This window comes from Salvelinus fontinalis, chromosome 38 (genome assembly GCF_029448725.1).
Source record: "Salvelinus fontinalis isolate EN_2023a chromosome 38, ASM2944872v1, whole genome shotgun sequence".
Lineage (NCBI taxonomy): Eukaryota > Metazoa > Chordata > Actinopteri > Salmoniformes > Salmonidae > Salvelinus > Salvelinus fontinalis.
In genome coordinates, this window is record NC_074702.1 from 17070229 (window position 1) to 17214109 (window position 143881).

Here is a 143881-nt window from a genome sequence, read left to right on the forward strand (position 1 = left end):
CTGTAATACTACTGCTTGGCCTGGTTCTGTGTAGGTGCGGTTGACAATGGAGACTTTAGGTCACCCTCCTACAGTAAAAAGAACCAACACAATGCTTACATTATATTGCACATCGGTGTGATTGATGAAGCAGCCACAATGGAGGGAAGTATTGGTCTGCATTATATTATTCTAAACATCAACAGTTAGAGCTGGTTAGAGAGAGGCCTCCACTCTGCTAATAGTGCCAGACATGTAAATAACCACTCCTCTGGGAATGAGACAAGCAGCAGAGGAACCACTATTCAATTCAATTCAAATGGCTTTATTGGCATGGGAAACATGTTTACATTGCCAAAGCAAGTGAAATACTGTAGATATTAAACAAAAGTGGAATAAATGATCAGACATTACACTCGCAAACGTTTCAAAGGAATAGAGACATTTCAAATGTCATATTATGGCTTTGTACAGTGTTATAATGATGTGAAAATAGTTAAATTACAAAAGGGAAAATAATTACATATAACTCTCTCTCCCCCTATATCATCCCTCCCATCGCTGGTGTTGTTGTTGGGATAGAACATACAAGTACATTATTTTGTGTTAGTGTGGCCATCCCCACACAGGTTGGAAGCGGATCTCTCAAGGTTTTCCTAAACAACGCTGCCCTCAAAACCTGTTCCGTTTATATGAATCACTACAGACAGACGCTTTTATGGCACTAACTCCCTCTAGAGGTGATGGGACAAACTGCTTCTCTCCTCTCATGGTATGGCAATGAGCATGTCTATTGCCTACCTACAGATGTTCAGTTAAGCTCCCCTTGCTAGGGGCCTTCTTTAACAAGAACACCATACAATAACAAATAGGTTAAAGAAAAATGATGCCATTGTCCAAAGTGCTTTGTTACATAAACATGCGCGCTCCGTACTGCATACCCAACTGGTTACGGCGCGTAATGACAGCATATATACGCAATACAGATATTCCTTTAGAGAGGGTCCCATGCTGACTCCCTCGAGCTGCTCAATGATCGTCTTCTCGTATTTTATCTCTAAAGTGCACAAATTCATAAACAAACTCAAGAGCCATAATTGCCGTGGAGAATTACATCAGTCTAAAATTGAATATATTCAGTAGCTTCAAAAGACGCGAGTTAAGGAGCCTGGCTTTGGGTTAATTGTATACCGCTCTTTACTCGACAGGCCCCCTCAAACCAGATTAGGCTATACTACGAAATGTCTCTCTCTCTCTCCCTCCCTCTCACTCTCACTCTGTGAGAGTTACGCGACCGCAGGTCCATCAGAGGTTCCGCTCGCTGCACACTAGACCAAGCTCGCGTGTTATATATAAGCAGAGAATGGGAGACATGTCTCTTGAAGTTTCAAGTGATTGTACATCAAAAACGACACAAAATATACAGCACGCCATGCAATAAGGCTTTCTAGCACAAGTGCACTCATTGTTTGTGTTCTTGATGATTGCAATTAGTGCCATCTACAAACAATTAAAACGTTTAAAGTGTGTTTCTCTGTAGCCAGAAATAACAGTAATCAAACATAATAAAAGCGTATTATAAAATCGAAATTAAAAGGACTATTTGGCTATAAACAGTGAATATCTGAAATTCCATAGAAATACTACGTGCGTAAAACAGCGCAATTTCCCAATGACACATTATCAACACCGTGCAAAGTAAAAGGCTTCTCAACCGAGGGGTCAAACGCGAAGGAAATCTAACGTGGGGGTGCTTGCCCTCTAAATAAACTTTCGAGCGTGTAGAGGGAGACCGCAGAGGGCTGAAGTCATAAGAGAGCGAGTTGGAATGGGGGAATGAGTATTGCACGCAAAACTGAAAAGATCTGAAACTGCGCAGATTATTTTTGCTTTAACTGTCGACCAACGAGAAGTGCGCGACAATCAAGTTGGTTCTCACCTCATCGAAACGTGTTACTTTATTACAGTTAGGTGCTGCTGCAGCCAGTGACGCGCGCGGCTCCCAGTTTTTGTCTACTCGGTTAGATGATGGGGATGACGCGATGACCTCCTACACGCAGGGCACAATAAAGTAGCCCTCACACCTGGACGTGCAGCGAACTTCGAGAGAGTATCAGTGGAAGATACAGGAAAAGGACAACTGAAACGGTATCAATATGCCAACCTCGATTATATGATCTACGCTTTCTTTCTTTGAGTATCTACTTTTTCCCGCGGTGGATGATAATCTAACGGTTTGATTGTGGGAATATGCTCACTACGGATACCTGATTTGGTCTCGCTTTGTGGCACACATGAGGATTCTATTAAGGATGTTACTGTCTAAACGGCCCAGGTGTCATTGGGCCATCGTAAATCAGACATCACTCTCTGCGCAGAGCAGGGGATTCTGCTCTTTCCAGGAATAAAACAACACATTCCCTCTGAAAAAAAGTGGAATCCAAGCTGCACTTTTCTGGAGGACATTGACATTGGCTATACAAGTCATCATCTCCGGGTTACTATGCAATTACAACTGATCTCCTTTGTTTTGATCTTGCACTGCATGGAATACACTGATTGTCAGCAGCAACCCTCTAGGCATCGGCAACATAAACGTGAGTAAAGAGCGCCCGCGCATGCAGTGAGTTGCTCGCGCGCACACACATGCTCCTGGTCTCTGTTCCATTCAACCCTACTGCAGTGTTGTAGTGCCTATCATACCATATGACATACATCTTTTCATGTAGATGTATAAATAACAGAACAATATGGGTACTGTATCAAGGTTAACCGATATGATTTGAACATCTCATACATCTTTTCATGTAGATGTATAAATAACAGAACAATATGGGTACTGTATGAAGGTTAACCGATATGATTTGAACATCTCATACTTGACAATGACATTTACAATGAAAGATCATGGCATGGCTAGGAAATATGCCTAATTGGGTTGGAATGCTTTTTGGTTAAGGTGGAGATGTAATAACATAGTCCTGTGGTTCTCTATTACAACATATGAAACGTCCCATAAATGAATGTGTCAAAACAATGTTGATAGGGTGGGTAGTTTATAATGTATAATATGATACCGTTTTTTAAGTACAGCCCGCATTTAGTTATAATCAAGGGCAACTCGGCCAATCCTAAAATGTGTTGTTTTCAGATCAATAAACTTTAATTTGAATCACTAGGCAAGACCGAGTGCCTCTGTGGAACTCACTATATTGTGTCTACAAAAGCAATATGCGCACTTTACTCTCTGCAGCGGCCAATTTTACGCACATGTCCTCAACCACACCGCAGTCAATCATTGGACTGCATGGCGTTCAACATTACATGACCCTCGGGGTTGTCATTTTTTACTGATGAAATTCAACCAGTCACTGTTCCCTGACAGTTTTCTTAGAAGTGTATTCCACAAAGCTCCACCAGCAGTGCCGGCTGCATCCCCTAGTTCCCGTCGCTCTCTAGCGGCCAGTGGCAGAGCACTTTTTACGCGACATGTCTGCCGAAAAAGTATGTTATAACTTTCTGATCTAAGTTATTCATTACATACAAAGTTCGTCTTAAGTGTATTATATTTGCATTTCACTGATGTTATGGAATGTCTGCAGTGCTTGTGCTTCCTTGACAAACTCCGTGCAACACTGAGTAGGAGCTTTGAGCATGTGGCAGCGCGTGCCATCTAACCACTGTTAGAGGATGCTGATACAGTTATCGTCTTGATTGTAATACATGTAGAATATAAGATTGTGCATCTAATATGAAAGTACATGAAAGCCTGGCCATGTTCATCTTTAAAGGGCGTTCTGTGTAGAATTGCCAAAGCTGTAACATATTTTTTTGTTTACCATAACTGTGACTTTCTGTGGTGATAATATTTTGTGGTGTTGAAAAAATGGAAGATGGAACTCATATGTTCATATTTAGTTGGCAATTCAGAATACAACAATTTTTCAGTTAGAAATTCAGAGGGGTTAGTATTTTGCATTAAATGATTTACAGTATTTCAAAGCTATGAAGCAAAACTATCATCATATCCAAAACACAACAAAGAAGCTCAGGTAAATCAGTAGACACTTTACTTATTTTTTTTTTGCTTCCTAGATGTTCAGAGTATCAGCAGCATTGACCATGGCAGGGTTCTCCAACCCCGGTCCTTTGTGTTAGTGCTGGGCTGGAACAAAAGCCAGCACTTCCAGTAGTTCTCCAGGACCAGAGTTGGAGAACCCTGCATGAAGGTATCCGTTCAGCATCTTTCTTCAAGCCTAATAGATATCTGGAAAGGTAGGCTAGTAACCAACAATAGTGGTGTTTTGGGGTGCGTCCCATACGCATTGCCTGGAGAAGTGTTTAACGTCTGAAGAACCACTTCTTCAACATGATATATCGTCTTCTTATATAAACCCTACATGCCTGTGTAGAAATTGTGGGTCCACCTTGGTTTGTGGGTGCATTCCAGACAGACAAACTGTAGGCCTCCCCTCGTGCATCGCAGCCTACTTAGCTGGTGCTAATTGAAGGAGGCCGACCTGACATGTGTGATAGTCAGACAGAGAGAGCAGGGTGAATGAGCTCTCAGTCAGGGACCTGACCATGCAGTCAACTGGCCAAAAACAGTCCACTTCCTTCTGCCCTTGATGTATCCACAAATGAGAGATATGAATGCCTGCGAGCAAACACAAGATAGCATAATGATTTCTAGAATAGAGGCCAGAATGATTTCTATGTGGTCTAGAATATAGATGCCAGATGATTTCTGTGTGTTCTAGAATAGAGGCCAGAATGATTTCTAGGTGTTCTAGAATAGATGCCAGAATGATAGTAGGTCTAAAATAGACTCTAGATGTGAATAACAGATTGGATTCCTAATAAAGGGAAAGAAGGACAGATAATGAAAAAAAAGGAGGGGGGAGATATGCAGAGGTTCAACACCACAGCGTTTGATTAAGAAAACATCTTGGAAAGGCAAACTTAATTTTTTTTAGGTCTGTGCCCTATGACTTGCGTGTTTGTCTTCATCATTCTGCTGTTAGCCATTTTGTTTATATCTACACATGATGCTCAAAATAATCATGGTTGTTTTCATCTTGTGGTCAATGATTTTAACTTTACAAGTGGTTCAAGCAGTTCATGCAATTGAAACCTCACAGTACAGACTTCACAGTACAGACCTCACAGGACAGACCTCACAGTACAGACCTCACAGTACAGACCTCACAGTACAGACCTCATAGTACAGACCTCACAGTACAGACCTCACAGTACAGACCTCATAGTACAGACCTCATAGTACAGACCTCACAGGACAGACCTCACAGGACAGACCTCACAGGACAAACCTCACAGGACAGACCTCACAGTACAGACCTCATAGTACAGACCTCATAGTACAGACCTCATGCAGGAACATTTGTGTTGTGGGTATGCAAGCCGCCTAATTGATGTTGGGCAATTCCATGGTAACAGAATAATGCTGAGACTCAGATGTCTTACTTTAAAATGTATACCAAACAAAAACTATTGATTTCAAAGTTTAACAAACTATATACACAAGGACTAGTTTTAACAATTTCCACTGACATTGTTACAAAAACCCATTTCCAGGAAGAACTTTGCATCTGCACAGATATTCCAGAAAATGTAGATTTTTTTAATTTCTTATGTAAATTGTTCAAAAAAGTAATTATGCATAGAGTTCTATTGTTTGTTAAACTTTGAAATCAATGGTTTTTGTTTGGCATACACTTTAAAGTGAAAAATCAGAGTCTTAGCATAATTCTGTTACCATTGTATTGCCCTGTTGTGTCAGTGCGAGCTAGGCAAGGGCAGGCAAAATTCCTCTGTGTTAAGAGTTCTGTGAATTAGGGGGCCTTGGCAGGAACACATATGGGCAAATGGACAGCAGTTGTAAAGATTGCTAAGATATTTCAAACACAATCTCTGTGATCTATTGCAATCTGGCAGCTAACCCTAAAGTGAAGGAGGGAAAAAAGGCCAACACCTCACCCACAGCACAATATGCCAGAGAACTAGGAGGAAAAAACACCTACTGCACACACTGATATGCTCCTTGCGTAGCTCTGCAGTGGTGAATACTGAGACTAGCTCTTACCATGTATCGCAATCCCAGAAGTTGCCCCTGAGATGTTCCCCCTAAGAACTGATATAGGATCTGCATACCTTCCCCAACCCCTTACATTAACCATCAAGGGAAACCATTACAAACTGACCATAGACCAGTGTCTAGCTCTAGCAGTAGCAATCCAATCTGTACTAAATGAGCTCAAAATATCTGACTCAGTCAGGTGCTCCCTGTCATTGCATCAGGTACTATGCGTGCCATTCTCTGGCCTTTAACCCAGCTCTTGAGTGGGCAGATGTATTACATTTTTTACCATTGTAGCATAGAAAAAAACTGCAACATTTCCTCTCTTCCCCATGGAAACATTTGTAGAATTGCTGAAAATCTGATTTAAACTGCAACACCCCCCCCCCCCCTTCACTTTAAAGCTGCAAATATTTCTCTCCGCCGCCAAGAGGGGGACACTAAAATGTTTTGCGTGCGAGATGGCGGGCTTAGGGCCCCCAAAAACCTGCACACATTAAAGTCATTAGCCTTATGAACATAGAAACTTGGTTGCAGTTTCTATGCTACAATGGTAAAAAAAATTATACATCTGCCCACTGGGCACAGAAGTCATTTCAACATCTAGTTTGATATACATTTGGTTGAGTTGCAAGCTAACATGAATTCAACGTGAAATCAACCACAACAACAAAAATCACCACATAGTTAGATTTCGGTAAAAATTTGTGTAAAATAAAGTCAAAATTCACTTGCGTTGATAACGTTTTGCAATCAATTTTCCACGTTAATTCAACGTCATCACATTCAATTTTTTGTTGTTGAAATGACGTGGTAAAAATGTTGATTCAACTAGTTTTTGCCCAGTGGGTGGTAATCAGAATGTGTGTCAAGTTATATGGCTATGATTTGATTAATGTTTGAAGTGACATTTTATGATTCCCTTCAAAAAAGCTATTATTTCACGACTCTAAAAAGGTATTGTTTACCTTAAATGTTTTTAAATAAATCATGTAAATTTGTTTGACCCGCGGCCCACCACTCAGATTATATTTTGTCCCACCAATCCCAAAAGTTTGAGCACCCCTGGTTTAAAGTAACCCAGAGCCACCTGCTAGTACCATTTTCTCATCATGCCAACCCAAACCATAATGTGCTGGCTCAGATATGATCTTTTCACGTGTCCTTTCCTGCATGGTTCCAGCAACTAAGGTACAGTAGATGCATAACCAGGCACAATACAGCTCAGTTCAGCTTGGTTCAGCTTGGCTCAGTAGTGTGAAATGGCAATATATTTCCTCAGTCAGGTACTCACTTGCAGCTCCTGCTGGTAGTCCTAGTATATACCCAACCTCTTCTCCTCTCAACCAGTCTGTCCTCATCTCCACCGTCCTCTGAGTTCAAGCTCTGTAATTCAACAAGAGTTGAGAGTTAAGCCATTTGACGTGCTGCCCTACAAGTCAGTCACACATAGCTTAAATCAGCAGCAGCAGTCAGGACGCATGAGTTTTCACTTGTGCCCAGTCCAAGATGACAGTTTATGGTAATGGAGCGCTGCTCAGTTCCCCATTTGTCTGTAGACTTCTCACATACTGTGAGGACACTATCCCTCTTTCAAAGACACTGTCCTACCCTGGGCATTTTATAGCCTCCTTATAGTAGAGACTGGACACATTTATGCAGGATTTTAACCTTTAGACCAACATTTTGGAAAAGTCTGAGTCATAACACTTTCCTATAAACATTTTGCGTACATAAAATGTTAATAATTTCAACCAGAGCAGGTGCCAACCTCCACACCAACCAACAGAGAAATTGGATGTTATTCACATTCTGGCAGGGCTTTTTTCTGAGGCTATGGAAATATCTCTGACACACGGCTTGCTATCTGAGTAGGATGTATAGGCCTACAGACAGGCAGTTTTGCAATCCCTTTCTAATCCTACCATCAGTCATAATGAAAGCTCAGCCTTTCCTTGTTTCTAACACAGTCGACCCTGTGAACCATGTGGGTCGACAGATAGGCTTATCTTCAACACGAAGCATAATGAAGATGAATTTGAGACATGTTGCAAAGTTGTCAGTGCCAGTGCCGATTACTCATCTTACTCATTTGGCTGTGTTCGCAGTGTCATGGCCAGACAGTCAGCTGGAGGTCTGTCTGAATATTGATCATTTAGCCAAATTGTGTCGTCCTTTTAGTCATAGTACAATGAATAAACTGTACTTCTTCTGCGGAGAGAGCGAGAATAAGAAGTGCGCGGCTTCTGGCGTTGCGTGCAAACCTTGGTATGCTTGACGTCTCATTTGATTATTTTTCCCTCCAAGAGAGTCCACAGGCCTGCTTGTTGCCTGTCATGTTTATTATTGAGTTGTTCTATGGTCACTGTTCCCAGAAAAATTTGTAAGTCTGTAGCATTTTATCACCACCCAAACGCTTTGTTGACTATTTGGTAACCTCGTTGCGGTAGTTGGATAGAAGTCATTACATTAATACAATTCTACACAAATTCATGCACTCAATTTAGAAGACTACAAACAGTTCATATAGTCTGAAGAGCTATATTTGTTTAAATGTAAGCAGTAGTCCCTCTTTATTTAATTGGCATAGAGAGAGAGAGAGAGAGGCGTAGTTGATTTGTGATGTGTTGAGTTGCAGTGTTGGTTAACACCTTCATCTGTCTCACTGCCGCAGTAATATATTCAAACTAGAACCTGAATTGGCATTGTCGATTCTATTAAAAACATAGACTATCCCCATTTACACATTAGCTCTGTTGAATGTAAATGATAGTGTAACAACATGTTGAGGGATGTTCCTCTGTTCCACCGTTGCTGGTTGGCTTAGTGTGGCTGGGTGATGATGCACCTTTTTCATATTGTTAAAGTCAGATACAGTACCATGTCAGTTGAGGAACGAGCGTCACGGAGGAGTGACGCCACCTGACGTAAGACATTGCCTTTTGCAATGATCATGTCGTTGTCTCAACTACTTTAGTTGAATACACTTATGTTATTATAAGGCACTCTGGATAAGAGTCTCTGCTTAATCAGTGCTTCTCATCTTTGGGTAGCAGTACCCCGTGAGGGTACCTGCCAACCTGGCCTGTACACAGGGAACTTGGAAAGGACCCATATGCCAAACGATCAGTTGTACAGGAGGAGTGGGGTACTTCAGGCAGATCAAAATGTGATGATACTGGTACAGTATCCAGAAAAGGTTGAGAAACCCTGTGCCAACTTATTGTATGGTTGCTTCCAAAATGGCAACCTATTCCTATAGTGTACTACTTCTGCAGTGCACTATAAAGTCAATGTTGTGCCATTTGAGACACATACAAAGTAAAATGTCTAAACTGACTTTTGTTCTTCTGTGCCACATCATCTCCCTCCATCTTGCCTGCAGAGATCCCAGGGGTGAGCTCAGGGTGCCAGGGAGGCTGTCTGACCTGCTCTGATTATAATGGCTGTCTGTCCTGTAAGCCCCGCCTCTTTATCTTCCTGGAGAGAAATGGGATGAGGCAGATGGGGGTGTGTCTGCCCTCCTGCCCCAGCGGTTTCTACGGCACCCGCTCGCCAGACAGAAACACATGCACAAGTAAGTTGCATGGCTATTACCAAAGACGTTTATGACCTACCTCTACTTTTACACTAAGGGACGGTTTACATAGACAGATTAAGCCTAGTCCTAGACTAAAAAGCTATTTCAACTGAGAATCTCCATGCTTTTTAGTCCAGGACTAGGCACACTATCTGTGTTTTAGTGTATGTATTAAGTCTATTTGGTATTACTGCATGCCAGTCACTCCAAATACATGATCTTCTATTATCTTGTACACTACAATCTCATAAAGAGATGTGCTTCTATATGCAGCCAATTGTCCTGTTTTAGAGTGCTGCTCATTCTAACACACCGCATGTTCAACAAACCACTTCAAGAGCAACATAAACGTGCAGGCTGTTGACTGACTGACTGGGTGTTTCAGAGTGCAGGCCGGAGTGTGATTCTTGCTTCAATAAGAACCTTTGCATGCGGTGCCGAGCGGGGTACTATCTCCACCTGGGCAAGTGTCAGGAGAGCTGCCCAGAGAGCCTGGTCTGCAGCGACACACAAAGGGAATGTGTTCCCAGTGAGTAGAATATTAGACTAATACAATATTATTAAGTACTGATGGTGTTGGTGTTAGACACGTTACAAAGAGGGGGCTAGTGTAGTGTATTAGTGTTACATATTTGTTTCTATGTCTCAATCACATGATGTAAAATGTGGAATTAAAAAGGCATATCATATTGCATTTGTTTTCTTAGAATGGAAGAATGCAGTTAAATGTAATTGTAAAGGTCTTTGTTGTGTGTGTTGATGTGATTTGACTCCAGTGCAGGTGTAATATTATGTATGTGTTGGTGTTTCAGAGTGTCCTGCGGACTGTGATGCCTGTCTGATCAATGACACATGTACAAGGTGCAGACCAGGCCTGTACCTGCTGCTGGGGAAGTGTCACCACGTCTGTCCAGACGAGTTTGCACCAAACGACAAACTCATGGAGTGTTCCCTTCAAGGTGAGCTCCAGAACAAGGAGGAGAGTGTTTACCAGTGGAGGCTGGTGGGGAAATCTGAGGATGTGCTCATTGGGCTGGAATGGAAAGGTATGGAACACATCAAACACATGGTGTGTTTAGTATCCAGCCAAAACAATAAGCCCAACCTCTGATTTAAAGTGGCACTAGCCTCCACTGGTGTTTACTTCAAATGCTTTACAGTGTCTTTGCCCTTCTATACGTGAATTTTGGTTGTGAATATCTTTGGTCTATGCCTCTTGTAACATACAGTGTGTGTCTCCCCCTCTTTCTTAATCATTTGTGCAGTGCACTGCACGGTGGGTGAGTGGGGAGAGTGGAGCCCCTGCTCCCGGTCAGGGAAAACCTGTGGATTTAAATGGGGTGAGGAGACGAGGACCAGGGAAGTTGTCCAGATCCCTTCCACCTACGGAAAACCCTGTCCCCCCATCTGGGAAAAGAAAGAGTGTGTCCTCAAGAGGAGGCGATGTCCGGGTAAATACTATAATAACTATACGGTGATCATCAGCAGTAGGACAAGTCACTATCTCCATTGTGAGTACAGTTGTAGGCTAGAGTTCCGGAACCAACTTTGTCTCTAGACTATAATCTGAAATGACTGGTCAGTCATCTGCCGCTCCTCTCCTCTCCTTAAGGGACCTGAGTTGTTGACTTTAAGAATATGCATTGTGGTTAGTGGATAATGGTGAAACGCCTGTGTGTCGTTGCTCTAACGCTTCGAATCCAGACTTTACGGATTATAAAAATATGTCAAAACACTCCTCGTAAACATTGATCTGATGATTTCTAATGAATTACAAAAAATATGTTTTCAGCTCCACAGCCCACCAGGCCCCAGCCCCCCAGGTCCCCAGCTCCACAGCCCACCAGGCCCCAGCCCCCCAGGGCCCCAGCTCCACAGCCCACCAGGCCCCAGCCCCCCAGGTCCCCAGCTCCACAGCCCACCAGCCCCCAGCCCCCCAGGGCCCCAGCTCCACAGTCCACCAGGCCCCAGCCCCCCAGGGCCCCAGCTCCACAGCCCACCAGGCCCCAGCCCCCCAGGGCCCCAGCTCCAAAGGGCTCTAGGCCCCAGCCCCCAGCCCCCCAGGTCCCCAGCTCCACAGCCCACCAGGCCCCAGCCCCCCAGGTCCCCAGCTCCACAGCCCCCAGCCCCCCAGGGCCCCAGCTCCACAGCCCACCAGGCCCGAGCCCCCCAAGGCTCTAGGCCCCAGCCCCCCAGCTCCACAGGGCTCTAGGCCCCAGCCCCCCAGGGCCCCAGCTCCACAGCCCACCAGGCCCCAGCCCCCCAGGGCCCCAGCTCCACAGGGCTCTAGGCCCCAGCCCCCCAGGTCCCCAGCTCCACAGCCCACCAGGCCCCAGCCCCCCAGGGCCCCAGCTCCACAGGGCTCTAGGCCCCAGCCCCCCAGGTCCCCAGCTCCACAGCCCACCAGGCCCCAGCCCCCCAGGGCCCCAGCTCCACAGGGCTCTAGGCCCCAGCCCCCCAGGTCCCCAGCTCCACAGCCCACCAGGCCCCAGCCCCCCAGGGCCCCAGCTCCACAGGGCTCTAGGCCCCAGCCCCCCAGGGCCCCAGCTCCACAGGGCTCTAGGCAGCCTTACTTACAGCACAAACACAACCCCTCAGTAGTGATTCAGCAGAAAAGTTTACTGTGAAGCAGAAACACACGCGACGGGGGGAATCAGTTAGTTTAGACTAATAACAGCAGCTGCCAACACACACACAGACCTGAATACACACGCACATCAACTTGTCCCTTTAAAAACCATAGGCGGTAATTTGTAAAGAGTCCTGGTTGGGTTGAATCTGTCATTTAGGCTGTGAAATGTGGCCTCTGCTCCGCCCCCTGTCTGTCGTCTTTCTCTCTTTCTCCACTTTTTCTCCGCCCTGCTGATACTCTCTCTTGCACACCCAAAGAAAACACACCACCCCTCCTTCCTCTTGAATGGGGCTCCTGTTCCCCTGTCCCGTGGTGGAGTGGGGGGCTTAGTGTAGAGTCGGTGCTGTGCTGATCGGCCTGATGGGGTGGAGGCAGGCCAGAGCTGTGGGGGGGTAGGTGGGTGGGTGGGTGCGTGCGTGTTACACACTGTAGGCCGAGACCTGGTTATCACACACACACACACACACACACACACACACACACACACACACACACACACACACACACACACACACACACACACACACACACACACACACACACACACGGTTATCGACCTTGCCCCTGTGTGTGATTACCCAGCTGCTTCCCCCGGGTCGGCCGGCCGGCTCCTGGAACATCCAGTGAGCAGAGCTAATTATCTGCTCTGGCGCGTCCCCTCCGCTCCGTGTTTACGTTCCGCATACGCTACGGGGTCACTGGTCCGACCTCCGCCAGCTCGCACTAATCCCCACCAGCCCCTCAGACACTGATACATCCTCCTCCCTCTATCCCTTCACCCCTCCATCTTCCCTCCATCGCTCCCCAAGGACCTCCGTCCTTCCCCAGACCCGGTTTATTTGTTATTTCTCCAGCCAAGTTTCGTTTTTCTCTAGAAAGAGCTCTCACTCTTTTTCACTATCTCTTCTTTTCTCCCTCTGCCTCTTTTCACCCCCTTTTCTCTCCCTGACCCTTTTCTCTACCTGTCTCGTTTCTCCCCCTTTCCTCTCCCTGTCTCTTTTCTCTCCCTGTCTCTTTTCTCCCCCTTTTCTCTCCCTGTCTCTTTTCTCCCCCTTTTCTCCCCATGTCTCTTTTCTCCCCCTTTTCTCTCCCTGTCTCTTTTCTCCCCATGTCTCTTTTCTCCCCCTTTTCTCTCCCTGTCTCTTTTCTCCCCATGTCTCGTTTCTCCCCCTTTTCTCTCCCTGTCTCTTTTCTCCCCATGTCTCGTTTCTCCCCCCTTTCTCTCCCTGTCTCTTTTCTCCCCATTTTCTCTCCCTGTCTCTTTTCTCCCCCTTTTCTCCCCATGTCTCTTTTCTCCCCCTTTTCTCTCCCTGTCTCTTTTCTCCACATTTTCTCTCCATGTCTCTTTTCTCCCCCTTTCCTCTCCCTGTCTCTTTTCTCCCCCTTTTCTCTCCCTGTCTCTTTTCTCCCCGTCTCTCTTGCCGTCTCCCTCCAGCTCTCCCTAATCGCTGTTGTTTTCTAACTTCTTCTCTTTTGGCTCTCTCCATCTGTCTTTTCTGTTTTTAAACAGAACGTTGTAACCTCCATGTCACCCCCAGTCCTCCCCCTCCTTATGAATCAGAGAGCAGGAACTCTCAATATGAATCAAGGAGGTTTTACGCTCCTTATCCACAAAAATGACAACAGGAGCTGGACTTTAAACAGGTCCAGTACTTAGAGAAATATGGAATGTCACAGAATGAATCACGGGGCAAGAACCCTCACATTTGCTCTTCCTCTAAAACAACTCTGATTTGGTCGTTTCATCTCTAGTAAGCTCTGTTGAGCTACAGTAGCCAGAGGTGTCATGTCATTTCAGTGTACAGTGTCCTCCTCCCCCTCCTTCAACATGCTTGGTTGTCATAAAAGTTTACATACATGTCCTCGCCCGCCTGCCTGCTGTCTCCTTTGTGTTAACAACTGTGGCTAATTTGTCCTCCAAACCACCGGTCCCCTATCTATCTAACCCAGCCTGAAAGTAGCCCCCTCCCGTCCCTCAGTGAGGGGGAGTGGGACAGGCGTACCGTAGCCTTCAAAGCTCCGGGCATTTCTCCTGTGGGACAATTCAGAGCTTTTAATCCCAGCCTGGCTCCCACCAAAAGCCCCCTGGACGACAGTGTGCCTGCCATGGAGGATGTTGCCCCCTCTGCGTCATTAGACTAATTATGCTCCTGCACATCCCCTCTCTGACAGCGGGCCAAACTGTTTCCCTGCATGCACACACAGGCACCCTGACACACAAACACATAGCCGGTCTGCACTCCAGTGAGCACTGAGCAGCATGATGTCTAGTACTTTATGCAACCAATGCATAGTGTAATTGCACTGCATAGGAGTGTGTGTTGGAGGGTGATCCCGAGAAACAATTTCAGCTGTTTTCTTACACTCACCGCTCTCTCTTTCATTTTCTTTCTTTCTCTATATCTCCCCTTTTCACCCCAACTCTATGTTAAAAATGGTAAACAATCAATGCCAGATGACAGTTCAATGAAAGTATCAATTCAGTTGAGATATCTATCTAGGGCTAAGCAACGTGAAAGCCAAGCACTTGCATAAACTCTTGTGAAGTTGCAACACTTTTGAAAGCTGTCCTTAGTTACAGTAATCTTATAATCCAGCTCTGTTGATATTACTTTTACAGTCATTTTTCACAGTTCTATTTTACAGTTTATATAAACCACAAGCCTGAACCTGATCATACTTTACGTAGACACACGTCACATCAAAATGTTTGTTTTATAATAACCATCCCAAAAAACACTGCCAGTCATCCACTGCAGTGTAGCGATGATGACCATGCTGGTAAGAATGTGCTAAATCTCTGTTGAAAGTATTTTAATTCAAGTGTCTCCTTCAGGTCCACTGCATCGCTGGACAGTTTATAGAATTCATAGACACAGTTCAGACAGACAAAAGCATTCTCTGATAAACATACCCAGTAATCACCTCAACACGAGCCCAGATGAAGTTGTGCCTTGGGTTTTAGGAAACCCAGAGATTATGACTAAGCCGCTTATCTTTAAATGGTTATGACAAACAAAACAATGTGTGTAGAGGGGACTTCCTGTGTTGAAAGAGACAGAGGTGGGGTGGGATGGGGGGCAGAGTCAGATTCAGAATGCTGCTCATCTCTTTCTCTCTCTATCATTTTCTCTCTCTCTCTCCCTCATTCTCTCTCTCATTCTCTCTCTCTATCATTCTCTCTCTCATTCTCTCTCTCTCATTCTCTCTCTCATTCTCTCTATCATTCTCTCTCTCTCATTCTCTTTTTCTCTCTATCATTCTCTCTGTGTGTCTCTCTCTCTATCTTCCTGTCTCTCTCTGTGGCTCTCTCGCCATCTCCATGTCTCTGTGTGTGTGTGTCTCTCTCTCCCTCTCTCTCTCTATATATATAAATATATATATACATATATCCCTGTCCCTCTCTGTGTGTCTCTCTCTATCTTCCTGTCTCTCTCTCTCCCTCGATAAATATATATATATATACATATATCCCTGTCTCTCTCTGTGTCTCTCTCTATCTCCCTGTCTCTCTCTCTATATAAATATATATACCGGTATACATATATCCCTGTCTCTCTCTTTGTCTCTCTCTATCTCCCTGTCTCTCTCTGTGTGTCTCTCTATATCTCTGTCTCTCTCTCTATCCCCTTCTCTCTCTCTCTATCTCCCTGTCTCTCTCTGTGTGATTCTCTCTATCTTCCTGTCTCTCTGAGTGTCTCTCTCTGTCTATCTCCTTGTCTCCCTCTGTGTGTCTCTCTCTATCTCCCTGTCTCTCTGAGACCCTCTCTGTCTCCCTCTCTCTCTGTGTGTCTCACTCTATCTCCCTGTCTCTCTGAGTGTGTCTCTCTATCTCCATGTCTCTCTCTGTGTGCCTCTCTCTCTTCCTGTCTCTCGGAGTGTCTCTCTCTCTTCCTGTCTCTCGGAGTGTCTCTCTCTGTCTCCTTGTCTCTCTCTCTATCTCCCTGTCTCTTTCTGTGTGTCTCTCTCTCCATCTCCCTCTTTCTCTCTCTTTATCTTCCTGTGTGTCTCTATCTCCCTGTTTCTCTGTGTGTCTCTCTCTATCTCTGTCTCTCTGAGTGTCTCTCTCTATCTCTTTGTCTCTCTCTAACTCCCTGTCTCTCTGTGTGTCTCTCTCTGTCTCCCTCGCTCACTCTCTCTGTGTCTCCATCATTCTTTTTCTCTCTATCATTCTCTTGCTCTGTCACTCTCTTGCTCTCTCTCTCTCGGTCTCTGTTACAGTCTCTCTCTCTCACACTTTCACTATCTAGTTCTCTCACTCTCTTGCGCTCACTTTCTCTCTATCCCTCTCTACACCCCCACACATTGTTTGGACCCTACACTCCTGCTGCAAGAGCAACCCACCAAACCCCTTTCAATAATGCCTCTTTCACACTGCACTATACACACACACACCATACAAACACACACATATGCCATAAACACACACTGGACACACACACACCCTACAATCTTCCTGGCCGTGTGGGATGTATAGGGGCCTCTCCTCTTCTCCTGCCCTGAGCTCAGATAGTTCAGATACAGATTACAGCTGGGGAGAGCTAGCACTAGTGCCAGCACCAGTTTTGTCTCACCTTTGAGGCTGGTGGGCTTTCATTATTCCTGCCGACCAGAGCCAGGGAAGACTAAACAGAGTTGGATGGTAGGGCCCTATATCGCACTGGCTGGACCCCAGGAATGTGCGCTGCGAGCCCTTCTCTGCCTGGTCAGGATGGAGCGGAGCTCAGAGCACGGCTGGGCTGATTAATGGTCACAGGCTGAAGGGGGGCCAGGGGGAGAGAGGGGCTCCGTGCCTACCTCAGCAGTTTCGCAATTCTGCTGCTTACACATGGACAGCACAACACGAAGAGGGCCAGTTTCAATTTGTCGATCTGTCTTTTTTCTCTCTCTCTCTCTCTCTCTCACTCTCTGGGGGGGTGTTTTATATTAATGATGTGGGGCTTTTCAGCTTTCAGTGGTAAACTCTACAACATTCCATGAAATTGATTTGTTTATGAGATGGCGAAAGAGCAGATCAACTGAGCAGATAAACTATTTAAAGGCATTCTATTTTTGACAAAGCCTTTCAGTGGAGAATTGCAACAGCTGAAATAAACCTTGCTCACAGGGTGTGGCCACTGTCTGTGATGCAAGGCTGACCTCTAGTGGTGAATAGGGGAAACATGTTTGTACTGTGCCATATTACAGTACTCCCTGGACAGCCATCATCACACCCATTCTCTCTTCATATTCATCTTATTCTGTATATCCTCATCTGAAAGTGCAGCTCCTGCCATGACCCTCAACCAGCTCTCTATGTAAAGTCATGTAGATCACTTGAAAATATCAGAGATTTAATCTACAACAGAAATCATTATAAAGAGACTTTAAAATTGATACATTGGACAGGCTGTGTATAGAAACAGAATTGTTTTCTTTCCTTGGTAAACTCAAAAGGCACCTGCAGTTGACAAACTGCCAGCAGTTGACAAACAAGTGTTTTCTGTTCTGTGTTTTTTTCCATCTCTAGGGGAAGGCAAGGGGAGGAAGGGTGAGCGGCGGGGCGAGCGGAGAAATCGTGACAACCGCCGGGACAAGGACATCCAGGGGGAAGGCCGGCGGGAGAGGAAGAAGGACAGAGAGAGGGAGAGGGGGGAGGCAGGTGACCGGGAGGACTCTGAGAACAGGAACAAGACAGAACAAAGACGCCGGAGAGGCCAAAACAGAGACCCTGTTGTCTCACCTGAGGGAGGAGGTCCTACACAGTAACGGAGCCTGGAGGAGCCCTCTCACTCCACCCCCTCTTTGTCCCCCTCGCCCCCTCAAGTCCTTGCTGAAGGGGTGCTGCTGCTACCTGTATTATTTAAATATATACTGTATATGCACAAGAGAGATGGGGTCACTCGATCGGGCCACTACAGACTCTAAGGACTTCTCCCCTACATACCTACCTACCTATCTGCCCCCCTCCACCACACACCACTGAGAGGCCGCCTCCCCCTTCCCGTCCTGTCCTCTAGTTTCACCAGACCAGAGAGACCCAAGAATGCTGTTGATTGGACGGGAATGAACAAAACTGCTCTTGTGATTGGATGGGACTGTACAGAGGAGAGGAGTGAGACATTCAAATGTGACAGTATGGGGATGATGATGTGTTTGTCATTGGGAGTCGGGACAATGTAAATGCTTGTTGAATCGGTTATTTAAAAGGGTCCCGCCCAGTTAAAAACAAACGTTTGCGTCTTGGTTTGAATGTAGGTTTAATTTGTGACATTATGTAGAATTGTTGTTGTTGTTTAAATGTCTTTATGTTTTTGTTTGTTGTTTTTTGCTGAGTAAATTATCATGGGATATCAGTAACAGAGAGACAGTCAGATGTGGTTACTGCATCCAGATGTATAGTAAACATATGAGACAAACCGACTGAATTGATTTTGTGACAGAATGAGGACGGACCCCAGTGTTTTCCTCCCAACTTATTATTGGTCATGTTTGTTCAGAAGTGTCCTGGACAAAGTGCTAGTTTGCCTATCTGTGTAAGCAGGATCTGTGCTTTCACACACCACCTCTGCAGAAATCAAAAGCATCTGTATGTCAAATAAACTATAATGGGTTTGTACTTGTCTTTGTTTTTCATTTGTTATCTTTGGGCAATTCTATGCCTGAAAATATTTTTGCTATCTCAGATTGTTCTGGCAACTGTCACATAAAAACTTAATTCAGGGGAAGGTTGTTTGGCATGCTTTTTCAATTTGTATCACAAACCATTTGGGGGAAAATCATTATAAAAGTGGACAATTTCTAAAATATATATATATTTCAGAAACAAAACACTCCATGTTTTAGAGCACACTATATGGAGTATAATGACACCACGATTTTGTCTTTATCATGTACAGTTCATGGATCATTTTACAGGGGACATCTGTAGGTCTTAAAGGGACGAATTGGCCACTTTCATCCCACAAAAATAGTTTGTGCTACAAATCTAAAAAACATATCAAACATCCTTATTCCCATATGAAGTTTCTATGTGAAAATAGCTAGAACATTCGGAGAGGCCCGTTTATTATGTGTCAACTACATCAATAAACACTCTCTGGAGACCTGCCTTTCTAATTTCAGATTGACTGCGTTTGCTTCGTTTTTGCAAGTCTTTTGAAGATATATCCATCCTTAACACGGTTGTTTGTAAGTTTATATAGGCCTTCACATAAATTGCATTAAATAGATGGTCATAGATAGCCAAAGAACTGTCCGTGACATGCTGAATCAAACGCGACACAACCTTACTTACCCTTATTCATGACTCCAATGCCATTCCATTACATTGAGCCATTAGTATGTCCCCTTCAGCCTTGTGAGGCCCGACGCTGGCCAAATGCAAATACAGTTTCGGTAACATTTGGAATTTAACTTTCATATAATCGAGAAATATTCTATTATATCCAAAAGATACACTTACTGTACGCAGTTTAGGACAGTTGCACCCAGTTGTATTTTGAGAAATACATGCGATCCAGTCAAAAATGTGGAATGGAGTAGACCAGTAGAATGGACCAATGGAAATGAGAGCGCAAGGTGAGAAGATGTGTGGTAGCGGAGGCGGTGTGTGAAAACAGCCAGGTGCAACTTTGCAAAACTGCTCACAGTAAGTGTATCCTTTTTATTTAATAATAATACAATTGAAAGAATCTTTCTCGCTTACATGAAAGTTAAGTTCCAAAGGTTTATAAAACCGTATTGGTAGAAGGATTAATAACGTTTCTTAACATTAAAACCGAGTGTTGGTATTGCAGTCGTTGATCCAGCTGTTGTCCATACATTCAATTGAGAACTCAAGGGCTGGGTACACTGTAACTAAATAGTATGAAGTAACTGGTTCCACAGCCTTTTTTTTTTTGTTTACTCAACTTTTAATTTTGTCACGTTCCTGACCTGTTTTCTGATAGTTTTTGTATGTGTTAGTTGGTCAGGACGTGAGTTTGGGTGGGCAGTCTATGTTTTCTGTTTCTATGTTGGTTTTGGGTGACCTGATATGGCTCTCAATTAGAGGCAGGTGTTTTTCATTTCCTCTGATTGAGAGTCATATTAAGGTAGGTGTGTTCACACTGTTTGTTTGTGGGTGATTGTCTTCCGTGTCTGTGCACCACACGGGACTGTTTTCGGTTTGTTTTGTACATCGTTCTTTTGTGTAGTCTATTTTCCCTGTTTTTGCGTTCTTCATGTTATTTGTAAGTTCGTATTGTTCAGGTCTGTCTACACATTCGTTTTTGTTATTTTGTAGTTTATTCAAGTATAGTTCGTGTCATTGTTTCGTCGTGTCTAATAAATCATTATGTATTCAACACCCGCTGCGTTTTGGTTCAATCCATGCTCCTCCTCAACCGAGGAGGAGGAATCTGATAACGATCGTTACACATTTTTTGTTTTCCAACATGAGAAAACGTAGGCAAAAATAATTAAACTAGAAAAGTATTATTTTACCATCAGAAAAAGGCTGTAGAAACAGTTACACACAGTTCTTTTAACATCCAATTTTTTCAACTTACATATTTGACACTGTGCAAACTCACAACCTCTTGGTTCACAGCATACCAATCTTCCTGCTATGCCACCACGTCTGTGTCAATAACATATTTGACATACATGATTGCATTGTGCATGTTAATGTCTAATGTAGGGGAGAGCGAGGTATGTTGTCACACTTCTCACACTGTCTAACATTTACTGGGCACAATACATCACAATGGTATAAATGTATACCAAATTAAAGAAGTAAGTCTTGGGCACTTATTTTGTATTCATTGCATCTTCTTATCTTATTTCAGTACGGAGCTATAGACCGTTAAATAGAGAGTGTGCATTTGTGACAATTTACCCCATAAGCGGGTAAATTGTCACACTACATCGGGTAAATTGTCACATTCGATTATCAACAAATAAGAACACAAATAATGAATTGTGATTTTAATTTCAAATTCAAAACCAAATTCAACTTCATTAAAGAACTCAAAATAAAAACAATCATGCCTAGAGAATCTAGCAAATCATGCCTTTCAATCAAAACAAGAATGCTGGCAGAGCACACATGAATTAAGTGTCACGACCACTTAACTTTGAACTTTGAAATGGAATGTTCTCTGGCGTGCACATAGATCCACGGTAATTGTTACGGTAATTGTTGGAATCCACGGTAATTGTTGGAATCGGAATGTAATGTAATGTAATGCTGCGGATAACTTGCTTAAATGTTTAAAATCTGTGGTGTACAGCAGGTCAGCCACCTGGGGGAGTCTCGTCGAGGCCTGGTGACAGACAGAGTATACATCACGAGGCGATGGCTCCATCTGCTGGACGTGCTAGGTCTCGACGGGCTCTCCGGCCAGGACTAATTGGGAGTTGGTGAGTAATCAAGGGCTGATTGCTCACCTGCTGTGCAAGTCCCATACAGCTGCCAGATGGGCAGCACACGGGAGAGAGTGGGGGAAGAAAGGACTCCCGTATAGTTGGGGACGGTTGCAGAGGTAACAGGCGTGAGTTCAGTTTTTGATCTCCACAGGATACTGCAAGACCCGGAGCCAAGAAGATAGTATCCCGGAGAGGTTCTCATGGGGGAGACCTATTATTTTCTTTTGAACTTTTATTTTAACGAACACCTTTGAAACTGAGCTAATCCTACTCTGTCTGTCTGTGTCTGATCTGTGTAAACGTTTTGACCCAACCCCCTGGTCTGCCACAAGTCTTAACAAAACAGACGAGGTGTTTGAACACACTAATGCACAGTTTTCTAACAGTCTATACGAGTACATCCGTATCTGACTAATCAGACTCATCTTCAGAGTCACAGTTCTGGCATACATAAATTGCCTGGCCTGAGGTGCAAGCATCATGGGCCCATTTGTTGCATCTCACACACTTCACCCAAATCTCCTTTGGAAGGCTGTTTGAAAATGGCTCCACACAGATGAGGCAGAAGCACTCTTCATCTGATGATGACTCTTCTACGATTGTTCTATTTTTAGCTGCCTTGTTCTTTGCAGATCCAAATTTTGCTGGGCATGTCTGCGCTTGCAATAGGCAGGGCTGAAATGGTGCTGTGGCCTGGCAGGTTGGTGCTGTGGTCTGGCAGGTTGGTGCTGTGGCCTGGCAGGTTGGTGCTGTGGCCTGGCAGGTTGGTGCTGTGGCCTGGCAGGTTGGTGCTGTGGCCTGGCAGGTTGGTGCTGTGGCCTGGCAGGTTGGTGCTGTGGCCTGGCAGGGCTGGAATGTTGCTGGGGCTTGGCAGGTTGGTGCTGGGGCCTGGCAGAGCTGGAATGTTGCTAGGGCTTGGCAGGGTTGATGCTGGGGCCTGGTAGGGTTGGGTTCTGAATGGGGCAATCTGTAACGTAGGATGGCGCAAACTCGGTTTCCAGAAATACATCCCTGTTGTAAGGTTGTACCCCAGCCACCCTAAAGCCAGCCTGAATGTTCAAGGGGGTTGCAGCCAGAGGGTAGGCGATTACAACAATCCTAGGAATGTCATAAATTGACATTGTCATCCCGGGATTATTCCTCAAGGCATCACAAGCGGTGTTGATGTGCCTCTTTAGTGGCCCATAGACAGACCTTTCTAAGGGTTGAACCCGACGAGAGCAATGGGGTGGAAATTACAGCATAATTATGCCATTTTCTTTGGCATAATTGAATCCATCAATGAACAGAAGAGACTCGTGGTTTTGTCCAAAAGGAGTAAACAGGGCTTCTCCTTTGAGCACTTCGTATGCTCGATATGTTTCAGGAAGTCAACAAAGTGCACATATTTCATCCACCCAGAGGGATTTGCCCCCCTTTGCTGCCAGATGGCCCGTTGATCAGGAATTGATCGAAGAAGTTGGCACGGGGAATATAAAATATGGAGGTATACTATTCCCTGTGGCTGAGACAGCACAGGCCAGTGTGACGAGGGTTCGCCATTTAGAGAAGGTCAGTGACCCTACTTGTTTGAATCCACGTCTGCCCACCACGCTGTAAGGTTTATGTACAGTGGTCACCCCAGTTTCATCGACATTCAAGGTTTCCTGGTCCAAATTGATATCTCTGTAGCACTTCTGCACATTGTCGAAGAAAGCATGAACATTTCATCTGTTGAAGCTACTTGCCCTGGCAAGGCTAGTTGCCTCCGGCTTTCTTAGCGACAGTGTTGGGTGCCGCGTTAAGAAGCCTGTAAACTACTCCGAGCTAGCCTTTTTCTGCCCACATTGGCACGAACTTCAGCTGGTGTGCCACAGCAAACTGATAGGCAAGTGTCACGCCCTGACCTTAGTTATCTATGTTTTCTTTATTATTTTGGTTAGGTCAGGGTGTGACGAGGGTGGCTATGCTTGTTTTGTATTGTCAAGGGTTTTTTGTATGTTTAGGGGTGTTGGTAAGTCTAGGCAAATGTATGTCTATGGTGGCCTGAATTGGTTCCCAATCAGAGGCATCTGTTTATCGTTGTCTCTGATTGGGGATCATATTTAGGTTGCCATTTTCCCTTTTGGTTTTATGGTTTCTTATTCTATGTTTAGTTGCCTGTCTGCACTAGCCATATTAGCTTCACGGTTCGTTTTGTTATTTTGTTTGTTTTGTTCAGTGTTCATTCTTTAAATAAAGAAGAATGTACGTTTATCACGCTGTGCCTTGGTCTCCTCCCTACGACGGCCGTGACAGCAAGTCTTCTGACCTCCCTTGGCGACAGACCAAAATAAATGTCAACTGACCTAGTAATATACTGAACAAGCTGCATCTCCAAATCAGGTGGAATAACCTGCCGTTGCTTTGTATAGCCAACTGTTGTTGGCATGGCTGACTGACTTTCAACTTCTTCTCTGGTAACCTTTTGACAATTCAGAGTATGGTAATTTATGTCAAAATCCTTCGCTGTACTCCTGATTGATTTGTTCTGCAACTTCACCAGCCTCACTGCCATTAACATAATGCCAGGTGGTGTGCTGCCATTCTCAGTCTTTATTTTATAATTTCTAACTATCTTTCTTTCCTTCCTTCCTTCACTTCTTTCCTTCTAAAACACACTTCCTCATTGAAATTACATATTCATTACAGGTGTATTATGCCCACCTCCCTGTCTACTATCCTTGTTGCCACAATGCAATTCATAACACCACACTAAATTCATGACACTGTATGAAGTAGTGCGTGTGTGTGTGGATATACTGTCTCATACAGTAGGCATGTAGTGTGTTAGTAGACACACACACACACACACACACACACACACCAGAGCCTGTCTTGTGTAGTCCAGGGATATGTCTGCTGCTCTAAACTATACGTGTATATATAATCATTCATTTACAGTAACATTTAATCCTATTATCAGAGCTGATTACACAATATCACAATGTTTTTTGAGCATGTTCTATGTGTCTATGTATACTGGGGCAAGTTGTCACATGTGAAGACTTGCCACTAGGTCATTGAGACAACTTGCCCCAAACTGTGTGCTAATGTTAGCTAAATCTTAAGGTTCAACATAGGACTACAGCTAAAGTATCAAAAGGCACGTTATTGTCTCTTCTACTCAGTGCAAAATTATAATTTTGAACATACATAACAAAGTTTTATTGCATAAAATGTAAAGTGCCAATTTTTTACTTTTGAAGGGGAAAAATAAGAAACTTGTGCTCACCTCAGAGTGACCTTGACCACATGTAAACAGGAAGTTGACCATAGAACATGTAGTCACACAAAGTAGCTATTTGAGATAGCGCCTCTAGTGTTGGAATTATGAACAGTTTGACAACTTACCCATGTGACAACTTACCTTGCTCGCCCCTATTCACCTTTGATTTGAACTCACAACCTGGTTCACAGCGTTCCAATCTTCCTGCTACTCCACCATGTCTGTGTCATTAACGGATGCGCTTGTATCTATGGGGATAACGTCTTTTGTTCATTCCAAGATCCTAAAGATAGATTAAAACTATCTGGCTTATCATTTTTCTTTTATCTACAATTTAGGTCTGCCGTTAGGGCTCATGATGTTCCTTGGCAGTCAGCTTTGATGCTACATCCTATGCATAAGATTTTAAAATTAAGATCAAAACAAAGGGTTTCCAAAATGTGTCTTATTTACTATCAACTTCTTATAAACCTCTTCCTCTCTATACTCTATGGAAGAGAGACCTTCCAGGTTTGGATCAATGTTTTAGTTGGGACCGCGTGTGGTCTCCTATTCAACAATCGTCTCGGAATCCTGATCACCAACGGATCCATTATAATTTTGTACACAGCATTTATCAAACTCCTTGTAAACTGTGTCATGCTTTCTGTACATTGTGCCATCTTAATGAACCTGGTGCCTTTATACACATGTTTTGGGATTGCTCTTTGGTATCTATATTCTGGGATTAAGTAGTTTTGAATTTATCCACTCTGTTGTGAGAAAATATTCCTGCATCTCCTTTTTGTTTTACTTTTAAATTATGTATCCGTTTTTCATTTATCTCTGTCAGAAGTGCATTCTTCTCGCTGGCCTAACGGCTGCAAAATAAATTATTCCTGTATAATGGAAGCCTCCACACTCACTTTCTATCCGTCAATCGATTCTCACTTTTTTGTATGTAATTTATATGGAGCATTCTACTTCTCACATTAATGGAGCTAAAGAAGAGACTTTGAACCAATGGCTTCTTGCCGGTAAAAAAACTTTGATGGGTTGCTCTGGATTTTATTTAGTATTTTGAACCGTTTATGTTTATTTAATTTGATCCCTTAGGTCCTCGGGTGGGTTGGGATGTAGGTCCTCGGGTGGGTTGGATTGGGATGTAGGGGGGATTGGGATGTAGGGGGGAGTCTCTTCATTTTGTGTGTATGTTTTCATGTTTTCTGATAGTTATTATTACTAAATAAACATTTGATCACAAAAACACGTATTTTCACCTGTATTTCTACACTTTGCGCTTCAAAGTAAATCTCAGCTCTGTTAAAGGTATACTCAATAAAAATGATACATTTAATTTATCATAGTGATTAAGGAGTAACAAAACATTGTTTTTACCTTTATTTATCTAGGCAAGAACAAATTCTTACTTACAAAAACGGCCTACACTGGCCAAACACGGGCCAATTTGGGACACCCAATCATGCCTGGTTGTGGAATAGCCTGGATTCGAACCAGGGTGTCTATAGTGAGACTTCTAGCACTGAGATGCAGTGCCCGTAGACCGCTTCACCACTCAGGAGCAATAAGCACCAGCAACATTAGACAACTATACAGAAAAATCTAAAATTGCTTAAATAAGTTAATCAAATCAATCAGATTAATTGACACAGACATGGTGGCATATCAGAATATCATGAACCAAGAGGTTGTGAGTTCAAATCCCAGGTGAGGACATGTTGGATAATTACTGTATAAATGAACATACACAGTGTGATCATACATGGCAATGTGTATCAAATATGCAAGTTAAAAACATTGTATGGTAACAGTGCTGTGTGTGTAACTACACTGAACAAAAATATATATGCAACAATTTCAAAGATTCTACTCAGTTACAGTTCATATAAGGAAATCAGTCAATTGAAATGAATTCATGAGGCCCTAAACCATTGATTTCACTGGAAATACAGACCTACATCTGATCACAGATACCTTTAAAAAATCAGAAAATCAGCCAGTATCTGGTGTGACCACCATTTTGGCCGGTGTAGGCTGTCATTGTAAATAAGAATGTGTTCTAAACTGGCTTGCCTAGTTAAATAAAGGTAAAAAAACAAAACATCTATGGACTGACCAATGGTATACACCAATGGGCGTTTTCTAATATCAAGGAACGCCCACATTAAGAAACTCCCCGAATTGTGGTCTGCAATCACTTCATATTGCACTTCTCCGCTGATTCGAGAAAATTGTAACGTGCGTGTGCTGTGCGTGATTACGTACAATAAACGTAGTCATCACGTTGACAGGCTAAATACACTAGACTTACTACGTTGCTTTTTGTGAAGGAGGAAAACAGACGGGTGAGTTTAACTTAACATTTCTCGCTATGCAGCTAATTTAGATAAATGTGTATGATTTAAGGTCAATGTAATATTTAACAAGACAAGAGGCGCACAATGACCGACAAATCTAACATGCGAAATTACAGTCTCGGCTAAGAGAGACGTGACTAGTTCTGGCTTTCTTTCTCGACTGAGACGGCAAGCTAACGTTAGCTAACTAGCTACGTTGTCAGTCCTAGATACTTGGATACAACATGTATCATTGTTTTGATTCCTCCTGAGGGTGGGTAACGTTAGTTCAAATTAAAGTTAACAGACTAACTAACGTCAGTTTGTCGCCTTTTCAATGCGAATAACAACACCGTCACCGAAAATATCAAAATATTGTGGCCGTAACTCGCTACGTTAACGCTATGTAAAAAGAGAATGCTGTCGAGTTTGCTAGCTCGGAGATTAGTTAACGTTAATTAGCTAACGCTACATGGCTAACGATGGTTTACCCTCGAAGGGGGGGGGGGGGGGGGGACTGATGTTCGTTAACGTTAGCTGTCTTAGTTTTTGGTAGGACTGTATCACGACATTTTTTCCATGGCGCAAATTTTAAAGAAGCAGACTCAACTCTTTGGTCCATGTAATATCCTGCTGTATGTAAAATAGTTAGCTATAGCTTGGAAAATAAAATATTACACTGGGTAATAAGTGACACTGGATGACAACATAATGTTTTGTTTTTAACATTAAGACTGTACTCCAAAATAAGTGAAATCTGCTTAATGTTTTGTTTCCTTGCCGCGATACAGGTCCTGTCAGTTAACTAGCTCACATACTGACCACACTGCTCACGTCTCTTGCATGAGCGTTGCAAAATAAATTCAGACATGCATGTTAGTAAGGGCCTCCTGAGTGGCGCAGTGGTCTAAAGCAGTGTTAGCTGTGCCACTAGAGATTCTGGGTTTAAGTCCACGGCTGGACGCAACCGGAGACCCATGGGGTGGTGAACAATTTGCCCCGCGTCCTGGTTAGGGGAGGGTTTGCCGGCAGGGATGTCCTTGTCCCATTGCACACTAGTGACTCTTGTGGTGAGCTGGGTGCAGTGCACGCTGACATGGTCGCCAGGTGTACAGTGTTTCAACGAATCAGTGCGGCTTGGTTGGGTTGTGTTTCGGGGGATGCACGGCTCTTGACCTTCACCTCTCCCGAGTTCGTACGGTAGTTGCAGTGACGAGACTGTAACTACCAATTGGCTACCACGAAATTGGGAAGGAAAAAGGGCAACAAAATCAACTGTTATTAAATCATTGCATCCACACTGCTTGCACAGGTCAACGAGCGTCTGCGTAGCCAGGCGCTAAAATAGAACTTACATGCTGACCAGACCGGTCGCGTACGCGAGCTTTGCAAAATACATGTACACGTTATTCAATCATTGCACCCACACTGCTCGCGTGCACCTGCGTGGCCAGGCGCTAAAATAGAATAATTGGTCCTATTTGGGTGAATTGAAGATGAACTTAGGTCCAAACTCCAGTCGGTTGCAGTAATGCACCTCAAGTTGGTTGCCAACTGCCATATAAAGTCCAAAATATGTCATTGTTAACTAGCTAGTGTATCGGGACCCTGTTCCGGTCATTTCATGAATTAGTTGAAAATAGTCAAGTATAAATAGTCTTTGTTTTCAGATAATTTAAATCGACTGCTGATATTGTCATTCCCGTATTGTTTACTTTCCCGGAATCGTAAGTTAATCTATCGATTAAAAAAAGTCTGTGCTATAACCTTTGTTTCCTTTTGGCAGTGAGACATTTGAACAACCACCAATAAGCCTAATGCTACAGTGGCAACATTAGCAGATATTACAGTAAGTAGCTACTACAGAATCTCTGCCTGTCCTGTGTGTAGCTAAATAAACTGCTTTAACTTGTTCAGTGTATTGGATGATTTAATTTGACAACTATGACGCTAGTAGTTCACATTAACATCCTTTTCTGTGTCCATAATGGTCTCTTTGTCCACTCCCCCACCCAAAGTACTTCCTAAGGATGGCTAGCTGCGGTGAGGTTGACCACTCTGTGAGCTCGCTCCCATCCAGTAAGAAGGGGAGTGGTGACTCTGCCTGCTCTGATTCTGGTGGCTCATCACCTGCCCTTCCTGTCCCAGAATGTGCCATTTGCCTGCAGAGCTGTGTCCACCCTGTCCAGCTACCCTGCCGCCATGTCTTCTGCTTCCTGTGTGTGAAAGGGGCGTCCTGGCAGAGCAAGCGCTGTGCTCTCTGTAGACAGGAGGTTCCCGAGGACTTCCTGGAGCACCCCACTCTGCTGTCCCCCGACGAACTTAAGACCGGAGGGCGGGGTGCCACAGGGGACAATGCCTGGTACTATGAGGGGAGGAACGGCTGGTGGCAGTATGACGAGAGGACCAGCCGTGAGCTGGAGGACGCTTTCTCCAAGGGCAAGAAGACAGCCGAGATGCTGATAGCTGGGTTCCTGTACGTAGCCGACCTGGAGAACATGGTGCAGTACCGGCGCAATGAGCACGGCCGCCGCCGCAAGATAAAACGGGACGTTGTGGACATCCCCAAGAAAGGGGTGGCGGGCCTCCGTCTGGACACCGAGGGCGGCACGCAGGGGTCCGCTGCGGCAGGGAGAGGGAACTCTGCAGACGGGGCTGATACTTCAGCAGCCGCAGTGCAGCAGGCTGCAGCAGCTCCAGCTGCCTCCACAGTCCTGTCTGCTCCTGCCAGGCCTCCCACCTCTCTGGGGGGGCAGGCTGGCAGCCCGACCAGCCCCTCCCTGGAGGACACCCTGGCCCTGCTCCACATCAGCCCCACAGATGCGCCGGAGAGGGCGGAGGTCGGGGAGGGGGAAGAGGAGGCCACTGCCACACCCTCCATGTCATCTGGTCCTAACACTTCTGTGGATGGTTCTGGGGACTGGAGTGACGATGAGGGGGATGGGGAGGCAGTGGAGCCCCAGGAGCAGAGACTGCGTTTGGGGGAGAGCCCAGAGGACAGGTCCCCCCCTGGGGCTGAGGCCTCCAGCACCAGTAGTGTGAGGTCGCGAAGGCCTGACGGCCAGTGTACTGAAGTGTGAGCTCAACTCATCCTGAACCTCTTTACTGTAGCTAACATTCTCAGTTAATATAGGACTCTGAAACCGATTCAAATCAACCCCTGCATACAACTGTCTCAAGGCAAGGAGATACTTCCATTTATATTAGACTTTAAAGATGAAAATTATCACTAATTTTCAGGGGGGTAGTCTAAATTTACTGGTGAGCCTTGGGAGCAAAGTCTTTCCCCATACAACTTGTTAATTGAGTGTTGAGTTGTTTCGTGTAAGTTGTTTGAACATCCCCGTGCCTCCAGACAGTGTGTGTGTGATGCAGCCGTGTTGAAAGATGGAGACTTTTTATTTTAAGAGACATGGGGTGGCAGGTAGCCTAGTGGTTAGAGCATTGGACCAGTAACCGGAAGGTTGCAAGGATCGAATCCCCGTACTGACAAGGTAAATCTGTCGTTCTGCCCCTGAACAAGGCAGTTAACCCATTGTTCCTAGGCAGTCATTGAAAATAAGAATTTGTTAACTGCCTTGCCTAGTTAAATAAAGGTACATTTAAAAATGGGGTAGCGGCCTTTTACCAGCTAGTCAACCGTTGTTTTGATCGGATCAGTGGTTGTTTTCCTCTCTGCAGCAGCTTGGTGTGTTGCGCTCTAGACTGCTCCAAAGTGATTAACACCTAGCTCCATGACCTCTCTGATCAAAGTCAGACAATATTTTAATTTAAGTTGCTGATTATTCATCTGAAATGCTAGTCTGTTTCATAATGTGTGCATGTGTTTTAAGAGAGGGGTTTGGTTTCTTGAACACTACTGGTGAGGAGGGCTGGTGTTTTAGTTTTTTGTTTAACTGTCTTTATTTTATTTTTCTCTGGTTGTAAATTCTATTGTCTGATTACTATGACGAGAAGAGCAATTGTTGCTAAGTGGCTTGCTGGCTGTCTCCAGCAACACCACTTGAAGTTTTAAATGTTATTGTGTTTATATTTCTTACCAGCCCAGCTTACTGTCATTGTCATCTGTTCAGCTCAATTTTACTGTCATTAAGATAACCGTTACTTTATGTAAGGATTTTTGGTTTGTAATCTTTTGTTACATGGTTTGTAATTTTAAATAAAATGTGTGTATTCATCAACCCAAAAGGTTGAGTTGGGAAGTATAGTTTTTGTTGAAAGCAAAAGACAAGCTGGTCACATACCAACACAACTAGCGACATGCAAGAAATAAGCTCTCTTGCATTGTGACCAGATTTGATACATTTTTTCCCTGAAATTTCTCATGTGACAACTCTACATTATATATATACAAGTATGTGGACACTCCTTTAAAATTAGTGGATGTTGCTATTTCAGCCACACCCGTTGCTGACAGGTGTCTAAAATAGAGCACACAGCCATATGTTCTCCAGAGACCAACATTGTCATTAAAATTGCCTTACTGAAGAGCTAAGTGACTTTCAATGTGGGACCGTCATAGGATGCCACCTTTCCAACAAGTCAGTTGGTCAAATGTCTACCCTGCTAGAGCTGCCTTGGTGTGCTGTCATTGTGAAATGGAAACGTATAGGAGCAACAACGGCTCAGCCACGAAGTGGTAGGCCACACAAGCTCACGAAACGGGACTGCCGAAGTGTGAAAACATCTGTCCTAGGTTGCAACACTCACTAACGAGTTCCAAACTACCTCTGGAAGTAATGTCAGCACTAACTGTTGGGAGCTTCATTAAATGGGTTTCTATGGCTGAGCAGCGACACAGAAGCCTACTTCCTGTTTCAGTATGACAGCAAAGTCCATACAGAAATGGTTTGTCGAGATCGGTGTGAAAGAACTTGACTGGCCTGCACAGAGCCCTGACCTCAACTCCATCAAACTCCTGTGGGAGGAATTAGAACGCTGACTGTGAGCCAGGGCTATTTGCTCTACCTCACTAATGCTCTTGTGGCTGAATGGAAGTAAGTCCTGCAGCAATGTTCTGACATCTAGTGGAAAACCTCCCCAGAAGAGTGTGTAGGCTATTATAGCAGCAAAGGGGGGACCAACTCCATATTAATGCCCATGATTCTGGAATGAGATATTTGACGAGCAGGTCCCACATACTTTTGGAACATGTAGTGTACCTCACCACTTGCTAATACCATGCACCTGCTGCTCCTGCCCTGCACAGGTCCACTCGGTGCAGTGTAGCGTACCTACTTCAACAGGTTCCAGCCCGCTCTGAATTCATCTCACACCCTGGTTTGATATTCTGATCACGTATCTGTAAGCAACACCAAAGCCTGGTGTTTGGCCAGGAAACACATGACCTTTGTAAAGGGATGGGAGAGGAAGACAAAAGGTGGTTGCATCCAAAATGGCTCCCTATTTAGTGCACTACCCTTGACCAGGGCCCAATATGTAGGGAATAGGGTGCCATTTGGGACGTACCCCTAGCGGTGTGTTATCCAGGGACCAGAGACCTGACAGCTGGGTTCACACCATAGTGAAGCTTGATCTATCAGGGAGGGAAAAGGAGCGGCTGACTAACCTAGATTTATGCAGCAGGATAAACAATGTTTCTTTGTTAGATTATTCAGGATTCACATGCATTGGAAATTGTAGCAGTAAGACCACTATGTGTGTTTCTGTTTTATACAAAAACCTTGTCGGGTTCAATCCAAATCTAACAGATGATCGGATCTTCCAATCTTTGAAAACATTGTGACATATTTTGGTGTTCCACAAAGTACAATACAAAAGATCAACAGGGATTTTATTCACATCAACAGCAATAGAAAGCATTTTGCTTGAAATACAAATTGATTTTACTTTGATTTGTCATTATAAAATGTTGTACTGTATCTTATATGAGTTATATTTGGATCTATAAATTGCAGTTATCTGCCAAATAACATTTTACTTTTAAAAAGAAGCACATTTTGATACCTGAATGTAGCAAAGATAAACAGTATTTTTGGCTTCACTCCAGTCCACAGCCCCATGCATAAATGCATAGTTTTGTTCAGAATATAAATAGCAGTTACAGTAGAAAATATACCATATTATGTTTCAGTGTAGCATGTTGAAATAGCTTAAAGTTATCCCTTGAAGTTTAGTAATGCTCTTGCACCGCAGGCCAGTTGAGAACAATTTGTTGAGGACTAACAGATGAAAACAATGTCTTTGTCCTTCATTTGTGTCCAAGCTGATTCTCAAGGGTCTCCATCCTTTTTGACACAACATCAAGTATTTACACATTAAGGAAGTTATTGATTTTAAACTAAACATATGTTCAAACGTAATGGGTGCATCCTAAATGGCAGCCTATTTCCTTTATAGTGAACTACCTTTGACCAGGGCTGATAGGACTCTGGTCAAAAGTAGCACACCATACAGGTTACCATTTGTAAAGCATGCAATGTCATGGCAATATTAAAGCTCTTATCTAAAGTATGCACACCACCACAGGGCTGTAAAGGATATTATTCTGGGTCAGTCTCCTAAGCTGTTCGTTGACCTGCCTCTGGAAGAGCATCACGTTCTCACACTTACACAGGGGAGGGTTTCTCTGTTCACAGACAGACACAGTATGGATTGTCTTTTAGGAACAGACTGACACAGATCAAGTGCAATACAATTATTCATTCCCAGAGCCTCACAATATACTGTACAATGATAGGCTCCAATGGTATGGTTTCTGTTGTACTTCATAAAACCACCTGCAGGTGGCAGAGATGTACAGCATTTTCCCCCTGAACATAAAGTACTTACCGGCTCCTCAATAAATATTTCCTGAAATGCAGTGCATGAGAGAAAATCGATCTAACACACATTTTAAACTGGGTGGTTCGAGCCCTGAATGCTGATTGGCTGACAGCTGTGGTATATCAGAGGTATACCACGGGTACAACAAAAAATGTGTATGTAATCCTCTAATTACATTGGTAACCAGTTTATAATAGCAATAAGGCACCTCGGGGGTTTGTGGTATATGGCCAATATACCACGGCTAAGTGCTGTTCTTCTGCACGACGCAATGTGGAGTGCATAAGAACCGCCCTTAGCCGTGGTATATTGGCCATATTCTTATGCACGACGCAATGCGTAGTGCATAGGAACCGCCCTTAGCCGTGGTATATTGGCCATATACCACACCCCCCAGGCCTTATTTCTTAAGTATAAAACATGATATGGAAGTCTATAAGCATTACCTTCATAAACAATCTGATTAGTTCTAAGACGTTATATGGGTTTTGGGGCATTTTTGATTCAGTATTTGTATTTATAGAATTCATAATTTATTCAAGATGAGAGGATTTGTGCACTGTGCAGGAAAGTGTGAGGAATAATTAATAATGTGTAGCTGTGATGGATCTTTAATAAGAAAGTTATTTTAGAATGTGTTTTATTAATTGGGTACTTTTACATATCCGTGACTTCAATTTGTCTGTAATTTCTGCCATGTTGCTAAAATCTTCAGCATAGTACAAATGCTTATCATCTGTCTCGGAAGCAATTTCCCTGAGCTCCTCTTCGATGGCTTTACCAACACCAAGTGCATATGTCGTGATACCCGGGGGCGGAGAAGCAGGTCAAAGGTCAGAAGGAAGTGGATGAATGACTCTAAGAGAAGATGGTACTCTATTAAAGGCTGTTTAAATGGCTCTGCAATCAAATCAAGTTCAGCAAACACGATGTAAGAAACCGTACCAGCATCCTTTGCCTTAGTGGCCCATTTCGACACATCATCCTGGGATCGTCCGTCGGTGAACACGATGCTGACCCGTGGCATGTCGGGCCTGGCCCCCTCCTTGGCAGAGAAGCTGTACTCAAACATGTGATGCAGGGCAGCGCCCGTCATGGATCCTCTGCCCATGTACTGCATCCGTGACACGGCCCTGTTGATGTCCCAGCCTGAGGTATACTGACCCAGGATGAACTCTGTGTGGACCTTAGTGGAGTACTGCAGCAGCCCCACGTGGGTGCCCGTGCCGGACACGTCCAGAGAGTCCACGATGCTGTTCACAAACTGCTTGGCAAGGTCAAAGTTGGCCGGTCCCAGGCTCTTAGAGCCATCAATTACAAATACCAGAACCATCACTCCATCTGAACACTCTGCCTCTGCCGTAGTAGAGACAAATAGTGCTGAGTCGTCACGACACCCCAAATCAACTATACTATGGCAAGACAGCAGCAGAAAGTACTAGCCTACATTACTTAAACAATGTTGCTGATAGGCTACTAACTGGCTCATTTTACAATAATGGACCAACATTATGAAGACCTGAGTGGGGGGACATATTATTATTTTTATCCAGTCGGATAAACACTCCAAACAGCCTACCTGACCGCTTGGAGGCGTCCACATGGTCCTGAAGCACCCCTTTGCATCGTTTTGTATCACATTCCAATGATAAAACTGGGGGGGACAAAAATGCAATTTCAGAATGTGCGGGGGACAAGTCCCCCTGTCCCCAGTGAAAGTTGCACTCCTGGTGCAGGTCATATTGAAATAGTAATAAGGATCATTCTCATTAATAATGGAAATGTGTGTTCTCTACTCTACTCCAGGCTTCATGGTACCAAATACATAGTCATTTTAATGCAACATTGGGTAATAATGTGCATGAATATCCATCTATCTACCTATCGAGGACTACTCTTACTTCCTTCATGACATGTGCCTGTCACTGTCAGACAGTATAGAATATTCCTCTTAATCCAGGAAAAGAACACCCTGGACTAGAGGGAGCATCAGGACTAACCATGACCTCATAATCACAACTCACAAATTATGTAACATATAAATACCAGGATGGAAAAACACTCAGTCACAGTCAGACCCATTATAAAAGAGGCAGTTAGGTGTATATTTGAAAGCAGTCCAACTTCCCTCAGTCACATAAGCATTAATACGAAACATTCATTCTAACATATCAATTCAAAGGGATGTGAATCCATTGGGCCAAAACAACATGATGCATAGAGAAGATCCTCTTATTACTGTGCAATGTCCAAAAGATCTGTTACCGCACAGCTGACAGTAAGACATGGAAGCATGCCATGGACTTACTCTTGCAGGTTCTGTTATCAGGTCTGAGTTTGTAGCTTTCTCGACATCTACACACAAATTAATCTTCAGTGTTCACACAGTCATGCTCACACCCATGGTTACCAAGGGAACATGGATCAAGCTCTGCAGTAAGTAAAAGTGATCAGACCCAGTTGTTGAGGTCAATAAGCAATACCTGCTAGTATTTTGAAATCTAAGTAAAATGTTGAAAACAAATGATATTTCTGCGTATTAGGTGAGACTGAGATACAGAAAAACAGAAAAATGAATCTTCAGTGTTCACACAGTCATCTGGTCGCCAAGAGCACAGTGGTCAATCTCTGAGAGGTGTTAGTCACATCGGATACAGAGATAGAAACAAGGCAGGAGAGAGAAAGGGACAATGCATACTAATATTCTTTCAGGGAATTAACACTTCTACACTGTTATATAGAAATATAACAGTGACTCACATATTCACTACATTCAACAAATAAATACATTACAAATGTTTTCCTCAACATTGCCCACACAGTGAGCACAGCACCCTATTGCTGAGTCCTCCAGGGACTGATATTTTAAATTAACAGTTTCTGATTGCTTTATTTGTTAGATTCAATATATTTTAAACCATTTTTAGAGGTGTACTGGCACTTCCATCTCAGGAGGGGGAGGTTGAGTACAGTGTCGTTAATAGCACAGTAACACAGTTCATATAACCAGAGGAGTGATGAACTTACTACTGCAGGTCTTGCCATCGCGGTTGAGAACATAGCCCCTCGTGCATCAACAGATGTAGGACTCAGGAGAGCTGACACAGTCATGCTGACAGCCATGGTTCCCCAGGTCACAGTAATCTATTCCTGACGGGAAAAGGTAGAGACACACATAGATGGGCTTGAATTCATACATTATTCTCAGGATGTCAACAAGAGAATAGGTGCCTTTAATTTGAAATGTTCTTTATTTCCTGTAATACCAGTTGTTTCTGCCTATTTTTTTTAAGCACTTACAGATTATGATTAACACACAGGGCTCTGAAATCAATATCCAAAATGTGTTAGGATTGTAATACACTCGAGAGGTGTGCTTTCTGAAGTGAATTGAAATGTTTATTGTGCAATTTGCATCGGAACATACACTCTTAGAAAACAGGTTTGTTCGGCTGTCCCCATAGGAGAACCCTTTTGGTTCCATGTAGAACCCTTTCTACAGACCAAACCAGATGGATTCCTGGCTGTCTGTTATGATCTCTTAGTATTCTGACACCCTGGACACACTCCCCCATATGTCAGCAGCCAGTGAGATGATTCAAAAAGCCCACTTCCTCTTGGAGATCTCCCCCATGCTACTCTGGAGTCTGAAGTTCCACTAGAGAACTAGGGGCATGTCCAAATGTGGGTGAACTTGGACCTCCGTCTGGCAACAAGATAGACCAAATACTGTATTAGAGTTGGACTGATCTGGGACATTCATCCCTTCAACTGCTTAAAGAACTGATTGTGCACACTACAATTGTCAAGCATAGTTGCATCACTGAGCCAGTCCATGAATTGAAATGTAACCCAAAACAAAGTATTTGTTGTTTTCAGTATAATAGACCATCAGATTTGAGCAATGAAAGGACATGAAAATCTGGAATTCAGGTTAACCTTCACAAGCAAATAAATTACTTGTTTTCAGGGTAAATTCATTATTTTTGTTCTATGTTAACTTTAGTCATAACCACAAAAAAAGAAAGATAGAAAGAAAGATAGAAAGAAAAACGAAGAATCTCACTTCGGCATGTCCTCTCGTCCTCGTTGAGTTCATACCCAAGCCGGCAGCGACACTTGTAGCCTGGTACCCCTGCCACATTGGCACAGATATGGGCACAGCCATGGTCCACCACATCACACGGGTCTTCCGCTACAGAACCAGGAGGACCACAACATAGGCAAAGACAGGATTGAATACTACTGCTGTAGCTAACCCTAACCCTAAACCTTCCCCTATGCTTCTGCTGCTGTTCACTCACTGGCAGGTCTTGCCATCGGAGTTAAGGGTGTAACCCCTTCTGCACCGGCACATGTAGGAGGCTGGGGCGCTCACACAGAGGTGATCACACTGATGGTCCGTCACAGAGCACAGGTCTGTACCTAATACATACACACATACATACAAATAATACATCCTTACAATCTCCATCAATATAATGATTAAAGCACATGAGTGTAATGACAGATGAGCAGAGAGAAAACACCTCCACACAGATTGGACAGGAAGACAGAGGTGAGGGTCTCTATCTGGCTGAAGTTGGCCACCAGGTACACATACTCCGAGTGGGACTCACTCCTGATGGCCCACAGCGTGTTCATATCCACCCTGCCCACTCCGATGGCGAAGATCTGGATGCCCGCCTGCCGGGCCTGTGCCGCCACCTCCTCCACCGTGTCCTGGGGGCGCCCGTCCATTACGATCATGGCGATGCGGGGGATGTGCATGTCGGCGGGCCGGGCGCCCTCTGGCTCGGTGAAGGCCGTCTCCATGGTGTACTGGATAGCCAGGCCGGTCATGGTGCCGGTGGCCAGGTGGTCCATGGCCTTCACCGCCCGCTCCACATCTGCCTTGAATACAACAGTTCTGTGTTTGTTAATGTGGGTGGGTTAGTTTATTGGGGATTCTTGTTACAGACTGTTTCTGTGTAACTGTACTAGGAAAACCAAATAAACATATTGTAAAAAGAATACAGTATATCTGAGAGAGAAAAGTGCAATGCAATGTCGATAATATTTCGCATCTTGTTTTGTTTTGTCTTTCATACCATGATATTGTTGTTGTAGTTGTTGTTAATGGTAATCCCATGTCCACTACTACTATTATTATTACTATTATTATTATTGCTGTTGGTCCCACAATTTATTTATATATAAATATATCTATTTTGTACATGTGTGTCTGTGCCTGTGTGTGTGTCTCTTCACAGTGTATTTTTCTCTGTTTTTTAAATCTGATTCTACTGCTTGCAGCAGTTAATTGATGTGGAATAGAGTCCCATGTAATCATGGCTCTATGTAGTATTGTACGCCTCCCATAGTCTGTTCTGGACTTGGGGATTGTGAAGGGACCTCTGGTGGCATGTCTTGTGGGGTATGCATGGGTGTCCAAACTGTGTGCTAGTAGTTTAAACAGACAGCTCGGTACATTCAGCATGTCAACACTTCTTACAAAAACAAGTAGTGATGAAGTCAATCTCTCTTCCGCTTTGAGCCATGAGAGATTTACATGCATATTATTAATGTTAGCATTTACAGGCCAGCCGTGCTGCCCTGTTCTGAGACAATTGTAATTTTCCGAGGTCCCTCTTTGTGGCGCCTGACCACACAACTGAACAGTAGTCCAGGTGTGACAAAACTAGAACCTGTAGGACCTGCATTGTTGATAGTGTTGATTGTGACACAAACCACAGTATTTAGCTAGCACCACATTTCCTTTAGTACCAGTAATCTCTGCTGGTCTTACCCACTGAGTTGGACTGGACGGCCGAGTCATTGCGTCCTCTGGACAGGACGGATGGTCTGGGACGGCGTCTGTCTCTGTGGTCCACTCGGACTGCATCGCAGCAGAGCAGGCAAAGAGCCCGAGGGCCAGGGACCTCATCCTTGACCAGGGGGATCCACAGACGGATGGATGGACAGACAGCAGCTGGTAAAACAATTGCGAAGACAACCAACTCAACCTCCAGTCCTGAGGATGAGTGCACATCAACAAACACAAACACTGACAGTCACTGACAGGGAGACTGGGGATGGGATGTCAGTCAGACTCTAGAGGAATTATAAATAGGAAGCACTTTCACCTCCAGATTTCACCTCATTTAACCCAGAATGGTTTCCATGTCATAGCCGCACAGTACGATTAGGGTTGTGTCCCAAATGGCACATATTGCCTATAATGGTCAAAAGTAGTACACTTTATAGGGAAAAGGGTGCCATTTAAGATGGAATTACAGCTACAATGTATACAACACATTCCAGACCTAAGCTACCAGTGAGGGAGTTCCACAATCTAATACAAAAACATACACCAGTTCCCTTCAGTTTATGAACTGAAATGTAACATTGGCTGCTCCTGGGTGTCTTCCCACAGAGTTATTAATACATGGAACTAAACTCCACTCTGAGTTGAGATGTTTAGATGCTCCAGGTGGTTTGCAGTGATTTAAAGCGGTCTATAATACACAGCAGACTGTTCCTCTGTTATCGCTCCCATAGACCCCTACATACACCCTGCTGCTACACTCAACACACAGCTGTTGACTGTACGGGCCATTCTTGAAGACATACCATGGCTTTAAAAGAAATAGCCATTCCAGAACACATATGTTCTATTTAACTAGGCAAGTCAGTTAAGAACAAATTTTTAGTTATAATGACAGCCTACACCGGGCCAATTGTGCGCTGCCCTACTTGAGTCCCAATCACAGCTGGTTGTGATACAGCCTGTATTTGAACCAGGGTGTCTGTAGTGACACCTCAAGCACTGAGAGGCAGTGCCTTAGACCACTTCACCACTCTGGAGCCTGAGTGATGAGCTGATTACACTGAGTTGTTCCTTAGTCTGTTCACAGGTCTGAGATGTAAAGGAGTACCAGCCATGTTTATGATGACTGTTAGTGACCTGAAGCAAGCAGGGTCACACACTCATGGAACATCAATTCCTGTACAACTACCACAGCTGCACAAGCATTTGGTAAGTGAAAAACCAGTGAAAACAAGAGACACAATGCCAGCACATGCCAGAGATTGATACAACAGTTGTTGCTATTACTCATTGAGTCTGTAATTGAAAATGAACAATAACAATATTTTTTAACCTTTTGTCATGGCCATATTGTATCTTGTCATCTAATGTTGAATCTCAATCAAACAGTCTGTGGAATCTGAATCATGTTTACTATATGTTTACTTCTATTTAAAAAAAAATGTCATCTTCAAGCTCAGATTCTGTGTGGTAAACACTACATCTGTCATGGGTTTTCATGCTGCAGTGTGACAACACTACCTATTGAAAATAACATCAAAATATCAAAGTCTCCTTACCTTAATATCAAAATAAAGTTTTGTGAAAATATCTGTCAGTTATCTAAATTAAAGTGTTTTAAAAAATAAGTAAAGCAGGAAATCCACCTTGGTGAGTCAAGCTGGTGACTGTTGTAGTTGTGCAGTCAGTCAGAGAATATGCAGATGTCCTTTAGTTCTCTCTCTCTATATGCATGTGCAGCAGACTAGCTCCCTCTCCTCTGGGACTGACTGTTTCTGTATTTACTTAGCTGCCTTACCTCAGTCTGGCTCTAACCTGGGGAGGAAAGCCTCCTATTGGAGACATTATGTGGAGAGAAAAAATTGGTGTATGAATCAAATCTTCCTGTTTTCACACAGCAGGTTATCAGTTTAAACTATCATTTCAGTATGTGACTCACAATCAAGACATCTTCAACTGAGCCGACCAAGCATTTTGGTAACCATAAATATGATCTTTGATCAGAAATAGTGATCAATATTCAAACAGATATCCCATCTATTGTTCTTACATCTGACAAATATCATTGTGAAAAGGTGATAAGTGTGTCTACAACTCAACTGTATTGTACCTTTCTCAAAGTAAATTTATTTATTTTACCTTTATTTAACTAGGCAAGTCAGTTAAGAACAAATTCTTATTTTCAATGACGGCCTAGGAACAGTGGGTTAACTGCCTGTTCAGGGGCAGAATAACAGATTTGTACCTTGTCAGCTCGGGGATTTGAACTTGTAACCTTGTACCTTTCGGTTGCAAGTCCAACGCTCTAACCGCTACCCTGCCGCCCCAAATGACAAGCATATTGGTTTTGCCAAATGGTCAGATAGTTCAACTATTGTACTGTGGTCCTGGTCCAATGGCGGTCCAAGCTACAGTGTAAGGAGGTTACTGTACCTGGAAGACATCAGGGTGAACTCCCCACAATGAACAGAAGGAAACAGTAAGGCAGCAGTTTATGGAAAAGGGTCTGAAGCAGTGCTTTCAGTGCTCTTAACGTCAATCATCCTGAAAACAGGCTACCTGTCTTACAATGACAACGTTATGGCCCTAACAGCTCTTAAAGTCAATGGCCAAATAGTTTCCAAGTTTCCTAGAGAATTTCCATTACTCAGGTTTATGAGGTAAGGAAATGATGACAGAATTAGTGCCAGTCGAAGAAAAAACGAGGCCTTTTAGTCCTTGACTTTTCATCTCATAGGCCTACCAATCAGTGACGTAATGTAACACAATAATACTACACTGGATTTGTCTCAAACCCCATTTGAAAAACAGAACCATAGCCCCTGCCTTAGAAGTGATAAAGTGTACAACATAGTAAAATGAGATGCACAGTAAATACAACACACAGCATACTTATGAATCCAAAATAAAAACAAAATACCTGTCCATCAATGAAATGTGTTTTTAATAGACAAATAAATATAACTTCTGTGTCTTTTTATGCTGCTGCAGCAGCAGATGGTTAAATGTGACTGAGTCCTCAGAGGACATCCCCCGTTTGGGGAACAGCTTGCCATTAACTGCATCTGGCAGAGCAGACCAGTCCCCTTACATTGCCTTAATTAAAAAACAAGACCACCACTTTTTCCTTTATTGGAAACAACACAGATATAAGATCAAATGTACAAGTCATAAAACTCAACCTTAAAAATAAAGAAATGTCAACTCAACACAGTCCTGTTGTAATAATTCAGGATAATGACAGTTTTCTATACACACAACTATAACGTACCCAGTAACTTGGTGATATGACTTCTGCTCTTCGATCATCTCAGTTAGATTACAGGCAGGTGCTTTGACTCTTTGTAATCCTTCCTTGCATAGCAACACTTCATACATTCTCTCAGTGCACCCTATCAGAAAGGAAGTTGTTTGTAAAGGCCATCCAACAACCAACAGTGATCATGGGCAGAACAAATAAATATTTTGAGTCAAGGATACAATCCTCAGTTGCCTGTTTCCAGATCTGTATGTGCTTTAGCCAACTCCTCTGACTGCAATCTGACAATGCACATACAGCTCAGGGACCAGCCTAAATCATGGGCAGTAAATATATTTTTTTGGGGGGGTTGCAGTGCCTGATTTGATTTGTGTAGGTCTCTCACAAGTACTTGCTTCATATCAAATCAAACATTATTTGCCCCATGCGCCGAATACAACAAGTGTAGACTTTACCGTGAAATGCTTACTTACAAGCCCTAAGCAACAGTGCAGTTCACGAAGAAGTAAATATTTACCAAGTAGGCTAAAATAAAAAGTAATAATAAAAAGTAACACAAGAATAACAATAACGAGGCTATATACAGGGGCACTGGTACCAAGTCAGTGTGCATAAGTTCAGGCTAATTGAGGTAATCTGTACATGTAGGTGGGGGCGAATTGACTATGCACAGGTAACAAACAAACAGCGAGTAGCAGCAGTGTACAGTGGGGGGGGTCAATGTAAATTGTCCAGTGGCAATTTGTATGAATTGTTCAGCAGTCTAATGGCTTGGGGGGAGAAGCTGTTGAGGAGGCTTTTGGTCCAAGAGGAGGCTTTTGGTCCTAGACCTAGACTCTATAACTTGGGTGACTGGAGTCTGACAATTTTAATGGGCTTTCCTCTGACACCGCCTATTATATAGGTCCTGAATGGCAGGAAGCTTGGCCCCAGTGATGTACCGGGCCGTTCGCACTACCCTCTGTAGTGCCTTACGACCAGATACCGAGCAGTTGCCATACCAGGCGGTGATGCAACCGGTCAGGATGCTCTCGATGGTGCAGCTGTAGAACCTTTTGAGGATCTGGGGACCTATGCCAAATCTTTTCAGTCTCCTGAGGGGGAAAAGGTTTTGTCGTGCCCTCTTCACAACTGTCTTGGTGTGTTTGGACCATGTGGTGTGTTTGGTGATGTGGACACCAAGGAACTTGAAACTCTCAACCCGCTCCACTTCAGCCCCGTCGATGTTAATGGAGACCTGTTCGGACCTTTTTTTCCTGTAGTCAACGATCAGCTCCTTTGTCTTGCTCACATTGAGGGAGAGGTTGTTGACCTGGCACCACACTGCCAGTTCTCTGACCTCCTCCCTATAGGCCATCTCATCGTTGTCGGTGATCAGGCCTTCCACTGTTGTGTCGTCAGCAAACTTAATGATGGTGTTGGAGTTGTGTTTGGCCACGCAGTCGTGGGTGAACAGGAAATACAGGAGGGGACTAAGTACACACCCCTGAGGATGTGTACTTAGACCATGAAAACACGTTTCTGGTGGGTGGCCTTTGAACTAGGACTGACAGTAGAGAACATGTAGAAGTACAGCTTAGTACATGCAAGAAAAATATATATATATATCCTCTATTACACTCACTACTAGCGCTCTCATATTTTAACTCTTTCCTGCTCGATGTTTCAACTGTAGATCAGTGAAAATAAATAATTCCAAACATTATAATGTTAAACAGTATCACAGTAACAGGTAAGTAGTAAGTAAATGTGTATAGGTAAAATTCTCTAGAAAGAATCAGTAGTATTGGGGCCTGGGTCAAATTATTACAAAACATTTTTTATTTTTTATTAAAATACTGCTAACACTACACACCCAGTGTGACAGTTATCAAATGCCAACTATAAAATGCATAACGTATTGGAAAGAAAACATATAATATTTGTTGCCCAGGTCTGGCTGCTGTAGTAACAAGGGGGTCCAGTCCGTCAGCAGAACAGCGTCCCAGGTTCTTCATGCTATGTAGGGTGCCCCGTAGGGGGGAGGAGCGTTCTTGGATGATGGAATAGCCATGGTGTCATCGTATGGGGGTAACAGTACCTGGGGATACAGAATAAAGGGTGATCAAAACCAGAGTCTTCTAATGTGTGACTGACAACAGACATCAAAGTGCTATTTAACTGTTTGACATGGTTTCGAATATATTGGTTTTTGTCACTGGCAAAGACTACAAGCAGTAATATAATAGGCTGCGTATTGGTCTAATTCCAAACAGCAGTTGGTCAAATATACTCTTGAGGATAAAGTGAAAATAGTGTGAGCTCCCGGAAGTGACACGATGGTCATATATAGAGGATGACAGAGGATTTCAAAACAGATCTGTAATGATCTTAAAATAGTCTGGATGGGAGAATAGAGAGATGAGAGAAGATTAAAGAGGGAGAAAGGGAGGCCGTGCATGAATGTGGTACAAGTCTATTGAGAGGCCAAATCTATTGAGAAGGCCATGAATGAATGCGATCCAAGTCTATTGGAGCAGGTCCAGACTGAAATCAGTGAAGTGAAACAGTTTGGATTCCAGGCTGTGACTGTGGTTCTCAGGCAGCAAGGCAAGTCCACTGCAGACCACATTCACATCCTATCTGACTGACATGAGTCAGGTTCAGTCAGCCAGTTCCTCTATGTCTTTGATGAGGTAAAGTAGACCTCCGTCTCAGATGTTCCCTCTTCAGACTACTACACTCTCTCTCTGGGGAACCAACCAAATACTATCATGGGAAATGTCTGGCCATGTGTGTGTGTGTGTGTCTCAGATGTATGTAACCCATCCTGGTTTTCCTACTAACACAGAGACATACTGTAGGCAACATCTATGATTCAATGCATTTTCAATGGACAACACCGGCAGAGGATACTGTAAAATATGGTTAGAGTATGCCATTGTCATCCTCACACACAACAGTAAGGCACTGGTTAGGGGCATAATGGCATGACAGTCCAGACTGGAGTCCATGTCATGGTGGACCTTTCTGATCTCAGACCAATGATGTAACACTACACATTGTGCTTAATGTCCTGAAGCTATACTTCATGGGGTGGTTTCCCGGACACAGATTAGGTCTAGTCCTGGACTAAAAAGCAATGTGTGTCCAGAAAACCGCCCCCTCGGTGGCTCCGCTGAGTCCAGACATACCGACTTTCCTAATGTGGAAGACATCACATCTACAGTAGGCTATCCCCATTATTGTCTTACGTCAGATAGCGCGACTCCATCTGCTCTGATCGAGGGCTTAGCGTCGTGTAGGAGTGACGCCACCTGTCGGAAGGCAACGCAGTGTCCCTGTTTATAATAACCTGTCAATAATACACAGATGGCTGCAGTCTACCTTTATCCATGAAGTGTACACTCAGGCAATCCCCACTATAGATTTGAAAGGAATGGACTGGTGTAGGAAACTCCCTGTAAATCACTTAATCCACAGCATTTAAGTTTAGGAGGGGAGTGAGTGAGTGTACACTTCAGGAGAGAAGTAGGGAATCAGAAAACTATTATACCAGAATATTTTCTGACCACTAGACCTACGGAAAGCATGACATGCAGAATGTTGTTTTTCTAGCACATTTGACTAATGATTTGAATGGTTAAAAAGAGCAGTCTCGTCCAGTCCCTTTATAGCTAAGGTGTTTTACACATAAGAAGCACCAGAAGGGACTCAGCTTCTCTAGACCAAAACATCACGTCATTCCTCTACATCAGGGGTAGGCAATTATTTTTTCTTTAAATAGGCAAGTCAATGAAGTACAAATTCTAATTTACAATGACGGCCTACCAATAGGCAAAAGGCCTCCTGCAGGGACGGTACAACAAAAAAATAAAGTATGACAAAACATACATCACGACAAGAGACACCACTACATAAAGAGAGACCTAAGACAACAACACAACATGGCAGCAACACAACATGACAACAACATGGTAGCAACACAACATGGTACAAAAACTAGATTCCGATTTTTGGTGGGATGGTCTGGGGCGGAACATAAAAATAATTTGTATGCTGCAAATTGACCACAACTAAGCCCAAAAAGAGATTGTATCACATATGTCTATTTGGGGGGGGGGTGGGGGGGTGGAAATACTTGAACAGATTTTAAGCTGAATTCCTGGTGATAAAACTTTTGGGGGTCAGAACAAAGAAAACTTTGAAAACTTGCAAGACGGTTTTGGCCCGCGGGCCACACTGTACCTGACCTGTGCTCTACATGTTCAAAACAAATCATGAGCATCATGAGCCATTCGTAGTGGCTTTGAATTTAAGGTTTATATTCTGGGCACAAATACATATCCAATTTACATAAACCTACTTCATCCCTTTTGGATATCAAACTCTTGTCAATTGCAACATTATATAGTGACACATTATACTGGTAGAACAAAAAGTCCTGATAATGGTATTGTTCTGACTCTCATCGTAGAGGTACAAACACTGTTGACAACCCCTCACTCTCCTCTCCTACACCTGAATTGTGACATCACACAGTAATCCTCTTCCCCCAGGCTAGCTGGATGAGCAGTGCTGCAATGATCTGACAGCTAAACCAGATCCTCCCCTCGCTAACGCCATGTTTTCAGGCTGCATTTCTCCCCTCCCCTTGTTCACCATTGGATAACGTGTTGTAATATCTGCAGCGGAAGCAGAGGATAAGCGGCCAGGTGGCCACGCTTGGGCTATATGATACCAGTAGGAGAGAGAGAGAGAGAGAGAGACAGACCGAGAGCTTTTCATTGAGTAGGTGGCCAATGTACTGTAGCCATATTAATGAGTTTGCCAGTGTGGAATTTTTTCCGGGCTCATCCAAGCAAAGCCTCTTACTACAGCCCAACTGACTACAACTTTATACTCCCTTCCTACTCTGACATGATGGCTTTAATGTTGGAATGCTCTCTCCCTCACTGTCTTGAGGGGAACCTAACCTACGCATAATATGAACCTGATCAGTGACCTATAATAAGTGAATCATTTTTCCATTGGTTATGAGGTTTCTATGTTTTCTTTGTAAACACACAATAGCATCACACCAAGATAAGATAAATGCTTTATGATAGATTTATGATTTGTACTTTCTCCAGAATGCAAAGCACAAAGCAGAGGGAGTTAATGAAGAAGGGAGGGATAGGTAATTATAGAATAGATGAGATGTCACTACATCACTACTCTGGACGGTTCTGACTTAGAATATGTGGACAACTACAAATACCAAGGTGTCTGGTTAGACTGTAAACTCTCCTTCCAGACTCACATCAAACATCTCCAATCCAAAGTTAAATCTAGAATTGGCTTCCTATTTCACAACAAAGCATCCTTCACTCATGCTGCCAAACAGACCCTTGTAAAACTGAACATCCTACCGATCCTCGACTTCGGCAATGTCATTTACAAAATAGCCTCCAATACCCTACTCAATAAATTGGATGCAGTCTATCACAGTGCCATCCGTTTTGTCACCAAAGCCCCATATACTACCCACCACTGCGACCTGTACGCTCTCGTTGGCTGGCCCTCGCTTCATACTCGTCGCCAAACCCACTGGCTCCAGGTCATCTACAAGACCCTGCTAGGTAAAGTCCCCCCTTATCTCAGCTCGCTGGTCACCATAGCAGCACCCACCTGTAGCACGCGCTCCAGCAGGTATATTTCTCTGGTCACCCCCAAAACCAATTCTTCCTTTGGCCGCCTCTCCTTCCAGTTCTCTGCTGCCAATGACTGGAATGAACTACAAAAATCTCTGAAACTGGAAACACTTATCTCCCTCACTAGCTTTAAGCACCAGCTGTCAGAGCAGCTCACAGATTACTGCACCTGTACATAGCCCATCTATAATTTAGCCCAAACAACTACCTCTCCCACTACTGTATTTATTTATTTTGCACCCCATTATTTCTATCTCTACTTTGCACATTCTTCCACTGCAAATCTACCAGTGTTTAACTTGCTATATTGTATTTACTTCGCCACCATGGCCTTTTTTTGCCTTTACCTCCCTTATCTCACCTCATTTGCTCACATTGTATATAGACTTCTTTTTCTACTGTATTATTGACTGTATGTTTGTTTTACTCCATGTGTAACTCCGTGTTGTTGTATGTGTCGAACTGCTTTGCTTTATCTTGGCCAGGTCGCAGTTGCAAATGAGAACTCGTTCTCAACTTGCCTACCTGGTTAAATAAAGGTGAAATAAATAAATTAAAATGTATCATATGAATACAAAGAGATATATTATGATAGTACAGCACTGGTAAATGTCTAGATTGTTTCAACTTTGCAAGCAAAGGGTTAGAGTGAATAACAGAAACAGTACATTTTTCAGCTGCTGTTTGAGTTGGAAATTACAACATAATATTGTAGGAGTAAAAGCAATGTCAATATTTGTGGATACACATAACTGTCAAAAAGGTAGCTAGCATTCAGAGGTGGTTTGTCTGGAGTATATGTCAGTTTCTTCAAACCCAACTAACTGAACAGAGGAAATTTCATTACACTGTAGTAACTACAGCAGACTAGTATAAAATACAAAAACGAACCCACCATCTTATAATGTAGGACTTGTCATTCATGTACTGTACAGCAATTGAAAGAGATGCTTGTATCCTGTGACTTACCGTGGTGTCATTAGTAGTGACGTATATCAGGACTTCTGTGGTGCTTCTTGCACGCACATACCGGTAGCAGTTCCACACACACACTATCAGGTATGCCTGCAAAGGGAAAACCATTATCAAAGACATAAAAGAAAATAACTTTATCAACAGCTGACATGATTTAAAGGTACAGTATCTGTTAAAGGCTCAATTTAATCCAAAGGGGTACTGTATAATTAATTCAGAAAGTGTTAAGACTCAATCTCTAGCCCAATGCAGAGGGGATTCATTCATTCAAAAAATTACAAGACTCAATGTCCAGTCCACTGCAGAAAGGTATAGTACAGCTCATTCAGGAGAGTGGTACAAAAACAAGCTCTCATTGTTCCCTGACATCATCATGCTCAGTGAGCAGTACAGTAGCTTTCTGGGGGTTCTGTCCTGTCCAGCCAAACAACACCATCTGGTAAAGCAGTTGGCTCCTATAAGACAGACTGGGACTGAGCTCAGCTGTATATATACACAGTGCATTCGGAAAGTATTCAGACCTCTTGACTTTTTCCACATTTTCTAAAATTGATTAAATTGTGTGTGTGTCCCTTCGTCAATCTACACACAATACCCCATAATGACAAAGCAAAAACTGGTTTTTAGAATTTGCGCACACACACACATATACAGTGGGGAGAACAAGTATTTGATACACTGACGATTTTGCAGGTTTTCCTACTAAAGCATGTAGAGGTCTGTAATTTTTATCATAGGTACACTTCAACTGTGAGAGATGGAATCTAAAACAAAAATACAGAAAATCACATTGTATGATTTTTAAGTAATTAATTTGCATTTTATTGCATGACATAAGTATTTGATCACCTACCAACCAGTAAGAATTCCGGCTCACAGACCTGTTAGTTTTTCTTTAAGAAGTCCTCCTGTTCTCCACTCATTACCTGTATTAACTGCACCTGTTTGAACTCGTTACCTGTATAAAAGACACCTGTCCACACACTCATTCAAACAGACTCCAACCTCTCCACACTGGCCAAGACCAGAGAGCTGTGTAAGGACATCAGGGATACAATTGTAGACCTACACAAGGCTGGGATGGGCTACAGGACAATAGGCAAGCAGCTTGGTGAGATGGCAATAACTGTTGGCGCAATTATTAGAAAATGGAAGAAGTTCAAGATGACGGTCAATCACCCTCGGTCTGGGGCTCCATGCAAGATCTCACCTCGTGGGGCATCAATGATCATGAGGAAGGTGAGGGATCAGCCCAGAACTACACGGCAGGACCTGGTCAATGACCTGAAGAGAGCTGGGACCACAGTCTCAAAGAAAACCATTAGTAACACACTACGCCGTCATGGATTAAAATCCTGCAGCGCACGCAAGGTCCCCCTGGTCAAGCCAGCGCATGTCCAGGCCCGTCTGAAGTTTGCCAATGACCATCTGGATGATCCAGAGGAGGAATGGGAGAAGGTCATGTGGTCTGATGAGACAAAAATAGAGCTTTTTGGTCTAAACTCCACTCGCCGTGTTTGGAGGAAGAAGAAGGATGAGTACAACCCCAGGAACACCATCCCAACCATGAAGCATGGAGGTGGAAACATCATTCTTTGGGGATGCTTTTCTGCAAAGGGGACAGGACGACTGCACAGTATTGAGGGGAGGATGGATGGGGCCATGTATCACGAGATCTTGTCCAACAACCTCCTTCCCTCAGTAAGAGCATTGAAGATTGGTCGTTGCTGGGTCTTCCAGCATGACAACAACCCGAAACACACAGCCAGGGCAACTAAGGAGTGGCTCCTTAAGAAGCATCTCAAGGTCCTGGAGTGGCCAAGCCAGTCTCCAGACCTGAACCCAATAGAAAATCTTTGGAGGGAGCTGAAAGTCCGTATTGCCCAGCGACAGCCCCGAAACCTGAAGGATCTGGAGAAGGTCTGTATGGAGGAGTGGGCCAAAATCCCTGCTGCAGTGTGTGCAAACCTGGTCAAGAACTACAGGAAACGTATGATCTCTGTAATTGCAAACAAAGTTTTCTGTACCAAATATTAAGTAATGCTTTTCTGATGTATCAATACTTGTCATGCAATAAAATGCAATTGAATTACTTAAAAATCATACAATGTGATTTTCTGGATTTTTGTTTTAGATTCCGTCTCTCACAGCTGAAGTGTACCTATGATAAAAATTAGACCTCTACATGCTTTGTAAGTAGGAAAACCTGCAAAATCGGCAGTGTAACAAATACTTGTTCTCCCCACTGTGTATATATATATATATATATATATATATATATATATATATATATATATATATATATATATACACACACATATGTATATACATACACACACACATTGACATACATTTAACAAACACACGTGTGTGCGTGTGGCGTGCATGCGTGCGTGCATATATATAGTTGGAGTGAGAAGTTTACATACACCTTAGCAGAATACATTTAAACTCAGTTTTTTACAATTCCTGACATTTAATCCAAGTAAAAATTCCATCTTAGGTCAGTTAGGATCACCACATTTTAAGAATGTGAAATGTCAGAATAATAGTAGAGAGAATGATTTATTTCAGCTTTTATTTAATCCATCACATTCCCAGTGGGTCAGAAGCTTACATACACTCAATTAGTATTTGGTAGCATTGCCTTTAAATTCTTTAACTTGGGTCAAATGTTTCGGGTAGCCTTCCACAATAAATTAGGTGAATTTTGGAACATTCCTCCTGACAGAGCTGGTGTAACTGAGTCAGGTTTGTAGGCCTTCTTGCTTGCACACGCTTTTTCAATTCTGCCCACAAATCTTCTATAGGATTGAGGTCAGGGCTTTGTGATGGCCACTCCAATATCTTGACTTTTTTTTGTCCTTAAGCCATTTTGCAACAACTTTGGAAGTATGCTTGGGGTCATTGTCCATTTGGGAGATCCATTTGCGACCAAGCTTTTACTTCCTGACTGATGTCTTGATGTTGCTTACATATATCAACATAATTTTCCTGCCTCATGAAGCCATCTATTTTGTGAAGTGCACCAGTCCCTCCTGCAGTAAAGCACCCCCACAATATGATGCTGCCACCCCCGTGCTTCTCGGTTGGGATGGTGTTCTTCGGCTTGCAAGCCTCCCCCTTTTTCCTCCAAACATAATGGCCAAACAGTTCTATTTTTGTTTCATCAGACAAGAGGACATTTCTCCAAAAAGTACGATCTTTGTCCCCATGTGCAGTTGCAATCCGTAGTCTAGATTTTTTATGGCGGTTTTTGAGTAGTGGCTTCTTCCTTGCTGAGCGGCCTTTCAGGTTATGTCGATATAGGACTTGTTTTACTGTGGATTATGATACTTTTTTACCTGTTTCCAACAGCATCTTCACAAGGTCCTTTGCTGTTGTTCTGGGATTGGTTTGCACTTTTCGCACCAAAATATGTTCATCTCTAGGAAACAGAACGTGTCTCCTTTCTGAGCGGTATGACGGCTGCGTGGTCCCATGGTGTTTATACTTGCATACTATTGTTTGTACAGATGAACGTGGTACATTCAGGTGTTTGGAAATTGCTCCAAGGATGAAGCAGACTTGTGGAGGTCTACAATTTTTTTTCCTGAGAGCTGATTTCTTTTGATTTTCCCATGATGTCAAGCAAAGAGGCACTGAGTTTGAAGGTAGGCCTTGAAATACATCCACAGGTACACCTCAAATTGACTCAAATGATGTCAATTAGCCTGTCAGAGGCTTCTAAAGCCAAGACATCATTTTCTGGACTTTTCCAAGCGGTTTAAAGGCACAGTCAACTTAGTGTATGTAAACTTCTGACCCACTGGAATTGTGATACAGTGAATTTCAGTGAAATAATCTGTCTGTAAACAATTGTTGGAAAAATTACTTGTGTCATGCAAAGTAGATGTCCTAACCGACTTGCCGAAAGTATAGTTTGTTAACAAGAACTGTGTGGAGTGGTTGTAAAACGAGTTTTAATGACTCCAACCTAAGTGTATGTAAACTTCTGACTTCAACTGTATATATATATAAATATATATACACTGCTCAAAAAAATAAATGGAACACTTAAACAACACAATGTAACTCCAAGTCAATCACACTTCTGTGAAATCAAACTGTCCACTTAGGAAGCAACACTGATTGACAATAAATTTCACATGCTGTTGTGCAAATGGAATAGACAAAAGGTGGAAATTATAGGCAATTAGTAAGACACCCCCAAAAAAGGAATGGTTCTGCAGGTGGTGACCACAGACCACTTCTCCGTTCCTATGCTTCCTGGCTGATGTTTTGGTCACTTTTGAATGCTGGCGGTGCTTTCACTCTAGTGGTAGCATGAGACGGAGTCTACAACCCACACAAGTGGCTCAGGTAGTGCAGTTCATCCAGGATGGCACATCAATGCAAGCTGTGGCAAAAAGGTTTGCTGTGTCTGTCAGCGTAGTGTCCAGAGCATGGAGGCGCTACCAGGAGACAGGCCAGTACATCAGGAGACGTGGAGGAGGCCGTAGGAGGGCAACAACCCAGCAGCAGGACCGCTACCTCCGCCTTTGGGCAAGGAGGTGCACTGCCAGAGCCCTGCAAAATGACCTCCAGCAGGCCACAAATGTGCATGTGTCTGCTCAAACGGTCAGAAACAGACTCCATGAGGGTGGTATGAGAGCCCGACGTCCACAGGTGGGGGTTGTGCTTACAGCCCAACACCGTGCAGGACGTTTGGCATTTGCCAGAGAACACCAAGATTGGCAAATTCGCCACTGGCGCCCTGTGCTCTTCACAGATGAAAGCAGGTTCACACTGAGCACATGAGCACATGTGACAGAGTCTGGAGACGCCGTGGAGAACGTTCTGCTGCCTGCAACATCCTCCAGCATGACCGGTTTGGCGGTGGGTCAGTCATGGTGTGCGGTGGCATTTCTTTGTGGGGCCGCACAGCCCTCCATGTGCTCGCCAGAGGTAGCCTGACTGCCATTAGGTACCGAGATGAGATCCTCAGACCCCTTGTGAGACCATATGCTGACACATGCACATTTGTGGCCTGCTGGAGATCATTTTGGAGGGCTCTGGCAGTGCACCTCCTTGCACAAAGGCGGAGGTAGCGGTCCTGCTGCTGGGTTGTTGCCCTCCTACGGCCTCCTCCACGTCTCCTGATGTACTGGCCTGTCTCCTGGTAGCGCCTCCATGCTCTGGACACTACGCTGACAGACACAGCAAACCTTCTTGCCACAGCTCGCATTGATGTGCCATCCTGGATGAACTGCACTACCTGAGCCACTTGTGTGGGTGTAGACTCCGTCTCATGCTACCACTAGAGTGAAAGCACCGCCAGCATTCAAAAGTGACCAAAACATCAGCCAGGAAGCATAGGAACTGAGAAGTGGTCTGTGGTCACCACCTGCAGAACCATTCCTTTTTTGGGGGTGTCTTACTAATTGCCTATAATTTCCACCTTTTGTCTATTCCATTTGCACAACAGCATGTTACATTTATTGTCAATCAGTGTTGCTTCCTAAGTGAACAGTTTGATTTCACAGAAGTGTGATTGACTTGGAGTTACATTGTGTTGTTTAAGTGTTCCCTTTATTTTTTTGAGCAGTGTATATATATATATATAGAGAGAGAGAGAGAGAGAGAGAGCGATAACATTTACATACGTTTTCAGACCCTTTACTCAGCACTGTGTTGAAGCACCTTTGGCAGCGCTTAAAGCCTTGAGTCTTCTTGGGTATGATTCTACAAGCTGCAGATTCTCTCAAGCTCTGTCAGGTTAGATGGGGAGAGTCGCTGCACAGCTATTTTCAGGTCGGGTTCAAGTCTGGGCTCTGGCTGGGCCACTCAAGGACATTCAGACAATTGTCCCGAAGCCACTCCTGCGTTGTCTTGCCTGTGTGCTTAGGTCATTGTCCTGTAGGAAGGTGAACCTTCGTCCCAGTCTGAGGTCCTGAGTGCTCTGGAGCAGGTTTTCATCAAGGATCTCTCTGTACTTTGCTCCGTTCATCTTTTCCTCGATCCTGACTAGTCGCCCAGTCCCTGCCCCTTAAAAACATCCTCACAGCATGATGCTGCCACCACCATGCTTCACCGTAGCGATGGTGCCAGGTTTCCTCCAGACGTGACACTTGGCATTCAGGCCAAAGAGTTCAATCTTGGTTTCATCAGACCTGAGAATCTTGTTTCTCATGGTCAGAGTTCATTAGGTGCCTTTCGGCAAACTCCAAGTGTTGTCATGTGCCTTTTACTGAGGAGTGGTTTCCGTCTGGCAACTCTACCATAAAGGCCTGATTGGTGGAGTGCTGCAGAGATGGTTCTCCTTCTGGAAGGTTCTCCCATCTCCACAGAGAAACTCTGGAGCTCTGTCAGAGTGACCATCGGGTTCTTGGTCACCTCCCTGACCAAGGCCCTTCTCCCCAGATTGCTCAGTTTGGCCGGGCATCCAGCTCTAGGAAGAGTCTTCGTGGTTCCAAACTTCTTCCATTTAAGAATGATGGATGCCACTGTGTTCTTGGGAACCGTCAATGCTGCAGAAATGTTTTGGTACACTTCCCCAGATCTGTGCCTCGACACAATCCTGTCTCAGAGCTCTGGGGACAATTCCTTCGACCTCATGGGTTGGTTTTTGCTCTGACATGCACGGTCAACTGTGGGACCTTTTATAGACAGGTGTGTGACTTTCCAAATCATGTCCAATCAATTGAATTTACCACAGTTGGACTCCAATCAAATAGTAGAAACATCTCAAGGATGATCAATGGAAACAGGATGCAGCTGAGCTCAATTTCGAGTCTCATAGCAAAGAGTCTGAATACTTATGTAAATAAGGTATTTCTGTTTTTTAATTTTTAAGAAATGTGCAAACATAAAAAAAAAAAAACGTTTTGCTTGCCATTATGGGATATTGTGTGTACATTGATGAACATTTTTTATTTAATACATTTTACAATAAGGCTGTAACGTAACAAAATGTGGAAAAAGAGAAGGGGTCTGCATACTTTCCAAATGCACTGTATATCACACTGCACACACCACTTTAATGAATTGACACCTGTCACTTTTACGGGCTCTTCAACAATGTAAAGTAAAAACTGTAGACCTCCATATGGTATATACTGTCTATAGACATTCTGTAAGTGATTCCAAAATACATTACTCAATGTGCTAAACTCATATACAATCATCAATCCTCTGTGGATGATATGCTGGTAGAGGTAGCAACATCTATACAGAACAATTATCACTCACTGACAGCTGAGCTATGTATCAACCCTTCCTTTTGGATTGAACCAGAAGTAATAGAAACGTGTGGTCATCCTCATTATTATAGCATATTTGCATTAAGATGGCCTCAGTAAAGCATCTCCACAGTTTTACATGGTGACACAAAGCCTTACTGAAGTCTATCAAAATAAACCACATTCTCTTTCTCTCAATCTGTTTCCCTCCTTTTGGATGGTCTATGGAGCTCTGTAGCAGCAGCCTAATAGAACTAGCGGGCCATTTAGAGGGGCTTTTACAATGCCATGAAACAGAGTTGTATAGTGTGGTGGGAAGTTGGCAGTTGGCATCATCTGACAGTTTGTCAGAGCTAATGTGAAAGCTCTCTAATCTGAATGGGCCAAGAGCAACACTGACGAGGGTACTGCCTCAATGGCTCCCATTATAGTGTTATGAAAACACCAGCCTTGTGAAACGGCTCCTGACAGACTTTTGAACCACTGCAGGACCCTCTGTCTGTCCCCAAGGGTTTCTGCCATAAAAATAACCTGAATACCTTCCTCAGATGAGCACCATTATCCTCTCTCACACAGCATAAGCACTATTTTGTCACTCATACAGTAAGTAACGAAAATGATACAATGTGTGTGTCAGTTCAGTAGCAGTTACTTTGAAGGTGAGGATGCATCCGATGAAGAGGAGCACGATGAAGACCAGGCACACGTTGCTCATGGCCATGATGTCCTCTTTGTAGGGGAAGTTCTCAGGCTGTGAGGGTGACACCAGACAGTCAGAATCAGCTGCAGTGAGATTGGGGGTAAAGAGTGTGGTGGCTACATCCAAAATGGCACCCAATTCCTTATATGGTGCACTATCTAGTGCATTATACAGGCAATAGAGTGTCATGTCAGGCACTTTATTAGAATAAGAGTTTGACTTTGGAGTCCTTCTTACCAGCTGTTGGAGGTAATCTTGTATGGTGTTGGGGTAGACCACAATACTAACAGCCACCAGGGTGTTCAGTGCACAGTCAAAGACTTGGTAGCAGAAGAATGGGATGATCCAAGCAGCATGTTGCTGAAACAGGAAAAACAGTTTTATGTTAGTCATGAGGGAATAGCACCTGAAGAGCTGCAGCAAAGACTAATATATCTATCTGAAAAACGAAGATTCAAACAAAATGTTTTGACCGATGCATTAAACGTAAATCAATGTGTTTCTGGTGGGAGGTTTGGTGAACTTACTCTAGTGGGACCCAGCCATTCAAGACCATGTCTGTAAATCTTGATTTGAAAGTTGTTGTTTTTTTAACTACATTTGGACAATAAAGTTTAAACGATATTTGGATGATCCTCCTAGTGTCTTAATCTGTATTCATTCTTATGAGAGCAGACATAGTATACCAGTACAAGCAACAGCAGAACGCTTTTGACGTGACGTTTGCTTACCTTATAAGCACCGTAGGTCGCCATCCCAGAAATTAGTATCATCAGCAACGAGATCGCTGAAGCAATACACATGTCTGGAATAGAAGGGAAATCATACTGTATACAAGGTCTGCATTAAAATAAATTAATAACCGTAGCAAATGTTGAAAAAAATCACTTGGTGTTTTGTCCTTGGATGGTGATTGAATTAATCTCACAGTAATTTATAAGTTTATAATAAACTCAGCTCATTCCTAGTTTGACACAGATTATGTAAAAATGCTCTGTGTAGATGTGACCTGATCTTGATACCATGACATTGAGTGGATTTCACAGAAAACAAAAATACTATGTTGCAAACTGTCAGCGTCACAGTAATCCTGTCCATCTGTGCACAGCCCAGAGAACACAGTAGTCTGCTCCAACAGAACAGAACAAAAGCCAGTCTGCTTTAGTTCTGTAACTAGCCTGAACTGAATCACTGCCTGCCTTGTAGAAATGTGCCATTCCACCTATCATGGCACATTGACTTGAACAGGGATGGCCGTTCTAGTAATTATATTTCTATGGCCTGCCTAATGCAGGGCCAGCTGGACCAACGGCAAAAGGGATCACAGGATGGCTTAATCTGACCGGAACTGGGTCAACTCAGTCAGTTTCAATCAGACACTACTGTACCGACAGCCAGTGGCAGACATGTCAATTTGGCCAGCATATGCCGCTACAGTTCACTTCCAACCTGGGCAAGACCTAGCAAGTTTGCGAAAATACACAACACAGCTGAACATTAGACATGCATGCCCACGGACAGAGATTTGATTTGCTTTATTGTGAAGTGAGAGAAATACTGACTATTGGCTGCTTTCAATTATATAAAGTGATTTATAAAACCAGTAGTTTTGGCATTGATATGTAACGCCATAGTAGTTTCCATCATTGTCATCACATACACTCTGAGAGGAGTTGGCTAGAGCACAAACACACTGGCCCGTCAGGCTACTAAGGAGTTGTGGGCAGGCCTATGCAACGTCACACACATCTATCCCAGACATAAAGCTGTAGGCTACTTACTGGCGTCATCCATGTCATCCAAGTCGTTAGCCAGCTCAGCGCTGGTCAGATGGTACTGGTCAGGATCACCCAGGGCCGTGACGAGGATGAGCAACACCACCGCATTGATCAGCTAAAGGACATAAGGACATTTTGACTGACAAACAAGATAGGAACACGATACACATGAATAGATCAACGTTAGGGAAAGGTTCAACCACAACATGACGGAAAGGTTCCACAAGCATTTGATGGCATTAATCAGCTAATCTCAAAGACATAAAGACCAGTCAGACTGACAGGAGGATACAGACTAATAGCTCAGCCTCTATAAATGGGATAACTAATTCACCCAAATTACTTTATTATATGATTCCTTACTTAGGAACTATTTGGCTGGGTTCCAGGTAAGGAAACAGTAATTGTATAATTTGAGTGAACCACCTCTTTAACTCAGCAATGTAGGCTGACATTCAATTTAATGTCAACATGATGGAAAGACTCCACAAGGATAGAGATAGTGCGTTAACCTTTAAATTAATTATACATATGCCTAGGCCCTATGTGCATAATGGAAAAGTAATTATTGCCATAGCCAAAAGGCTTCTTTCTACGTGACACAAGACCTGTAACCTGTCCTGAAGGGCTGCGTGTACTGAAAAATGTATGAACGTTTAATCCCCAATGATGTTAGGTTACGTTGACACTTTAGAGGAATAACTTGTTCGTCCATAATTAACAAAACAATCCATTAAATAAATGTTATCACGTGCAGCCAATCACAATGAAACTACTTTCTGCTGGATAAACATAACTTAACATGGAAAAACGTCCTACAAATAATAACATACCGTTTTTGTTGTTTGTTGAGCCTATCTAAATAGTGGTATGTGAATAATAGCGACTGTGGATGCTCACCATATACCAAACACCCAGGATAACTGTGCCCGTGCGGACATGACAGCACAGGCAGCATCTAGTGGAATGCCATCGGTCCCACAGGGAAATCATATTGTACAATCCGAGGAGGCACTTCACAGATATCAGTATCTGTTAATGATAAACAATCCAAATAGATCGACGTGAATTTCTTCTCCGGCGCGCGCGGTGTCGTCGGCAATTCGTGATAAAAGCCTCACGGCGGCTCTAGTGATCAACTCAGGCAAGTAGCAAACATTGGAACATGTGACCTGAGCTAGATAGGATCAAGAGCCGGTGATGTAACTAGTTTCGAGAATAGTGTTCCCGTCATCCCTCACCAACGCCGGGAAATTTAAATAGTTACACTGTAGCTGCCTGCTATGTTTATTGGGATATGTTGAATAAGAATATTCACGCTTCACAATAGTGCCTTTATGATCTTTATGGTAGAAATTCACACAAAGGGCATATTTGATTCTATTGCATTTGGAACATTCTGACAATAAAGACAGAGGTAAAGGACAAGTATCAAACACATTAATTTAAATAATTCAACCTAGACATTACTTTCCCCACTCAGGAAAAATGGAAGCAATTCACGTTACATTTCCAGAGGAAGAAAGACTAGTGGAGAAAGAGTCAGGGTGCAGAATAAACATGGTCCAACATAGGACACAATCAACACATTAAAACGGTTGGTAGAGCACATGCCTAACCCAACCAACTAAGGCATCAAATTGTATTCCTGATTACTGCATCTTTACAAGTACATCATTGATTAAAGCAGTTTGAAACCATCCTGTCTGCAGCAGAACTAAACATTACTTTTCACTACACACCAATCAGTTGCTCAAAAGAAAAAAATAGAAAAATAGAGGTAACTGATTAATAGGAAAAACAATAGAAATATAAAAGACAAATCAAATATAGAAAAGGGCCTTTATTATTTTTTACATATGGCTTGAAGCGTTTTTATTACAAAGAGGTTACAAAAGGTTGAGGACTTTTGAATCATCAACCACAGGTGGACAGGACAACAGCCATCAATGGTAGAAGCAACTACACAGTCTGAGCACAACACTGATTATCAAAATAACAGCAAGTAACTGAAAGTACTTCTTTTCCATGTACAGCAGAGATACCACTAACACCACCTGCATCCAAATGCTAAACATGATTCCGTTGGGTCGTGTTCATAAAACAGCAAACAGTACAAAATTTACTGAAACAGGGAGGAATACCTGGACTTGTCAGATAGCAATCGCTTATTTAGTTTTCCCCTTTCAAAACGGTTTGCTACCATGTGCCCTATTGAACACGACCCTATAGTGTTGGACTTGACCCTTTGAGCAGGAGTCACTGCACCAATATGGTTAACGATATAAACAGCAAACAAAGACTGCAGAATAAAGGCCAGTAACGTGACTCGGCTGACTCTTCCTCTATAATATTAATCTCAAAGCCATAACATCCCAATCACTATTAAATCAGGATTTATTATTAATTTTCTAGGTGTCTAATCATCAAACATGATCGTTCGAAAGATTCATTGGAATTGGAAAACAGTCTTCATATGTGTGCCCACACTACGATATTGATCAGAATCGCAGAATTTAGCTTTACAGTTAATCTAGATCCAGTCTGATTGACCAGGCTGCATTTTGGATATGAAGCTGGCCGGTCAGAACTTAGAAGTTTGATATTTCCGTTTTTAAAAAGGGCAAGTATTTATATGTTGCATAAACAGCTGTTTTATCCAAAGTATTTTGCATATAACTTCATGTTCATGACTCCAACTCATGTTTCTCTTCTTGCCCGCTTCTTCTTCATCACTGGTTTGGAAGGCTGGCTCTCTTCAGGTTTTTCTATGGGGGGAAAACACACAGGGAGAATAGTCTTACAATACGGGACTCCTTGTAAGAAAAGACACAGGTTGTAAAAAAAAATCATAAATAGAAAACAGAAACGAAGACTTTAGAAGCAGGAAGTGTGTAGAATCCATTCCAGAATGATCACCAGGGAGTGAACATTTTTGTTCTCGCCCAGTACTACCACCTGAATCATCCAATCAATGGCTTGGATATTAGCTGGGTTGAAACAAAAAGGTGCACCCCGTGGAGGTGTGGTCCTGCAGGAGTGGATTTAGAAACAGTGCAGCTGTAGAAAAGTTTGAGTGGAGGCCAAGCGAGAACTGCAGCCCTGCTTGTATACAGTCTTGATTTTTTAGGGTTGCAACATTTCTGTAACTTTCCTGGACTTCCTGCTTATTCCTAACCTTATTCCAGGAATCTTCCAAATAGGATTTAAGGAAAGTTGCCGAAATTTTGCAACTGTATGATTGATACATTAAAGAGAAGGACTGATGCTTTAGCTCAGAGCTGGGATAGCCAATCAAACTGAATGGAGAGGGGACATCTGGTAGTAATAACCTGGCCTAGCTGCTTCCTACACCTCCATAAATCAAGAGCTACACTTCAGAGGAAAAAGGTGAGCAGGCAGCTTGGTGGCCCAGTCAATCACACAACAACTTGCCGGCCCTGCCCAGGAACAACACCTAGCAGCCCACTAATTTGTCTAGATCTGAATGGTTTGAGGGCAAGGTAAAGCTATTCCTTCTTTAATATTAATGTGTTTCTATTGTGATCATAGTATAGCAAGGAATGAGTGGGGATATAGAAGAGGAAAGTATAAAGTGAAGTAAGGTGTATGCAGGGATCGGACCCCAGCTGCTGGCGGAGATACGTAGTCCAGGGTCTGCAGCACTACCACTAGACCAGACTCCAGTGTGATTCACATATAGTTCTGATAGACTTACTATGTGTTGGAGCAGGTAGACTGTTCTGCTTGGCAGTAGGCTCTGTCTCTGCGGGTTGGGGTGGCACTTGTGTGATGGGGGCTGTGTTCTGAACCACCACTGGTTGCTCCACTCTTGCCTGCAGGAAGAAGAAACCTTGAGATTAAAGAGGCTAAAGAACTTTTACCACTGGGGGTGCTCTTGAGCCAACAGGGGTCCCCTAAACAAAATGGCACCCTATTTCCTTTATAGTCCTTACGAGCCCTAATCAAAAAGTAGTACACCATTAGGGAATAGGGTGCCATTTGACACAGTCATTGAGGTCTATAGAGCAGTGTCACCAACCTTCACAGCAGCAATTTTGACAGCAGGCTCCTGGATTGGCTGCTTCTTCACCTTGGCCTCAGCAACAAACTTTTTAATTGGCTCCTCTGACTCCTGTCAATCACAGACAAACAGAACAAATATGAGCCAATCAGGAAGGCCACAGGTAGCAATGACCCAATGAAGGACTCCGCAATGTAGTTCTAATGAGTGATGGTAACAGTTTAAATTAAGTTGCTCTTTCCTGTGTAATAAGACTAATCACTATAGTAACATTTTAATGATGTTGTTAAGGAGGAATCCAGTAAGTGCTTAGTCTACGGTGTTACCTGGCCAGTAACTACAGCATCTTCAGCTGGCTTCTTCTTTTTCTTCTTTTTAGATTTACCAGTTCCATCAGCGGCAGGCTCCGCCTTTTCTCTCTCTTCATCAGATACCTGCTGTGAAACAACATTCAAAGTACAAAACTAATTCAAATATTTGACAGATCTAGACTGCCCAACCTAAATCAACAACCTGACAACCTTTCCCCAACTTGAGCTTAAAAAGTCCAAATAATAACAAGGGGTCATTTTTGTTGTATTAATTCAAAGATTGGAAATATATATATTTTTTAAATGTTGTGTCTTTTTTTTGTCAACTTTGGTTTAATATATCAAATTTGTGTCAATGTCTTGCAGTAAGCAGCAGATATATATATTTTTTTTTTACACGAGAAGGCTTCTGAAATGTAAAATGTGCAGTTTTGTTTGACAGAGGCTTTTAAAATGAAGCAATCCCCAAATCACTACTATTACTCTGTGCAGAACCTTGTACAGGATACAGCATGGTCTCTTTACAAGCAACTGTTGCACTGCAGTCAAACTAGTTATATTCCAAGGATGTAGTGCACACTACCAGTCAGTCTATCCTCACATATGCATAAGGTTATATTTAGAGGTTTTTAAATGCAACATTTAAATTAAATCCCTGACATCTCTCTCCATGATGAAATGTTCTGTTTAACTCTGGAGATGGTTTTTCTCTCTCCTCAACTTCCCCAGATTATATTGACAGTTTTTAAATATAAGGCATGTTATTTATTTAACCAGGAACAGGCCCTTGATGTTAGAAACCTCTCGTGAGGGGCACCTAAAACGTGTTATCACAACTGGCGACTAACCTTGACAGTCTCTGGCAGGGGCTCCTCGAGGGCAGCCACTACTGGAGCAGGGAGTTCCTCATAGTTCCCCCACACCTCCGCTGGTGCATTCCAGTCAGAGCACCCGTCCGCTGTAGCAGCAGACCCATCACCATCTGAAAACACATTCGGAGGAAAGCTCTAGTTAAAACACCTCACAAATACACAGCCTTTACAACACATGATACAGACAGAGATTATGATTCACTCCTAGAGCAGTCTCCTGATTACAATACAGTTGGACTGTGCAGATTCACTGATCTACAGACCACCTTGCAACTCGTATAGCTACTCATTGTGATCTAATCCCTACAATGACTTTTATTGCCAGTGTTAAGGTTTGTTTTACTTACTCAGACCAGACCACTCGTCTTCCACTTGAGGCTCAGGCTGGCTGGGACACGGCAGCTGGGGTTCCACTGCTGGAACACACACAACGACTTGGCTTCATGGCAGACTGTCACCAATATACTCAAACTAATATTGCCATATGATTTTTTTTTTTATCCTTTAGTATTTTTTAAATTTGTATTATACAATCTGATTAAATATCTATACTGCCCTACAAAGGCAAAACAAAGTAACTAAGTAATTGTTTTTACTGCAAAGTCTGACTTCAGTCTTTTTCTGTCTAGACAGAGAGCAATTTTTGTTATTCCATTATATATTCTGATTAACTGGCTTGTTCTTGTGTCAGGAAACGAAATACCACACGTATCAGATAATATACCTGGCCATTACAACAGATAAAATATTTTTGACCAAATTCATAGTTAATGCGTTTTGTTTTTGTAGGGCAGTATACTTGTCTGTACTGTAAACCATGCCATCTAGAGGCCAAAAGGTGATCCTACACCAGGAGTCCACAAAGAACAGTCAGCCCATTCATTACCTGCAGTGGCAACTGTTAGTCTGATTAATGAGACTAGATTCAGGTCTTTAGCCTTTATCTCTTATCAGGGAGCCTCCTAATAAGTCCACCCTCCTAATAACACAACATTGCAATAGAAAACCTCAGTGAAAACTCCTGCCAGTAAAAATGTAATTGTACTGTATTCCCTGCATTTGACAAAAAGTTTGATTTGATTACGGTAATATGTACATATGCAATATATTCCAGGGAAATATTACTACTATCATTACTTTCAGTCTCGTGCCCCCAGACAGCAGTGTCTTGGTTGCTCTCAGAAGTGGTCCAGTGCTCCTTATCAGGAACAATGGTAAGGGCTGGGGCCGTCACAGCCCGGTCAGTCCATTCTCCAGTCACTACCGGAGCCTCCTCACTGCTAATAGCTGACACCAACACACACACATTTAACACCCTTCAAGAACATCCACACAATGGCACCACTTTAAATAGTGTGCCTAAGAAATTGACTCCAACCAAGTACTGTACAAGTAAGAGCATGTAACTAATTGTTTTTCTTAAAATGGGACATGATTTGATTTCACCCTAAGCCTTAATCAGAACCTAATTTGAATCAATATGTATATTTTTTACCTTGAGGTCTGACTACGGCAACAGCAGCGACGGCATCTGCTTTCTCTGCTTTGGTTTTGGAGGATTCTCCTGGGGAAATAACAGTCATGTTTAAAGGCAAGGCTGTAGCTATATTTCCATATACATTTATATTTCCTATTTGCAAAGGGACAGCAGGACAACACACAAAGAGCAGTAGCCTGGAACGCAAACTGATATGCTCAGTTTTTCAATTGTTTCAGGGGTGAAACAGAGCATGTCAGTTTGGATTCCAAGCTAACAGAGCAGTTGACAAGCAGCAGAAGCTACACCTCTCTCTCTGGGCTCGGAGTCCTCCAGGGTCTGTATTTATAGCAGGTCTGATCAACAGGGGACCAGCAGAACTCAATAACAGGAGAAGACAGAGAGTAGCAGTCTCCCTGGATGCCAAATTAGTCTGTTTACATAAAGTTTGTGCAAGTGTAGGTGTCTTTAACCATTATCAGACCTGCTCAGCTGCTGCCCTTTGCCAGCAGAGAGGTATACCATAAGGTGATAGACCTAGCTAGCTTTACCTTTCTTCTTCTTTTCTTTCTTCTCAGAGCCAGACCCAGGGGCTGTAGCTTTGGGGCTGGCCTTGGTTGACTCTGTGGGAGGAGTACTAGGCAGAGGATCCACTCCTCCAGGGCTCCCTGACCCGTCACCAGAGGCCTTGTCTTTACGGCGCTGCTCACGCTTCTCCTTGTTACTGATCTTGGTCTCCCAGGTGCCTGATACTGATAGAGACATGGGGAAGGTTAGTGGGAGGAAGTTAAATAGGCCTACATCTCATGTTCAAATCCACTGTTAGAATGTCCAGGCTCTGGGCCCAGTTTCCCGAAACCATCTCAAGACTACGTTCATTCAGTTCATTCATTCAGCCTTCTTAGGAACATCGTTACATCTCCGAGCTGTTTCCCAAAACCATCATTACTAAACTTGCTCTTGAAAATGCTCATTATTTAACGACTGCCTCAGACCACTCGTAGAACAGCGAAGTACATGGTTAGATGTTTCTTGCCCTTCCGCGTCACTTTATACACAGATGTTTATCCGTCTTTCTGTGACTGCTGATAACTTCAGAAGTTTGTAGACTGACTACAAAAACAAAGTTGCCCATTTTTTTGCATAACAAAGACGCTTCAAATGAAAACCGAGATGACTATTAAAAGACAAATACCGTATAGGCTACACACACATATATATTTGAATGATATGGAAATCAATTTCATGTTAATGCAATTGAGTTTCATTTAGATATTTGTAAGCTACCGATACATTTTTGCCTCAATATATTTCATGATGTAACATTTGCACAACCTGGATTTAGTGCATTATTATAAGGTAAGCATTAGAATAATCCGCCTCAATATTTGTAACCATAGGTGATCTCTCTAGGAGCTGATCCGTCGTCAGTCGTGTGGAATAATTCTAATGTTAAGGTAAGATTGGAAAGGGAGAACGCTCATCCTAGAGCAGTGCTCCCCCCCCAAACCTTGTCAGATTGCATGATTAAAATATGACTCATTTCAATTTCCCTGAAAGGACGTAATAATTAGCTGTAAATGTATGCCCCCACCGCGCTTTGCTAGGCACAATTGATTCAAACAGTTGGTGGTATTGTATTGCGTACCTTCCTCCAATTCCTTGCCATGAGAAGAAGCCGTCTTAGCCTCCTTTACTGCCTGTTTCTGCTTCTTCTTGGTGTTCTTTACCTAAATAAATAGATTTCAACGTGTATGTTGGATTAATGCTACAAGGCAAAGAAATGGAAAGTGGTAACATACAGAAGCATCGCCCCCTGCACCATTAGAACAGAAACGCCATGTTATGAGTCACTCAATCAAGTCAACACGGTCAAACTAGGTAGGTGTGTGTGTGTGTATGTATATATATATATATATATATATATATATATATATATATATCTCTCTCTCTCTCTCTCAAATTACATACACCATCCTGTTCCCCTAAATCTGTCTACCAAAAGCCTTTTGACATGTAATTTATAGGCTATATGGTCCTTACAATCTCAAACGCTATAAACATAATACAAAGTATTATATTTTAAGTGTCAGCCCCTCAATGCAGATTGATGCCAAAACAACTATAAAGAGCATTGATTGACAGACAACTGGGTTGAAAGCTGTATTTGAACATGGAGGAGCCACACTTGACACTAGCTAAGTGAGGAAGCCATCGGTCCCATCCTTTAGGATTTGCTGCATCTGCAAGTTAAAATCTGTGAAACAGACATTGCCAGCTGGCCCCTGCACATCACAGGAGGAGTCCTAAGGGAGGCAGGCCTCTAGTCTAAAAGCCACATCATCACTAGTAAAACTCCATTACAAACGCCATAAGGCCAGTTCTCAATCTTCAAGGCTTGTTTAGTGCAGAAATGGGGATATTATGGAGCTAGCTATAACCAAGCATATCTGAAATTATTTTGCATACAACGGACTTGGTTTTGTATACAACAGATTCAACTGTTTCACTGGTCTCCTAGGCTTGCATACAAGCATTTGCCTCTACAAGCAACATTAGGCCTACCTCAGAAGCCTTTTCTGTCTTGACTTGAGAATGATGTGGCACTACTGGCAGGTTGTCTTCTTCAGTCACTCTGACTTCCTCTTGTAGCTCAGCAACTGCACTACCATTTGGCTGTGATTTCTGTGGGGCAAAAGAGAAGACAAGGCTTAATTTAAAAACAAATATTAGTTTGGCTCACGTGACAGGTTTAGCTAGCTAGCCGAATCATGCTAATGTAGGCTACTAACGTTAGCTAGCTACTGTGACAGAGCTGTCAAAATTAGCATAGCATAACTAGCTAGTAAGCCAACATTGGAAACGTTACCTTTTCTGTAGGTTTCCTTTTCTTTTTCTTCGGTTCCTCTGCTTTTGCCGTCTTGATAGAAGCTGGTTTAGTGCTTTCAACGGTCTCAACTTCAATTACGGTCTGTCGCTTCTTGAAGAGCCCGCGACATGCGGAGGCCCACATAGCCACCATTAGCACGAGCCCAATGCACGCTGCTAAAATGATCAACCATGGCGGAATCTCGGGCTTCACTCCAAAATCCACCCCGAGTTCTGAGTGCAAGAGGTCTAGGCCGGTGGAAAGAAGCTCATTCAGGCGACCTGCTATCAACTTGGCCTGTTGACAGGTCGCGTCCTGCCAATTACCTGCCATTTGGGTTGATCTCGATGATTGACAGAATATGCAAAAGTTAACGTTAGCTGGCTAAAAATAACGGTTTTGACAGGGCAAACAATAAAACCACGATCATCGCTGGCTTGTCATCCACCTAGCTGCTAACGCGTTAGCTAGCTGTCAATCATGTAACATTTGAGTCTGTCGAAATAAATTACCCTCATATAGCTAGCTATGTGTCCAGCTCGTATGCCTGATGAACCCGTTTCTTGCCAATTTGATAACGCAAGGTTGATTTCGAGGAGCAACAGAAAAACAGGCGGTGCTTAGCAGCATCCCGCTCTACGATTGGTGCAACGTCATCATGGAAGGAGGCGTCCCTCTGAAATCGTGACGAATATCCCCAGACAGATTAAGAATGGTGGTCCTGGACTAGAACAGATTATTTGAGGTTAGTCATCAGCATATTTGATTAAAAACTATACCCAATGATGTATCACATATCTTGAACCAAACTTTTGCTGCCCACCTCGTCAAGTAAAATTTGTGGCCGGTTTTATTGTACGCTTGGGTGTATTCCCACAATCTAAATAATTGCAGTCTTCGTAAAGTTCCTAAAACCAGGTTATCAGCATGCCGAGCATTTATTGTGAGGTCATCGATTTAAACCATATTCAGAAATACATTCTACATCAATCAAGAGACTAAAATGATCATTTGCATCCAAGTTTATTTTGAAATTCCCTACTCCCCCTATACAAGAAAAATATTGACTTTCCACCAAGGCAGCAGCGAACTGTCAGTGATAGTAAGTATTCTGTTTAGGGCAAGGAACAAAATCATAATCACAGTGTTTTTTTTATACTTTAACTTTTTAAATACTTCTACTGCAGTCCTCTTTGGCTGAGCTTCGGCACAGTTTGCTGTCGAGCCAAATTCCTGGGAAGTAAAGGTTTAAGCCAATAGAGCAGAGGGCTTCAACTTTACAAAGCCAATGCAGGAATGTATATTACCTCAGAACTAAAAAAAATTAAAACAACAAGCCGTCTGTGTTCACAACACAAACAAAATAACCGCCGGGGGAGTGACAGCATTTTTGTATTTTCTTCAAATTCCATAAAATTGTATAGACAAAAAAACAAATCTACAAAAATGTAACTAGGTAAATATTACACAACATGTAAACATGTTTGTCAACCTCTACACAAAACCAAAGTTCTTGGTCTTAATGGCTAGTAAGAGTTTCTGTTTTAGAATCTGTTTGGAGGAGTAGAGTGGCACGTAGAGGCGTGAGATGCAGGTGTTGGCCGTGGGCAGGTGCTGGTCATCCGGAGGCCTGATGGTGATGGAGGGCATGGGCTGGAAGCCTTCCTCACTGGCTGGCAGAGACGGACTGGAGGTCCAGAAGTACACCTGCAGGGAGGGAGAGGAATCAGATTGTATTGGAATTTATATTTGAGTTTCTGCAGATAAAAATTACAAACTGGGACTGCATCAGGTAGTGAAAATAATTTCTTACCAGATCTTGCCTCTCAGTCATGCTCATCTTCTCCACGATGGACCAAAACCAGCGTTTGAACTGCAACAACTTATCAGCATTTTCCCCTGTTGAGATTCAGAGTGGGATAACAAAAATAAGTGACTCAATCATGGAATAAAAACCATAAACTCAAACACATTTAAGTCATGTAAAAGTACAAACGTATTTTTGTTACAAGACTTCCAACTGCATAGCTAAAAGTGTTAGGGTGAGGATCAATAACCAAAGGAAAACTAAATACATCCAGGTTTTACAGTTCTAGGATCAGGTCTCCCCATCCATATAATCTTATTCATTGTGATCAAAAAGGCAAAACTGATCCTACATCAGCACTCATACTCTGAGATTCTTTGTGAATACGGGCCAAGGTCTTTGTACCAGATTCATCATTGAAGGAAGTGAAGCTGATGAGCATCTGCACGTTGACCTCTCCACAGCCGTTGACCAGCAGCCTGAAGTCCTCCGCTGTCAAGTCCTCCAGGGCGTTCTTAGGAAGGACATCCAACAGACCCTTCCTCATCGCCTGAAAGAGACAAAACAGTATTAACATTAAATGTCAACATCTTTATATACAGTACACATCCATCCCCTTCTCATCAGCTGAGAGAGAACAAGGTATTAATCTCACATAAATGTACACTGCAATATTGTCTCTGTACACATCTAGGCTTATCCCTACTCCAGCTTTAGACTGGACTCGTGTCCAATTTGCTGTTTTGGAATCTCCTATGGCATGCCAAAAACAAAAACAGATCTGGGACCAGGCTAACTTTAGACCTAACTCAATACAGAATGCCCCACTTGGTTCCCTTTATTATAGTGAATGGTAATTCACTTGTATACAGTGCCACATGACAGCGTACAACTCACATGAAGAGGTTGCTCGGCAACCACCAGCATCCTGTGTTCGGCGTACTTTCTCACGTATTCGTAAACGTTGAGAGGAGTCACAGGCATGTTGACCCCACCTGACAGCAGCTCCACCTGATATAGCCATGGACAGCAGACGTCATGTTAATAACGTAATGTGATGTTTCATAACATTCTCTGTCACAATTAGACTGCAGAATAGAAGGGTTTTCAAAACAGTCAACTTCTGATAAATGCAAAACCTGGCAGTTTCAAATGTTTAATGTTGCATGCACAAGTAGTGAAATGCCAGTTGTGACAGAGTGCATTAAAACCAGAGATGCAGTCAGGCGATTGCAAAAATATAACGAAATGAAAAATAGGGACTGAAAATGTAGTCCAAGTGCACTTCCTAAATTGAGTTGACTGCATGTGAAATATTCTCCCTGTGAGTTTTTTACCTGTCCAGCCCCTTCCTCCTTACACAGGTCTATGGCAAAGGCCAGGTCCATGGCTACAAACACAGCCTCCGCCTCTCCAGCCTGAGAGTGACGGATCAACTGTCGCAGGCTCTCGTACATTACCGGGTCAAAGAAGGCAAAGTCATGCCAATTCACCTGCTCACAGACACAAATACTGATGAGAACTCTATCCGTGTACAAGTCCAGATGTAGCGGTTTCCATATTGCAGTGTACAACAGTGCCCAGTGGAAATCATTACCTTTCTGCCGAGCAGCACCTTGATGACATGTCTGTTCAAGGTAATTGGACAGAGCTCATTCTGCAGCAGACACAGCCCTAATATTCTGGAGAGAAAAAAACAAAAAAACGTAAACACTTGGAAATTCTTTGAGGTAGGCTACATATAATTGTAATTTCGTTGTTTTATCCCTGAATATAAGTAAATAGTGGCTGCACTCCAAATGGCCCCCTGTTCCCTATGGGTCCTGGTTGCACTATAACGGGAATAGGATGCTAGGACTTACCTGCCGATGTTCCTGAAGCAGTTGAGCCTGGCCTCCGTGTTCTTGCCGGGCCGGGGAGAGTAGAAGCCTCTCTTCCCGGGCTGGTAGAACAGGGGAGCGTTGTCATCTCCGTCTTCAGGGTCGTCCAGCTCCATGTCCACCACACTGCGGGTGGAGCCATGACGCTTACGGTTCTCCTGCTGCTACAACCAGGAAAATGAGGAACTTTATTCGTAATTGACAATAACTGACAAATTTTTGGTTATTACGGCGTAAAATAATTAAAATCAGTGCCACCCTGTAAAATATAATTGACTGGTCTTGAGAAAGGTTGCTAAAGCTGAAATGTTGACAAACAGTCCCCTATATCCTGTTACTATTAGAGCATAATATTAGTGGGTGATCATGAGGTGAATATTTGTATTATGTTATCGTAAACCTCTAAAAACAGCCACAGTCAGAATTCTAACCAGTAAATTAATGTCATGAGGCTGAAGGCCACATTCCTTTTATTCTTCATACAACTTTCTTTCAGGCATGTCTAATGACTTGTGTTCCTGGACCACAGAGCTGGGGCATGCTGGGACCGGAGACGGAGAGCTGAAGCTTACCTGTGCTTTCTCAGGAGCCTCCAGGAGACCCAGGTCCAGTATGCTGTCAGCGCCATTTTCCCTGTGGAAGGGGAGAGGAGTTTTAGTCAGGTTATCCTTTATTTTTATCAAACCAGGTTGTCCTATTGAGGTAACAAAAAAACTTTCACAAGGGAGACCTGGTCAAGAGGGCATCCTTGAAATTGTGTATGGTGACGATGCGTCCCAAATGGTACCTTTTTGTGAAAATATGGCAATAAACGGGCTCTGGTCAAAAGTAATGCACTGTGAGCAGGGTGCTATTTTGAGAACAAAATGGCAGAGTGGTGAATAGGACATTGTACTATACCTTCCATGTGCAATGAGCAGCTCCATGGCCTCTTCCACCCTGGCCCTGAGAGAGTCCTCACTGGCCAGGAGCAACAGCAGCTGGGCTGGGGAGAGCTCCAGCAGCATCCCTGTGATCTTACTGGCAAATGCCTGGAGAGGAAGGAACAACACCAGTCAGTCACATTCTGTAGACAGTCCTGAGGTTTTCACTTATTCACCACCCATCACATACAGTATTCCTTGATTGTATATAGATATTATGCATTATAGATTAGATAATGAATGGATACTGCATTTATAGATAAGATACTTTAATTAGAATTAGATTGTTGTAAAGCTGGTAGGTACCGGCTGCATAGCGTGGACGCGGGGGTATAGCCTCTCTCCCAGGGCCTGTCTGTGGGCAGGTAGGGGATCAGGTTCGTCACTGGGGTTCCCCTCCGAGGCTGGCCTGAAGGGCCGGGTGTCAATGGACAGCTGTCTCCTTGAGTCCCTGGAACACACACAGAAGGGAAGGTTAGCTAGCGCCCTCAAACATTCTACACCATCGTGCCGACCCGAACAAAACTGGCCAGTGCAGGCCATTGTCTTACGCCAGATCAATGCTCGTCCCTCAACCAATCGGTCTTGTAGGACGTGGAACACATCTATAAAACTAGATTTTGCTCAACACAAGTTCCTAATTCTGGCTACTACAGCAAACCATGCTCCAGCTAACAGCCTAGTATAAGCTTGTTTGAATGGCCATACAGTAGCTAGTTTAACAGCTTGTTGATTAAGTTGTACAGAACCAAAGTTAAGGGACTGCTCTCAGAAATCAGCATGTATGCAACAGACAGCTGCCATTGTGCCTCGCTACTTCGTAACATTTGGCCAACGCGATAACGTTGGAGAGCAGTCTGCTGTGCTGTAGAACTCGGCGCACTAATCACAGCAGAACAAATATGAAAACTCATGTGCATAGCTAGAGGGAGTATTCAGCATTGAGTGTGTGAACTGGTGTTTTCATATGGATTGGAATGTTCGTACATAAAGAATTTCATGAATATGGATTCTACCACCACAAAACACCTTAGCTAGATATAGAATTAGGTATTGAAGACATCCTCATTACTTAAAAAAAAATATTAGCTACAGGTTCATCGTTTTTGGTAAGATTAACTGACGCTTGAGGATGAACAGGGGTTCAGTGGATGATGTCACCGTGGTAACATTTTTGAACGTTAGGACAGCATATTGTAGTCGGACTTCTTTTTAGCTACCATGAGTTTCTGCGAGTTCAGACAGATCAGTAGAGATGGCCGCCATGTTATCCGACGTGAGACAATGCAATGCAGGACAGAAACTATGGTGGATGCGTAACCAGGTCAGCTAGGCTCGGCTAAGCAGTGTAAAATTTTATTTCGGTGTAGTTGAGTAGAGAGATGTATAAAGCTATAGTTACAACTTTCAAACTATGTTGCATTTGGATTGCTTTGTGTAACACCACCAGCAACTAAAAAGCAATTAATCTACAACATGGTTGCATCCAGTTGCAATTTCTTCTACTTTTTTACTTTCTATTTCCACAAAATTCTACTTTGTGCACTAGTTGCAAGCAACAGCCAATCAAAATGAATGCGTCGCACATGATCCATTTGAAGGTTCGGAACTCTGACCCAGTTGTCAAGTCAACACAGCTGTCAGTGCTGTGGGAACCGTGATCAAGGTTGGTAGAAGAGACATTAGCCAAACGGGAGCTGTAAATAAATATTGGCATCATGGGAAGTCATGGTTAATGTACATGGTTTGGTAGTCAATGTCATTTTTGAAGTGAACCCAGACCTCTCAGACCAGTTTCAACTGAAATTGACCAACATGAACTGCACTAGCTAGCTTAGTTCATTGCTACCATGGTCATTTTCACTAGCTAGCTAAAGTGTACAGACAGCATTTTGTCCAAATCCATTCTTATACAACCATACGGTTGGATAAACAATTAGTAAAATCATGATGTAATGCAGCAGATGACATTAGGTGAGGTACGACTTCTCAAACCATAATGACAATAGCAGCTTCAATTTGATTGGCTGTTGCAAGCAATTTCAATCACATTTGAGTTACTTCGTGTATCAGCAACGTTGCTTGAGATGTCACTTGCAACCTCTAACTGCGACTAAATTTGCTTGAAAGTTGCTTTGTTTAACTTCAGCCTAACACATGAAGGTCAAATGTTTTTTGAAAGGCAACATGTCCTAATAACACACTACAACCACAGGGTTGGTGAGCAGGATGGTTGGTCTCTCACCTGTCTCGATCTCTCCTAGAGCCGGCTCGGAGCCCTCCACTCCTCCGCTCCCTCTCCCGGTCTCTGTTCCTCAGCCGCTGCATCAGATCTACACACAGAGGGAGACTTTAGGAAAGATATATATCTCTGTTCTCCTCTGAAATTCCTCTTGCTTCCCCCAGAGTGGTGGTAGCAGTAAGTTGTCACAGTCACCATGTTAAACTGCCATTTGGGTTAAGTAATTAATAAATTGACGCTAGTAGTTTCATACTCAATGTCATACTTGAGTTGTAATCGTGATGACACGTACTGCTGGCCTGCATGCCCTTGCTGACACTCTGTACACAATCCAGGTTGGGCAGCTTGTCATTGGACAGGAAGGCTAGGGCGATGGCCGTGTAGAAGCTACGGGCCACGCCACTACCTTCGCCCGGCTCGTCCTTGAAGGTGACCTTGACGCGGTGCACAGCCATGGGTGTGGTGGTGCAGCGCCGTCCAAAGTGGGTGTTGAGCTGCCTCATGGTCTGCTGGATCAACTGGTCACGGTCACGGTCCACCTCCAGGGCCAGGTCACGAGACTGGAGGTTACGGAGTTTCTCCATCTCCCGGCGGAACTTAGACTCCTTCACCTCAAAGCCCCCCAGCTCGGTCAGGATCTGGGGACGGGATCAGACAGACAGGATTAAATGTCTGGTTAGATCATCAACTGTTTTTTTATCCCCTTTTCCCCCCAATTTTCGTGGTATCCAATCGCTAGTAATTACTATCTTGTCTCATCGCTACAACTCCCGTACGGGCTCGGGAGAGACGAAGGTCGAAAGCTATGCGTCCTCCGAAGCACAACCCAACCAAGCCGCACTGCTTCTTTAACACAGCGCGCCTCCAACCCGGAAGCCAGCCGCACCAATGTGTCGGAGGAAACACCGTGCACCTGGCCCCCCTTGGTTAGCGCGCACTGCGCCCAACCCGCCACAGGAGTCGCTGGAGCGCGATGAGACAAGGAAATCCCTACCGGCCAAACCCTCCCTAACCCGGACGACGCTGGCCCAATTGTGCGTCGCCCCACGGACCTCCCGGTCGCGGCCGGCTGCGACAGAGCCTGGGGGTGAACCCAGAGACTCTGGTGGCGCAGTTAGCACTGCGATGCAGTGCCCTAGACCACTGCGCCACCCGGGAGGTCCCTGATCATCAACTGTTTTTAATGTTTGACAGATGTTTTTTTTTGTCCTGATCTCATCTTGGTAATTGTACTTTTCTTTATTACATGTTTGTCTGTCAAGATCTGGGAACAGAAAGCTGTAGAGACTTGTCTACCGTTCTAAAAGCGTACATTTGGATCCGGTATGCTGATTGGTTGATAGCTGTTAGTTATTCACGATAATCCACAGGTAAAGCCTGTTAACAGTTCCATTTGAATCATCAATTTACTGTTCAACAGCCCAGCCAGGCAATTCATAAACTTTCTAGCCCATCATCTTGGTAAAGGTATTTTTATTTATTTTGTCCATGTCTAGCTGTATATTTTTGTGGATTTCATTGTATTAATGGTTTGGACCAGGGGAAATACTATAAATATAATACAGTATAATTGTTTAGACACCAATCCCTGAGTGTGCATACCGATCCAGGCTCTGCTCCAACGTCCTCCATGAAGACGCGTCCGAACAGCTCCAGAGACAGACGCCAGCGGCCCAGCAGCATGTCATGGGAGATCACCATCCCCATGAAACTACAGTGGGGTCTGGAGAGGAGGACAGAGATTATATACTTCCTAGTTAATATTACAGTGGGGTCTGGAGAACACAGGAGAGGGCACAGAGATGTTACTTCCTTGTTAATACCAAAGATGGGAGTGTAAGGAACATTTACATATGCAGTTGTAAGATGCAAAGAGGGAGAATATTATTTATTTATGTAACCTAACTATATTCATTGTTTCCTTACTGAAGCAAAAAGAGAGCGACCTGAGAAAGCAAACCTAGATGGCATTTTCATTTATTTACTAGCCACTAAGACACGTGTACCATACCTAAAGGAAGGAAGCGGGGGTCCATCGCTCTCAGTGAGGCCTATTTCAGCCAGGAGGCTGCTCTTCAGCTGGGCAGCTAGGTCGTGGGGTGAGGGGCCTGGCTTTGGAGCCACTAGCTCCTGGTCCATGGGCTGGTCCTCTCTGCCGCGCTGACTAGTCTCCATACTCATCACGTTCTTCAGGTTGGCTGAGTAGGACATCTTGGTGGGTAGGATCTGTAGGACACAACAGCTGTGGTTGTAGTGAATGGTGCTATAATGAATGTTTTTTTAAATTATGGAAATGTACTGTGAAGACTGTGGCTCTGCTCCAATAATTTGATGCATCTTCCCTTACTCTTTTTCCTTCCATGAAGTACTAATCACTGATCTAACATGGATTGGCGTTAGCAAGCTTTCCAGTTTCCATTGCATTACTTTCACCAATCCAGCCATGTTAGACCAGTGATTCTTTCAAGAAGGGGGGGATGAGGGAAGGATGCATGTTGATTGAAGGGATGAGGGATAAAGGAAGGATGCATGATAAGAGTATTAGAGCAGGGCTGGTGTGTTGTCAGGGCGGGCAGTGCGTTATGTATACCTGAGAGGAGCCCATGTTAACCTCCATGCAGCTGCGGTCCAGGGTGGCCTCTGCCAGGCCTTTGCTTGCTGTGTACGAGGACGAGTACAGGCCCTGACTAGGACGGCCAAACAGATCCTCCTTCCTTGCATTGGGCTGGGAGGTAGAAAAATGTAAAATAAGTTGCAGTGTCATTATTGTAACAAACTAAAAACAGATTAACAACGTATTGGTAGTGGTGGATTTATTGACTTCTAGTGTATATTGCACTGCTTGCCCCATAAAGGTATAAGTAGGCAAATAAGCTCTATAGCTGTGTTTTAACATAACTACTGTCTGGCATCAATTACACTGCATTAAGGATTATAAAGAGGCTGTTTTGGGAGCCCGTTAGGACTTCACCTGCACATGTCACTTTAATTCCATTTCCTTCATAGATAGTTATCAATAAAATCTCACAATAAAGTGCAGTGTTTCAGATTTGCCTGCTGGGGGCAAGGAGACCCTCAGTGCCGCTAAAGCCCTTGACAACTAAAATCTGTTTAAGGGGTTGTTAAATAAATGTTAAAACTATTTGGTTGTAATATCTTAACCTCATGAAGAGCATAGTCAGAACTACACAGTTCAGATCATTCCATATTTAGCTCTCAGAGTTAAACAACAAGTATCCATGCTTGTCATGATCAGTAAACATCAATTGGCCATGTAATTTCAGATATGTTGAGGCTACCCTGACGTCTCTCAATAACCTTTAGTTAGATATTTGAGTGAAAAGTAAACTATACCTGATAAGTATGAGTGGTTTAGGTTCATTTCCCCATCCTTTGTGGGCTCTGCTTGTCAAGCAGCAGAAGGGCGCATTTGCTGATGTAAGCCTATTGTTAGCTGATAATGTTTACTTTGCAAGCTACCGGTAGAAACGTTGTACAGTTGGCTAAACATAGTGCTAAGTAGACCTTATATACTTTTTTTCTCCAACCAACATAGCTAACTTCACTAAGTAGGTCTAACATAAACCCTTAACATTTCTTGGTGTTTAAATCGCAATTGCTACTGACAAACCTGATTAATGGACCACATCAAATTGGCTAGCCAATAAAATACAACATCAATACGGCTAGTTAACAAGCTAACTTTCAGGGGATAACTAGAAGTCTATATCCAAATATTGTTTAATTTGCTTGGCATCTATAGAGGTGATGACAGTAGTCCGAATGACAATTTGACGAGGACTTGCCAATGTCAAGCTCTTTCCAAAAGCCTAACCTCTGATGAAGCAAGCTAAGCGACATAGTTTGCTTAGCTAGCTAGATGCCAAATGATAGGTTACCCTCATTTATCTGAAAATACATGATCAATTGATGTTTACTGATCATGAAAAACATGCAGTTACTTGCTGTTTAACTGAGAGCTAAATGTGGAATAATCCGAACTGTGTCGTTCTGACTATGCTCTTCAAAGTGATGATATTAAAACCAAATAGTTAACAATCCCTTAAAAACAGCATGTACTTGTCAATGGTTTTAGTGGAGCTGGGGGTCTCCTTGCCCCCCAGCAGCCAAAATCTAACGCTCTGCACTGTATTGTGACGTTTTATTGATAACGACCTATACCGGTCAGTGCGAATTAAAGAAATGCACTAACCTGCAGGAGGTGAGGCTGGTCTGCCAGGGGGATGGCCTCAGCCAGGGGGACCTCGAAGGGGTTGGGGGGGATACAGCCCAGGAAGGTCATGGAGTCAGAGCGCCGGAAGAACGGGTGGTTCTGTCCCGTCTCAGAAGGGACCGGGTCATCCTCCTTATCCTGGAGCGTGGAGCCTGAGAGAGAGAGAGAGAGAGAGGTCAGCACTGCTTCCCTACATTTCTCCACACTACAAAAGACCACTGGGAAAGACTGGCCAAAAAACAACTGTACATAGTTTAAACTGCCTATCACCTACATCAGGGCTCTTCAACCCAGCAGTTCCTGGAGAGCTACCGTCCTGAAGATTCACGGCAACTGTAATCACACGCACCTGATTCTAATAATTAGCTGGTTGATAATCTGAACCAAGTTACTTAAAACTGGGGTTGGAGTGAAAACCTACAAGGGTAGCTCTCCATGAACAGGTATGGAGAGCAATGACCTACAGTGACGTGTTAAAGTATTTGCCCCCTTTCTGATTTTCTTTATTTTTGCTACTGAATTTTATCAGAACTTCAACTAAAACCTAATATTAGATAAAGGGAACCTGAGTTTGTTAATTAAATGAATAAAACAAGTATGCATTTGAGTTATTATTAAAGTGATGCAACACCCAATTCCCCTGTGTGAAAAAGTAATTGCCCCTTACACTCAGTAACCGGTTGTGCCACCTTTAGCTGCAATGACAGCAACCAAATGCTTCCTGTAGTTGTTGAGTGGCTAAACGCCGTGAAGGAATTTTGGCCCATTCTTGCATGCAGAACTGCTTTAGCTTGGCAACATTTCTGGCTTCACGAACTGCTCAGTTCAAGTCCTACCACTAAGTCGTCTCAATTAGGATTAGGTCTGGACTTTGACTATGCCATTCCAAAACTTAAAATTTGTCGCTTTAACCATTTTCATGTAGAATTGTGTATTTTGGATCATTTTCTTGCTGCAGGACCCAGATGCGCTTCAGCTTCAACTCACAGATCGATGGCCTGACATTCTCCTTTAGAATTCTTTGATACAGAGCAGAATTCACGGTTCCTTCTATTAAGGCAAGTCATCCAGGTTTTGAGGCAGCAAAGCATCCCCAAACCGTCACACTACCACCACCATGCTTGACCGTTGGTATGAGTTTCTTAATGTGGAATGCAGTGTTAAGTTTTCAGACATAATGGGACCCATCTCATCCAAAAACTTGACTCAAGTTTGCCAAAAAGCACCTGAATAATTAATTTTCTATGGACAGATGACTCAGACGACATGGGTCCCATTATGCCTGCCGAAAACCAAACACTGTATTCCACAGTAAGAACTTTAATGGTCAAGCATGTTTATTTTTTTATTGAATCCTTATTTTACTAGGTAAGTTGACTGAGAACACATTCTCATTTACAGCAACGACCTGGGGAATAGTTACAGGGGAGAGGAGGGGGATGAATGAGCCAATTGTAAGCTGGGGATGATTAGGTGACCGGCCAGATTGGGGATATTAGCCAGGACACTGATTTGTATTTATTATGGATCCCCATTAGCTGCCAAAGCAGCAGCTACTCTCCTGGGGTCCAGCAAAATTAAAAGGCAGTTTAAACAAATATAAAAACATACAATACATTCAGATTTCACTTCACACTGTGCCCTCAGGCCCCTATTCCACCACTACAACATATCTACAGTACTAAATCCATGTGTATGTATAGTGAGTATGTTATCGTGTGTGTATGCATGTGTCTGTGCCAATGTTTGTGTTGCTTCACAGTCTCCGCTGTTCCATAAGGTGTTTTTTAAATCAGTTTTTAAAAAAATCTAATTTGACTGCTTGCGTCAGTTACTTGATGTGGAATAGAGTTCCATGTAGTCATGGCTCTATGTAGTACTGTGTGCCTTCCATAGTCTGTTCTGGACTTGGACTGTGAAGAGACCTCTTGTGGCATGTCTTGTGGGGTATGCATGGGTGTCTGAGCTCTGTGCCAGTAGTTTAGACAGAGACCTCATAAATAAAACTAGTGATAAAGTCAACTCTCCTCCACTTTCAGCCAGGAGAGATTGATATGCATATTATTAATATTAGCTCTCTGTGTACATCCAAGGGCAAGCCGTGCTGCCCTGTTCTGAGCCAATTGCAATTTTCTTAAGTCCTTTGTGGCACCCGACTGAACAGTAGCCAAGGTGCGACAAAACTAGGGCCTGTAGAACCTGCCTTGTTAGTGTTGTTAAGGCAGAGCATCACTTTATTATAGATAGACTTCTCTCCATCTTAGCTACTACTGCATCAATATGTTTTGACCATGAGTTTACAATCTAGTGATACTCCAAGCAGTTTAGTCATCTCAACTTGCTCAATTTCCACATTACTACAAGATTTAGTTGAGGATTAGAGTTTAGTGGGTGTTTTTTTCTAAATACAATGCTTTTAGTTTTGGAAATATGGCTAACTTATTCCTTGCCACCCACTCAAACTAACTGCAGCTCTTTGTTGAGTGTTGCAGTCATTTCAGTTGCTGTAGTAGCTGACGTGTATAGTGTTGAGTCATATGGATCCATAGACACACTGGCTTTACTCAAAGTCAGTGGCATGTCGTTAGTAAAAATGTAATAAAAACAAAGGGCCTAAACAGCTACCCTGGGGAATTCCTGATTCTAACTGGTTTATATTTGAGAGGCTTCCATTAAAGAACACTATGTGTTCTGTTTGACTGGTAACTCTTTATCCACAATATAGCAAGGTGTGTAAAGCCATAATACAAGTTTTTCTGGCAGCAGACTATGATCGATAATGTCAAAAGCTGCACTGAAGTCTAACAAGACAGCCCGCCACAATCATTTTATCTATTTCTCTCAGCCAATCAGTCATTTGTTAAGTGCTGTGCTTGTTGAGTGTCCTTCCCTATAGGCATGCTGAAATTCTGTTGTCAAAAAAACTTTTTCCCCAGAAGTTTACTAAGGGTTGGTAACAGGCTGATTCGTTGGCTATTTGAGCCAGTAAAGGGTACTTTGCTATTCTTGGGTAGCGGAATGACTTTAGCTTCTCTCCAGGCCTGAGGGCACACGCTCTTTAGTGGGCTTAAATTAAAGATGTGTCAAGTAGGAGTGACAATATCCTCAGTAATTTTCCATCCAGATTGTCAGACCCTGGTGGCTTGTCATTGTTGATAGACAACAATTTTCTCACCTCTTCCACACTGACTTTACGGTATTCAAAAGAACAATTGTCTTTCACAATTTGGTCCGATATACTTGTGTAGTGTCAGTGTTTATTGCTGGCATGTCATCCCTAAGTTTGCTTATCTTGCCAATGAAAAAGTCATTAAAGTAGTTTGCAATATCAGTGGGCTTTGTGATGGAGTCATCTGATTCAATGACTGAAGGAGCTAGTTAGCTTCTTTCCCCAAAAAGTTCATTTAAGGTGCCCTAAAGCATTTTACTATTATTCTTTATCTTTGTTTCATAGTGTAGTTTATTTTTATTTAGTTTAGTCACATTTTCTTAATTTGCAGTACGTTTGCCAATCAGTTGGACTGCCAGACTTAATTGCCATACAATTCCTCATCAATCCAAGGGGATTTAAAAGTTTTTACAGTAATATTCTTAATGGATGCGTGCTTATTAGTAACTGGAATAAGTAGTTTCATAAACGTGTCAAGTGCAGCGTCTGATTGCTCCTCATTACACACCAGCAAATATTCTTTACATCAAAACTTATTGTATGACCTCATACACTATATTAGGCCCAGCCTTTGGTTTTCCTAGATATTGCTATTATATTGTGATCACTACATTATATGGATTTGGATACTATTTTAAAGCACATATCTGCAGCGTTAGTAAAGAGGTGATCAATACGTGATGATTTAATTCCTGTGCTGTTTATAACTACCCTGGTAGGTTGACTGACAACCTGATCCAGGTTGCAGGCACTTGTTAGAGTTCAAGGTTTTTTCCTGAGTGGGCAGCTTGATTGCAAGTCAATATTTAAAATCACCCAGAAAATATACTTCTGTTGATACATATATTATCAAGCATTTCACACACATTATCCAGATACTGACTGTTAGCACTTGGTGTGCTATAGAAGCTTCCTACAAGAATGGGCTTTAGGTGAGGCAGATGAACCTGTAGCCATATTACTTCCATAGTATTTAACATTAGATCTAAGCTTTACAGGAATGTGGTTCTGAATATAGATTGCAACACCGCCTCCGTGGGCTTTTCGGTAGATGCTATAACCATGTATGTAGCAATACGTGATGAATACACTGTATCAAAGGTATTATCCAAGTGAGTTTCAGAGATATAATATGAATGTAATCTGTTACAAGCAAGTCATTGACTTCATGGACCTTGTTTCTTAGGCTACATATGTTAATATGGGCTATTTTTAGCACTTTTCTGGGTTGCTTGATTGTTTTTAATGCTTTACTGGGAAGCTTAGAGGTAGACTTACTCATGTTATTTACATTGGAGCGGATAGTGCAGAGTGAGCTGCATAAAGTGGTCTTCCTATTATTGCACACCGCCTCAGTGCTAACAGTGTAACTCTGGTTTACAAGCTCATGATTACCGCTTACAATAGCTGTAAGATAAAGACGTATTTGGTGCAATTAGGGGTACATAAATGACTTACATTGTGTTTGCCAATGCCCCTAAGATCATATACACTTGATGCAGCATTATGACGACTCGTCACAATGGTAGGGATTAACTGAGCTGGTCTTGGATTATTTACCAGTCATTGTTTTTTTGTTGTTGAGTTTAGTTTGTTTTATTTTTACAGGGACAGTGCACATTAATCAACGTTTCAGTATAAGTGCCAGTTTTAGCCAGCCGGCTAATTTTCAACCGCAGTCCCTGGACAGGTTATTAAAAACAATTACAATATAGACAATCATTGAGCAGTGAGCACACTCAGAGCAACATAGGACAAGCAAGACATAGCATACAGACAGAGCAACATAGAACAAAAAGAAGCAAGACAAAATTCATAAAAGCAACAAAGTGTTTCCACACCTCACAAGCTACAGACAACATGGAAAGCGGCAATACACAGCTAGGGATTATGTTTACAAATCTGATTGACCTTTAGCCATGTCTTCAAGCATTTTGTGAAAATGTGATATGTGGTGCAGTTGTGTGTGTCTGATGGCAGTGTATTCCAGACATGGGAAGCTCTCAGAGAAAGCAGATTTACTAAAGGTGTTTTCCTTAAGGGAACTATACAGTCACCTCTCATGGCAGACCTTGTGGATCTGCTGCCATATGTTTGGGTTTCTGTTTAACAAAAATACTGAGTGGAGGGGGAGCCAGGCCATTTAGGATCTTGAATACAAGACATGTGTCGTCGGTGTATTGCACAAGATTTTCCCAACTCAGGAGCTCATGCTTTCTGAGGATGTAACAGTGATGATGGCTATTGGGCTTCCTATCAGGCACTTTGAGTGCCTGTTTGTAGACAGACTGAATAGGTTTTAATGTTGTCAGCAAGCTTGGGCCCAACTAGTCAAGCAGTGTGTTAAGTGGGGGAGTATCATAGATTTGAAGTACAGTTTTGCTACCTCTGTAGTCAAACAATTTAAGATTCTACCAGATCAATTTAGAATTTCCCTTGGCTTCACCAATTATGTTAATAAAAAAAGTTTGCCTTGGCCTGCCTGATTTCTTTCATCACCTTATTTCTCAACATGGTAAACCTACGTCTGTCATGCTCTAATTTTGATCTTAGGGCTATTTTTAGAGCATAATCTTGTTCTTTCACCAATTTCCAGATGTCTCCATTTAGCCAAGGTTAGAGTGCTCTTTTGGCCAGGTTTGGATTTGATTTTCTTTAGGAAACCATTTATTGTAGTCTGGATTGTGGATAGAAAAACCTGACAATCAGTTTCCACGTCTGTATAGGACAAGAGATCATTCCAGTTAATTCCCTTAATTGCGTTTTCAAAATAGTTAAATTCAGTCTTAGGTATTCTTAGTTGATCCGGCTTTCTAACAGTAGAGAGGTTAAACCTTTGTTTTCTGAATTTTTATAATGAGTATTTCTGTATTTGAATTTGGCACCCAGCAGTTTCACTGGCTGTTGAAGAGGTGGGACGCTAACGTCTCACATACCCAAGAGAGGTTAATGTAAATCATCACACCCCCTCTTCCTTCAATCCTGTCTCTCCTGAAAACATTGTAGCCAGGCACAATCAAAGCAGCGATGGAGAGTTTTTAATGGAGCCATGTCTCTGAGAGGCAGAGGAAGTCAAGGTTGGAGTCTGTGAGTAGATGTTGAATTTGATCACTTTTTGGAATGACACTACGAATGTTCAAGTGCCCCCCTAGTAGTCCCTTGGGCTTAGCTCGTGGGTCCCAGATGACTCGCGAGTGATTGACACATTGAAAAAAGTTAAATGTTCTGTGTTTTCTGGCGGCTGGGTTTAGGCCATTTTGTTTCATTTTGATTAGGGGCAGTTCGGTAACGCAATTAACAATCCCTCCCGCCTGCACTGGATGCGGGGAACTAACTAAAACAGCTTGCGTACCAGAAGCAGAGTTAGGGATCGCATATAGCGACTTGGGTATGTTTGAAGAGTCAAAATCTATCCTGGAGCCGGGTGAGTAAAGAGAAACCACGGGACCATAGCACTCACCCACTTCCACAGCGGCGACGATCAGTGGACGAGGCCATCCACTGAATTCCACTCCGGTGAGTATCACTGGCTTGGTGATGTTAGGCCCAGGATTAAGTCGCACATCCCCGGAGAGCAGGAGGGTAGTGAACAGGTAGTTTCACAGTTTCCGATAAATGTTGGACTTGTGTTTGTTACGCCTAAGCGGTTCAGCGGAATAGGGAACGAGGTAGACTTGGCCATTATTCAGAACATTATGGTATGCTGTGTACTGTCCGCTCCCGTGGAACGGTGAACCAATGTGTTTGGTGTTAATATTCTCCGGTAGTAGATTTAGTGTCATCCCAGCAAGAACACACAGATTATCAGTACAGCAGCTACATAACTGACAATCATGGCAAAGTACTGGAGATAAAACAAATAATTGCACTTACACTCTTTGCATGAGTTACTTAGCTGGGGTTGTCGTACACCTGATGTTTTAGATAAAATAACAGCATTCGTATGAGAAGCGGCACCTGCCACACCTCCTTGTCTTCCATCCGCCATTATTAGTTATTATTGTTTTAATGCAGCCATGAAATGCGTGGACAGAGTCCAGGAGCCAAGATGATTTGGATGGACTCAGTCATTCCTGAGAGTATCTTCTGCTTCCAGAAGGTGTCAAAGTTATCAATAAAAGTGACTCCAGCAGAGCTACAGTAGTCTTTAGCCAGATGTGTATTGCCAGCAGTCTGCTGAATCTTTCACATCTGCGGCCCAACGATGGTACTGGACCTGAAATTATTGGCTGTTTTTTGGAGTCTTTTAAAGCTAAATTCAGTTCTTTAAAATCCATTTTTTAAATGTTCAGAGCTAGCCCTCCTGATGTCGTCTGACCCCACATGGCCTACGACAGTGTCAGCTCCGGGCATCTGTGGTAGAACAGAAGGAAGCAGCCTTATGTCCTGTACTTGTGCTCCTGGGTAGCACAGGGTTTTTGCCTTGGGGACCGAGATGTTTCTCACCATAGAGCTGCCTATGATGACAGCTGGTGATGTTGAATGGCCCGGGTCTCTACGGCAGCCTCACAGTCTGGTGAGGCTGGGAGCACCGAGGATCTGAACCCGAGGTAGAAGCCACCGGAGAGGGAGACAGAACCGAGGACGAAGACGCAGGTACCTCCGGATTCGATCTTGATTGAGAAGCTACCAAGGGCCAAGGCTCTGGAACCTCTGGATCCAGGGCGGCAAAGCTGTTTTTGGTCCGTGTCAGTTCCGGGTTCAACATCTCCATGGAGACCCTCGTTGCCAGAGGACACCTTCTTCGACTTCCACGCCGAGTGACGTACCTCCATGGCTGGTTGGTTGGGTTGAGATCAGCTCTGTTCTCCAGGGAAGGGGGAGACCCCTTCGGGGATGGAACCCTGCCTAACACCAGCCAGTCGGCTGTGGAGAGCCGACATGGCGGCAAAACTTCCACCAGGCCAGAGTGGCGTCCAGCTACTGGGGTGGAAGGAAAAAGTAGGTGACCGTGGGTTCCCCAGTAACTTATGTAGGTTTGCTACTTGCTTGCTAAGAGTAGCTACTTCACTCCTGTAGTCCTCCGCAAGCAAGCAGTTGCTACATTGAAAGTCAGTGCGGTCCACATTGTCCCGGGAACAAAGCAAAGTAAACACAGCTCCTGCAACGCTGGAAACTTTCAATAGCGGCCTCCATTTGAGTCCGCCGACCCAGCTAGGCTTCGCGTCACTCACTCTATACGGAATCTGGCAGGATCCCGGGAGAGATGGCAGCGCTCACAAAAATGTAGCCCAACAGAGCCGCAGGCTCCAAAATAAAAGTATATAAAAACACTGTCGGCTTTTAAACCAAGGTCTTTAGTTCAGGTTTCAGCGTTCGACAACATACTTTGCGTTCTGATGACATGCTGTTGCTACATGACACCCCTACTCTTACGATAAGTGCCATGGGATCTTAAGTGACCAGAGTCAGTACACCCGTTTAACGTCCCATCCCCGAAAGACAGCACCCTACACAGGGCAATGTCCCCAATCACTGCCCTGGGGCATTTGGATATTAATTTTTTTTAGACCAAAGGAAAGGGTGCCTCCTACTGGCCCTTAAACACCACTCCCAGCAGCATCTGGAATCCCATCCAGGGACATATCAGGATCAACCCTGCTTAGCTTCAGAAGCTAGTTTGGGTCTGCTTTGCTGCCTCAGGACCTGGACGACTTGCCTTAATAGAAGGAGCCATAAATTCTGCTCTGTACCAGAATTCTACAGGAGAATGTAAGGCCATCCGTCTGTGAGCTGGGTCACTCAGCAAGACAATGATCAAAACACATAATCATGTCTACATGAGTGGCAAAAAAGCAACACATTTTAAGTTTTGGAATGTTCTAGTCCAGTGGTTCCCAAACTTTTTAATAGTCCCGTACCCCTTCAAACATGTAACCTCCAGCTGCGTACCCCCTCTAGCACCAGGATCAGGGCATTCAAATGTTGTTTTGCCATCATTGTAAGCCTGCCACACACACACAATACAACACATTCATTAAACATAAGAATGAGTCAGTTTGTCACAACCGGGCTTGTGGGAAGTGACAAAGAGCTCTTATAGGACCAGGGCGCAAATAATAATCAATAATTTAGCTCTTTATTTAACCATCTTACATATAAAATATTATTCATCAAAAATTGTGAATAACTCACCACAGGTTAATGAGAAGGATGTGCTTGAAAGGATGCACATAACTAATGTTGGGTTGTATTGGAGAGACTCAGTCTTAAATCATTTCCCACACAGTCTGTGCCTGTATTTAGTTTTCATGCTAGTGAGGGCCGAGTATCCACTCTCACATAGGTACGTGGTTGCAAAGGGCATCAGTCTTTAACAGAGTGCTTTGTCAAAGGAAAACACTCTGAGCGCAGCCCTTTGCAGAAATCTGGCAGTGACTTCTGATTAAATTACATTTTCTCAGAATATCGTTGGAATTTCGATGAGGCTCTCTTGTTCAGATATCGGGTAAGTGGACTGGAGGCAGGGCATGAAAGGGATAACGATTCCAGTTTGTGTCGTCCGTTTCGGGAAAGTACCTGCGTAATTGCGCACCCAGCTCACTCAAGTGCTTCACTATATCACATTTGACATTGTCCCTAAGCTTGAGTTCTTTTGCACACAAAAAAATCATACAATGATGGAAAGATCTGTGTGTTGTCCTTGTTAATGTAGACAGAAAAGAGCTCCAACTTCTTAATCATAGCCTCAATTTTGTTCTGCACATTGAATATAGTTGCGGACAGTCCCTGTAATCCTAGATTCAGATCATTCAGGCGAGAAAAAACATCACCCAGATAGGCTAGTCGTATGAGAAACTCATCATGCAAGCGGTCAGACAAGTGAAAATGGTCAGTAAATAAAACTAAGCTTGTTATTTTTTTATTTTATTTTATTTTTTTAAACGTGTCAATACTTTGCCCCTTGATAACCAGCGCAATTCTGTATGTTGTAAACGTGTTACATGGTCACTGCCCATATCATTGCATAATGCAGAAACTACACGAGAGTTCAGGGGCCTTGCTTTAAAATACCCTCTCATGTCCTGGTTTCCAGTGGTTTTCCTTAATTGACCCCCCATAAACGTAATGGACATATATCAGGAGCTGTGCCACCACCACATCTGTTGACTCATCCAGCTGTAACGCATATAATTCACCGATGCGTCATGAGACAGTGTTTGATGAAGTCTTTGTCTGTATAGTTTCTTTGGCATTTTCCCCCAGCATTGTCCCAGCCATATCCACGGCAGCAGGAAGAATTAAATCCTCCACAATAGTATGGGGCTTGCCTGTCCTAGCCACTCGGTAGCTCACCATATAAAATGCTTCTAGTCCCTTCTTATTAATGGTATCTGTTGCTTTTATACATGTCTTACTACTCAAAAGTTGTCTTAATTCTGGCCCAAAAAAACTAGTGGCTTATTTTTCTAATTGCCATGTTTTATTTCTAAATGTCTACACAAGAGTGAAGGTTTCCCGCGAGAGAGTAACAGTTAATGTGATTGGATGTTAATTATTTGACTAGGCTACCTGTATTTGACATTGTTTTATTATTTCGCTGAACACTAGACGGTTTAATTCCATTTTTAGCAGTGAAACGATGCTACTCAGGCAAGAAAAAAAAAAGAAAAAAAACTCAGCCAGATGTATAGCCCCATTGGAAAATATAAAATGCACTGTTAGAAAATTTGAAATCCCTTTTAATTGGCGTACCCCTGACGGCATTACCTGGTCTAGTCTAAGTCCAGACCGAATTCCAATTTAGTTGTTGCGGCAGGACTTGAAAAAAGCAGTTCATGCTTGAAAACCCACAAATATCACCGAGTTAAAGCAGTTCTACATGGAAGAGTGGGCCAAAAGTCCTTCACAGCGACGTGAGAGACTGATCAACAACTACAGAAGCTTTTGGTTGGAGTCATTACAGTTAAAGGTGGCACGACCAGTTACTGAGTGTAAGGGGCAATTACTTTTTCAAACAGGGGCATTGGGTTGTGCATAACCTTGTTTATAAAATAAGTATGTAATTGTGTTAAAGGTTACCTGAGTGAACAAATATCTAATATTAGGTTTTGGTTGAAGATCTGATAACATTCAGTATCAAAAATATGCAGAAGTAGAGAAAATTAGAAAAGGGGCAAATACTTTTTCACTAACAGTGACTAAAGCTGGCTGATTGAGCAAACAGTTTAAGTGTCGTTTGTCAGATTTAAGTGACTCAAAAAGGGCAAAACTGTTTGTCTAATCTGAACTGTACCTTTGGGAGCTGCCCTCTTCTTTTTGCCTCGTTTCTGCCTAACTGCCTTTCTTCTGGCTTGTCTGCCTTCCAATACCAGAAAACAACCTAACAGTGCTCCGCATATCAATGGACTAGTAACTCACTCCTAAAATGTCTATCAAACTGAGGTGAAAAATAATAGGTTAAGACACCTGTATGAGAACACTTCAAATTGAACACACAAATATCAAAGCATATCATTCATAAATCAATTAACTTACTTTGATTGGTGTCCTCGTCATTCTCATGTTCAGAATCTTCATTGTCCAGTCCCAGTTCCAGAATCTCACGGCTCCTGTGGGGTAAACTAATAGAGTTAAATCACACAGAAAATGACCCGCATGTCAAATGTTCAAAGGGGAGTCAGTGGCTCCTTCTCAATAAGGCATTCCTTGATTCCTCACATCCTCACTTCCTTCTCAAAAAGCATTGCATTAGAAGCCAAGGTCAGAGGTGAGGAATGGAGAAAACAGTCGAGAAAGAGTCAGTGTAAACATGTCCATCCATTCCAGGGGAGTCAGTACCTCTTGCGGTCCATCTGTGTTGTGTCCAGAGTTGTCTGCTGGTTCATGGCTTTGATCCAGTAGATGAGGGCCTGGAAGACGTAGGCCACGTGTTTGAGAGAACACACATCCAGCACAGGCAGAACGTCAGAGTGCTCGTCATTATGGGAACGCATCAGAGACAGGGCATAGTTCAGGAAGTCTCCCCGCGCTGACATCATCCCCTGACGCACTGTCAGTAGAGTGGCCGCACGCCTGGGAGGAAGGAACACACACATCAGTGACTTGAAATATAATCCATAAACAATTGCAAACTAGTGGGGGCCTATGAAACACTGCTGATTGCCAATAACACATTCTACTATTTTGGGTTACACTTATTTTACCCAGACCTCCGTCCCTCCAAGGTGCGGAGGCTGGCTTCCTCGCGGGCGGTCATGCGCTCCCTGCGGGCGGAGTGCTGCGAGGCGTGGAGGGGGTGGGATGGGTGTCCGGGGTCGCCTGCTGAGGACAGGGCCGAGCCGTAACGCAGCTGAGCCTCTGTAGAGTCCATGATGGACACCATCCAGTTCCACGTAGGGATCAGCTTCTCCTCAACAAAGTTCTGGTGGTATAACACACAGATAAGGTTGATTCAGTCAGAACGTCAATAACACTTGTGTAGTGTAAAAGTTAATCAAATTTGCATCTCCACAAAACAGTTGGAGTCACTTTAGTCAGAAAGGTGTCTATTGCTTCTTATCCCATAGGTACAACAGAATAATTATCCTATAAAATACTTCCAGAACCACTTTGTTGACACTAACATGTGACCATTGGTAGGTAACATAATGTAATGTGATCTGTGTGTGGGTCTGTGTCACCTGCAGGTTGACAGCGTCCTGGTAGGTGAGTTTAACTGCAGCAGGGTACTGGGAGTAGACCAGGTGGTTGTACTTGGGGATGAGGCTCATCAGGTCAGAGATCTGTCTGATGACGATGCTGTAGGCCCGGGCTAAGCTGGAGGCTGACGTCAGGTAGCTGGACGAGTTGGAGGCCTCCAGAGCTGCAGCCGCAGCGGCCGCGCTGGTGCTGATGGCACTGCTGCGCCGCAGGTTGGACGGGTCGATGTAGATCAGACCTGTGGAGCTCGCTGCTGGGCACAGAGACATGAGCGTCAGCACAGACAGACCTCACCAACATAGTCCCCAGCAAAACATAACACCAAAAAACTTCCCTCTGACTCAGTCCAATACGCTCTTACGATAGAATGACAGACAAAATATATTTTTTTAAATCAATACAAGACTGTCCTAAATGCAGTCCATCTTGGATGTGTCAATATGAGAGTACTGGTGTGTACGGCACAGATTGTGTTTGTAGTAGTATTAGTGCTGACCAGCAGGGGTGGAGGAGCTGGAGGGGGCGCTGCCCGTGGCTCTCTGGCTGGGGGTGTTACGTACAGCCCACTGCATGGAGCGCGGCGCCTGGGCAGCACTGTTGACGTGGGAGGCGGTGGTGGTCCTCTCCAAGGGCTCGTCCAATAGAAAGGTCTCCTGGTCCACGTCGTCGCTCTGGCTGCTGCTGCTGTCCGAGTCGCTTGAGTCGTTGGACTGGGAGTCGTCCTCTGAAAAGAAGGCAGGGACACTGCTGGCACCTTGGTGGAGAGGGATGGGAAGACAAAGGGGGATGAGAGCGGGATGGGGAAATAGAGGAGGAAGAGGAAACAGAGGAGAGATGAGTGTGTGGCGCTGCTCACCTTGCCAGGTAGCAGGAGTGCAGGTTAGTGTTCCACACCACCACAAGACTGCTAGCTAGCTACCATGTTATATTGAGCGGCTCAGAGCTTAAACAACGCTGCTTCTTGTTGTTCAAATTAGGCTAAAGTACCACAGTTTCACCAGGGTGCAGTTTTTAGAAAGTTATTTCGCCTATCGCATAGGAATAAACACAAAGAAATATAATAAATAGAGCAGACTAATCATTGGCTTTAATGGGGACTCCCGTTCTATTCATTCTGTTTCCAGCTATGCATTTAATCCTATCTGATGGGCTAAATCCAGATCGATCCCTCTGAAAACATGGGCCCATCATGTTTATATTTCTATTGTTGGTCTTATTTTTGAGTGATCTTAGTAGTGTCTGACGGGAAAAGACACCATAATTATACATTTTTCCTGACTTTCCCATATCAAAAGCAATTACAACCACAAACAAAGAATCAAAGGCAAAATGTAGATGGACACAAGGGAGGAACCCCACACCAGCTAGCAGGTCTAAAGTTATAGTGATTAGTTTGTTATTCAGGGAGAAACACCAACAAGACAGACTTGTGAGTAAGATATTATTAGTTGATGAGAACCATGGTGATATGTGAGATGGAGGGCAATCTTGGGTGAACTCCTTCGGATAAACTGTGTGTGCACCTCAAAATGTCACTCTAGCCCTGACATATTATGCATTGTAGTAAAAAGGAGGCCATACCAACATTTTGAAAAGCCAGGGATATTCTACATCCTGCAAATGAAATACATTGAGTAATGAACCCTAGTAGTAGACGAGTTGCTCTGCAGTCTTAAGCCATGATGTCAGTGGTAAGAACAATGTGACCTAAAAAGGAACTTTTGATACAAAATAAATACAAAAAAAATACAAAAAAAAGGGCCTCTTCCCTTTTACTGGCTGGTGTGACGCCCAGTCATGACTGGTGATAATGAGACAGAAAAATAATTAGTCAGCCTGAACAGCAACTGAATATTAAAGAGGGTGGTGAGGCAAAAAGCGATTTCCATTTAGCAGTCTCAAGAACTCAGGTAGGATCGTTAAATGAGGTCATTTAGACGGGTGGCTGGCCAGTGGCCACATCACAGAAGAAAATAAACCAGAGATTTAAATTTAATTAAAATGACAATGACTTAAACTACAATGTGAATACAAAAGACAATGGTGGGAATTATAATACCTGCTTCGGAGCCAGCAGTTGCTGCGGTGACAACACTCCTCCGCCCGCTGGCGTTGTCCTGGTTGCTATGGTTACTCTCGCTGTCACTCTCGGTCTCTGCGGCAGCCAGCAGATCCAACTCCATGTCGCTTCCTGGAGAGGAAAGGACATAACCCTCTTCAACCACAATCAGCATCATTACAGTCAATAATTTGTAGAAAGATTGTAAAATTCTACCACATTTGTGGTAGGAAAAAAAAGATGGAGTCAGTCCAGTCTAGGTTCTCACCATCCTCATCATGTTCATCATGCTGTCCCTCTGCCTCAGCGTTCTCCTCTCCCTGTTCTCCCTGTTCCTCCTGGTCTTCATGGTGATCCTCCTCTCCGGCAACGCCCTCGACAACCTCCACCTGCCACAACAGATGTAGACAGTTGGGAATCAGTACTGAGAAAGCAAATGTCATCAAGTGTTGGGTTCAATTCCATTTCAATTCAATCAATTTCAGAAGTAAACTGAAATTCTAATTAAACTGACAGCAACCAACCAACACCCCCCCCCCCCACATTGATATGTTCCTTTTCTAGAGAGACTCTTCACCTCTTCAACATCAGCAGACACAATGTCATCCTGCTCCTCGTCTCTCCCTCTGACCGGCTGGGACTGGCTGCTGCGGCGAGGCTGGGGGTTCCTGATGATGTAGGACGATGCAGTCTGACTAGAACTGACACACACAGACAAACAAGACCATTTGAGTTAACAATGCCAATGTCTAAATCCAAGCCACTTTAAACCAATATATACATGGCAGAAGTGTTTCCCTAGATTATATTTTCCCAGAGGAAGGTCAAAGACCTCCAAATCAACAGAGCTGGGGAACACAGTCTACATGTCTGTCTGTGCGAATGCAGAGTAAAACCACTCACTTGCTGGACTGGTCTGGGGAGGGTCTCGGTGGCAAGGGTTCCACAGAGAAGAGTTCCTCGCTGCCCTGCACGGCGTCGATGCTGGTGCTGGCCAGGGTGAAGGGAGCGGTGGGCCGGGCGATGCCCATCCTTACAGGCACGATGAGAGACTCCGCCACGTTGCACAGCTCCTCCACCGCATAGGGCAGCAGGGCCTGGAACACACGCCTGCACTTCCCAATGGGCTGGGGGATGAAGTTACTGGAAGAAACAACGAGAAAGGAGATTAGACGTGAACAACTGTAAGTATCAAATCAGTCCGTGCTGCTATATTTATATTCACCTAGGAGTGGGGAGCAGTACAAGACAAATAAAACCTGTTTAAATCCACTAAAGGGCTAGTCCAGTCCTTTAAAACCACCTAAACTAAAGGACTAGCCCTGTACAACAGGAAAATGGAGATCAATCTGGATTTGGTACTCATACTTTTTCTTTTTGGATGAAGCCATCTCGACGCTGAGGATGACAAACACCCTGGCCACGGAGCGCAGGAACCTCCTGGTGACGACGATGGCCTCCTCTCTCCGGCCAGGAGTGTACTTGTTCTGCAGCTCCTTCACCAAGGTCCCCAGCAAGGTGTCAATAAACTACAGGAGACAACAGAAGATTCAGAGATGGTTAACTAACACACACGGACCACCTTCAAGGTTGATAGTTACACCTAGAGGGATAATATTGCACTTGCCACATAGATAGGTGATGGTGTACCCTCTGGGCAAGTTACTCTGACCCAAATTAAATTCGCCAATGAAATAGGTTTAGTCCAGGACTAGGCTTAATCTGTGTCTGAGAACACGACCCAGAGAGAGTACTTGCAACAGAAGATGGGTGTGCGTCCTCTAGGTGTTACAACTGTGGTTGACTGACTCCAGAAGATCTGAGTAATTTAAGGGGGGGTGCTAGACTGACCCGACTGACCCGACTTACTGTAATGTCAGGGGCACACTTGACGATGAGGCAGTGTGTGAAGCAGTCCAGGCGGATGGTGCCACTCTGCTGGTTCAGGTACACCTGCTCCTCTGGAAGGAGATGGGCGATACGGCTGCTGGCACTCAACCTAGAACACACAACCAGGAAGCCAGAGTTATAAAGGAGACACTATTAAGAGGACTCGTAACTGGTTAAACAGCTGCTCATCCGATGAGGTACATTTCAGGAAGAAAATGTGCGTGCTTGCTTCAGCTGTCTAAAATAGTTACGGAAGTATAAATTGGATACAGAGGTTGGAGGGATGGACAAAGAGGTTTGAGAGGTGACACTGAGCTGGTGAAGGCAGGCAGGGCTAGAGAACTCACGGGTCTTTATTCTCCTGGGATCCGAACATTATCATGGACTTGAGAGCATTCCAGTCCTGCAGCACCCTCTCCAGGGCCAGCTGGGCGAAGCGCGGAGGCTCCAGGTCATGGTCCGGCATGTCAGAGTCTGACACACAGGGAGGACAACATTAAAAAAACTATTAGAATTGTCTCTTAGAATAGAGAATTGATGTGAATGAAAATAAACATTGAGCCATAATGCTAGATTTGCAGTGTTGCTTGAAGTGAAACAAGGCCTGACAACAGTAGTAAACCTCCATCCACCTTCAGCATTGGCAGCCTTGCGGTTCCTGTCCTCTCTGATGCGAGGGGGTCGGTACTGGCAGTGCTCCACACTCTGCCTAGCAACAGTCTGCACCAGGAACAGAAGGATATGCTCCCCCCTGTTGACCAGCCAGAGGAAGAAAAACACATTACTAAAGCACCTGAAAAAACACCTTACAGATTGAAGAGAACCAACATTGGATTTAAAAGAAATACATGTTAACACTGAACACAAAATACAGCCTACAGTCAGTCAGTGTGTGTGTTTACCGGCTGTTTGGACTGGTGACCAGGTTAGTGGTGGTGAGCAGTCTGTACAGCAGGTCCAGGCGAGCAGCTTTCTGTCCAGCAATCAGCGTCTTACACTTACACTTCTCCCAGCAGTCACAGTACGCAGTGGGAGAGGTCCTCTTGAGTCTGGGGAGAAAGACATTATCATTAAAGGCCTGGTGCAAATCACCTGTATCAGATTCAGTGATGCATTACAACAGTATAAAACCGGGATGTAAGTAATGAAATCCACTAACACCAGTATGAAGAGTGAAGTACATACTTGCAGTCGTGTCCTTTGTGACACACCCTGGCGCACTCAGTGCAGCAGCAAAGAGACTCCAACAGGCCGCAGGTCCGGCACTCAAAGATATCCTAGATGGGAGAGAGACTAAATGGTCAGCAAAGATTCCCATCTGTGAAAAGGTAAACCAGTGTGAACGGCTGACTCATTTGTTGTGCGTGTTGCATTGTCCTCCCAAGTGACCCACCTGGTGTGTGTGTGTGTATGTGTGTGTCCCTCACCTGGTTGATGTGTTCAGCTCCTGTCCAGGTGAAGCTGCAGGTGTCGTTGCAGCAGAGGACGTAGAGAGGAGAGTCGTCAGGGTTGGTCCCCGAGGGACAAATCATCTCCATGAACACAGAGTCTGCATCCACCTTCTCAGTCATGCCGGGGTCTCCGACTACACAACAGGTTTTGCAACAACACATTAAAATATATATTTTTATTTGGTTATTAAGTTTAGGTTGTCATCCCCATTAAAAAAGTTGTTCTCTCCTTATTAAACAGTACATGTATAATCACTTCTTCATGTATAAATTAATGACTTATGTCATCTTTACATCAACATGTAAGCATTCATATCCATTAGTAGCACTGCCAAAGTCTCCTCTTTCTCAACCAAAGACAAATAAACAGTGTAGTGAGTGATGTACCCTTGGCCATTTTCTGCGCAGCCTCCAGAACAGTAATGGCAGCTGGGTAAGCTCTCCCGCTTACTGCTAGCATGAACGGGGTCATTCCACGGGCATCCCTGTCAAATACACACACACACTTTAGAAGAGCAACAGAAAGGAGGGGGACAAACATCAATAATAATGAGAGCAATAGTTCAGTTCAGTATTTTAATGAAACAAGGCATTACTGTGTTATAAAATTAAAAAGCTTGCCCAGACCGATTGCCCATCTCAATTCTCAATCTCCCCCCCAATCACACCTGCCTCTAACAAACAAAATACAAAAGAATGGAACGCTCCTTCAGCTTTTTAAAGAAAGATGTAAAAACAAATGAGTCTTTACTTGGCAGAGAGCAACTCGCGGAGGTGTGGCCTGAGAACCATGCTGTCACACATCAGTTTGAGGATGAGGTGGGCGTTGGCCTTGCGGTCTTTAGACTCCACCACCGAAGGCTCAGAGGGGCCTGTGGCAGGAGGATGGAACAGGTCAGAGACATTGGGGAGAGTTAGAGAACAACAATAGGGTAACCCCAACTAACTCCACATCTGAGCATGTATGGTGGTATAGTGATGAAGTAGCTAGTCATTGGTTGGTTCCAAATGGAACCCTATTCCTTATATACTGGCCATAAGTAGTGTTCTAAACAGGGAATTCGGTGACATTTAGTACCACACAGGCTAGGTATTTGACCTGGTACAGTGGTGGAGTAGCTAGCTAGGTGTGGTTGTATGTTGAGGAATAAGTTATCTAGATAGGTATCTGACCTGGTATAGTGGATGTGCTGGGGCCCTGGCTGGTCCCTGTTGAGGCTGTGGTGAGAGATCCCACTGCAGGGGCCAGGATGAAGTCTATGTCACCGTCTGGGTCCATGGGAGGGGGGTCGGGCACCCAGCTGGGAGGGGCGATGGGTGGGGACACAGGGTCCTGGTGGTCGCTGGAGGAGGGGCCGGACTCGTGACGGCCAAGCCCAGCTGCTCTCAGAGAGCGCCTCATCATCTCCCTCAGACGCAGCCTGCGCCAGACAGAACACACTTAACAGGTTACATGAGTGGTGGAAAGACACAATGGGACTCACATGTAGACATAAATGGGCACCAAGATAGTGTTCTTGGTCTCAAGTGTCCTAAATGGCATCCTGAAAGGTTTTCTAAGAACAGAAAAAAAGCCAATAGGCTCAGTAAACTTATTTCACTTATTGGGCTTTATGTAACAATCAGTTAGTATAATCTAGTTCTTCAGTGTTTTTCATCATGAACATGTAGCCTGAAAGAAAATAGTCAACCTAAAAACTTGTATAAGTTAGTTACCCTCTGCTGCTAGAAGAGCCGGTCCTGTTCCCAGAGCTGTTGCTAGACACCACAGAGATAGCATTGGCGATGGCCTCCACTGCTGACAGTCTCTCTGCAAACGTATTCCTCTCAGACCGTTCAGCTTCTGGAAAACACCAGCCCAACAGTTACCACACATATACAGACACAGGGAGATGAGGAAATAATGTAAGTCAAACGGGAGATGGGAAAGATAACACAGAGGATGGCTCAAAACTGACACTGTGCCTTTGGAGACTTCAGGAGTCTTGACGCTGGTGTAACCTCACAAAAATTTCAGATTGGAATATATTGTGTAGAACAGATATGATTTGTGTTTCAGGTAGAACAGGGAATCCAGTTAACTCCATTTGTTGACTTCCATCTGCAACGTTTCATCACGCTGTATACACCACCCAGCACTCTAGCTGTGGTTTACCTTCCTCCTCCTTGGTCTCCTTGTTGCTGACGGGGAAGCAGACTGAGACACAGGCGTGGAGGATGTTGCGGTTGCCGTCACAGCGGTGGCCCAGAAAGGAGTGGAGAACGTGGGGACTCTGCTCCAGGAGAACAGCCTGCTCCAGGTTCACCAGGTACTGACGACAGGCCTCAAAGTCACAACGCAGCACGTGCTGCATCAACGTCTGCTTCTAGAAACAAGTTGAACAAAGTTATTTAAAGTGCATCAGCACAGCATCTCAATATACTTTACAGCGGGAATAAAAACATGCAAAATACAAAAGCATTTATCAACAGAATACAATAAGGGACGGTTTTAGGTTAAAAACATACTTTTCCTTGGCTAAAAAGCACATCCATTTTTGCTGAGCCTAAACGCAGCAATAAAAGAAACGTCCCTTTTTCAGGACCCTGTCTCTCAAAGATAATTCGTAAAAATCCAAATAACTTCAGATCTTCATTGTAAAGTGTTCATTGTAAACACTGTTTCCCATGTTTGTTCCTGATCCCATAAACAATTAATGAACATGCACCTGTGGAACGGTCGCTAAGACACTAACAGCTTACAGATGATAGGCAATTAAGGTCACGGTATGAAAACTTAGGACACTAAAAGAGGCCTTTCTACGGACTCTGAAAAACACTAAAGAAAGATAGCCAGGGTCCCTGCTCATCTGCGTGAACGTGCTTTAGGCATGCTGTAAGGAGACATGAGGACTGCAGATGTGGCCAGGGCAATATATTGCAATGTCCGTACTGTGAGATGCCTAAGACAGCGCTACAGGGAGACAGGACGGACAGCTGATCATTCTCACAGTGGCAGATCACGTGTAACACCTGCACAGGATGGCAACAACTGCCCGAGATACACAAGGAACGCACAATCCCTCCATCAGTGCCCAGACTGTCCGCAATAGGCTGAGAGAGGCTGGACTGCGGGCTTGTAGGCCTGTTGTAAGGCAGGTCCTCACCAGACATCACAAGCAACGTCGTCACCTATGGACAAACCCACCGTCGCTGAACCACACAGGACTGGCAAAAGGTGCTCTTCTCCGTTTTGCGTTTATCGACGAAGGAATGAGCGTTACACCGAGGCCTGTACTCTGGAGCGGGATTGATTTGGAGGTGGAGGGTCCGTCATGGTCTGGGGCGGTGTCACAGCATCATCGGACTGAGCTTGTTGTCATTGCAGGCAATCTCAACGCTGTGCATTACAAAGGAAGACATCCTCCTTCCTCATGTGGTACCCTTCCTGCAGGCTCATCCTGACATGACCCTCCAGCATGACAATGCCACCTGCCATACTGCTCGTTCTGTGCGTGATTTCCTGCAAGACAGGAATGTCAGTGTTCTGCCATGGCCAGCGAAGAGCCCGGATCTCAATCCCATTGAGCACCTCTGGGACCTGTTGGATCAGAGGGTGAGGGCTAGGGCCATTCCCCCCAGAAATGTCTGGAAACTTGCAGGTGCCTTGATGGAAGAGTTGGGTATCATCTCACAGCAAGAACTGGCAAATCTGGTGCAGCCCATGAGGAGGAGATGCACTGCAGTACTTAATGCAGCTGGTGGCCACACCAGATACTGACTGTTACTATTGATTTTGACCCCCCCTTTATTCAATTTCTGTTAGTCACATGTCTGCGGAACTTGTTCAGTTTATGTCTCAGTTGTTGAATCTTGTTATGTTTATAAAAATATTTACACATGTTAAGTTTGCTGAAAATAAACGCTGTTGACAGTGAGAGGACGTTTCTATTTTTGCTGAGTTTATATTAAGCATGTTTTTTTGGTCCAGAAGTAAGCTCAATCTAGGGAAACCTGCAAAAATGATGATCCTCCCAGTAACAATTTGACCATCAACTAAATAATCCCCTTTGAGCTATAAATAATATCACATTTTGCTAACCTCCACAGCCAATATGATAATAGCAGCTTTCTTCTTGATGGTTGAGTTGGTGGGGAGGTTGGCCAGGGAGTGCACCCCCATGCCCAGGCTGGCGATGGGCGGCAGGTCCAGCCACTCAGGGTCTCGGATCCCACCCATACAGTCTTTGGCCATTGGGTAAATTGTGCCATTTCCATCCCGAAGGATGACTGGGGAGTCCTGGAAATAAAATTGTCAAAATGTGCTTAGAAAATGAGGAAATTGTTGGATATGCAATTGCCTACACAACCTTTTCGCAATACATGAAGCATGGCTAAATTTGAAAAGGTATTGAGTAGCGGAGAGGTGCTGACCTGTCCTGCGGTGAAGATTGCTACATTGCGTTCACTCTGCCCCAGGAAGGCCAGGTTACTGGTGGGGAAGTTATTCTCCTGCTCTGCTTTGCCTGTGGCCAGGTCAAAGATACAGTACCTCACCCAGTTACCAGTCTTCAGCACTGCGTGGACTCCTGAAGGGGCAGCCAACACAGCAAGTCAGAAATACACATAGAATTTATTAATATCCACACTTAAACACTCAGTAGTACATTATCTGCACCAACATTAATTACTACATTGTATTGTTATGCAGATGTCTTACCTTTGGAGTCAACATTCACAGCCAGAATCTCAGCCTTCTCTGGGATGCAGAGTTTTTTAGGTGTACGCTGGAAGCAATCTGGAACTTTAGGAGTTCCACCAGTTTTCACCACCTGTTGATAAAAAGAGGCACCAGCTTTTAGACAAACAACATTTATACAACAGATGTAAAACTACAATGACAGATAGTTTTATTGTAAAATTGGGCTTAAATTGATTAAATAATTGCCATCACTGAAAACACACATTTGTATGGGAGTAATAACTACACTATAATGTTTTATAAGTTTGTGAGTGTAAGTGAGCGTCCGATAGTTGTACCTGTAACTCATCTATTCTGAGCAGCCTACAGTCCTGCAGCAGTGAGGAGGGGTCAGAGTCAGTGATGGGAGCTGGAGCACTAGTCTGACTCGGCTGTGTGCTCACGCTGCTTGACGTCCCTGGAAACTTCACAGCTACATACGCACCGTCCACTTTCAGCACCTGAAGTTAAAAGACGGAGCTGTTGCAAATAGGGCCGTCATGAAGACACCACAATAACAACGAACAGACAATACACAGGATACAAAACATTTTACTACGGCTTTGAGTTCTGCTCGTAGGCATTTCTTTACATGTAAATGAAAACGGAAATAAAAAAATTACTCTAGGTTTTAGAAATAACTATCAAATGTGATAAATCTAAATACTTTGTTGTTAATAAAAACAAAACAATGGCATCTATCCCCCAGCCTGCCAGAGAGTGTTAGGGTCTGGTCCCTTCCTGTAGCCACACCCACCTTTCCCACAGGGACATTTTTAACATCCTCCACAAACACCACTTCCCGAAGAGGCCACTGCTCCTCGTTCACCTTCTCCTCCTCTTTGGGAGCCGGGGTCGAGCGTCTTCGTTCTGTAAGGGCAGAGAACACATGTTAGGATATTCATACAACAGCAGACCAGACCTGGGTTAACAAACATGTAAAATACTCAAGGTGTGCTTGATTTAGCTTGTCCGCCGTGCAAGGTGGGCAGGGTTTGCACTTTTAGGACTATTCTATTTGGGTTCCATTGTACCATGCAAGCTAAATCAAGTGCAGCACAAGCATTTGACGTAAGTATTTAACCGAGGTCTCGTAAGCAGTTACAGCAGATTTCATTATCAGATACAACAACTAGAGACAAACTCAAACTGCAAGCAAAAAAATTATAATTGAGACCTGCAATTGCCACACCATCCGTTTCTAAGGCAAATGAGTCATGGCAATATTAGAGCGAGAGAGAGGTGATTAGTATAGTAGCTAGTAATGTGACGTACTGTAGGGCAGTGAAGCACTGCTAGCGATGGAGGAGGTGTCACTGCAGGTGGAGGCCGGGGAAGGAGGGGGCCCCATCTCAGTCTTTACCAACTCCGGCTTGCTCTCCGTTCTAAGGCGAGAATGGGTATGACTGAGTTCATGAGTGTTGGAGATGAGGGCCATTGATTTAGATTTGGAGTGGCTTTGAAGGGAACAAGCTGATCTCAATTCACTCCCTACTCCTTCCCGTGGGCCTAACCCTTTGATATTTGCAAACATAGAAGGGTTAGGGCCAAGGGAAAAGGGCAGGGAGCGAATTGAGACCAGCTGCTCTCTGAAATGGAAGCTAACTCACTTGATCTCCTGTGTCTTGGTGGTCTTGTCCATGTTTTTGAGGCTCTCTGGTGATCGCAGCTGGAACCTGCAGCTGTCGTTCATGTTCCAGACAGACTCAAGGAGCAGTCCCACCTTGGGGATCCCAGCGTTGACAGAAAAGGCAACGGCCCCGGCGTGGTAGAGGGGGTTATTCCTCAGGCACACCTGGAGAGAGGACACAAACACCTGTTCACATTCGTTCAAAAGCAGTGTACGAGTGTACGCAACAGACATCCAACCGGATTCACAGGTGCAGAGAACAAAAACATTTCAGGAAAAAGGAACATTTGTACACAGGGTTCTAATGCTCCCAGTCTTGGTTTTATGTTATGTTTTAATGTTATGTTTTGTCACCTGCGTTCCCACGGTGATGTTGGGTATTGAGGAGATACCGGCACTGGACTTTGGCTTCTTGTTCTTGGCTCTAGCCTTTTCAAGCATCTTTTTCCGTTGACTAAAAGGCACAACACCCCTGAGGAAACAACATTTCAAAACATAAACCACTAACATCCAGCTTAAACTTCTTGTACGCATAGATCTCTCAAGGACCGAGTTCTACATTTGCACTGGACATTTGAGTAGAGCGAGGGCCTCTGGCCAGCCACTGCCTGAGTTCAACTAGTAATTGTTATCTTTCAAATACTTTAGCAGCACTTGATTGAGCTTGCTTGGCACAATCCCAGTGCAAATCCCGCCAATCTCTCTCCTCTCGGCAGTGAGGATTAACTACTGTAACTCACCACCAGTACAGGTTGCTCTCCAGCTGGGCGCAGGTGTAGAGGGCACAGCAGTGCAGAGACACGATGCGCTCCCCCTGCAGCTCAGGGTAGGCCTGGGCACTGTGTTCCAGCTTGGATGCCACGCTGCTCAGGGTGTCATCCATCCAGGTCGCCACCTTGTTGGTCTCCGTGGCCACGGTGGCTCTGATGCTGTTAGCAGACAGCAGGGTGATCTTCTCATTGGTCAGGCCCAGGAAGGACACCCGGGGGTGGCGGATAGAAAGGTTCTGATTGGAGGAGGAGTCCAATTTTTAGATATTTTTTTTTTTAATGGGGTGAGTTTGCTAATAAAATGTGTATTTGAATGAAAACACCTATTTACAAAGTAGTCCTAAGGAGGAGAGTTGGTGTTAGTGTACAGCACTGGTCTCTGATAAATCATTAGAATTTTATTTGATAAAGGCTGCTGCTGAATCCTTGTTCATGCAATCAGTCCTGTTGGCTTGTTGTACAGTATAGATGTTTACCTGTGTGTTTCTGTATGGTTCTGGTTCACTCCACTTCCACTGGAAGAGTTCCCCCTTAGAGCTCACTGCCACCAGCTCAGAGAACAAGGACCCGATGCTCACAAACTTCACACCATCCTGGAGCAAAACGCCAACAGAAACATTACTTAGAAAAATGTGCTCATCTGATCTGTGCATATTAACCCAAAACAATATTGAGGATATAGACCTAGCGAAAACTATTAAAACATATTGATAGAAATAAACCAAGTGGGAAATCCATTAATGTGATAAATTAATGCTGTCATGTTCCCTGAACAAGCTTTATTGACATCACATCAATGAACACCAAAATGAGTGGACCTTCCCTTTAATCAAATTATTCCATCAACCAATCGATCAATGTCCTCATCCTCCCACCTTGTCAGGCCACCACTGCAGCTCCTCGCCCAGAGAGACAGGGCTCTGGACGGGGATGTTCTTCTTGTCCAGGCTGGGCTCCCCCTCGCGGCTGGTGGAGCCCCTCTCTGTGTCAAACGAGGCCCCATCCAGCCACCTCCGCTCCCGCAACCTCAACACAGACTCACGCTCACGCAACAGCTCTGAGTCACGCTCTAAGGGAAGAAGGAGAACTGGTATGGCAATCGGGTCACACCAGTGGGATAAAAGTAAGCCACTCTCTGGGGAAGACCCATCAACAAATTAAAGAGATTTGTTTTTGGAATTATGCAAATAAGGGGGTTTTGGCAGTAAAAAGGGGAAAGTTAATAGTGGTGTCTGTCTGCACACTCACATGTTGCAATGTGAGGTAGGAGGACAGGTCAGGATAGATTAGAGCTAGACATGCATTACAAGGGAGAGGGTTTATCCTACAGCATAAGGCTGCAGTAGAGAGTGGTGCCTGTAATGATAGGGTCTAGCGGGCCTTTCTCAGAGGGCTCACTGAAGAACAGGTATTATGGCCATGCAGCACACTGAACACACATTCACAACACCACATTGGCTTTGCCGACAAGTTGAAAAGGAAAGACTAGTATTGACTTTAACAATATACCTCGACTATCAGAGAACTAAAAGCATATACTATATATGGTGAAAAGTAATCTTACATCCATTTAGGTAACTTGTTACTACAACTACTACTATTTAGGAAGATAAATATGATTTCAATCTCCACTTCCCGACTACAGAGGAGGATGATGGTCCCTAGGCAGCAGCTCTGAGTGCCGTGTGGTCAGTTACCTCGCGAGGAGCCCAGGCGGGACAGGGAGGAGCGTCTGAAGGAGGGGTAGCCGAAGTAGCTGATGTCCTCAGAGAACATGGCGTCAGCATCGATGATGACACTGGGGTGGGCTGAGTGGATGTCAGCGTCCAGCAAGGACATCAGGTCCTCTGTAAGGTCAACACAAAAGAGAGGGATGTTTATGACATAACTATTACTGTCCCATCAGGCAAGGATCAAACCCATAGGTTAATAAAGACGTTTGCATTTAGAATTTTTGTGAAAACTCCTTCGGTTTCACAAATGTATCAAATACCAACTATCTAAATAAAGCGTTCACATAAGCCCCTTATACCAGACCAACCGGTTTGAGAGCCCTCTGCTCCTTCATACAAAGCTGCCATGTTGAGTCTTTCTTGCAATAGATTATCATCCTAATGAGACAAAGCTGTAGAATACACATCCAGGTGAAATAAAGTGGTACCTCCAGGGAGGTAGGATTCGCTGGCTGTGTCATCGCCATCGTCACCGTCCTCATCGTCTCTGCTCAGTAGGTTGTTGACGGCCAGGTTGACATCCAGATTGGTCCTCTGGAGCTCCCGGATGATCACACTCCTAGACTTCCCCTGGAGGACCACCTGAGCCTGGGGAAGAGGGGAGGCAACATGAAAATCACCACTCAGAAATCAACCATGTGACGGTGGTGACTGAGCACCAGAGAGAAGTGAAGGCCATGTGTTGAGGCTCTTTATAAAATTAATGAGGGGCTCTGGTCAAGCAATAAAATTGTCATATGGTGAGGTCACTTCCAGAATATAAATAAATGTAGTTGAGGACAGACAGTGGGTCTAACCTGGGAGATGAGTTCCTCTGGGATGACCGAGGCAGGGATGACAGGCTGGGGCTGGCTACCCAGGAGACCAGAGCCCCGGTCCCTCCCTGTGCGGATCACCCTGGTCTGACGTCTCGAGTCCCTGGCAGCTGTAGACGACCTCCCAGAGGAGCCTCCACCACCTCCTCCACTGACCGCTCCTCCTACACCTCCTCCCCCTGCACCTCCTACACTGCTGCTGCCGCCGCCGCCACCACCACCACCTCCTCCACCTGATCCACCATTCACCCCGGAGCTCCAGCGACTCCTGTTATAGCACAAGGCGAAGGTCAGGCACAGCAGTCAGCCACACAGCAGAAACTCTCAACTCACGGCTGTCTGCCTGCACACTGGATTAGCAATTAACCGTGGGACAGCTGGCTTTCACAGAGAGAGCAGAGGTCCTAGGGTATTTATGCATACCGCAATTTGGAAGAAATTGTTTGGTAGCAAATGTCTTGTCATTATTGAAAGATGAATTTGACTACATTAAATCTCATAATTAAGGGGCCAGTAAAGTAAGAAAAAAAAACAAGATGGAAAAAACTATGGAGGATGGTAGATTGCTTTCACATAGTGTCATTCAAAATCAGCCCACAGCACATTTCTATCAAAGTTCAATAGGTATTTTATGTTATTGCCTTTAACCTCAGAGCTGCTGCTGCTTTGGATTGAAGGTCCCAATTTCCAGGACAACTCTGTGCTACAAGGTCTGATTCTAACCACGTCATCTCATTTTACATGGACAATACCTGAATCCTGGATAGTAATAATGCCTTCAGCAGTCCTCCTGCAGCTGTCTTTGTCTAGGCCTAAGTGGCGCTAATGCACATGAAGCATATAATGACTTCACCCGAGTGTGTCTAGGGGAGGTTTTTCCTGAGGGCCCTTACTGCCAGAACTTACCCAAGGGTGTTGCCTGCCAGTCTGCCCAGTGTGTCAGAGCCAGACAGGAACCAGGGAGGATCACTAGTCCTGCCTGGCCTGGAGCTCCTTCCTGTCCCTGAACCACTGCCACTCAACTTTGAACTGGGAACAAAAGACGGGAAGACGGGAGATCAGATCAGTTACTACATACCTAGTAATCCCACATAATGGGACCGAAGATTAAGACGACAACCTGGGAGTGGAAAGCCCAGGTTGTGGCCCATGTCTACGGGATTTTACATTTTTATGTTTAAGGTAAAAAAAATAATTAAAAAAACTACAGGGGAAATGGAGACTAGCATGGCAACACCCTCAGGAATCAGAATTGGCTGCAACTCGTTCCGCCTTCAAGACATATTCCTTTTTAAAGGTTCTTGGGATTTTTTAGGGCTGCGATTGCTAACTCCTAAAATAAGAATTTGACATCATCGGAGTGTATTGTGTTAAATGTGATGTCTATTGTACATGGATGTATGAATATGCTGCAGTCTACGTTTAATTGAGTCAACTGCATTACATACTTGCCACCAAATCATGAGCAACGCCTGAGACTGACCATAACAGCATTGTCCTCTCTGAGATTCAAACCCATGACTCCTTTGTACACAGTATCTCAATATATTGTGAATTGCTTCCCAATGAAAGAATGCAGATACATTTTACTATTAGGCATTTTAGCAACACACAAAATATAGAAGTGTTTTATTTAGCAACTGAGTATAGTAGGCCTAACAATGAAAGGAATAAAACAGACCTGTAAAAATGTACATTTGTTTATCATTTATTACACAAGTATGACACTAAACAAATGAAATATAGTGAGGAGTGTGACTGGATATTATTCTGAGTGGAAGCTTTGTTCAGTCAGCTGTCAAAGTTACTGATTGAAAATGTGCAGTGCTTTTTCCACAGTAAGGCTTTCCAGTAACCCACAATGCAGCTGACTGCAAAGCTTTTACCATTTGAAACCATCTCACTTTCTTTTGAAAAGTTCAGCTTATTTCACCGTGCCAGGCAACAAAACATGTGCTCTGCAAAAAACTTAAAGTAAACCAGTCACATTATTCACCAGTCTTTCTCAGGCTGATTCACTTGCATGCTTTGCAACTAGAGGGCCTAGTTCACGGTTTGACGCTGTTCTGCTGGTAAGACATATATGGTATCAATGAAACTCACAAATGCATGCTGGCCACCAACACAATCCCGAGCAACAGCTAAAAAGGCATTCTTGCTCATAAAAAATAAAACTAAGAAAAGCAAATTCATAAATACAATTGGCTTTCAGAATGCAGCCTAGATTTCCTAAATGCTAAAATACCATTGCGAGCTTTGTTTTGTCTAGTTTTTGTTTGGGACAGTAAATTGCAGAGATGGAATAAAATACCAATTACTTATCTATAAAACACACATTGTCCATGATGCAAAACACCTCAACACAGTCAACACTTTCTGGTCTTTCATTTGTCATAGTGTTTTAAGTGACTAAATAATAACATAAAGAAACCGTTCAACTAGTAGGCCTAAGTACTTAGTAAGAACTCTGTGGAACTCAACTCGCAGGACTCACCATTGCTAGGCTTCAGCATGCAGGAGTCAAGGCAGAAAAAATATCTTGCTGCGTTTTGTAAATGCAGATCTAAATCGCTTCTTATTGTCAATTCTGCTCGGCTTCAGTCAGGGTTCGCGCCAAATCAAGAATGTAAAAGGACTCATTTTTATGCTTCAGTTGCACTTCTCCACTCAGATGAAATCTTTGTTCTCTCATAGGATCACCAGACAGCGCTCTGACTGATATGATGTGTTTGGTACTTTTCTCCAGTGTAGTTTTTACAGTAACAAGTTACAAAGCAAGATTATCATCAGCCAAAACATTAGGAAATGTAGCTGGCTACATTCTTTCGATGACAAACATTACAAGTATGATGGCCACCCATTGTTTTTGCAAAAAAAATTTGCTTTTTCATTGCAAACTAATTTACTAGCCAAATAGCATTGCACTTCTGTTATCATCGGATGAAAACAATTTTCTGCCGAATGTGCTGCACTAATGTATTTTGTGTGAAGAAAAGGGGCGTGCAACTATATAGTTTATCACCCAATTGAAGCAAAAAAACAAACAAAAAAGTCAATATAAAAACGCAGGTTAAATGGTTTAAAACGCAGATTTTTTTATGGTATATGTTTTGAAAACACCAATTTCTGAAAGCTAATGCAACCCCTGGTATATAAAGTTCTCCCAAACTCCATTAGGATGAAACTATTTTCCTAGTGTAAACAGTCTCACCCATCGTTGCCATCTGGTTTGGTAAGCTCCAGACGATCAGGCTGGACAGCAAAGCTGATCCGACACACACGTCCATCCTGGAAAGAAAGAAATTACTACATATTATCAAAAAGGAAAAGGTGATGGCATGTCACAAAACACTAAAATATTTGTTTTATTAATAAATGGTGCTATTATTATTATTATTACAAAAACAGACACTGTCTGTTTTTGGCACCATATTTCCTATACAGTGCACACTGTATAGGAAATATGGTGCCATTTGGATTCACAACCTCCATCCAAAATGTAGAGGCAGTACAGCTCAAATGTTAATGATTGTAATATACATAAATCCTTCAATGTTACCTCAAGCAGAAAGCCAGCATGGTTTGGTCCAACTACACACTGTTTTAAGGTGGCCTGCTCCAGCAGGTTGAGGTGTGGATGACTGCATCGGAGACAGACAATGTAGTGAATGTTAACATGTAGAAAAGCTATAAAACCGCTATATATTTATCTGTGGAGTGTGGTCCCTGCTGAAAGACATGGCTGAATAATACATTTGCTGATAATTCCACAGTTAAAATAAAATACATCATTTTCAGGTCTTACCTGTTAAAGTTGTATTTGTTGAGTTTCTCCGACACTTCACGAAGTCTGTTAAGGATAAAAATTAAATAAAAAATATTGACATTAGTGAGATTGTTCATTCCCGTTCACGGTGTGAATCTGTGCAATTAACAGTCTGGAAATCCATGGCCAATGAGGACATTTCTACTAGTCTGTACTCTGCGTAGACTATAAGGAGCATGGCATCTGCTTGCACAACATTAACAAGAAGTCCGATGAGAATCTCAAATACTGATGACAATAGTATCAAAATTGCTCACCAGCTTCAATTTAAAAAAAAAATAATCTAAATAGCAGTATAGCTAAACAGTTAGCATGGTGTGTATAACCATATGCACTGCATTGGGACTGTTGCCTTCACTCCCAGGATGCCAGCGGGCAGGTCATTCCCAAAGTCAAGAGACAGGGAATGTGCGGAGCTACAGTTGAAGTCGGAAGTTTACATACACCTTAGCCAAATACATTTAAACTTTAATTTAAAAGTTTTTCACAATTCCTGACATTTAATCAGAGTAAAAATTCCCTGTCTTAGGTCAGTTAGGATCACCACTTTATTTTAAGAATGTGAAATGTCAGAATAATAGTAGAGAGAATGATTTATTTCAGCTTTTATTTCTTTCATCACATTCCCAGTGGGTCAGAAGTTTACATACACTAAATTAGTATTTGGTAGCATTGCCTTTAAATTGTTTAACTTGGGTCAAACGTTTCAAGTAGCCTTCCACAAGCTTCCCACAATAAGTTGGGTGAATTTTGGCCCATTCCTCCTGACAGAGCTGGTGTAACTGAGTCAGGTTTATAGGCCTCCTTGCTCACACACACTTTTTCTGTTCTGCCCACACATTTTCTATAGGATTGAGGTCAGGGCTTTGTGGTGGCCACTCCAATACCTTGACTTTGTTGTCCTTAAGCCATCTTGCAACAACTTCGGAAGTATGCTTGGGGTCAAAAGTCCATTTGGAAGACCAATTTGCGACCAACCTTTAACTTCCTGACTGATGTCTTGAAATATTGCTTCAATATATCCACGCAATTCTTTCCTTGTGATGCCATTTATTTTGTGAAGTGCACCAGTGTCTCCAGCAGCAAAGCACCCCCACAACATGATGCTGCCACCCCCGTGCTTCACGGTTGGGATGATGGTCTTCGGCTTGCAAGCCTCCCCCTTTTTCCTCCAAACATAACAATGGTCATTATAGCCAAACAGTTCCATTTTTGTTTCATCAGACCAGAAGACATTTCTCCAAAAAGTACGATCTTTGTCCCCATGTGCAGTTGCAAACCGTAGTCTGGCTTTTTTATGGCAGTTTTGGAGCAGTGGCTTCTTCCTTGCTAAGCGGCCTTTCAGGTTAGGTCGATATAGGTCTCATTTTACAGTGGATAGAGATACTTATGTACCCATTTCCTCCAGCATCTTCACAAGGTTCTTTGCTGTTGTTCTGGGATTGATTTGCACTTTTCTCACCAAAGTACGTTCATCTCTAGGAGAAAGAACACGTCTCCTTCCTGAGCGGTATGATGGCTGCGTGGTCCCATGATGTTTATACTTGCGTACTATTATTGTTTGTACAGATGAACATGGTACCGTCAGGCATTTGGAAATTGCTCCCAAGGATGAACCAGACTTGTGGAAGTCTACAATTTTCTTTCTGAGGTCTTGGCTGATTTCTTTTGATTTTCCTATGATGTCAAGCAAAGAGGCACTGACTTTGAAGGTAGGCCTTGAAATACATCCACAGGTACACCTCCAATTGACTCAAATGATCAATTAGCCGGTCAGAAGCTTCTAAAGCCATGACCTCATTTTCAGAATTTTCCAAGCTGTTTAAAGGCACAGTCAACTTAGTGAACGTAAACTTCTGACCCACTGGAATTGTGATACAGTGAATTATAAGTGAAATAATTCTGTCTAAACAATTGTTGGAAAATTACTAATGTCATGCAAAGTAGATGTCCTAACCGACTTGCCAAAACTATAGTTTGTAAACAAGAAATTTGTGGAGTGGTTGTAAAACTAGTTTTAATGACTCCAACCTACGTGTATGTAAACTTCGGACTTCAAATGTACATCAGTACTATTGTGACCATTCTTTTTAGTACAAGTTTAGCAGAGTGATTATTTAGTACAACTCCAAGTCCTTAACTGTCACCATCTTAGACCTGCAAAATCTTTGATTCTAAGTATGTTTAAAAACCATGTTGTGTAAAACATGGCAGGCTGACAGCTTTACTTTGTTTCAGCTCTAGCATCTATTCTCTCAACCGGTGAACCAGGCACATTCCTTACTCCTTTTGCTTGCTATGAAATGACAGGTCAAATAGGATCAACAATTGTTTAAACAGAGCTTCAACTGCTATAGGCTACACTACTGAAAGCATTGATTCTCAATTTAATGGTTGAAGTATAACAATGGTTATGTTGACAGGAAACAGGTGAATAGAACAAACATTTAATTAATCCATATGCTCAAGGAGCAAGTCAATACACCAAGGCTGATATCATACAAAAAGTCAGCCGCAGAAAGTGGACAAATCTTGTCAAAGATTGTTGCAATGGGGAAAGGCTATCAGACAGTAGAATGCAAGCTGTAAGGGGTGAAAATGTAAGTAATAGGTCTACGCCAAATGACATTTCCTGTCAAGCAAGCCCAGTGGACAAGCCAATGGATGGCAATGACTTATAAGGCATGGCCCGGCCGGATCCAGCGACAGGAACCAGTCCGTCAGCAGAAGATAAACAATGAGCCAGCAACACTGTCTTGATATATGAGGCACACCACCCAGAGCCATTAAAAACTAACATCAACAGGACAGAAGGGTTCTTTTAGTCTGCAAGAAATGTGTTTGCGTATTCTAAACCTAATTTCCCCTCCTAATCTGTACAAAAATACTGTTTGATCCAGTCAGAGAAGAATGAGTGTACTCATCTGGGTCATGAAAAGACATCCTGAACAGTCAAGGCAAGAGCAGTCCATGAGACTGGCTTGTGAGTCACAACCTATAAGCAAATATCCTATTTATTTGGGATAAAAGTATGCCTCTTGACAACTATGGTAAGAAACACCTCTTTGGTAAGACAACTACAGTTGAGCAGTAGGGGGATATATTAGCACATGGTGACCATATAGTAAATGTGAATGCATGCCATTGCCTGTGCTAGCAGCTTGTAAAAGATATGGCTTACTTGGGGAATGATTGTCATTCCACATCAGCCAATTATGTCGCAAGATGAGTGAACATGATTGTATTAGACCCAGGTTAAGTCAACTGAACCATCTTGGTCAATTAGGCACCAGCAGGTGGCCAATGGTACAGACCTGGATTCTACACAAGTACAAAATCCTAGCTTCATATGTCATATCCTGGCTTTTAATTCAAGGTCATTCAATATGTGCTTTTCCAACATCCCAATCTCTGTCTTAAAGTAGAACGGCCCATTAATCAGTTCAATCTCAATGGATGATATAAATAGGTTTACTATAAATCACCTACAGAGCAAAATGCAGGTCACAAGACAGACAGTCAACTGCTCATAGCTGGTCCTTGTCTCTCAAGCTAACGCCTTTAAAAAATTGTAATTTAAAAAAGGCCAACTCCAACACTTTCAACCTCCTTTTTATTATGTCCAGCATATGTGAAAACGGCGCATTTCTGTTTTGTACTTAAAAGAATACAAAGTTATAAAGGTCTTGCTACCAAATTATATCTTCAACAGTGATTTTCAAACTGTGTGAGATTCGCGGTGACATGGGGGCCAAGAAAAGACACACTTGGCCTAGAAACTCGTTGCAGGTTTTGTAAATCATAATTGTTTTACTTTTAATCCTACCTGCAATGTCACAGAGAAGCATTTTTTAGTACCTTATCTTTTTAAACCACATATCATAGAAAAGCGCTGTTTTCACATACTGTGTTGGTTTGATGCTGGAGATTATGAATATGGACGTTGAAAACGGGCTGATGTAAAACAAAATATTTAACTAGACAAGTTGCAAGTTCACGAGGAACAATATTAGTTGGTCGACTAACGTTTGTTAGTTAACTAACGTCGTTGGCTAGATAAACAAGTCGTAGCAAATAAGCAATCCAATGTTAGCTTACAATTGGTTGGCTGGATAACGGTACCTAACTAGCAAGCAAACATATTGCCACAAGTGTGGCTAGCTTAGCTAACGTTATCTAGCAGTGACTAATACATTAGCTAGCTTATTAGCCACTTAACTAGCTAGCTACATCTTCAATGGTTCCGTTGAGCTGGCCAACTGGATAGTCGACAATAAGATATCCAAAAGGTAGTTAACATGACATACACAATGTCAAATGCAAAAAAACATTGACGGATCATTACAATGCCATAATCACCGACGTACCCCCCCCCCATCCCCCAAGCCGCATTGTCCATCTCAACTCTGACCATCGGCCAATCATTCCAGGCAGAGTCAGAGAACGAACGAAACAGCTCCGTTAACTGCTGCTAGCTCTGGCTAACTAGCTTATTAGCCTAGCAGGCTAGCTAACGTCGTTAGCTACGTTGAAGAGGCTTGTTCAAGATTCCGGGCCTTACTTCAAGAACGGTAATGTGGTCGAAAATTGTTCGATTGAAATACACATAACAATATGAACATTGCTTCGAAACAAATAGATAATCGTCGGGTGCCACACCCTACGCATAAATTGATTTAAACCCTTATTTTCCACGCCCGCAACAAATACCTGTCATTGAGCTGGTCCTCAGTCCCGGGCAACGGGTGAACCACGAAGTGTATGGATGTCATGGATCCAATCCAAATGAACACACAAATGTGTCTGGGAAATGTTATTTTCTCGATATCTGTATATGTAAGGATTCATATAAATATTTTATGACAAAAAATCCCGAGCTTAGAACTACAGCCTCCTCACCCACATGCCGCCATCTTAACTCTACCAAGCTTTTTCGTTCTGTATGTTGATTAACGTTAGCACACACGCAAACTGGATGCTGGTTGGACCTTGAACAGAAACAGGGAATATGTTAAACGGAACGGGATTGGTTTAGAGAAGAAAGGCAATGAAGAGAAAGGAAATGAACAATTCTAGACGTCTAACTCGTGCTATTTTAACAATTTAACTGGATTGTGATAAATCTATTTATTTGGGTATTTTATTAGGATCCCCATCAGCTGTTGCGAAAGCAGCAGCTTCTCTTCCTGGGGTCCACACCAAACATGAAACATAATACAGAATAACATAATACAGAACATCAATAGACAAGAATGTGTTCATATATGATGTCTAGGATTAGTAGACTACAGTTTAAAGGAAATTGCTACTGTTTTTTATATTGGTCCTGACACAAGAGGTAGGATAATTATGACAGTATCCTCTCCTAGAAGGAAGATTATACACAATGCCTCCAGGTGCACGATAAGGATGCACAAAGGAATGCTGCCAACAAATCCAAGGATGTTTGAGATAATCCATAATACATTTGGAGCTCTGTGGGGATTTAGCAAACAATGATAACAGGCAATGACAATGACAAAACTGGGTCAATAGAGCAAACAAAATCATGTCTTACATTCAGACAATTCCTTTCCACTCTGTCATTACGTTTCTGATAAATAAACATTCTCCGTTATGCAAACTGGTATGTGGATACTATAACATGGAGATTGAGGATCACTGTCCAGTATGACTTTCGTGTAGGTGTATATTAACCAATGATTGTATCCCATTCCATTTATAATCCCCATGCTCCCTCTGCTGGTTGACATCCCCACAGCTCAAGAGAGGAATTACATACTTCAATTAAATGTCTAGTTTTGAATTACATTTGGTTGAGTTGTCAACTAACATGAATTCAACGTGAAATCAACCAACATTATACCCTATCATAGGATTTAAGTTAAAAGTTGTGTGAATAAAATACGGAATTTTCTTATATTGATGACTTTTTGCAAATCCAATCCGTTTTCCACATTGATTCAACGTAATCAAATAGAAATTGTCTTTTGAAATGAAGTGGAAACAATGTTGATTCAACCAGTTTTTGCCCAGTGGGTATAGTGGCGTAATGAAAAAGGTCCACAGATATAGCACTTGTCTATAGACCTTCAGTAAGCACTGTCAAAATCATACGTGTCCTACATTCTTTCAAAAGTGTTTTCTATTTTAATGCATTTATTTATTACTTCCTCCATTTAAACACATTGAAAAAATGTGCTGTTTTATAATGCTTTTCTAGACATTTTGTCAGGAGGCTATGAGAAAATGTTGCAGTTTTAAAGCTAATTTCCTGAATGTCTACACATTTTCTATGGGTCAGAGAGAAAAATGTGCTGTTTTATAGCTCATCTCATGCTATTGCTCACATTTTGCCATGAGGCTGAGAGAGCATTTTGAAGTTTTCAATTCTACAAATTTTGCTATCATAAATTATCCACAACCCAATTTGTTGGGGGGGGGGGGGGGGGGGGGGGGGCTGGGGGTCGGAGCCCTTCATGCCTGTTCGGTAATCCGGCTCTACTAATATTTAAATATCTATACATGAAAATGTAATATATTAAAGAGCCAGAATAACCAAAGGGACACTGGATATGGTGGGTTAAAAATGCAATACAGTATTACAAATGCAATTCCTCTTCCTGAAATAATTGGAAATTAGGGAAATTGACAATAGAACAGCATAGTAAACTTAGGCCAGCCTAGCTACAGTTAAAGGCACCCCTGCACTGCTTGATTCACGTTGTTCTGGATATGAGTGCTGTGCTGGCCTAATTATGGCAGAACCCCCAAAAGAAGCATGGCAGCAGGAACCAAAGGTATAATTATTTTAGCCTGTTTTTAAATTTCCACACAGCAATAAAAACATGTTGGCTGGCTTTTGCCACGCATCCAGTGTTGTGGGATTATATGTTACAGTACATATTTTTGAAAAACAATTATTAAAACATTTTGATAGACCTGGTGCAGTTTTTAAGATAACTCTATTATGTAGCAGAAGCATTGATTGCATGTACCTACTCATCTAGAAACAGCTTCAGTAGTTTAGACCTAAGGTCTGTCTGGGTTACTTTAAGTTTGTTTTTTATACCAGCAGATGGCAGGCTTTGTCTTTCACTTTTTGAGAAGTGTGTTGTTGGCTGCTGATCGAGTATCCAGGGCCCTAATCCTCCCTTTATGATACCCAATAACTCTTTGTCAAATCACAAGTATTTGACTGTTTATTTATTTTTTTATACTTTTTCAAGAAATATTGTATTTTATGATCACAGTATCAGAGGAAGAATTCATTTATGAAGGAATTTAACACAGAAAATAAAGATTTCTATATTTCTCCAAAAATAAAAGATACAGTATATGCTCTGTGTTAAAAAAACATCACAAATGGAAAAGGATACATCTGTGTTCTCAGGGTATGAAATTATCTAAACTGTATACAACTGCTCATTTGAATGACAAAGAGAGGCACATAGATAATGCTACAGGTTTGTCTGTTCGTCATCTCTTTCTTCTTCATCATCAGCCTATACAGTAGAAGAAATTACTAATACTCTGAAATTCATGACTGTACAGCCCGTTTGAGTATAGGAGTGGAAAAGAAGGGAATAGAGAGCTCCACTTCTCTCTGCCTGTCCCTGAGGTGAATGAGTGGAGAGAGTCCTTCATCTGACAGAGAGACTCTCGCATTCCCTCAGAGTCAACATAAACTGCAAAGTTCCCAGAGAGCCAGCTGCTGTGATCTGCTTCACACTCACTTGCTTTCTTCAGTAAAGTTAGATTTGGTACAGCTGGTTGACAATTCTCTCAGCGGTATTGCAAAATTTTTCAAAAAAAAAAGAAAAACATGAGGGCAAATCTGGTTCATGTGGCCATTGGTCTGGTACTAGGCGTACACATAAGTAAATGTGAGGTGACCATGTTTTAGTTTCTTATGTTGTGTTATAACCTCTGTGGTCTATGGTTATAACAGTTTTATAACAAATATTAACAGTTTGTTTTTTACTTACACTTCAGGTACTTTGCATTGTTGTATTCTGAATAGTCAGTGGCGAACCACGTTATATAGGGGGGGGGGGGGGCTTAGTTTACATGATGAAATGCATTGTTAAGATGTTGTTAAAATCGTTTGATGACAGAGAAAAACAAACACTGATTATTCAGATGATGTAATACATTTTGCAGATTATGCTTGCTAACTGTCTGACAAGACATTTCCCTAAAAGTATCACCTGCAAGAACATTTCCAGGAGTTAAACAGATTGTATAGCTGGTGGAATTGTCACCAAAACATATTGCATTTCCAGAAATCCACTGTGTGCCTCTGTGTATTCCTATCCGGAGGTGGTTGAACTCCATGCCAGTACCACTCTGTTGCCACTAAGCCTAAATGTAACCCTTTATCAGAGCCAAGTCAAACAAGAACATAGAAATATCACTGTTATTTTTAGATTACGGGTCAATGTGTTATCAAATGGCCTAAAACGGGGATCAATATGGACATACTGATAATAAAACAAACAGCAGGAAACATGCTGTGTCACTGCAATGGGTGCACTGCATTATACAATGCAGAAATCTAGGGCACATCCTTCAACTCACATATTCACATTCACATTGTGTCAGGACCCGGTGCGAGAAACAGTCACTAATAATCGTCAGAACCCATAAGATGAGGCAGACACAGCAGTACTAGAGATGGTGGTTTAATAAAAGAACAAAATCTTCAGGCAAAGAAACTAAATCCACAAAGTCCAAAAATAAAGCCAAGAAGCACAAAAAGGAAATCCTCCAAAATAAAAAAGAAACTCCACAAAGTGGTAAAAAACAGCAGGGAAAAACAAACCTCAAAAGACTACTCAAATAATACACAAGAACTAAACCAGAGAACATCTGGAAAATCCAACAAGTGAAATATCTGTATAAAACAAGGCTTGGGCTGGGGCTGGGGCTGGGGCTGGGGCTGGGGCTGGGGCTGGGTGCTAACTTACAAACACTGAGCAAGGAACTGAGGAACACACAGGGTTTAAATACTAACAAGGGAATGACCTACAGGTGCAAACAATAATTAGAGCAAGAAAAACAAAAGGTACAAAAAAGGTGCAATGGGGACATCTAGTGACCAAAACCCGAACAGTCTTGGCCAAAACCTGACACATTGGTTACACAATTTAGATCAGATTACAACCTCTGCCATTTTCTAGCCACTTAAAAGCTTAATTTTGTATTTATTTTAAATGTTCACCTTTATTTAACCAGATAGGCCAGTTGAGAACAGGTTCTCATTTACAACTGCGACCTGGCCAAGATAAAGCAATTTGTCCTACAAAAACAACAAAACAGAGTTACATATGGGATAAACACACGTACAGTCAATAACACAATAGAAAAATCTATGTACAGTGTGTGCAAATGTAGTAAGATTAGGGAGGTAAGGCAATAAATAGGCCTTAGAGGCGAAATAATTACAATTTAGCATTAACACTGGAGTGATAGATGTGCAGATCATGATGTGCAAGTAGAAATACTGGGGTGCAAAAGAGCAAAAAATACATAAATAACAATATGGGGAGGAGGTAGTTGGGTGTGCTATTTACAGATGGGCTGTGTTTTTTTTATTTTTTTTTATTATTTTACCGTTATTTTACCAGGTAAGTTGACTGAGAACACGTTCTCATTTGCAGCAACGACCTGGGGAATAGTTACAGGGGAAAGGAGGGGGATGAATGAGCCAATTATAAACTGGGGATTATTAGGTGACCATGATGGTTTGAGGGCCAGATTGGGAATTTAGCCAGGACACCGGGAGTGTACAGAGACAGTGATCGGTAAGCTGCTCTTACAGCTGATTCTGAAAGTTAGAGAGGGTAATATAAGTCTCCAGCTTCAGTGATTTTTGCAATTCTTTCCAATCATTGGCAGCAGAGAACTGGAAGGGAAGGCGGCCAAAGGAGGTGTTGGCTTTGGGGATGACCAGTGAAATATACCTGCTGGAGCGCATGCTACGGGTGGGTGTTGCTATGGTGACCAGTGAGCTGAGATAAGGCGGGGCTTTACCTAGCAAAGACTTATAGATGACCTGGAGCCAGTGGGTTTGGCGAAGAATATGTAGCGAGGGCCAGCCAATGAGAGCATACAGGTTGCAGTGGTGTGTAGTATATGGGGCTTTGGTGACAAAACAGATGGCACTGTGATAGACTACATCCAATTTGCTGAGTAGAGTGTTGGAGGCTATTTTGTAAATGACATCGCCAAAGTCAAGGTTCGGTAGGATAGTCAGTTTTACGAGGGTATGTTTGACAGCATGAGTGAAGGGTGCTTTGTTGCAAAATAGGTTGCCGATTCTTGATTTAATTTTAGATTGGAGATACTTAATGTGAGTCTGGAAGGAGAGTTTACAGTCTAACCAGACACCTAGGTATATGTAGTTGTCTACATATTCTAAGTCAGAACCGTCCAGAGTAGTGATGCCAGTCGGGCGGGCGGGTGCGGGCAGCAATCGGTTGAAGAGCATGCATTTAGATTTACTAGCATTTAGAAGCAGTTGGAGGCCACGGAAGGAGTGTTGTATGGCATTGAAGCTCGTTTGGAGGTTTGTTAACACAGTGTCCAAAGAAGGGCCAGATGTATACAGAATTGTGTCGTCTGCGTAGAGGTGGATCAGAGAACCACCCGCAGCAAGAGCGACATCATTGATATATACAGAGAAAAGAGTCTGCCCAAGAATTGAACCCTGTGGTACCCCCATAGAGACTGCCAGAGGTCCGGACAACAGGCCCTCCGATTTGACACACTGAACTCTATCTGAGAAGTAGTTGGTGAACCAGGCGAGGCAGCCATTTGAGAAACCAAGGCTATTGAGTCTGACGATAAGAATGCGGTGATTGACAGAGTCGAACGCCTTGGCCAGGTCGATAAAGACGGCTGCACAGCACTGTCTTTTATCGATGACGGTTATGATATCGTTTAGGACCTCATCATGGCTGAGATGCACCCATGACCAGCTCAGAAACCAGATTGCATAGTGGAGAATGTACAGGATGTTTTGTGCTGGTCAAGGGCAGTCAAGTCTGGGGTGAACCAAGGGCTATATCTGTTCTTAGTTCTACATTTTTTGAATGGGGCATGCTTATTTAAGATGGTGAGGAAAGCACTTTTAAAGAGCAACCAGGCATCCTCTACTGACGGGATGAGGGCATCAAGCTTAGATTGTAGGACGGCCGGGGCGTTAAACATATCCCAGTATAGGTCACCTAACAGTACGAACTCTGAAGATAGATGGGGGGCAATCAGTTCACATATGGTGTCCAGGGCACAGCTGGGGGCTGAGGGGAGTCTATAACAAGCGGCAACGGTGAGAGACTTATTTCTGGAAAGGTGGATTTTTAAAAGTAGAAGCTTGAATTGTTTGGGCACAGACCTGGATAGTATGACAGAACTCTGCAGGCTATCTCTGCAGTAGATTGCAACTCTGCCCCCTTTGGCAGTTCTAACTTGTCGGAAAATGTTGTAGTTGGGGATGGACATTTGAGAATTTTTGGTGGTCTTCCTAACCTGATGAGGACAGAGGGCGCTGTTGTCACTTTGGGGGGGAAACGTGCCCAATTTAAACGGCCTTGTACTCAATTCTTGCTCGTACAATATGCATATTATTATTACTATTGGATAGAAAACACTCTCTATTTTCTAAAACCGTTTTAATTATATCTGTAAGTAAAACAGAACTAATTTGGCACAAACTTCCTGACCAGGAAGTGGAAAATCTGAAATCGATGCTCTCTTCTGGGTCCTGCCTATAAATGGGCATGATACCTGTTAGTATACATGCACGTCATACACCTTCCCCTGGATGTCAAGATGCAGTGAGAGAAGAAATGGAGTGTTTATCTTGGTCTGAGATGGAATACGTCCTCTTGGAATGACGTGTCACCCATTTTTTGTTTTCAGGAAGGCGCGAAGTTGGACCTGGATTTGCCTTCTGAATAGTTGTCTTTATAGGCGACTACTATCTCCGGCTTTGATTTTATTTGATACATGTGACAATATCATCGTAAAGTATGTTTTTTCAATATAGTTTTATTAGATTTTTGAAATTTAATCGGGACGTTAGGCGTGTTGCGTTGTGTGCCTTTGTTCAGAAAGGAGAGCTTCGCGCCACTTGGCTAGTGCGCTTGCTAATTCAAGAGGGAAAATGGACGTTCTAAATCCAAACAACGATTGTTCTTGACAAAGGACACCTTGTACAACATTCTGATGGAAGATCAGCAAAAGTAGGACCCATTTTATGATGTTATTTCATATATCTGTCGAACTGTGTACTATTAGTTTTGCGCCCAGGTTTTGGGCACTCGGTCGACATAACGTAAGCCTTATGTGGTAATGAAGTTATTTTTACGGCGATTGCATTAAGAACTAGTGTATCTATCATTTCCTATACAACATGTATTTTTTAGTTATGTTTATGAATAGCTATTTGGTCAGAATATGTGTGTCAGAAAAAGTGTCAGAAAAAAATCTGGACGTTGTGGGACAAAATAGCACAATGTATAACCCCTGATTTCAGCTCTAAATATGCACATTTTCGAACAAAACATAAGTGTATGTATAACCTGATGTTATAGGACTGTTATCCGATGAACCTTATCAAGGTTAGTCAAAAATTATATATCTTTTGCTGGTGTGTCACGATCGCTAACTTTTACTGCTGGGAAATGGCTTGTGTTTCTGGCTATTGTGGTAAGCTAATATAACGCTATATTGTGTTTTCGCTGTAAAACACTTAACCCTCCCGTTGTCTCGGCGGGTCAGAGCGACCCCGGGCAGTTCCGAGTTGATTGCCCGTGTCTGTGTGTGGGTCGGAGTGACCCCGGCAGCGTTAGCAAGGTGTATGTTGTAACCCTCCTGCCCCTGTGTGGGCGGGGTCATAGTGACGTCAGAGGGGTCAGAGTGACCCCGGCGGCGTTAGCAAGGTGTAATGTTGTAACCCTCCTGCCCCTGCCCCTGTGTGGGCGGGGTCATAGTGACGTCAGAGGGGTCAGAGTGACCCTCGGCAGCGTCACCTGTCGCTTCCCCCGTGTCTGTGTGGGTCAGAGAGACCCTGGCAGGCCGGGGTCACAGTGACCCAACACCACCACCTGCTGGATACTAGTAAAAGGTCCTGCCCCAAAATTGACATTCTCAACATTCCGGGCAAGGGCCTGTGTCGAATACGGCGTGTCTGCCCCGCCAACGGGCCCTTGGGCACCGTGTGAGTTTGGATATCGAATCTAAAAACGCCCCCCTACAAACTACTTTCCCTTGGTTGTGGAAATTGTGCCTTTCGGGTATGGCTGTTGTTAGACAACCTTCCCCTTGCCTCGGCGGGACAGAGTGACCACCGGCCAGCGTTCCGAGTCGATTCCCAGTGTCTGTGTGGGTTAGAGAGAACCCGGCAGCGTTTAGCAAGGTGTATGTTGTAACCCTCCTACCCCTGTCTGGGCCAGGTCACATTGACCCGAGCCCTGTTGTAAGCCCTGCGTTATGAGTTGTTCCCTTCTGTTCCGGGGGCCTGGGGTCAGAGAGACCCCGGCAGCGTTAGCAAGGTGTATGTTGTAAACCCTCCCCTCCTACCCCTGTCTGAGCCGGGTCGGAGTGACCCGGGGCCTGTGTTAGGAGTTGTTCCCCTCTGTCTGGGCCGGGTCGGAGTGACCCCGGCAGGGACCAGTTGTCCCCACCAACTCTGTGCACGACCTCGGTGCTATCACGCGGGTAGGCCAGCCGAGCGTCCCGGATGGGACCGAAGGGGCCAAGGGCCGAAGGTGCGAAGGGTCGAAGGGCCGAAGGGCCGAAGGGCCGAAGGAGCAGGCAGGGCCGACCACGCGCCTCGTCCATTCGCGTGCCTCGTCCCATTCACGTGGCCACCGTAAGCAGGGCGTAGAGAGGCTACTAATATTGTCAGGAAGAAGAAGAAGAAGAAGAGGACGACGACGAGGACGACGACGAGGAGGAATACGACCCCGCCGAGCGTGAGCCCTCCGCCTACGACAGTAAGCAGGGCGTAGAGAGCCTACTAATATTGTCAGGAAGAAGAAGAAGAACAAGAACAACAACAACAAGAACAAGAACAACAACAACAACAACAAGAAGAAGAACAAGATGAGGACGATGATGAGGACGACGACGAGGACGACGGCGACGAGGAATACGACCCCGTCGAGCGTGTTGCCTCCGCCTACGACGCCTCGCAGTCCCGGTTTCAGCGCGGCTCAGGTCCTGGAACAGATATCCTCCAGCGTCGACCAAGAAGACGAAGAAGACTACTGCGATTCCGAAGAGGAGGACGTTTCGGAAGATGAAGACGGTGAGGAATACAACCCCGAGCGCGACGCGGACGACTACGGAGACGACTCGGCCTCGCGGTCGAGCTCCTCTTCGGAGGAAGATCCGGAGGAAGAGCCGGAGGAAGAGCCGGAGGGAGACGCGGCCGCTGCCCGAGAGCGAGACAGAGAGCCAGACAGAGCCAGAGAGCCAGAGCGAGAAAGGGAGACGTTGCTGTCGAAAAACGGCAAAATCAAATGGTCCTCCGCGGCCTATCGCGGTCCGGACCGACCCCGCGCCATCCGCCCGCCCTGCCCCGCCGTGACGCCGGGCCCCACGGCCTACGCCGCGTCGCGAGCGCTCGACATCGAGTCCGCCTTCCGGCTGTTTGTCACACCGGCGATAGAAAGGATCATCGTGGACATGACCAATCTGCAGGGGGTGAGAAAATACGGCGACGGCTGGCGACCCATGGACTCCACCGACCTGCGCGCCTACGTAGGGCTGCTGATCCTAGCCGGCGTCTACAGGTCCCGAGGCGAGGCCGCGGCCAGCCTGTGGGACGCCGAGAGCGGCAGGACCGTGTTCCGCGCCACCATGCCGCTCAAGGCGTTTCACAAGTACTCGAGGCTGCTGCGATTCGACGACCGCCAGTCGAGACCCGCGAGACTCGCCACCGACAGACTGGCGGCCGTGAGAGAGGTGTGGGACCTGTGGGAGGAGCGGCTGCAGGCCCTCTACAACCCGGGGCCCGAAGTGACGGTGGACGAACAACTGGTCCCGTTCAGAGGTACCGTCTATGCATCTGTGTACGTACGCGTAGCGTAGAGAGCACGGGCAGTCTATGTATCTGTGTTTGTACGCGTGGCGTAGAGAGCACGGGCAGTCTATGTATCTGTGCATAGAGAGCGGTAGCAGTCAATGTATCTGCGTATGTACGCGTGGCGTAGAGAGCACGGGCAGTCTATGTATCTGTGCATAGAGAGCGGTAGCAGTCAATGTATCTGTGTATGTACGTGTAGTAGCACGGGCAGCGGTAGCAATCGGCAGTAGTAGCAATGGGCAGCAGTAGCAATGGGCAGTGGCACGGGCGGCGGCGTCGGCGGCTGCGTGTAACGTAAACGCAGTGCGCCCCGATGGTGAGCCGGTAACTCATGACGCTGCTAATCTCCTGCTAATCTCCTCTCCCTCTCCTCTCCCTCCCCTCTCCCTCGCCTCAAGGACGCTGTCCTTTCCGACAGTACATTCCCAGCAAGCCGGCCAAATACGGCATCAAGTCGTGGGTGGCCTGCGACGCCAAGTCCAGCTACGCTTGGAAGATGCAAGTGTACACCGGCAAGGCGGCCGGCGGATGCCCCGAGAAGAACCAGGGCGCGCGCGTCGTCCTCGATCTGACCGAGGGACTGCCGGCCGGTCACAACGTCACGTGTGACAATTTCTTCACCTCCTACGAACTCGGGCAGCGGCTCCTCGAGAGGAACCTCACCATGGTGGGCACGGTGCGAAAGAACAAGCCCGAGCTCCCTCCCGCGCTGCTCCAGTCCAAGGGCAGACAGGTCTCGTCCTCCAGGTTCGCCTTCACGCCCACCGCCACTCTAGTGTCCTACCTGGCAAAGAGAAATAAGAACGTGCTGCTTCTGAGCACGCGGCACGCGGAGCCTGACGTCAGCGATCGCCGAGACCGGAAGCCGGCCCTCATCCTAGACTACAACTGCAACAAGGGCGGCGTGGACAACCTAGACAAGGTGGTCGGGACCTACAGCTGCAGACGGATGACCGCCCGCTGGCCCCTGGTCATCTTCCACAACATCCTCGACGTGTCCTCCTACAACGCCTTTGTCATATGGCGAGAGATCAACCCCGACTGGATGCCCGGGAAGCGGAACAAGAGGAGGGTGTTCCTGGAGCAGCTCGGAAAGGCGCTCGTGAAGCCCTTGATCCAAAGAAGGCAGCGTCTCCCCCGCACCGAAGCCGCGTCCGCACTTGTCAAAGTCATACGGGGCGAGCGTGTATCCGCCGAGGCTCGTCCGCAGGCCCGCGAGCGAGCCGCCGGCCCGGCCGCCGCCGCCGCCCCGGCCGCCCCGCTGGGGGCGAGTAAGAGGAAGAGGTGTCAGGTCTGCCCACCCAAGAAGGACGCCAAGACACACACAGCGTGCTGCAGGTGTAAGAAATACATCTGCAAAGGCTGTTCACACCCATACTGTCACACTTGTGCCCACTGGGCCTTTAGCCAAGACGGGACAGAGTGACCCCGGGGGGGGACACTGTGTGCTAGGCATAATAGAAGGACAACGGGAGGGTTATGTAACAACAACCATACCCAAAAGGCACAATATCCACAACCAAGGGAAGGTAGTGCAGGAGGGGGGGCGTTTTTAGAATCAATACCCAAACTCACACGGGGCCCAAGGGCAGTACGGGGGACAGCCTGTCACTTCGCACACAGGGCCCTTGGCCGTAATGTTGAATCTGTGAGTGTCCACCACAACCTCTCAGTTATCCAAAACTTTATGTTGTATCCTGTCTGTGGAATTTGGAGGCTGTGACAATAGATCCAGCTTTCAGTAGTGTAGCAAACCACGTATCAGTTATCCAACACTTGATGTTCTAGCCAACGCACTAATACAGGGAAGTACTTATAAGTCAGTTTGGGTTGTTACAAGAGTTTACATTTATCAACACTGGGGAAGAGGTATCAGCTATAACAAGTAGGACTATTATGGGTAACCTGTTCATCTTCGTTGCAACAATCCACTTGTCTCTATGTATGCATCTGTACGAAAAGCACAGTGTAATCAGTGATGGACCTGTGCTTGAAGAAGACTACCTGGGTGTGGATGGGGGACTTGACCTTGACGGAGAATATCGTGGTATGGATGGGGGACCTGAGTTTGACGGGGAAAATGGGGTTATGAACGGAGGCCCTGAGTTTGTGAACGGAGGCCCTGAGTTTGACAGACCCGGATTACAAGGAAAATCTAGAGTGGCCCGCTCTATCCAAGGTGGTTCGGATGACCACTCTATGCCTGACCTCATTGGGGTAGAGAAAGGTTATTGCTACAGGAACATTTGTAGGCAATTTGACACCTGGAACGTTACTTACCGGGTGACATTGATGAAACCATACCAAGTGTATAAACTTGATGGTAAATGTCTGCCTATCACTCTAGTGCGCTACTACGGAAAAGGAAAGCCTGACGTCTCAGTGTTCTCTGTGGTGTTTAACTGGAAGACAACGTCTACTCAGTCTCTAATACCCAGTGGATCACAATACAAGGCAGGTGTACAGATCTTGGTGAATTGTGCATCTGGAAGAGACATGGATGGTCCCGGAACAGCCGTGGTAGATCGGCCTTACTACGCAGCCTGTCCTGTGGACTGTACCGGATACAACGTGAACACTGGTGCCAGACTACATTCCCTGGGTCTCAGTGTACTGAAGACTGAAGGTGTGAGGATGATGGACTTGTCATCGGTGTCACTGAATCTGACACTGCTCCGAGAAAGTATGGGGGAGATGTAATTATCCTAACAGTTGAAATGTTATATTGTATTCATTTGGTACTATGGTGATGTGGACCTCTTTTATCAATAAAGTACAGTTGGTAACACTTGACAGTTGCTTGTCTGAGCATACTTTATTTTTTACTTGCATTCAACAGCATTATAAACTATAACAAGGCTACCCAAGCCCTCACAGTGAGCAAGCCTGGAAGCCTTCTAGGCTCCTGCGGCTTCTGTTAAGCTCTGTGTGATTGATGACGCTTTCCTTAGGCCCGCCCTATTATGACTCAGTCAGCAAGCATGGAAGCCTTATAGGCTCTTGTGGCTTCTGTTAAGCTCTGTGTGATTGATGACGCTTTCCTTAGGCCCGCCCTATCATGGCTCAGTCTGCAGAACTGTGGGTCTTTGACAATAGGGGCCAAAGCGATATATTAATGACCATACTGACGTCTCTCAGGAAGCAGAACAGAGTGTACAATGGCACATGGGAAATCAGAGTCTTTCTATACACTCAGATATTGTAATACAGCAAAGGAGAATGACAGTAGCGACGACTCGGACATTGACTTTGTTAGTGGCAGCACATGCAGAGAGCTGCAGTTCAACCCTGTTACAGTTGAAGATGCCCAGCTGCTGTGCACTAGGCTGAAGGTGCAGTGCAAGAAGATGTCTCTCAGTCATACTGCGTCTGGTGTGTTAGGTGCTCCGTGTAAGAATGTGAAAATAAAAGGTGACGGAAATTGTTTCTTCAGAGCGGTCAGTGAAGCACTATGTGGTACAGAGGAGTACCATGAGCCAATTCGAAATGCGGTGGTGCAGCAGCTACAGAGCAAACAACATATGTATAGGACCATCCTGAGAGTGTGTTACCGTTCAGTGTCAGAGTACATTACGGAGTCCAACATGAATTGTTTAGGTAGTTGGGCGACCGAAGTGGAGATTCAAGCAGCTGCAGACATGTTGGGGGTAAGCATATATACATACTATACCAACCGTTGGATTGAATACAGATCTAATGGTTTAGAGGTGTCTAAGCAGGGCATATATTTGGAGAATAGTCGGAACCATTACGAGACAGTCGTTTGTGTCAAGAGGCCTCAGACTCAGTCTTGTTACGGTTACTGCCAGGGTTATGAGATTGGGAACAGCCATATACCACAAGCAGTTAGGTCCTCAGGCTCCAAATCATCTGATTCCGAAAGCAGTTCGGGAGCGGACATGGCAGGTGACTACGAGGATTGGATGTGTGATGATTATCAGGACAATTGTCAAGAGGACTATACCCATAACCGAGATACTCCCGGTGCTGACATGGAGGATACCAGAGACCAAGAGGCTGAAACCAGTCCCCGTTCAACCGATAGTCTTGTGGACTACGACATTTACGATTCCGAGGAGTCAGACTACGAGGTCCACACCCAAGACGTCGACAGTGAACAGCTCTACAGTGAACAGGTTGACGACGAAGAGGTGGTCTACTGTGAAGAGGTCTATGGTGAAGAGGTTGACACCGGCGCTGTCGTGGAATGTGAAGAAGTCGATGATGACGAGGTGGTGGACTGTGACGACGTGTACGATGAAGAGGTTTACGACGACGAGGTGGTGGACTGTGAAGACGTGTACGATGAAGAGGTTGACGATGGCGAGGTGGTGGACAGCAACGAAGACTACAGCGAAGAGGGTGGCGAGTTACAGGTTTACTGTGAAGATGGTCACGACTCGATTCCAGCTGTGGAAGATTCGAGAAAGCAACATTCGATGGAAAGCATGCTTAGTTGGTCTATACTGAACACATCATGGCATTCCTTCCTAGAATGGCTGGGGGAGCGCTGGTGGGGATCAGTCTCTAAAGAGCAGATTATCACATTCATGGATACATCTAACAGTCGCAAAGGGGACATTGTCGTCGCAGCACACTTCGGTGGCATGCAAGGAGGAGTGTGTTCGATTATGGTGAAGACACAGGATTCAGTCATGACCTTTACTGTTGTTATTAGTCGAGGCAGGTACATCTGTACCGATATGGTACAAGGTCTATTTTCAACTCCTATTGACATTATGAAAGTTCTGGTGCGTAAACTGGGAGAAGGACACTTGCTACGTAGACCCAGGTGGATGGCTCATAACCCCAAATACTTTGCTATGACACAAATTGTGGACGAGCTGCGTTATATTGTAAAGCTGATAAAAGGCTCATGGTGGGGAGCTGCATTCCTCAGTTTGGAAATGTCCCCACCACATGGTAAAGTGATAGAGCTTCTACGAATGAGGACAAACAAGCACACCAACCCAGCTGCCGCAATCCATTATATGAATGAGGACAGTTTGGGATACCTGTTTGATATTGTAACTGCCAAGGGAAAGAGATTCAAGGTGACGTTTGATAACTTGGGGTTTACGATTGGGACAGGTGTACACTTTCCATATATCACATCTATTCTTTCCCGCATCTGCTGCCTTGAAGATGCAACCTTTGTTGCCCGACCAAAGAACCACATCTTTGGGGATGAAGGCCTGGAACGTCACCCAGGTGTCACAGATGCCAGACACAATGTCTAGAGTAGGAAAGATATAGGTGGAGAGCATATGTAATCACTGTCATATCGCTTGGTAAATGTGCCATTACAAAGTGCTTGTGGTGTATTATTCAATGTCCATATCCTTCTGTGAATAAAGACAATAATATCCTGAGCAAGAATACCAGGTCACATTTATTTACAGAGTACATAACATTTACATACATCCATACCAAAAGTAGGACATAGTGGCAGCTCAAAAATGAATAAAATGGGTTCAGTGTAGTTAGATCTCAACACATTGCAACCTAGTCATCTCCATCATCATAATCTCCATCCGCATCAGCTCCATCCTCATCATCGGCCATATACTTGAGCGAAAGAGACATAACCACATTACCAACAAGTCATACACACAAGCAAAAGTGTCATCACAGTATACACTACCATATCTACCATTTCATCTTCTGCATTGTTCAACTGGGGAAGAGGAGGTAATGCTAGGTGAGGTTGAGGCCGGTTGACGACTTCTGGGGGCAACAGTGGAGGAGCTTGTTCCAAGACAAGGTTCCTAGGTCCCTCATCGTCAGACGATAGTATGTAATCACTCTCCTGAATGTGTATTAAAGACATGGGAAATGTATCACTTATACATGGTATACTTTACAACAGTGAATGAAAGGACATCAAACCGAGTACCTACAGAACGGGTCAGGATTATGGTAGATACCTGTGGAATAGAGACGAGTGTTAGAATCAGTACAAGTTAAATGCCTGTGATGAGTATGGTCTATGAAAGAGGTGTCTATAGAGTATGATATAACATGCGTCTCTCCTACCAGGCTCAGCTCGCTATTGTCAGTTTCTATACCACTCTCCTCTGACATGATTAGAGGTCGGAAATGCACAATTGCCTGAGGTAAGGAGATATAGGTCCATGATTAGCTGTTAAATGCGACAGTTGCAGTAGGTGTCACAGTTAAACACCTTTTCATGAGTGGGTTAAGTTACGGGTTAGGTGTGGTTGTACAGAGGTGAAAGCTGTTCGTAAGGCTGCATGTGATCATAATCATGATGAGCAACTAGCCACGTCTCTAGCAACAACAGTTAGAAAACATAAGGCCCTTTCCTGGGGTTGGTGAGAGTGTGCGGCTTTGGGGTATGGTTCCACTTTTCCTACTATTTACAATGGCTGAATCACAAGAACTATGATACCAATTACATACACATAGCAAAATAGGTAAGTGGTTGGAAGATGGCCTATATGGGGAGAAGACAATTCGACTCACTCCGTGTCGCTAAGCAAAGGAAATATGGCAACTGGCCTCTATTGAACAGATCCTGGCTTCCACTGGTAGAATGGCTGGGTGAGAGGTGGTGGGGCTCCGTCTCTAAAGAGCAGCTAATGTCATCCCTAAATAGACCCGAAGTTACTGTAGGAGCTATTGCCATCACGGCCTACTTTGGTGACATGCAGGGAGGAGTGTGTTCCTGTATGGTGAAGAGCACTGACAATACTCTCATCCCATTTGATATACACGTCACCCAAGGCTATTACAAATGCACTGAGTTCCTAGACTGGGACAGAGGTGACCCTGTTCAGCTAATAACCGATGTGCTTAAAGCAGTCCCAAGCGGTTACTTGATGGCTAGACCAAGAGACATACCTGATGAACAGAACAATTGGTCTGGCAAATGTGTAGTGGAAGGGATGCGTGAAATGATACAGCTACTAGAGGGTGCATGGTGGGGACATTCGACGGGCAGTTCCCCAATGTCATCAAATCACATTGAAGTTATACAGGACCTAAAAAAGATGGAAGATGAATACCCCAAGCCAGCTGCAGCGATCTGTTACATGGATGAAGAGGAATATGGATACCTCTTCGAAATTGTAACAGCAAAAGGACAACCATACAAGGTCACGTTTGATAAGTCTGGGTTTGTGCTTGATACAGATATACACTTTAACTCAATGACAAGTTTGCTGAACCATATGACAACGGTTGTAAAGGTTTCCTTTGTACCAAGACCCCTTTCTACAACACAGGACCTGTGCATGAGCAAGATGGATGTAACAGGAGGGAGAAGGAGGGGACCAGTGGAGTCAAGTGGAGGCCTACCCAGTCTCAAACGTTCCATACAGACTAGCCCGTATGACCAGAGGTATAGGCCATGACCATTGTATTACTGTACATCTCAATTAATATTTGTGACAGTATATGTGTCAATGTAATATACATTACATATCATTGTTTTGACATGCAATCAATAAAGTGTATCACCAGTCATGTCAGAGCCTTGTTCTTTTTATTCACATACATTACAAAGAGCAGTACCGTTGCAACTACACATGTTTCACAAAGTCATTATAGCTGGGCTATCCACCCGGTACTGCTTCATCCAACCGTGTCTGTGCTATCCAAAAGGGCTCCATTCATGCCACAATGCCTTGGTTATTCATCCTTGGTCTGTTACTCAACCACTTGCGTGCATCCAACCTTGTCTCTAAATCCACACATTATCTATTCATCCAAGCTAAGGTGTTTAGCTACTCATCTACCACTCATCATACAGTGGCTGTTGTGTCCACACAGGCTTACTTTCTCCAGCCCTGTCTTGTGTATCTCCCCACCACCTGGGCAAGTCTCTACTTGTTTATCCAGCCCTTGGGCACTCGTCCAACTGTTTCTGTCCTGTCCACACAGGCTTACTTTCTCCAGCCCTGTCTTGTGTATCTCCCCACCACCTGGGCAAGTCTCTACTTGTTTATCCAGACCTTGGGCACTCGTCCAACTGTTTCTGTGCTGTCCACACAGGCTTACTTTCTCCATCCCTGTCTGTTTATCTTTCCGTCACCTGGGCACTCATCCAACCTTGTCTGTGCTGTCCACACAGGCTTACTTTCTCCATCCCTGTCTGTTTATCTTCCCGTCACCTAGGCAACAGCTCTACTTGTTTATCCAGCCCTGGGCACTCATCCAACCTTGTCTGTGATGTCCACACAGGCTCATCCAACCTTGTCTGTGCTGTCCACACATGCTCATCCAACCTTGTCTGTGCTGTCCACACCGGCTTACTTTCTCCATCCCTGTCTGTTTATCTTCCCGTCACCTGGGCACTCATCCAACCTTGTCTATGCTGTCCACACAGCCTCATCCAACCCTGTCTATGCTGTACACACAGGCTTACTTTCTCCAGCCCTGTCTGTTTATCTTCCCTTCACCTAGGCAACGGCTCTATTTGTTTATCCAGCTCTGGGCACTCGTCCAACTGTTTCTGTGCTGTCCACACAGGCTTACTTTCTCCATCCCTGTCTGTTTATCTTTCCATCACCTGGGCACTCATCCAACCTTGTCTGTGATGTCCACACAGGCTCATCCAACCTTGTCTGTGCTGTCCACACATGCTCATCCAACCTTGTCTGTGCTGTCCACACAAGCTTACTTTCTCCATCCCTGTCTGTTTATCTTCCCGTCACCTGGGCACTCATCCAACCTTGTCTATGCTGTCCACACAGCCTCATCCAACCCTGTCTATGCTGTACACACAGGCTTACTTTCTCCAGCCCTGTCTGTTTATCTTCCCTTCACCTAGGCAACGGCTCTATTTGTTTATCCAGCTCTGGGCACTCGTCCAACTGTTTCTGTGCTGTCCAACTCTCTGTGTTTACCCAACCGAGCATTACAGGGAGGCAGTTAAATAGCAAGGTCTGTTCTTAGGATCTGTTAACAGTTTGCCTCTCTCAGCACTGGGGAAGAAATATCAAGTGTGCATTCGAAATGACTGGGATGGAAGTGACCTATGGAAACTGGCCTCTATTGGACAGATCATGGCTTTCATTTGTAGAGTCACTGGGTGACCACTGGTGGGGTTCCGTATCTGAGGAACAAATGATATCTTTCCTCAATAGACCCGAGGTGAAGGTGGGAGCTTTTGCCATAGCGGACTACCGTGGAGCGGAGCCCGGAGGAGTGTGTTCATGTATGATGAAGACAGGGGATTGTGACATTATCTCATTCGCCATATATGTCACTGGAGGCCGTTACAAATGCACCGACTTCCTAGAGTGGGAATACAGTCAACCAGCAAAAATTATAGAAGACATGATTGCAAATTACCCAGGAGGGTACCTGATGGCTAGACCTAGAGCCATACCTGGTGGTCAAAGCAAGGGGACTTGCATACGTGTAGTGGAAGAGATGCATACTATGATACAGTTACTAAAGAGTGCATGGTGGGGACTGTCTCTTGGGCAGTCGCCAAATGGTAGGTCCCCAGGGTCAAGTGAGCACACTGCCTTGTTAAACAGTCTAAAGAGTATGCAAAGTGAAAACTTCAACCCTGCTGCTGCAGTATGTTACATGGATGAACATCGCTCTGGATACCTCTTTGACATTGTAACAGGGAAAGGAAAGGTATACAAAATCATGTTCCATGGGTCTGGCTTTCGATGTGGGACCAATCTACACTTCTACACCATAGGAGAGTTGATTGACTACATGAGAGGGGCTAGGAATGTAACTTTTGTGCCACGACCTTCCCCCTAATGTGAGGGGAGACAATGACAAGGATGGAGTAGGATCGAAGGACACAAGAGGGTTCGATATTCTCAGCACAAGGCTATGGATATGAATAGTGAACTCTTTTCATAACATACTCTGTAAGATATTATACAATGTTACAGCTAGAGTGTACTTTTTCTTGAAATGAATAAACCAAATCAATGGTGTCTTTTGCCTTTATTCAATATATTTGTGAAACATTACTGTATAACATAGTCCTCCTGCACATATCACGCAATTGTTGTTAACCCATACATGTTGCCCCATAGTAAAAGTTATACCAATCCCTTAAAGACATATGGTTATTCAACATAAACTTCAACTGGGTTCTCCTGATCAACACCTCGGTGCTTAACTGTGTGACAGTAGAAAGACTGTCAATGTCTTCTTCCTCACATCCCTCTGCAAGCCTCAGCCCATGGATGAGTTTGGTGTATATGTCCCAGAGTGTTGTTCCATAGAGTATGGTGATTGAGAGATGCCCAGTGATTTCACCTATGTTTTCAGAGGGGCTCTGGATCAAGACTTTGATGTGAGGCCTATTTTCGTCTACAATGGCAATGTTGTCCGCGTACTCGCTCATGGTCTGGTACAGTGCGGAGACGTATTTCATCACAGCATATGGGATGACAATACCCCCACCATACATGTGTCTAGGAGGGAAAGATGTACAGTCGAGGTCTTGGAAGGCTCGCGGGGTTGCCATTGCCATCTCCTGAGTGACTCTGTGGAGAATTCCAAGGTCGTCGAGGGAGACAGATCGCCAAAGAGCTAGGACATTTCTGAGAGCATCATAGTCCTTGTCAGTGCCGAGTTGATGGGAAGGTACGCACACGTAGCTGTCTGCACACTGGGGGAAAGAAAAGGATGCTATTCCACTGGGTCCCCTGGTAATGCTGACAAAGCCTTTCGCCGAACACAGGCCGCATATGAATTGAAACTCCCCTCGGGGAGAAGCGACCAGAACGTCTAAAGCTCCTTTCGCTCTGTCCGAGGCCCAGAGACTGTTTGACATCATGAAGGCTAAGACATTGATGAGAGCCTGCCTGTTGTCGTCATCATAGACAGATAGGGTTCGATTGAAAGGCACTGTGTCCGTGCCAGCTATCTTGATACAGGAGCCACCGTTAATGTCAACGTTCCACTGGGATGAAAGTTTAGATGGATCATTAGTCAGGATCCTTGTCTTGTTGTCATTGAGGACAGTGAACTTGACTGGTATTTTGTCCAAGGTGCCTTGCTTGTATGCGGTAACTGTCATGTTGTCAATGATGAACAGAGTGCTGCAGTCTCCAAAGGGTATGAGCCCTTGCAAGTCAATCTTGAACATGGTAGGCTGATGTGCTTCACTGACCTTGTTCATTGTATGGGTGAACACATACTCCTTCTGACTGAAAGACATCTTTACCCGTGCTTGGGATGCTAAAGGTATACTATCACCGGTCTGTACTCAATGCATGTATACGAAATGGTATATACAGTGCTTTTCGTCTCGATCACGAGAGCCACCGTCTTTCATTGACACACCGTCCTATCCTTCTCTTCTTGTCTTCACCGTAGACACGCTGGATAAGCCTGTGACCGGGGATATTGTTGGTGAACAGGTCCTTGTAGAAGTTTTTACAACCGGTGCAATGATACGTAACCACCCTGCAGTCAGAGGGAGGACGTCTCCTCTTTCCGAGCGTGGCCCGGACAGGGGTGATCCATTTTTTCTCCTTAAAGGTCTCGATCCAGGTTCTCATGACTTTTGCGTCGGCGCAACAGTACGGCATGATGCAAAGAACAGATTCTGGGTACATAACGGGCCCAGAGCTGAACGCGTCAGGGGTCTGTATCTGCAACATGAGTACAGTCTGATACAGAAGGCCTGCCAGGTCAACTAGAGTCCTCTCGCACAGCTCGCTTCTCACTATGGAAAGCCTACCAGTAGTAGAGTAGGTGATCCCAGCGTCTTGCAACATGACAATCGGCAACGAAAGCAAGATGGAGGCGTCAGAGCAAGAGTCGTTGTCGACAAGGGACAGTATGCCTTCCGATATGGCTTCCGTGAGCCTTTTCCCGAGCGAGGCGCTTAGGTTCCTGTAGACATCACGGGGCTGTAGGGACATGTCCTTGGTGATCACATTGCTGCAGACCTCGAGTTTCTCACCGGGCAGACGCGCCACAGTTTCCCTGTTGATCCTTAGGTGCTCCAACTCACTACTACCGCAGACGGGTATCATGTGTTCAGGGCAGTTGTTCATTACCGCGTTGAAAGCCGTGGTTGCCCTCTTCAACCTCTGTCTGACTGAGGAGATTGAGGTGAGCAAGTGCTCTTTGCAATCATCCAGGCTGTGGGAGCCAAGGGCAGAACTGTACATGTAGCGGGGTAAGCAGTAGTCTATAATGCAGTGAGCTAAAAGCTTTCCAGAGCGGTTCACCAAGGTAGAGTCAGCATAGTGAGCTATCAGCACCCTGGAGTTGGCGAAACATTTGTTGAAAGGCTGGTAGGGGTGTGAAATGATCTCTGTGTAAGACGAGGAATCGATTGGCGTTAGGGTTCTGGGGGCCGGGGTGTGATGCTCCTCCGTGTTGTCATCTCTAACGGGTTTGGACCCGTGTTCATTATCACCGTCAGACACCACGCTTGTGTCGGAACGCTTGGCCTCGCATATGAGCGATCCACCGAACATGGCCGTGATACACCCTGTGTTAGCCTGGAGGTTCAAGGGGTATCTGTAGAAGGCTGCTTCGCAAGGGTTACACTTGTGATACTCGGGGCATTCGACTGGCTTGACAGAGAGTCCTGTAATGTGCTGTAGCCACGTCTTCACAGTTTCTAGGTAGGTCGTTTTAACACTGGAGTTGGCTACCTGCAAGCGATCCAGTGTTTGTTGACTAAAGTGCTTGTTCTTTGATGATTTGATGAGACTGCTCCAAGGAAAGAACCCTGCTGCCATCTTGGACGCGATGAGTTGCGATGCTTTGCACGCTAACAGGTCTCTGAGGATGGCTTCCTTGCGCGAGAACATGTGGTTCATGCAGTATTTCCAGTCCTTGTACAGCGTTCTCACTGTGATGGTGTCGCTCGACGCAGACTCGTAGCCCTGTACGGGAACCAGTGTCGTAGAGACCGCAGAGAACCCAGAGTCCAGCTTCAACGTTATAACATCGTCCACTCGGTAAGAGGTGAGGAAGGAGCTAGCTCGATGTAAGTCTAACCACTGCCCGTGATCGTCCAGGATCGGTTCCCTCTCCAGGTATAAGATTACATCTCCAGCCTTGAGCTGGTGCCAGGGAGAGGTTGAAAAGCAGGACAACACGTCAGTCTCCAGTTTGACACAGTCTCCCCTCATGACGCAGGATATGAAGGTGTCCGTCACGGCAGAATCACAAGGGGAGCGCATACTTTTGAAGGCCGACAGCCCCCTGACCTTTACGGAGATCGAAGACAGATCACCCTTGTCGTCTAGGTTGTGACTGAGAGCCACGTAGGTCTTCTTAGCTACGTGACAGTAGACCGAGCAACTGTTTTCATACTCCAGCTTGACTCTCCTGTCTTTAACGAAGGGCCCTGTGACATCCGCAACTTCTTCGGACCCAGGGACTCTTGCCACAAAGACGGGATATCCTTCCTTGGTGAATGTTCCTTTCGGGTCTCTGGCTACATTTCGGTGTGTGTTACCTCTGCCTATCACGTACATCCTCTCGAGAGTGTCCTCAACCAAGGCAGTGTGCACGTAGTCCAGAAAGGCAGGCACCTGGGAGCCAGCCCTCTTAAACATGTCACCCACAGCTTTCCGGCCATCACAGGCAAAGCTCTCGAGGAGTTTGATGTCAGTGTCCCCGGACCGGGGCGTATCTGTTCTGTGCACGACTACATCAGACACGTCCCTTTCGGGGATGTCCCGGGGACCGTATCCGACTGAGACCATGACACTGTCAGTGTCTCCGTAGACAACAGGGCAGCTGTGCTGGTAGAACGTAGACACACAGTTGTTTACAACGGCAATCTGTTGCCTGCCGTGGCCAGATATGAGAGGCCCGCAGGGACGAGGAGCCGTTCCGTAGAAGGAGTTGGCTAGGACTTTACACTCTCCCTCCTGTAGCTTGTAGTAGACCCGCTCGGCCTCGCTGATGTCAGGGTTCTTGAGTTTCCTCTTGAACTCAGCTCGCTGGTTGAGATAGTACTCTACCGAGGAAGAGAATATGCCCGGGGCACGGATGAAGCAGCCTTGGGTCTGGTCGTACTTGAGAATGAGCGATGCGTACTGAAACCCCTCAGCCTCCCAGTTGTAACACACCCAACCCGATAGATCGTGGGGAAAGTCAACGGGAGGCCAGGGGATGGTGGTCTCAGGTGAGATGTTGAGAGCGCACATGATCGAGGGGTACATACTGGAGAAGTCAAAGGACAGCTCCAGACCCATGCCGGGCCCCGAGTAGTGTAGGCCAGTGAGTGGGTCACACACAGATCCTCCCTTCCACATGTCACTGTCACCATTGTCTGAGGCGAGATTAGGATCCCATCGCAGTCGGCTGTTCAGTTCCATGCCCAGGGGTCCCGCTTTCACTCTGAGGGTATCGAGTGTAAACTTGAGCTGGGGGATCTGAACCGAGTGAATGCTCTGCACAAAGCCGCAAAAGTTATCCCCTCTCCCGTGTACCACCACGTCTATATTGAGAGTGGCCCTACATCGATGAAACAGAGTTGATACTGGGTTGAGAACTTTAGCCAGCCTGGCGCACAGCTGTGAGTCGACCAAGTTGTAGACGAGCACGGCAAATAGACTCCTACCTCCGAGTCTGATCATCTCGTCCATGCTAGAGTAACCCACGTCCGCTAGCTTGCAAAGCTTTCTGGTGTCCTTTGGAACCTTTCTGTGTAGCTTCCTGACCTTGGAGATGACAAAGGGTGCCACGTCGTTCAACTTCATGCTGGTACACGCAAACTTTATATCTCTGGTCCCCGCCATCCTGTACAGATCTATGATGTTCATACCGCAGCTGTTCATCTTGAAGTGGCCCAGCTTGGCCTTGTCTTTGTTGAACGTTTGGATGTGCACAGATATCAGTTGGAGCTTGTACTCGGTCAAGGTTCCGTTGAGCAACACAGAGCCTACGCTCTTCAGCATCTCCTTGTACATATCAAGGTAACGTACGTTTTCAAACTGGAAGAACGGTACCATGTCATGGGCCAGGGCCTTGGTGACAAAGAGGCCGTACCAGGCTCGCAATAGCGAGGCTCCTCGTTCCTGGGTAACGGCGTCTCGGAACTTGGTGTAATTCGATTGAGTGTAAAAATGCACACGCTGCTCGATCACTCTCACATCGAATTCGGCGTTGAACACGTACAGCAGTTCTATGCCGTACTTGTACAGCAGTTGGATCATCTTCTCCAGGACTGCGAGTTCTCCGGAGCACGGGTAAAACATAATCCTTCTGACATCGTCTATACCGGCACCCCTGGCTAGTTCGTGGTCAGCCTCTGGTTGGTGGTTGTGTGTTACCTTACATTTGTTATAGACAACTATCAGCTTCTTCCTGTGGTGGTCAGGTGAAGTCTTGGGTATGTGGGAGTTGAGGATCACGAGAGAGATGCAGGTTATCTCGTGCTGCTGACCTGGCATGTCAGGAGATAGAGTAGGGATAGAGACGTGCTTACTATGTTTTGGCAATTGTGACCTGCCAGTGTCTAGCATGTGAACCAGCTTAGTCCTGTACTCTGTCATGCCCTCGACCGTACGCTCAGTGCAGTAGGGGAACCTGTAGGCGAATGAGTCGCATCTTAGGGACATGTCTCGGTATGATTTGTCAAACACGGTCTCAATGTCCAGACACGCTGCCTTGTAGAAATAGGCCACGTGTTTACTGTCAAAGAGCTTAGTCTCAGCCTCAGACAGGTCGTGATCATAGATGAGTTCGGATACTGAGAGCACCTGGTTCAGCTTGTTTGCAGACATGAAATAGACCCTACCGAACATGACATTGGAGCACAAGGCAGGCGTGTTACCGTCTCGAGCAATGTAGTAGCCCTTGTCGGGGCAAAAGTCTCCGAAAGTGAGTGCTCCCCTTACAGATTCTACATACCTTTTGGCCAAGGATATACATTTAAGCGGGAAAACGAGAGCATTTACTTTCCGCTTAATGTCATCATGGAGAACGTGGACGTTCACTGGCTCAGCAGCAAAGTGTTTAGACCAATTTCTACCAACCAGCTCCCAGGTCTCTTCCTCGCCATCCTGATCGCGACCCAAGTCTAGGTCATAACCCACAACAGGAGCTATACCAGTAACTTTGAAGTGTACCGTAGTGTAGATTTTGATATCTCGAGCCTGCACCACCAACCCTCTGCATAACAGCGCCTCCTCCTGTCTGTTAAAGAGGACAGACTTGATCATCACCCCTACCAGATTAGGTTCAAGGTCAGGGTTTACAACTCTACGCTCGGGGTAGATGTCAGGAAAGTAATCCACGAAAGGCACGGCTTTGTTCATGATTGTTACTCAAGAGACCTAGGGGACTTTATTTTACAGAGTGTAGTCACATATTTTCGTAGAACTACTGTTCAGTGACAACCTGAAACCCTTTGTATGGTATCAAGCATCCAACTGATGCTAAGATATCAAATGTTGAACTAAGGAGCATATGGAGAGCAAAGGATGAAAGATCTTAATCGAAACCAAGTACAGACCTACACAACCAGGCCTGAATTATCCGTTCAGGGCTGAATTACCCATTTGTGACCAAGTCTGAGGTACCCGACCACGGCTGGCTCATCACAACAGAGCTGAGTTATCCATTTGCGACCAAGTCTGAGGTACCTGACCACGGCTGGCTCATCACAACAGAGCTGAGTTATCCATTTGCGACCAAGTCTGAGGTGCCCGACCACGGCTGGCTCATCCGAGCAGAGCTGAGTTATCCATTTTTGACCAAGTCTGAGGTGCCCGACCACGGCTGGCTCATCCGAGTAGAGCTGAGTTATCCATTTGAGACTAAGTCTGAGGTGCCCGACCACGGCTGGCTCATCCGAGCAGAGCTGAGTTATCCATTTGTGACCAAGTCTGAGGTGCCCGACCACGGCTGGCTCATCCGAGTAGAGCTGAGTTATCCATTTGAGACTAAGTCTGAGGTGCCCGACCACGGCTGGCTCATCCGAGCAGAGCTGAATTATCCATTTGTGACTAAGTCTGAGGTGCCCGACCACGGCTGGCTCATCCGAGCAGAGCTGAA

General features: G+C 44.3%; 6 protein-coding genes across 27 annotated transcripts; 3 read left to right on the forward strand and 3 right to left on the reverse strand.

Annotated features, from left to right (window-relative positions):
• The first annotated feature begins 1737 nt into the window (after window positions 1-1737).
• LOC129837588 (R-spondin-3-like) lies at window positions 1738-19391 on the forward strand. The gene is made up of 6 exons (XM_055903873.1): window positions 1738-2576; window positions 9462-9653; window positions 10042-10185; window positions 10469-10615; window positions 10922-11107; window positions 17798-19391. Exons 1-6 carry the CDS (start codon window positions 2483-2485, stop codon window positions 18034-18036), a joined length of 1002 nt encoding a protein of 333 aa, XP_055759848.1. The 5' UTR covers window positions 1738-2482; the 3' UTR covers window positions 18037-19391.
• Window positions 19392-27181: 7790 nt separating this feature from the next.
• On the forward strand, window positions 27182-31449 carry LOC129837387 (E3 ubiquitin-protein ligase rnf146). The gene is made up of 3 exons (XM_055903516.1): window positions 27182-27270; window positions 29048-29110; window positions 29280-31449. Exon 3 carries the CDS (start codon window positions 29292-29294, stop codon window positions 30339-30341), a length of 1050 nt encoding a protein of 349 aa, XP_055759491.1. The 5' UTR covers window positions 27182-27270; window positions 29048-29110; window positions 29280-29291; the 3' UTR covers window positions 30342-31449.
• An 11334-nt stretch (window positions 31450-42783) lies between these two features.
• On the reverse strand, window positions 42784-60648 carry LOC129837359 (lysosomal-associated transmembrane protein 4B-like). 2 transcript variants are annotated; one of them, XM_055903461.1, is made up of 8 exons: window positions 60361-60648; window positions 59464-59575; window positions 58414-58487; window positions 57920-58042; window positions 57635-57733; window positions 49757-49852; window positions 46349-46411; window positions 42784-45195 (listed from the first exon to the last, which is right to left on the reverse strand). In XM_055903461.1, the coding sequence occupies exons 1-8, from the start codon at window positions 60451-60453 to the stop codon at window positions 45109-45111; spliced, it is 747 nt and encodes a 248-aa protein (XP_055759436.1). In that variant the 5' UTR covers window positions 60454-60648; the 3' UTR covers window positions 42784-45108. The 2 variants fall into 2 exon arrangements, with proteins under 2 accessions (XP_055759436.1, XP_055759437.1); XM_055903462.1 differs by lacking the exon at window positions 46349-46411 and having other exon boundaries at window positions 60361-60644.
• A 640-nt stretch (window positions 60649-61288) lies between these two features.
• LOC129837538 (protein LYRIC-like) lies at window positions 61289-69634 on the reverse strand. 2 transcript variants are annotated; one of them, XM_055903808.1, is made up of 12 exons: window positions 69014-69634; window positions 68710-68829; window positions 67793-67874; window positions 66696-66896; window positions 66163-66231; window positions 65805-65954; window positions 65015-65080; window positions 64644-64777; window positions 63811-63921; window positions 63503-63595; window positions 63179-63296; window positions 61289-62228 (listed from the first exon to the last, which is right to left on the reverse strand). In XM_055903808.1, the coding sequence occupies exons 1-12, from the start codon at window positions 69344-69346 to the stop codon at window positions 62161-62163; spliced, it is 1545 nt and encodes a 514-aa protein (XP_055759783.1). In that variant the 5' UTR covers window positions 69347-69634; the 3' UTR covers window positions 61289-62160. The 2 variants fall into 2 exon arrangements, with proteins under 2 accessions (XP_055759783.1, XP_055759782.1); XM_055903807.1 differs by having other exon boundaries at window positions 65015-65083.
• Window positions 69635-70019: 385 nt separating this feature from the next.
• Window positions 70020-116761, reverse strand: LOC129837536 (E3 ubiquitin-protein ligase UBR5-like). Of its 20 annotated transcripts, XM_055903804.1 has the most exons (57): window positions 116515-116761; window positions 111784-111828; window positions 111538-111619; window positions 111190-111266; window positions 108885-109007; window positions 107961-108246; window positions 107592-107751; window positions 107128-107277; window positions 106306-106517; window positions 105907-106023; window positions 105401-105666; window positions 105015-105132; window positions 104641-104825; window positions 104306-104415; window positions 103788-103900; window positions 103330-103491; window positions 103010-103121; window positions 102724-102878; window positions 102392-102589; window positions 100466-100676; window positions 100027-100153; window positions 99484-99731; window positions 99062-99182; window positions 98698-98795; window positions 98287-98444; window positions 98045-98136; window positions 97762-97908; window positions 97492-97610; window positions 97207-97333; window positions 96839-96968; window positions 96338-96498; window positions 95873-96112; window positions 95547-95670; window positions 95238-95358; window positions 94970-95101; window positions 93407-93664; window positions 92892-93160; window positions 92421-92632; window positions 92050-92283; window positions 91747-91820; window positions 80079-80251; window positions 78456-78590; window positions 77877-78091; window positions 77468-77588; window positions 76131-76503; window positions 75869-75956; window positions 75210-75320; window positions 73930-74074; window positions 73601-73731; window positions 73273-73333; window positions 72683-72864; window positions 72418-72502; window positions 72158-72313; window positions 71718-71831; window positions 71226-71370; window positions 70827-70912; window positions 70020-70720 (listed from the first exon to the last, which is right to left on the reverse strand). In XM_055903804.1, the coding sequence occupies exons 1-57, from the start codon at window positions 116574-116576 to the stop codon at window positions 70508-70510; spliced, it is 8670 nt and encodes a 2889-aa protein (XP_055759779.1). In that variant the 5' UTR covers window positions 116577-116761; the 3' UTR covers window positions 70020-70507. The 20 variants fall into 20 exon arrangements, with proteins under 20 accessions (XP_055759779.1, XP_055759768.1, XP_055759781.1 ...); XM_055903793.1 differs by lacking the exon at window positions 75210-75320 and having other exon boundaries at window positions 71187-71370; window positions 76119-76503; window positions 92415-92632; ... (1 more) ...; window positions 104641-104846; window positions 106306-106499; XM_055903806.1 differs by lacking the exon at window positions 75210-75320 and having other exon boundaries at window positions 72683-72861; window positions 76158-76503.
• A 9590-nt stretch (window positions 116762-126351) lies between these two features.
• Window positions 126352-129694, forward strand: LOC129837155 (piggyBac transposable element-derived protein 4-like; the record flags this gene model as incomplete). The annotated part of the gene is made up of 2 exons (XM_055903071.1): window positions 126352-126868; window positions 127300-129694. Coding segments are annotated over 2 exons (1545 nt in total), but the record flags the coding sequence as incomplete, so codon positions are not given.
• Window positions 129695-143881: the final 14187 nt, after the last annotated feature.

Excerpts from the sequence above, each read along its gene's own strand:
- LOC129837588 (XM_055903873.1), top strand. The coding sequence starts at position 2,483 with ATGCAATTACAACTGATCTCCTTTGTTTTGATCTTGCACTGCATGGAA. Across the intron at positions 2,577-9,461 it reads TAGGCATCGGCAACATAAAC|AGATCCCAGGGGTGAGCTCA; the intron begins GTGAGTAAAGAG and ends TCTTGCCTGCAG. Across the intron at positions 10,616-10,921 it reads CATGGAGTGTTCCCTTCAAG|TGCACTGCACGGTGGGTGAG; the intron begins GTGAGCTCCAGA and ends TCATTTGTGCAG.
- LOC129837387 (XM_055903516.1), top strand. The coding sequence starts at position 29,292 with ATGGCTAGCTGCGGTGAGGTTGACCACTCTGTGAGCTCGCTCCCATCC.
- LOC129837359 (XM_055903461.1), bottom strand. The coding sequence starts at position 60,453 with ATGATTTCCCTGTGGGACCGATGGCATTCCACTAGATGCTGCCTGTGC. Across the intron at positions 57,734-57,919 it reads AAGATTACCTCCAACAGCTG|CCTGAGAACTTCCCCTACAA; the intron begins GTAAGAAGGACT and ends TCACCCTCACAG. Across the intron at positions 49,853-57,634 it reads GATGCATCCTCACCTTCAAA|GCATACCTGATAGTGTGTGT; the intron begins GTAACTGCTACT and ends TTCCCTTTGCAG.
- LOC129837538 (XM_055903807.1), bottom strand. The coding sequence starts at position 69,346 with ATGGCAGGTAATTGGCAGGACGCGACCTGTCAACAGGCCAAGTTGATA. Across the intron at positions 67,875-68,709 it reads AGACAGAAAAGGCTTCTGAG|GTAAAGAACACCAAGAAGAA; the intron begins GTAGGCCTAATG and ends CTATTTATTTAG. Across the intron at positions 62,229-63,178 it reads TCTACCTGCTCCAACACATA|AAAAACCTGAAGAGAGCCAG; the intron begins GTAAGTCTATCA and ends TTCCCCCCATAG.
- LOC129837536 (XM_055903804.1), bottom strand. The coding sequence starts at position 116,576 with ATGACATCCATACACTTCGTGGTTCACCCGTTGCCCGGGACTGAGGAC. Across the intron at positions 98,796-99,061 it reads CGCGAGTTGCTCTCTGCCAA|GGATGCCCGTGGAATGACCC; the intron begins GTAAAGACTCAT and ends TGTATTTGACAG. Across the intron at positions 97,611-97,761 it reads GTCACCAGTCCAAACAGCCG|GGGGGAGCATATCCTTCTGT; the intron begins GTAAACACACAC and ends GCTGGTCAACAG.